This window comes from Pipistrellus kuhlii, unplaced genomic scaffold, assembly GCF_014108245.1.
Source record: "Pipistrellus kuhlii isolate mPipKuh1 unplaced genomic scaffold, mPipKuh1.p scaffold_m20_p_2, whole genome shotgun sequence".
In the NCBI taxonomy this organism is placed as follows: Eukaryota; Metazoa; Chordata; class Mammalia; order Chiroptera; family Vespertilionidae; genus Pipistrellus; species Pipistrellus kuhlii.
Window position 1 is genome coordinate 141,131,846 of NW_023425515.1, and position 144,179 is coordinate 141,276,024.

Genomic DNA, 144,179 nt, shown 5'->3' on the forward strand with positions numbered 1-144,179 from the left:
TTTCTTGCCATTCAATAAAACAAACATGTTTATCTAATTTCATATAACAAAGAAACATTTTTATTGACAGATTTTTTTTTAAATGACATTATTGTCTGTTACTAAAAATAGTATTTGGTATAATTAAAATTTTTAAAATCAATATTTAAGAATTTTGCTTGAAAAACTACTACAACTGTTTTTTAAATATTTTAAAGACATATAGAATCTTAACTCCGTGTCTTAGCCCTTGATTTCAAATCTCAATGTGTAAGTTATGTGACGATGATGCATTTATGTCACCATGACTTTTAAGAGAGAAAATAGTTACCTTTAGAGCTGTTTAATTTTTTCTGTGTTGGCAAAATTATATTCGCACTTGGTTGGCAACAACACTATTCATATCATTCGTGGTTATAGAAAGAGATATGGGGAAATCTCATGGCCTGATGGCAACTTTTAATAATTTTAATGAGGTAAATTACAAATGATTATAAGCTAATGGTTTTTATTTAGACTTCCAATTAGCTTTCTATTTTTTAAGCCAATGACTTCTCATTGAAAGATATTAACAAAAGATATGACAATGGAAAAATTAAATTTTGTCTCGGATTAAAGATTGTGACAAAGTGGAAATTAAAAGAGTAACAGTAAGAAGATAATTCTCTAAGTGGTAGGAAGTTAATAATGTGCCCTGAAGAACTAACCAAAGACGTCTTTTTTTAATATGCATGTTACTAATGATGATGATCATGAATAACAAGCAAAGCAACTAAAACATGCTGACAGTATTTATATAAATCAAATAATTACAATATTTGATTTTACTAAAAAAAAAATCAAGCAATTGTGAGGAACTATAAGAAGATACAGTAAACTAGAGGCCTGGTACATTAAATTCATGCACGAGGGGGTGGTTCTCAGCCCAGCCTGCACTCTCTTGCTATTTGGGACCCCTCAGGTAGGATCCCTAAGCCTGGCTGGCAATCAGGCTTATCAGGGCTTTCCTTCCCCCTGCTGCCTGCCCTGACTGCTGCCACTGCTTGCCATCTGTGCAGTGCTGCTACCCTCCCCCCCCACTGTTCACCTCCCTCTGTGGACGACAGTCATGGAATGCAATTGCTTGGCTGGCCTGGGCCTCCCTCTGTGGGGTGATTGCTGGCCAGTGCCATACACCTACCACAGTGCTACTGGCCAGTGGCCTGGGTCTCCCTCTGTGGGGAGATCAATTGTGGGGGACCCCCAGATTAATTGCCCTGCATGTCATAGTGTAGTTGTCTGGAAGGTCATCCAGATGGTTGTTCTCCTGTTTCGTCTTTTGGTCTATTTGCATATTACGCTTTTATTATTGTAGACTAGAGGCCCATTGCATGATATTCATCCAAGAATAGGCCTTCCTTCTCCTGGCTTCGCTCCCAGGCCACCCTGGAGCTGCCAAGTCCTCTGCTCCCTGCCGGAACACCGCTCGTGTAACTCCCCTTCCCAACCCCCCATAGCAGGCATCCAGCCCCATCCAGCTGCTCTGCACTTGCATATGCAAATTAACCCTCCATCTTTGTTGGGTTAATTTCCATATTCACTCCTGATTGGCTGTGAGCATAGCAGAGGTACGATCAATTTACATTTTTGTCTATTATTAGGTAAGATTATTATAGACTAGTAATTGCAGAACTCAGAGGTAGATGAAATGTAAAGTACAATGCATCACATACCTAAAGAAAGAATTTAAATTAATAGTGACTCCTGATTGATTCTATAAACTCTCAAGATACTATTTTGGACAACTCAATGAAGAGCAATTTACTAGAAATAAAGCAATGCTCCAATCTGTTAAAAGCATAGCTAAAAAGTTTAACAATATTTAATAGAAAGTGATTTTAGCATGGTTTCATTGTTTATATTTTGAAAATGCTGCCCTTTAAGGAAAATGAGGTCAGTTTAATATTTCTGTAACATGGAAAAGGTCCACAAAAAGGAAATACATTAATAAAATAATTTAGAAGTTGGTTACAATGCAAACAATTATATAATGCATGTGCTTTTTACTTTTTTACAAAACAATGCCTGGCTCAAAAATATGTTGAGTTGCCCTTTGGGTACTAATTTATAAATCTTTATGAACTATAGGAGAGAGAAAAAAACCATACAAAACAAGGGACATTTGCAAATGTTAAACAGAATAATGGAAAGATTTAGTGAGTTTTCTTAAGGTCACAAAACAATTGAATGACCAGACTGGGAAGGAACTCAGATCTCCTCCCTTCCAGTCAACTCTGAAAATTACCAGATGCTTTTTGCCCCTTTCACTAAAAAAAAAAGTAGTAGCTAGTCAAGTGTTTCTGTTCATAGTTTGGGAAATTTGATTTTAAGTGTTTTTCAAATACTATGTGGTTTTTAATTAGAGTATGAAGCTGTTAAAAATACCTAAGTGGAAATGCCTATTAAAACTTAATTTATAATTGAGGCAAATGTTGATAGACATTAAATAGACTCAATATTAGATTAGAGAGACACAAATGTCCAGATAGCTGATTTGAAAATTGTAGAATCTTTATACTGATTATTTAAGATCATAAGTGTAACACTAGACAAAAACAAATAAAACTAAAACATACTTCACCACTATTTGGGAACCATGAATTACTCTACAAATAACAAACTGTTCATCTGACTTTTAAAAAAATTAAGTGTAAAAGATTTGAAACAGGAAATTTTTGGGATGAAAAGGACAGGTTTTAGGAAATTTTAGAAATCAAGGGGTCCATGGAAAAAGCACAGGGCTGCAGAGCAGCAGAAGGCATATTTCCATAGAATAGGGGAGCTGAAAAGGTGCAACAGGTACATTTCTATAGAATGAGGGAGCTGGGAACAGCAGAAGGTCTATATTTACAAAATAAAAGGAAGGAAGCCCTTCATCCAGAAGGAGAGGAAGAAAGCCCAAAGGGAATAGGAAAGCAATAGGGAAGGAGCAGGGAGAACCTCACATGCCCCTTTATCTGTAGCCTTTAACAGCCACAGGGAAAAGGATCTCAGCGGGACCTTTTCCCCCACCCCACATGGGAGTCCATGTGTGAGACTCTTCCTCCTCCCTATATGGAAATCTGTACTTGTTCTTTAATACATTTCCACTTTTGCTATACCATCTTCTGCCCATGATTCATTCTTTGACTCCGGTGGACAAAGAATCCGGGTTCCATTCCAAAAATTCCATTTCAGATTGATATTTGCTCAATCCCAATAACATGAATTTTTTCTGGAAACTTGAAAGACTTCTGAGGCAAATAATTTCTAATTAATCTCCAAAAATAAAAAAATATGATTATGATAAAGTTTACTAAGCACTGTTGTGGATATTTATTGATTTGTTTATGCCTTTAACTGGCAATTTTTTTTATTACCTACCTATCATTCTAGAGGGACTGTGAGGTGTCATAGAGGAAAAATAAAACCTTTTTGTTTATTTTGACGTTGAAGTTCTAAGAGGCAGGTTAAGAAGCATCAATAGACAAGTCTCTTATGGAACCTCAACTGGGGTGCTGATGTCCCCCTTTGATTTCTTTGATTTCAACACTGAGTACGTTGCAGTCAGATTATTCATCCCAATATTACATATAACTCAATTTTCCTTTTTTTCTTTTTACTCTTTTACAGATATTTTGCCAAATGTACATTATTAACTCTGGGTTTGACCAAATTGATCTATGGTAGAAAATTTTCTCTAGTAAATTGTGATATTTAGAGGTATAGTGACAGAGCTGGCCAAACACATAGAATCCAACAGTATTATTAACACTCTCACAGAGCCTCATGAAAGGGGTTCAGAAATAGCATATATTCCCTGTGCCAGTCTCTGTGGGAACCATAAATTGCACCTTTATAGAAAATCTTCATTTCAGTTGGGCACTGGTTTCCTCTACTTACATGTGTTGAATATTAAAGATGTGGAATACCCAAAAGATCTGACATGTATACTAATAACCTTAGCATCCTACTATGATATAGCACAGTAGGCATTGTTATTTCCTTGTTTTACAATATGTGAAATGATTCCTAAAGAGGCTAAATAATATATTCAAAATAAAAACTACACTAAACCCAGATCTTCATAATGACTACTTTCCATAGCAAACTTAGACAAACCCAAGCTAGAACTAATAATTATAGGTTTGATAAGATCTCACATTGCAGGATGAGTGTTCATAATAGTGTATTAAAATCACAATTGAGTAGGCAGCTTAAAATGACTTCATTTCCTTATGTTTTACTTAGGCAAAAATCAAGCTCTAAGTAATTGTTATATGTTCAAAAGTTAGACATGTCTCAATGGTACCCAAGTGAAGTTTATTGATAAGATTTAAACTTATAGCTATATAGATTTTGAGAATGCTTTTTAAAGATATGCTTTTATCTCACTTATAATTGAAATGTTTGTATGGATTGAAAATTTTTAATGTTCCTTTTTCAATAATTTAAACACAATGGATCCAGAATTATACAGTTATTTTTTATATCTATTCCTTAGAAAATAGTATTGTTTAAGTAATATGTTTTTAATTCATTTTGATTTTTACAAGGTACAACCTTAAAACTATAAGCATCACTAAATACTTCATTCTTGCCTGTGGGCTATTTTCTATTTTCTTGATAAAAATATAGAAATAAATCTTTAATTTTTACTTACACACATGCAAAAGAGTAGTTTGGAAAATATCTTTTTTTTTAATTGAATTTTAACCCTGCTAATTTTTAAACAATTATAGAGAATAATATTTTTAATTGGTTACTCTTTATTTTTATCTTTAGGATAAAAATAAAAAGTAAGCCTATGTGACTGATTTGTGAACTATTTTAAGGTAATTATTTAAAATATAGATATTCTGTTTCAGCTTTATATTGTGTCAAAGAATAATATGTTTTTATATGTGTACTTTTTGAATAATGATATATTCAATGACTTTGGAAAAACTTACTGCACATAAAATGGAGTTAGGTCATTAGAATACTTTGAATTTTATATTATCAAACTGGGTTCATTAATGTGCTTTTTTCCCCTTCAAAGCGACTCCTCATTTTATCTTTCCTATTTTTATGAATGGTTCCAACTCTCTTTTGCTTGTATAACTAGGGATACATCTAAAACATACCCCTCAACTTTAGCAAGGCAACCTGACATCAATTTGTCTTTAAGTTTTTCTGGAATCTGTCCCTCTCTCCCCACCCAAATACTCCTACCCTTGTACAGACATTTTGAGTCTATTTCCTAGATTATTCTGGCTCTCCTGTCTTTGATGTCTCCTTAGCATCCCTTATTCAGATTCTTGCCAGAAATTTTTCACTGAATCACTGTAAATTTTTTTAAAGGAAATTACCAAAAGGAAACCAACTATCAACAGAATAAAATCCAAACCTTTCTTTTCTTTTTCTTTCTTTCTTTTTTTAACATTTTAAGTTTTATTTTATTGTTTAAAGTATTACAAATAGTAGTACATATGTTCGTTCTTTCTTTTTCTCTTTCTCTAGCTGTCTCATTTATTTGTTTGTTTGTTTATTAGCAGACCCTCTGAATAGGTAACTTCTCATTTTTGCAGTACTCTTCTGAAGGTGTACTATGGAAGGAACATAGCATGGTGACTGACAGCACAGATTCAGGGGCAAAATAGTCCACGTTTGAATTAAAGCCAGTTCTTTAGGTTAACTGTGTGACCCTGGGCAAGTCACAGCACACCTCTGTTCCTTCTTTCCCTCATATGTTGTTGTTACAGGTGCTTTTTGCAGGTATTGAATTAACTAGAAAGATACCGTGGATGGTCAGGAAAATACTAGTATATTTATACATAAGTATTTTGCTTATTGTAACTTGTCTCATTGTGACTAGTTTTAATTGTTGCCTTCATAGTTTTTTTTTTTTAATGTATTTTTCTTATCGATTTCAGAGAAGATGGGAGAGGGAGAAAGAGATAGGAACATTAATGATGAAAGAGAATCACAGATTGGCTGCCTCCTGGGGATCCAGCAACCCAGCAGGTGCCCTTGCCTGTAATCATACCCAGGACCCAGCAGTCCACAGGCTGACATTCTATCCACTGAGTCAAACTGGCCAGGGTTGTTGCCTTAATAGTTTTATCACTTTTGTGGAGTCCAAGGGTCATTCTTGTTCATCTTTCCCAGGGTACTCCCTAAACAAAGTAGATTCTCGGCAGATGATCCCTAAATTGAACAGAATAAATATGAAATATGACAAACTGTGCCAAATTGTTTATAGATAAAATGACTTGTATTGATGGCACAAATATCAGTCATTTCTTTTATTTAAGTAAACTTTATTGAGTTATAATCTTCTCACAATAAATGCACCGATTTTAAGAGTAGAGCTCCGTGAATCCTGATAAATGCATGCATTCCTGTAACCTCCATTCCACTCAAGATGTAGAATACTTCCCCCACAATCCCCCAAATTTCCCTTTGTGCCTCTGCAGTCAATCCTCACTTCCTACCCTACCTGAGGGAACCACTTTTAGACTGGCCATCCCTGCCGGGCATTTTTTTTTTTTTTTTTCATTTTTAAGCTAGACTTGTTTCCATGTTTCAACCTGAATCATCAGTTTCTATACAATACAGAGTAACATGCAAATGGAAGACTTCTGGGCATGGGGGTAGGGGGTATGGGTAACTTTTAATTGAACATGGAAGGTATCATTTTGTAATCTCAAAGCCATTTGACTCTTGAAACTTTGCTTTTTGGATTGTTTGTTTTTACTCAGTCATTTTAGGCACAAGGGTGACCTCTGGCATGATGGAGAGTATCCTTATTTTACTCTCTGGAACTCTTGAGTGAGGGCTGAATCCTGGAGATGCGTGCTCCATTGTTTGCAGTCAGGGCTCCTGACTATAATACTTCTTGACCCCTAGTTTTCATGGAACCTTATTCCTGGGTAAAAGCACGCCCTATGCTGCAATGTGGGCTGCAGGAAGGACCCCTCTACCTGCCCTGACCTAGCTTGGGTCTCTGCGGAGGACAGACAGACATCCTCTGACCACTACACCTGGGGACAGAGTGACCCCAGGAAGGATCTGCAAGGGTGTGACACGGTCGCCCAGAGCCAGGGCAAGAAGTCACAGGGTGGCGCGGGGGAAGGGGCAGGGCCGGACATGGCCCGCAGACTAGGGGCTTCACACACACACACACACACACACACACACACACACACACACACACACACACACACAGAGGCCGGAAAGTGGCTGGAGGAAGCGGGCGCGTCACTGGGGACGGAGCCGGGACCTGCCGCGCCCGCCCCGCAGCCACCGTCCCGGGACACCGTCCGACACCCAGCCGCGCTCCCGCCGCCACCGCCACGGCCGCCGCCAATGAGACTCCTCCCGCTCCTCGGTGAGTGCCCGCCGGCCCGTCCCTGCGGGGCTGGCGCCCACGGGGGCCCACGGGGGCCCTGGCTCGCGGGCCGCAGTTTGCAGGGCTGAGCGCACTGCACTGGCCGGCTCCCAGGGCGCTGGCGCAGCTCCGCGGGATGTTCCTCTCTGGCCTTTCCACTCTGGGGTTCCGTATTAGGGGCCCAGGACTGTCACCTTTCCCCCACCTGCTTACAAGATCCCCCAAATCTTCAAAGTCTTAGACCTTGACCTTTCTTGTGCGCCTTCCCCCGCCCAGAAATTTGGGGAAATCCAAACTATTCACACTTGGGAGAGTTTCCTGGCATCCCAAGGGGACTTTGAGCTCAGACTTTGGGTTCATTTAAAATACCGTTTTGGTGATGCTGTGCAGAAAGAAGAGATGTCACATCCTCCAAGACGAATTAACTGTGGTTCAGGCGGTGTGTTCAGCCCTAAAGGAGACTGGGATCTAGAAGCAGGTGTTTATGTATCTCTTGTTACTAGTAAGGACAATTGTTCTGAGGTGACTGAAAGTATTCAGAAAATGTGTAAGGTTCATAACTGTCCCTTCTTGAGACGACCGTAGACAATAATTTAAAAATAATAAAAATAAAAAAATAAAGGAATGCCCTATGGTCTTCCTTATTTTTCCCTAAAAAACAAACAAACAACAACAACAACAAAAAAAAAACCACCATTTCCAATTTCGTTTTCAATCCCTCTGTAATATGTCTTGTTGCTGGATTTTCTTGGTCATGTTTGTGTGGGGCTCCTTTTACGGAAGACCGATCTTTAACCAGTGTGTTGAGTTTTATTTTAATTTCCTCTACTGGGAAAAAAATATATAAGACTGTTATTAATAGAAAGGCGGGATTTAAAAAGATCATTAGAAGGTAATAGAAAAAATAGCAATTGCATTTGTCCTTCTGGGTGTTCTATGTTGCTCTTCATCTTAAAAGAACACAAATTAGCCAAAGCCAGTTTGGCTCAGTGGTAGAGCATCGGTCTGTTGACTGAAGGGTCCCAGGTTCAATTCCAGTCAAGAGCATGTACCTTGGTTGTGGGCACATCCCCGGTAGGGGATGTGCAGGAGGCAGCTGGTCGATGTTTCTCTCTCATCGACGTTTCTAGCTATCTCTCTCCCTTCCTCTCTGTAAAAAATCAATAAAATATACTTAAGAAAAAAAAAAACACACAAATTAATGAACGACATAAACTGATGAACAAAAACAGACCCAGAGAAAGAGAAGCAGTGATCAGACTCTCAAACCTCAGAGGGAAAGCAGGAGAAGGTGGGGGTAAGGGGAAGAGATCAACCAAAGGCTTGTGTGCATGCATATGGGCCTAGCCAGTGGCCATGGACAACAGGGGAGGGGGGAAGGGGCATCTGTTGGGAGAGGTTTGGGATGGGAATGGGGGGATTAGGACAATTATGTGATACCATAATCAATAAAATTAAAAAGAAAAAGAACACAAATTTGAATTTAAAAATTCAAATTTTTAAATTTGTGTTATTTCAGCAGTGGGGAAGGGGATGCTTTGCAATCATCAGGTACCTTTAAAAGGATCTCACCTGGGTAAAGGTGAGCCTAGGAACACTGTGTTCTTTATAAAGCTAGTTGTTAAATTTTAGCTTTTGTTGAGATTTCCTTGGTAAACACTGAGATAGAAAAAATGCCTTCATCTTTTTTACTTACTTGCTCTTCTGCTGTTTTTACCTAAATGTTCCCTTGGGAAATCTTTATAGTCTAAGCAGAAAGAAAGAAGACTTATTTATATTTACTGTAATCTAAGTCAACAATGAGAGGAAACTTCTTTTTCTTTCTGAAAAGGTTTTCATTTTTCTATTTTCTTTAGTGGGTTTTTCCACTTTGTTGAATTGTTCTTATACTCAAAGCTGCACCAGAACGTGTCTTCCAAACGCAAAATGTGATATACGGGATGGAGTGGAAGCCTGTTATTGCAACATCGGATTTTCAGGAAATGGCGTCACAATTTGTGAAGGTAAAAACGATCATTATTAACTTTTGGATTTTATTGTAAGATTTAATTTTGATGTGATTGCTTTTCCCCTGTCCAGAAATTAAAGCTTAATTAACTAAATAATAAGTTTGAATTTCCCTTGTCAAAATTTATACTTGATTATATATTTTTGATAATTCAAAAATTATGTCCTTTTTAAAAATTAATATTAAAGTCTTCACTTGAACTGAAGCTGGAAAACTAAGTTGCAAAGAGCAGAGTCACAAAGAACAGAGTTCATGATGTCCAGGCTCTATTGCTAAATGTTGTGCTCAGAGACTCTACGTAGTACTTGATTACCTACATTTGAGGATAATATTAAGAGATTTCAGGTTTTCCCCAGCTACTCTGGGTGTTGGAGAGAGAAAAAGAGGAAGGGAGGGAGGGAGGAGAATTTTGAAAATGCATTATTTGTGGAAAAGTAGACCTCATTTATAAAATTTTAGTCTAGAGCCCAGAGCAAAAATACTAGGAAGGGTCGTTCTAGAATGCAATGCAGCCATTGACTTGATAAGTATAATGCCATCTGACAACCACATTTAAGTGATTTCTTCTCTGTGGTCTTCACCACCACCATGCCTCCTCTTTCTTCAAGAGTCACTTAATTTTTCTTAATTCACTTTATTCATTTTTAGTAGAATCTAGTTTTGACTGAGTCAATAGAACAACATTCTATGTAGAAGGAAGAGAAAAAAGTTTCAAACCATGTAAATAAGTTTTAAGATATAATTGTCAAGTTCAAATTTGAACCATGTGGCTTTATACTGTATATATTTAAGATAATAGGGACTTTTTCTAATTAAGCCAGGATATTGCACACTATTAATATTGCAAGTGTTTGCTTATAGCATAAACAAGTTTTATCTTGTAAATCGATTTTATAAGCTCCTTAAAAGGATTAAATATGCAGTACACTGTAAGACCAAACCTCATTATAATTAGTGTAAAGTTTAACAAATGTAGAACAAGGCTACAGTAGTTTAATGTTGCATTAGATCAGTCCTTTCTCTTTGTAATATACTTGTCTACAAGCACCACAAAATTCCTTTCATAAACAATCTTGGGTTTTTATTGTATATTTAATTGAATGGCATTATGGAAAGTTGATAGTTGAGTGCTCTTCAAAATACTGTATCAAACATACTAGTGTGCTTTTCTGCTAATCAGTACAAATTGAACCATGGTACTTCATAAGCAGTGTTGTCTTTTTGTTAATTAGATATTTTTCAACTATTGTGATTACCATCATTGACATCAATAATTTTTCACAATTTAGCATCAGCAGTCAAACAGCTGCTATCATGTACTTAATGATTTCTTTAAAAACACACCTTTTCCTTGCTGCCTAAGTCAATAGCCAGCTGATGGCTATTTATTTCCACTGGGGGGGGGGGGGCAAAAAATACTTCAAGACCTTTTAGCCTGCAATTTTTTTCCGCACAAAACACAATTCATAAGAATAGTTTTTCTTTTCAAGTTATTTTTAACAGAAACCACCCCCATTTGTTTTAACTTAAATCCTCTTTTTTTTAAACTTAAATCCCTGTCTTATTTGTTTTAATATTACTAACTGAGGTTTATGACATCCTCTTAGAACTACTCAAACATTGTTTTTTAATCTTTTTCACCTTTTATTAATTCGCTGACAGATTTCCTTTATTTTTAGTAAGTATATTTAATCTGCTTTTAAAATTTAATTAAACTGAAAATATATTATCAACTATTGTTGGCTTCTTTTATCTCTGGAGAAATTTCCCATGGTTCCTGTCTTTCTTAAAGATTGGTATTTTCATGTTTTCCTGAAAATAAGACATCCTCCGAAAATAAGACCTACTTACAGGTTTCCTTCTGAGTGAAATATAAGGCATCCCCCCCGGAAATAAGGCCCCCCTTAGGCTAAACATGAGAGATTTGGTCCACTGATTCTGAAAGAAATGGAGTCACAAGAAATTCACCAGGAAATTCAGGAATTGGATTGTTATGATGATGTTCCAAAAGATGAAGACATGATTGCCATTGAATAAATGAGTAGTTCTTGATACTGTAGGATTCACAGTTTGTCTGGTTTGTGTTAACAACTATTGTACTACCGTACCGTATACAGGTAAATTTCCTTTTTTTTCATTTAAAAATAATGTGTACCGTATTCTTCTTCAGGAAAAATAAGACATCCCCTGAAAATAAGACCTAGCGCATCTTTGGGAGCAAAAAATAATATAAGACACTGTCTTATTTTTGGGGAAACAGGGTAGGTAAATAAGTAATCACAGAACAGGAGTTTTGTTTCAGAAGGTGCCTACTACTTGAGGAATGAAGTTATTTTCTTTTTGGCATCATTATCATAATCTTCATTATCTTTAAAAAATTTGGCTCCTTTAGAGATCTTCTAAATAGCTTATTATGTTAATAACCATTTCTCACTAAATGTACTTTGTTCCAAGAGCTGGTTTAGAACAAGCGATCAGAATTGAGATTATATGATCCATGAAAACTATTTTATTAGTAGTGAATTTATTACATTAATCATATTTTTACTGAACAATATTTAGTGAGCACTTTCATCATCATCATCACTATGATTATCACCATCACCATCAGGATAACTAGTATCTCTGTGCATGTCGATCAAGATATTAATTAGCACAACATTTTTATCTAGAATTATTCCCATTTTGTCTCTTTTTAGGAAATAGAATCCTAGAAAGATTAAGCGAACACCTCAAGTGTTACAACAAACTAGTGGTGGAGCCAAAAGTTGAACCCAAGTCTGTCTGATTTGAGAGCCTGTACTTTTCTGACTGTGTTTGACCATCAGGCCTCTGCTTAACATATACTGTATGCCCTTGCGTTAAAATAATAAATAATAAATAGTAAGTAATAACTTGACCCTGATTTCTAGTATATCTAAGGGCAATTACAGAACTGCATTTATGACTTGATGCAATATCATAGAAAATATAAATACAGGTAAATTTGAGATGTGCAACCAACTTCAGGAAAGCTTTCTGAATGGTGATAACATTTAAGCTGAGAATTGCAGAATAAATATAATTTATCAAGATTGACAAAATGTCAAAAAGAATCAAGCAAAAGGAACCAGATTTAACAAAGGCCTAGAAGTTGAACATGTGTGGTGTGTATTAAAGTGTTCCAAGTGTTTTGTGCTGGATATGTATCACAGGGTGTATTAATTGAGTGGGAATTGTCAGGATATCAAGAGTATGAACTTCTGTTAACAAAGAAGAGTCATTGGTAGGTAGTAAGTAGCTGAGTCTCATGAAAAATTGTGTATTAAGATCAGCCTGATGTTAGAGTAAGAATAAATTAGCAAGGATCAGTCAATCTACAAAAGGCTATTTTACCCAACCTATCAAAACAATAGCACTTTATATTTGTACAATTCATTATCTTTTATGTGATGTGTACCAATATATCTCTAATTTTTATCCAAGCTTTTGAAATAAAAAGCACAGATGCTATTTTTTTCTGACAAATATTCTTATGACTGGGTATAACTGGCTCTGTTGAGCTCCATGCTATACTCTTTTACATATGTGAGAAGCAGGACCCTGAAATCTTAAGTGAGTTTTACAGTGTTTGAGTCCAAAGTGATAAAGCTAAGACTCAAATGCTGGGAACTCAACCTTTTTGAGATTACCAAAGATATAAAAATGTTACTAGTCACCAGACATAATTGTGTAGTACAAGTTTTTAAACCAAATTGGTAAAAAAAAATAAAAAAAAAAAGAAAGAAAAAAAAAGAAAGAAAAAAATTAATAATTTATTTATTATTTCAACAACTTATAGAGGTATGGGTGAAGGAAAGGTGAAGAAGTTTGTGTAAAAATTGTGGGGTGTATTTAAAGACTTTTGAAATTCATCTCTCCTACCTATCCCAGGTAATCAGGAAAGTAAAGTTGGAAGGACTGAAAGAATGTTTGTGTATATCTAAAATACAAAAAATGCTTGAATTGGAATAAACTCTGCTGGAGAAATGAGAAGCTGGCACAAGGGGATGCCGTACAGTGCACAGTTGGGTGTGAGGATGGATGGAAGAGACAGTCTCCCTATTCTCATATACACATATTAAGTGGGGCTACATTCTCGGAAATTTCATGGAATCAGAATGGGGTGGAGGGGAAATGCCCCAGGTTAGCACAAAGAATCAAGAAAGATGTCACTGCCAGCTTTTATGTATGTGTAGAAATCTTTTCATGGCTTGGGTCATGCCTATTAAAAGTAACATCACAAATGTTTCACAGAAAATAATGAAGTCTTGGTGCCCATAACCAGGGAGACATACTCTGCATTTAAAAACAGGTTTTCATTATTATCTGATAACCATATCTATGCTTGAAAAATTCAACTGGAAGAATGTAATAAACTAGAAAGCTGTTTGACACTGGTAAAAGTAGAGAAAATGGCACAATAGCTATCTAAGAGTCAAGAAGAAGAAACAGCATATGGGTCCAGAATGTGGGAGAAATATTAATTAAAATAGCGCACTGGCACGATTCTGCCTAGACTAAGACAGCAGCGTTGTGGACATGGTGACTGCTTCCATAAAAGCTGTCTCTTTAGTAATGAAGAGGGTGCTAAGTAAAATGGGTAAACCAACAGTCATCAGAATAGAGGCAAAACATACAAGATGTATGTGTCTGTATGTTATTTCATGTATACACACATCAGTTAGCATAATTAAATATACTATCCCAGTGGTTGGCAAACTCATTAGTCAACAGAGTGGCAAACTGCGGCTTATGAGGTGCATGTGGCTTGTGAGCTGCAGTTTGCCAACCACTGTACTATCCAAACTATGTCCTACAAATAATAACTATAGTTCCAAATATTTAATACAATGATAGTTTGATAAATTAAAAAAAGAAATGTGAACAGAAAATAATTCTAATTCCTCTTTCTATCACATTTCCATATCCTATATTCAATGAAGAGTAATATGCAAATTGACCCTCACACCCTCACACAAGATGGTCACCCCCATGTGGTCACAAGAAGACTGGCAGGGGAGGGCAGTTGTGGGCAATCAGGCTACAGGGGTGGGCAGTTGTGGGTGGCCAGCCTGGCAGGAGAGGGAAGTTGGGGGTTACCAGGCCTGCAGAGGAGGGCAATTGGGAGAGACCAGGCCTGCAGGGGAAGGCAATTGGGGGTAATTGGGCTAGCTGGGGAGGGCTGTTGGGGCAACTAGGCTGGCATGGGAGGGTAGTTAGGGGCCATCAGGCTGGCAGGGAAGGTCAGTTGGGGGTAATCGGGCCAGCAGGGAAGTGGTTAGGGGGTGATGAGGCTGGCAGGCAGAAGCCATTAGGGGTAATCAGGCAAGCAGGCAGAGAGTGGTTGGGAGCTAGCAGTCCCAGATATTGAGAGGGATGTCTGACTGACCGGCAATTGGATATCTCCCCTGGGGTCCCAGATTGAAGAGGGTGTAGGCTGGGCTGAGGAACAATCTCCTCCCACCTCAGCGCATGAGTTTCGTGCACTGGGCCCTTAATATTTTATATTTAACTATAATGTTACACCTATATGATAGATAAAAGTTATGTATTACCCTTGACTTGTATTTACCACCTCAAAAATGTGAACTAGGGCCCAGTGCACAAATTCATGCACCTTGAAAGGAACTGTGGGCCATGAGGCTGCGGTGGGCACAGGGATGGGTTTTGGCTCGTCCTCCATACCCTCTCCCACCCCAGAACCATGACTGCTGGCAGCCCAGCTCCCACCGTCACTGCTTGTATGTGCTGACAACATTGGCCCCACTTGCACATGCTGCTGGCACAGAGCCATTGGGGCAGGTGCCAGCAGCAGGTGCAAGTGGGGGCTGCTTCCCTGCTCTCCCCTCAGGAGCAGGGGGAGGTGAAGAACCCTCAGGGGCAATCAGGGCCGGCAGCTGGTGCTCACACCTGCTAACAGTGCCAAGTATTTTGGGGCTAGGCTGGCACAGGGTGCCAACAGTATTTGCGAGCAGCAGCTCCGGTGCCAACTGTGGGTGCAAGAGGGGCTCGCACCAGCAGCGGGTACAAGCAGTGGCTCTGGCACTGGCAGCAAGTACAAGCACTGGGGGGGGACCTTGGCATGCAGGAGCAAAAAACTTTCAGTAACTACCAGAGGCTCGCCCTGATGACAGTCTTGGCCTGGCGCCCCCGCTCACCTGCTCCAACATCTCACCATGGCCAAAGCCTGCCATGTTCTGCACTCTGCCACCTGCTGCTGATGCCCGTCATGTTCCACTCATGCCCCCTGGTGGTCAGCGCATGTCGCAGCGACTGGTTGTTTAGTTGTTCTGCCATTCAGTCTATTTCATAGATGACTTCTAAAAACAAAGATGCCAGAATCACATTCACTAATGGGTAGTTCCTATTACTCCAGTAAATGTAGCCAATACTCAATACTTTATTACAACCCTACTTTGTATATGTGTATACACATACTAATATATAGTATATATACACATACTAATAAAAGGGTAATATGATAATTAGACCAGGTCAGCCGGACATCTTCTGGTCATCTTGGCCTCCTTCCAGACAAAGACATGGTGGCAAGGGCAGAGGGAGGGACAGTTAGGGGTGATCAGGCAGGCAGGCAGGTAAGCAATTAGGAGCCTGCGGTCCCAGTTTGTGAAAGAGAGATCTGACTGCCGGTTTAAGCCCAATCCCCAGGATCAGGGCCTAAACAGGCAGTCAGACATCTCCCAAGAAAAAGTTTATTTAGAAAATTACAAAGGTAGAGAAATGAGCCAGCCATAGAAGAAATGAGCTCAGAAAACTATATATATAATGTATTATGTATATTTTAATATATATTAATATATAATAAAATATAATATTAAACATATTAAAATTAATTTTATTGCTTTCTGTGAACTAGACTCCATTCTAAGCACTTTGCATGAATATACATATTTAAAAAAAACTTACTATCAGATTTAACATTTTTAGAGTATTGACTGTTTTTCAAATGAAGTATGTACCTTTTTTTGTTTTTACTTTAGGCTAAAACATTAACTTATGATATAGGTTGCTGATGATAAAGTATCAATTATAAGGAAAATTAGACATTGCTTTTTAGAATTACATTTTGCATACAAAATTGACATGGCAGTTGTACCATCTTATATTTTCTGTTCAGCAACATATTTAGGAGCTTCTAGGAAATTTAAATTAAATTAAAATTGTGCTCTTAATGTGGAATTTTCATACAGGTTAATCCTCAAGAAAATTAATGGTAGAAAGAGCAAAGGGATAATGGAGATAGTGCCTTCAATAGCACCAAGCAATTCACCAAGTCTGTTTTTTTCTGCTTCGTTTGTGACAGCTCTACTCTTTCGTCAATATTTTAAGATTGCCAAGTTTATTTAGTAAATTTGATCATTCCTTTGTTCTGGAATATCACTTCTCTATAGTCCCAGGTTTGTAGGGCATGGGCATACTTCATAGCCAGTTCCTGGTTGTCCAAGAAGTAAATGAACCAGTCTTCTGATTATCAAATTTTTCATTATTTCCCTTCTTCATTATTTAGTCTTATTAATGCTTAAATAAATAACTTTTATATTTACAACTTATTTACAACAAGGTAATAATATTAAATATATTCATTTTAGTGCTTTCTGTGAACTAGACCCCATTCTAAGAACTTTGCATGAATTTATGGATTTAATCCTTATACAGTTCTCTGAATAGAATTAGTATTTCCCTCAACTTATAAATTAATTTTCCCAGAGAAATCACAGTTAGTTGCCACACATGATCCTCAAACTATAATGTGAGGTACTTCTGTAAATAAGGAAATTGAATGTTATTGAGATAAAAATGAATTATTTTGGTTCTGCCCCCCCCCCACACTTTGAATCTCTTTCCCCCCACTACATAATATCAAAACAACTGCTAAAAAGAAAAAAATATATTGTTCATATTTATGATACTACAGGAATAAGTTTACTAGGAAAGTTAAAACTGTTTACATGTTTCAGTATCTTGATCAGTTATAATGTTTTAACTCCTATTCCTCTACTGCCTTCATGCCCAGTGTACTGAACAATGAAATGAGTGGAATCAGGGTGGGGCCATGAGGAGTCTATGAATCCAGTGAACTTTTCAAAGCAGAATCCACAGCACTAAAGGGTCAGCTCAGGGCATACAAAGAAGGCTACAGTGAAAGTGATGGATTTTCCTTATGGTGATGGTATCCCATCCCCTTCCCAGAAAGGATATGGAAATCAAAGTGATTGGTTGAGACACTATTTTCCAAAAGCCACACAGATCGGGCTCCCTACACCCCATTGGTGTTTGCTTCCAGTTAAAGCCAAGAAAATACTCCCAAAAGCAATGTTGTCATCTGCCTGGAGGGAATTCTTGAGTGTAAAAATTAATGCCACTTTTCTGCATACTCCCCCCATGTATGTGATTGGAATCATCTCTGAAAATTGCTCTGCGCTACTCATGTATATAGGAAACTCTGAATTCTCATGCACTAAAGAGGTTGTAATAAGCTGGCAGGCAAAATCTGGGCCAAATACCTGTAATAATCAGCATTGTTATTTAATTATAAACAAACGAGTCATTTAAGGATAACTAGTCATTGGAGAAAAGCCAACAATACAAAGCACATAGATGAATAAATAAAACAATGGCCTGGAAAATGAACTCTAGGAGGAGAAAAGAGATTGAGAGGAAAGGTCCAATTTATAACCTCATAGAGACTCTGGAAAATTTTACAACTAAACAAAAAATAGAATTGACTTCCATGTACAAAGAGCTATCATACCACAAAAATACTTAAGTCTTGGACAAGTCCTGAAAACTCCAGGTTGCTCAACTCCTGGTACCTCCTTTCTCTAATCTTCCTCTGCCTTTGTAACAAGAGGCATCAAGACAATAAGCTGATAAAATTGTCAGTGAGCAAATCAATGCTTAAAAATGACCAGGACATTGAGGCTAAAGTCTCCATTCCTGGGTATCTTCTCACACATTAGTGGAAGGTACACCAGGACAGACTCACCTAATATTCTTGAGTTCATCAAGGAGAATCAATAATCCTTTTTATGATAATCTATCATAATCTAATTTCACTCACTTGTGATTTTTTTTTTAAACCTGGATTGACCTCTTCCAAATTTCTCTCCACCTTTATGTCAAAGGTGAAACAAGATAGCCAATATATTTTCTGACCTTAATTACATCATTTGCTTGTGTTTCTTTGGCATTGCAATGTCATTACTATAGGATGGAACATATATATGGTAACCAGGAGTAGCATATTGTGTCTGAAGAAACTCTGCCCCGTTTGATTATACCAGAACTTTGTTATTGACTCACTTATAACTTTTGTAGTTATAATATTGTAATTACCTGCAGTCTCCTCCCTACGTTAGCTGTTCCCCCTAAGTAATTTTGTGAATTCACTGGCTAATACTTTTTTATTTTTTCTCTCAAACTATGAGAGAAAGTTCATTTAGGAAATTACAGACTTAGGAGTAGTGAGCCAGCCATAAAAGAAATGAGCTCAGAAAACAAGTTAGAGAGCCAAAAGAAGGGCCCTTGTAGCTTAAGAGAAAGAGAGAGGTAAGAAAAATACACCTGGAAGAAGGGATGGTGAAAGGAGCTGGCAAGCGCCATAGAGAAAGCCTCTCACTTGCTAATACTTTTGATTGTTCCTGCCACCAGGGGAAGGAAAGATCGGCCCTGTTCACTGGCCAGGCCTAGGGACCTTACCCATGCGTGATTTTTGTACACGGGGCCTCTAATGTTATCTATATTCTAGCTCTACTCAATTGGGATTCTCATGGTAAATCATAAAGAACATTCAAGCCTCAGTGTCTCTGTAAATGAGCCGATGAGACTAGAATTAATGTCTCACTTAGCTTTAAAATCTTTGATTCTGTTACTGTGAAATAATAGTCAATTTACAGTTCATCTATTTTTTTCAAAATAACTGGATTTGGGGCTCAGTTTGAAACATGAACTAGAAAGATATACAGATTTCAATCTCTTGCCTCTAAACTCAGTGCACTTTCCACTGTACATTGTTCTTTTTAACTTTGGTCTCTGGAGAAGGCATTACCAAGGCAGACAATGTTTTCATTTAGTCATTCTGCTTCCGTTTTCCCTATTTAAGACCCATGACCCATCATGATATTCTTTCCTGCTGAGCCAGGATCTGACCTCAATGCTCTTCTCCAAACAAATATTACAAATCACTGGAGGCTGACACATAAATGAAACTTATTTTCCATGTTTTCTCTAGTGGCTTCCTCCTTTGAAAAAAAATTTCTGGACCAATCTCAGTGAACCCTTCTGAATTACAGTGCTGAAAAGTACAGGATTAAATATAATCTGATCAGCAAGAGAAGCACTATATCAGAATCTCTTGAATCATTAAAAACAAACCAGAGAAGCCTTACCTGATTTGGCTCATTGGATAGAGTTGTGGTCGGCAAACTCATTAGTCAACCAAGCCAAATATCATCAGTTCAACAATTGAAATTTCTTTTGAGAGCCAAATTTTTAAAACTATATAGACAGGTATATTGTTATTAACTTAATTAGGGCACTCCTAAGCTGGCCTTTGCTAAAAACTCAAGGGGCCAAACAGCCACATGTGGCTTTCGAGCCGCAGTTTGCCTACCACTGTGATAGAGCATCAGCCTGCGAACTGAAGGGTCCCAGGTTTGATTCCAGTTAAGGGCACATGCCTGCCTGGATTGTGGGCTTAATCCCCAGCAGGGGGAGTGCAGCCAAACGATGATTCTCTCTCTCCCTCTCCCTTTCTCTCTGAAATCAATAAAAATATATTTAAAAAGCAAACAAACATGTTAGAGATCTCAGTTTAGGAGAGCTGGGCTCTGTGTTTAAAAAAAATGTTATTTAATTATTAACATACGAGTCAAGGGCTACAACACCTTGATTTTTTTATACGTGTTCTCCTATTGTTTAGTCACTGTAATACGTTTGAGAATAACCCCTTTAAATAGGATGCCATGCATCTCCATTTTGGAGGAGGATTGTGGTTTGTGCGACTTTATAATTACCATTAACTATTGCGTGGAACAAAATGCGGCAAGATGTAACTTCTTCTCATGCTGCAATTCCAAAAGGACTTCCATGATGATTTGTTTAGGAGTGCATGAGGAGTCATTAATGGTGAGAGTGAAATTGATCAGAGGACCAGCCCTCTTAGCTAGAAACCTACAGCCAAATTTTGCCATTCTGGATTACATATAATTTCAGACAGCAAAATACTTTGTGTCATGCTCAATAGATGAGACAAGATAATCAAGTGTGTGTGTGTGTGTGTGTGTGTTCAGTGGAGAAATTGGCACTTTCAATGTTGTACGTATAATCCAAGACTCATTGTCAAAGATCCAGTACACATGCCACTTTCTTTGCAAGGCCTTTCTTATTTCTATCTGTGAAGAAAAAAAAAGTTGTTTATTTTTTCATGTTCCTCATAATTCCCTTTAATTTTAGCTTTAATATATAATATTGGAGTAAGTTTTGATAGGGTCTCCCTGCTTTTCAGCCATCCCTGGGAAATCCTATCAATGATTATTGTTTGGGTATGGTGATTAATTTCTTATTCCATTATACCCTTGGAACCTACCAAAATTTCTTGGGTCCAATTTTTAAAATACTTTGGACTGTTGTTGTTCTGATTGGTGGGTACCCCTTTCTTATTGTACTTTGCCTATGTTTAACTTATTAAGACATTGTGGATGATATTTCTGCTTGGGTGTATCAGTACTCAGATTTAGTTGAACTGTGTCCATTGTTAAAGGCTAATCCAGCAAAATTATTTTAAGTATGATCCCATTCCAAATAATTTATAGTAAAGAGTCTTCATGACAGCCAGATGGAAAATTTGCATGACCAGTTAGCATTATATTTCACATTGATTTTTCTAATCATTTTCCTACCTTATTTTGAATGACCTATTATGCAAGGCTGAATTTTCATTAACCTAATTCTTGCTCTTTTGCACATTTTCATGAATTAGTAAGTGGCGTGTCCTAAGGCAGAACCAGTTGTAATGCTGGTACTGATGCTTTGTGATGATGGACTTCTGATTTGGAGTCACTCTGGCCCTAATCTTCAGAGTCTCATGAATCATGCTGACTATGCTATTTCCTTCTGCATTATATTTGTCAAATAGGCCTTTTCCACAAAATTTTAGAAATTGTGAAATTATTGGCACCTAGAAAGAAATGATATTTTTACTTCCAATTAATTAGCACTTTGACAGTATTTTTCTAATTTCAAAAAAGTTTAGTTTATGTATTATTGAGAATGTCTCACATTCATCACTCCTCCCAGTGAACTTACCTTTCTAAGTACAATTGATATGAAGCTGTATTTAATAATCAGTACCCATTTAAAATGAAGCTTTATCTTTTTTAATTAATGTGCACAAAGTGAAGGACTGTTATTGAAACAAACTTTGTTTTTTTATAAAGTTCTAAATTTGATTAAAAAGAATAAATGATTACATGAATGAATTGGGAAGAAATAAATTGTTGCTACGCTCTGTAACTTTAAATTATTTTATTAGAATTATGATACTTCCAAATATAAAAATTATGAAGAAAATATTATCTCCATCAACAAAAATGTTTTATTTTCTATTTTCAATAAAGAGGCCTTTACTAAAGCCTCTTTATTGAAAATGAATAAACTGAAGGGCAATGGTGAGGCATGGGGCCTAACAATAACCTGGAACCATTCTCATTCCCAGAGCCGTACTTTTGACTTTTATTTGCTATGAAAAGAGCTAGTGACCTTCTCCAGGAAGCTTGAATCTAACCAAACACTGTAGGCTGTACATCACAGACAGTGCGTTGTGCCATTTGTGAAAGTGACATCAGGAGAACCCAGTGACTGAGTTTCTGTACTATAATTTTTAGGTACACAGACTTTATTTAAGGTTATGTTTTGAAAATAGAATTTGCTGTATGAGTGTTTTTGGCTGATAAGAAATTGATTTTGTAACCTTGTTACACATTAATTAAAATATCTGGCAATATGTCATGGCTAGATTTAAGGAGCCACACGTAGTAGGATCCCTATGATTTCTTCACATTAAACTCATTGGTCAATTACTATGTTATTATTATGAGGAAGGAAAATATCTTTTTGCTACTGTGGAGACTGAATATTCTCCCCTGTTTGCATAAAAGGGTGTTTTATATTACGTGGCATATTTATCTGGTTCATTGTATTGAAGGTGGAGCCTTTTAACTTATTTAAGTGATTTACTTATGGATTAATATTACTTTATATTTTCTAATATTTGAAGGTTATATTTGTAAAGTAAAAATATAAGCACATGAGGTCATTCAGACATAAAATTTACTTGTTTAAATTATTCAATTTATTTTAGAATGTAGTTTTTAAGAAGTTACAATAGAAGGAAGGTAGTCAGTTGTCAGTGTTCTTCATATACTTTACATGTTAGCTTAATAGGTATTGACTCAGGATGTGTTTATACAGGAAAACTAATGGATTACAGAGGAGAGTTAAAACAAATGGTGAAACGTGTAATATTTTCCCAAAGAAAGACAAAATATGTTATTTATTTGAGATTTTATGGGGCTTAACTAACCAGATCAGTTACTTATATGTAAAATAATTATCTTGCCAAGTGGACAACTCCACTGTATATCTCTTGTGGATATATAGCATCAGAACTAAAATTTGGGTCATGTATATTTAGTGACTTCCTGTGGTTGGCCCTCTGCTATGATCATCCTGAATATTAAAGAATTTAGTATGAAAAATAAAAACTCAGCTTGTGTTTAACACTTACAACTTGAATCGGGAAGGAATGTGCTGTTTTGTTGTGCATTTTTGTAAATTATTAAAGTCAACATGCATAGACAAATCATTTTTTATGATATTTCAACACAGAATATTAGGTGGTTCTAACATTTGCTTGATAGTTATGCATTTGTGGCAAATGTTTTATATTTTGAAATAAGAGAATTGTATAATCCTTTGAGCCGGAAAGGTTGTTATGCCAGGTTTTCTGGTGCCATATGGAGGATAAGTTCTAGAGATAATTTCTGGACCTTTGTGAACACAGAAATCTATTGAGAATACTAAAGAAAGTACAACAAACCTCTGTTGGATATGCAAAGCAGGAAGGCAAGCAGATGCTTGATTATAGTGTTATGTTTGTTCAACTAATGTTATGTTCATTGCAGCAGTTTCATAATGGAATACCATGTGGAAAAGAACGCTTTTTTTTTAATGTGTTTTGGGCTCTGAATTTCAGTTTATTAGTGGATAAATATGTCAGAAACATTTTAGTAGAGGCCGTTAATTGTTGTTTTATAGTCAATAATCTCATTATACTTATCCTTTGAAAAAATCAGATGGTTGCTTTAAGAATAAATAAGTAAAAAACCTGAATTGAAGCAAGGCTTTGAATCATAATGCACAGTCCAATTTCATTATTATGTTGCAAAAAGAAACATCAAGTCTTATGGGTTATTGGTATAATTTTAATAAAAGATTCCAGTGATTCATATATTGCTAATATCTTAATATTTTCAGGTCAATTCACTTATTAATGAAAAAGTAATTGTCCTTATAACAGTATTTAAAATCAAATAGAAATAATGATACACTTTGAGATCAGGATATAAAATGAAATTTTGAAGTATAATAAGTATTCATTAAATCCATATAATAAATATAGGAGAAAACAAAATGACTACTGTTTATTTTAAAGTTGGTTTCAGAAGCTAAAGCATTATGATGAAGACCCACTATGATAATCTGAGCCTCAATATATTTTTTTTTAACCCTCAGGATATTTTTTCCATTGATTTTCAGAGAGAGTGGAAGGGAGGGAGGGGGAGGTAGGGAGAGTCAGAGAGAAAAAAAAAGAGAGAGAGAGAGAGAGAGAGAGAGAGAGAGAGAGAGAGAGAGAGAGAGAGAGAGAGAAGCATCTATGTAAGAGAGACACATTGGTTGCCTCCGGCATGTGCCCCTACAGGGGCTGGGGATCAAAACCTGCAACTGAGGTATGGGCCCTTGGCTGCAAATTGAGCCATTGACACTTCAGTCTGAGGGCCGGTGCTCTAACCACTGAGCATGGACCATGGCTGAACCTCAACTTTTTACCGTATTTCCCTGAAAATAAGACATCCTCCGAAAATAAGACCTACTTACAGGTTTCCTTCTGAGTGAAATATGAGGCATCCCCCTGAAAATAAGGCCCCCTAGGCTAAACATGAGAGATTTGGTCCACTGATTCTGAAAGAAATGGAGTCACAAAAAATTCACCAGGAAATTCAGGAATTGGATTGTTATGATGATGTTCCAGAAGATGATGACATGATTGTCATTGAATAAATGAGTAAATTCTTGATACTGTAGGATTCACAGTTTGGTTTGTGTTGACAACTACCATACTACCGTACCGTATACAGGTAATAAATTTCCTTTATTTTCATTTAACAATAAATGTGTACTGTATTTTTCTTCATGGAAAAATAAGACATCCCCTGAAAAATAAGACCTAGTGCATCTTTGGGAGCAAAAATTAATATAAGAGACTGTCTCATTTTCGGGGAAACAGGTAGATTCAGTCACTATTGACAATTTCAACCAAGATTTATCAAATATAGAATTACATTTTATGTGGGAGGCAAGGCCATAGAAAAATCAGAGCCTCTAAAGTAGGGGTGTCGAACTCAATCAGAAAAGGGGCCAAAATCTAAAATCCAGCCTAAATCGCAGGCCGAATGGTTTACTGAACAGTCATAAACTGTCATTGTGATGGAAACGCAGCGGAGTGCAGTGATGACAGCGCGGTGCGGGCCACATTGCAAGGCCTGGCGGGACGGATTTGGCCCGCGGGCCTTGTGTTTGACACATGTGCTCTAAAGAATCTATCTGGATCAAATCCTGGTTCTGTCACTTATTAGCTGTCAGATTTGGACCACTTTCTATATATCTTGAGATAAATAGTTTCATCGACATCAAAATATTTTTGAGGATTAAAGAAGATAACACAAGTATAGCACTTCATTATGATACTGGTCATATAGAAAGACCTCAGTAAATGATTATTGTTAGTAATGTAAATCTGTCAGTCACTTTCTGCCAAATTGGTTTTGATAAATTCATTCTCTTTCTACTTCTTAAACCATCCAGAAAACCAGATTATCCAGGCTTCTAGGTTCTGAGGTTAAAGTTACAAATAGAATAATAAGATGCTCTCCTGCTTTTCCCAAACTCTACGAACAGCAATACTTATATGCACTTCATCATCTACCTGGAATATGGACATATAATTCCCTATTTGTCAACTGCTCATTAATTTTCAACTTACATTTTAAGCTCACTGTATCTAAAGGGAAAAAATTTAAATAATTTACTTATTAGTAAGCTTTCTTTAAAGCATGTGTTTTAAAATATTATTTGTACTTATCATTTGGTCAACATAATTGATGACTGAATTTAAACTAGAAACAGATTTTTTAAAAGTCAATGATCAGAAAACAGGTTTTTTAAAAATATTCACTATGAATATGTATCATTATTAATTAACAAATATATGAATATCCATCTTTTTATTGCTTGAAAACAATAGGGTTTCTATGAAGCCTTGAACATATCTCTGCATTATAAAATTCTAAATATCAGGTCTAGTACCAATTAATGTCGTTTTTTAACATTCGTTTAAAATCTTGCTTGGCGTTGACTTGTATTGACATAACCTTCAAACACGTGGTAGCTACAGAACGTGTGAAGTGCAATTAACAAGTTCTGCTTGAAAAAGTTTGTGTTTGGTTTGGTTTTTGTTGCAAAACTAGAAGATGGCGGATGAAGAGCATATTCGGCACTGCATGCTTTACGAGTTCCAATTAGGAAGAAAAGCAAGTGAGGCTGCAAAAAACATCTGTAGTGCTCTTGGTCAAGATGCAGTTAGCGCCAGAAAATGCCAGCGTTGGTTTGAGAAATTTCGCGAGGGAAATTTTTTGTTAGATGACAAGAGTGGTCGAGGCCATGTGTCCAATTTTGATCAAGAAGTTCTTCAAGCTCTTTTGGTGCAAAATCCTCAAATTACCCAACAAGAGCTTGCGACAACTTTAAATTGTTCACAAAAAACAATTTCCAGTCAATTGCGTGCACTTGGCAAAGTCCAAAAATTTGGAAAATGGGTTCCTCATGAGTTGACCGACAACAACCGTAATCAAAGAGTCACAATTTGCAGTTCGCTCCTCTCTCGTCAAAACCGTTTGCCGTTTTTAGAGCAAATTGTTACCGGAGATGAACAATGGGTGCTGGATGTTAATTTGAAAAGGCGGCCTCAATGGTTGGACAAAAATGAGGCTCCGCAGCCCACGCCAAAACCTGACTTGCATGCGAAAAAAGTGATGTTGTGTGTTTGGTGGAATTTTAAAGGAATTCTTCATTATGAACTTTTACCATCTACCCAAACCATTACAAGTGCAGTGTATAGTTCTCATTTGGAAAGGTTAGCCCAAGCTTTAAGAGAAAAAGAACCAGCGCAGATTAATCTGAAGGGCGTAATTCTTCACCACGATAACGCACGACCGCATACTGCAAGAATCACTGCTGAAAAACTGCGCCAGTTGGAATGGGGAGTTCTCCCTCAACCTGCATATTCTCCTGATATTGCCCCTTCTGATTACCATTTGTTTCGTTCTTTGCAAAACTTTCTTCTTGGAAAAAAATTTAATAATGAAGAATGCCTCAAAAATGCATTGACCGAATTTTTTGCATCAAAATCACAAGAATTTTACAACAGAGGGATTAAAATGCTTCCTGAGCGTTGGGCACAAGTAGTAGAAAACAACAGCAACTATATTGTTGATTAAATTTTGTTGTATTGTTTAAATAAATTCGATTTAAAAAAGTATTAGAAAACGACATTAATTATTACTAGCCCTAATATTTTTGTTTGGTTTGACAAACCTGCTACTGAAATTTGCTATTTTTAAGTGGACAGATGACAGATATTTCTATATGTGAAGTCTTTTTTCACTATTAATGCAATTTCAAAAAAGTACTTGCCCAATACTTCAATTTAAGCTTATTTAATATATTTACAAATGTGTGTTTGTATCTATATATATTATATATAATATCACTACAAATAATATCACTTTATATATAAAATAAGATTTTATTTTCATTGAATAAGATTATTCTCAGAAAAAATATAAGGGTAAATAATTTTGCGAAGTGGAAGGATTGAATATTTGGCACAACTTTGTTTCAAAGATGAATATTTAGTATAATCTCCAGGTATATTCTTAAACTCTGAGAGAAATCATGGATCCATAGAAAAACCTCATGAAAAGTACAGGATTTTCAGTGCCTGGGAGAAATGATGTGTATTTATTGATGGGAACTTGTTGAGAAGAATGATTGGAATTACTATATCATGATTCTGCTCTTCTATGGCTGTTCAACCATTCAACAGCATAATCTCTCATCCTGAATAATGATAGATTTGAGTGAAAACATGTCAAGACACCTTTATTTAGTTTAGCAATATTTCTGACTTATGGTTTAACTTATGTCAACTCAAGATGATCAAATATTTACTCACTGCATTAGAACCCTCTGTAATTTCTTGGAAACCTTTCCAATAAATGAAAAGTAGAAAGGCTAAATAAGAATTCAACAGATTAAAAATGAAAAGGAATCATTTTTGAAACTAAATCTCAACTTATTATCTTGGCCAGTGACGGAAACTCCCATCAGGCTCTTCTAAGTCTAAATTACACCACTCTAATTTTTTTAACCTATCATTTCAAAATTACTATTATTAAGGTGCTGATGATCAATTGAACTCTTTAAGAGAGTCCTGAAATAAAGGGTGTATACCCTCAATATAATAGTTACATTTTGTTATTTGGCAAGAAAGTACTAGATTATGACTAAATTCCTTCACTTCTAAGTTATGTAGGGCTTTGATGTTACCTGTAGAAAAACTGAATTCTGTTTTCAGAATATCACATTTTCTTCTAAAAAGGAAATAAATTACAGGCCAGTAAAGGTGAATGCAAGCTCATCAGGTGGAGATTATTCATTGGTCAGGAAGAGAGAATATTGGCTTAGTCAAGATCAGTGACCAAAAGAATGAAAGAAAACAGATAAGAATCCTATCTAATAAAGAGGGAGGATGCTAATTGACCATCATGCCTTCACCAAGATGGCAGCGCCCACAGACAACAAGGAGGGAATATGCTAATTGACTGTCACACCCTCATAGATGGTGGTATCCACAGCCACAAGATTGCAGCACCCAGACCCCTCAGCCCCACCTGGGTGGCAGGCATGCAGCATGGCTGGGCCTTCCCCCAGGCGGGTTTGGCCACTCCACGAGCCTGCATCTGGAGTCCCCCAGTCCTCTCAGCCCCTCAGTTGCCCAAGGCTGGCCTGAGGTATCAGGCAAGCTGCTGATGGCAGCAGCCCAGCTGCCCAGGTCCAGCCTGAGGCACAGGCAAGCTGCCAATGGTGGCTGCTGGCTGTCCAGGGCAGGCTTGAGGTACAGCTGGGCAAGCCTTAGATGGTGTTTGCCCAGCCTCCCAGGGCCACCAGAGGCTTAGGTAACCAGGGCCAGCCGAGGCTTGTGCTGCTGGCAGTGGCAGCAGCAGAGGTGATTATGGGTATTTGCCTTCCCCTGATCACGGGGTTGCCTCCCACCCCTGAGGGCTCCTGGACTGTGAGAGGGGGCAGGCCAGGCTGAGGGACACTCCCCCTCCAGTGCATGAATTTTCATGCACCAGGCCTCTAGTGATATATAAAATGTAGAGATCTATAGGTCTTGATGATAAATTGGATATTCCAAGTGAAAAGCAGAAAAATTAGAAGGATATATCTTATGTTTGTTATGAACAAACTCAACCTGCTATGCACTTGATTATGCATTTGATGAGAAAACATATGAAGAAAAATGATTATTTCTGTTTGGATATGGTATGCCTGATATGCTAATATAAGAGGAGACAATAATATATATTGGTTTGAAACTTAGAAAAGACTTAGGTAGACAGGAAAAAAAAAATGGAGTCATTAGCAGGATGTTGTTGTTAATAGAAGCCATGTAAGCAAATATGATTACCTATAAAAACTACAATACATAAGAGATCATTGCATTAAAATAAAGAATTAAATGCAGTCCTAAGAGACTCAGAAACTCCAATGTTTAATAAATATAGAAAATAAAATTAGCATAGGGTATTTATAAATGTGGCCTTAAAGGTAGGGAGACCTTGTGTATTATCATTAAAGATAAGGGAATGGGTATATGAAGAGAAATGGAGAATCCCTGATTCAAATGCTACTGAAAGGCCCAATAAAAATTGCGAAAACACCTTATAACTTTTAATATAGAGAACAATGGTAACATTAGTAAGAAACACTTTGGTGAAGTTTTAATTACTGAATCCAACCTAGAATGGGTTCAGCAGTGTCTGAGGAGTAAAGAAACCCTTCTAAGTAGCATGGTTGTGAAACCAATATGGAAATCAACCAAATGTATAGGCTGTTGGAAGAAATTGAGTAGAGAAAGAGTAGAAAATGACAGAAAATATTAGAAAAAGAAAGTATACATTCAATGAAGAAAAAATTGCATAGGCTTTCAAGCACCAGAGAAGGACTACTAAACTACGTGAGGATTCAGAGCAGGAGATTCTGGCTTCCTTATAGGCATAGGTTTGGCATTTGCATGCTATTTTTTTTTAAAAAGGTGGGCAGGGGCTGGATAAACATGGCCTGCCAAGAAAATCACAGGATTACTGCAATATTGAAAAGGAAAGGATAACAACAAAGAAATTATCCACATAAAATAACCAAGCAGTATTTGCCAGTGCCTAGACCAGGATGCTACATGACAGTTCCAGTGTTGCCAAACTTCCTATCTTTTCCCATAGGTAACCATTCTGGTTTCTTTCTTTTTCAGCTCAGGCTTCTAAAGAAAATACCATAGATTGGGTGATTTAAACAATAAACATTTATGCCATACAGTTCTGGAGGCTGGGAAGTCCAAGATCAAGGTGTTAGCAGACTAAGTGTCTGGTGAGATAGTCTTCCAGGTTTGCAGATGCCTATTTTTTCTTTGTTCCCTCGAATGGTAAAGAGGGAACACTCTGATCCATTCATCTTCTTAAAAGAGCACTAATATTATTAATGAGGTCTCTACCCTCATGAACCTGATTGTCCCAAAGGCCTTATCTCCAAATACCATCACATAGGGCTGTGGTCTGCAAACTGTGGCTTGCAAGCCACATGAGGCTCTTTGGCCCTTGAGTGTGGCTCTTCCACAAAATACCACGGCCTGGGCTGAGCCCATTTTGAAGAAGAAATCTAAGTTTAAAAAATTTGGCTCTCAAAAGAAATTTCAATCATTGTACTGTTGATATTTGGCTCTGTTGACTAATGAGTTTGCCAACCACTGATAGGGAATTAGGGTTTTAACAGGAATTGGGGCGAGGGGGACACAAAAATTTAATCCATAGCAGTATCCCTTACCAACATTGGCAAAACTATGCCTTAGAATATTTAGAATTGGCATGGGAATTAATACATTATAATTAATGATGATGGTAAAAAAAATAATAATAATCCTGCATTTATGTTGTAAATTAGATTTTTCAGACTAAGCATTTAATATTATGTATATTTATTTCCTTAATATATTTATGTAAGTCTACAATATATACACCCCAGAATGAAAATGTAAAAAGAAAACTATGTAAATAAACAAAGAAATGTTAACATTTCTTCCTATATTTGTATGGCTAATTCTGCATGCATTTTGAGGTGCATTTTCTCCACTGTAATGTGGAAACAACTGTAACTGATGAGGTCCTCTTTAACAAATATACCATCCTAGCCTGCTGTATATGTACTGTGTGGCTGCTTAAATCATGCAAGGATATTGTAATTACTGTGCTTTCTGTTAGCTATGTGTTTAGATAGTGAGGTTTTTCAGCTACTCTTAACTAATGTTCTTGGGTGGGGTGGGAGCGGAAATTCATCTGAGATTGAAAATTTACTGTTAAAAATAGCACTGACAACTCCTTCCAAAATATCCTTTTTAAATGATACCAATGTGGTATGATTTATCTATTTTTGTTCCATGACATATGCTATTGTGATTAAAGAGCTTTCAAAGCATCATATTGCTATAGAACATTACCCTTATGGTCAAATTCATCTTTAGACTCTTTATCCAACATCTTTTCCAAGATACATTTTTTTTTATTTTTGATCATCTTTTGAGGCATTAACTTAGATTGTTTACAGACATTTCAAATAGAACACCAGCTGCTTTTAGTTATGATGAGTCAACAATTTTGAAAATATTTGAATTTGAGTACAAACATAGTTTGCATTTAGATTTCAATTTTATTAATTGCAAAACATTATTCCAGATCCATCTTTTGAAAGTTTGAATAAGAGAAGAAAGATAATGCATAATGCTTTTTAAGATTTTATATGTAATTTTTGTCTTTCATCTTTATTTAGATGGAAAATGAGAGATTATATAATAGCTATCAACTAATTTGAAGTTGCTATCTATAAGGTTAGAATTAAGGTTCTGTTACTAGGCTGAATTCATCAAAAAAATTAGTAAACTTTATTTTTCATCTATAAATATTTTAGAATTATATAAAAGTGATACATGTGCATTATAAAAATTTCAAGTCATTTGCAAATTGAAAGAAAAAAGCAAAACATCCCTTAAATCTCTATGTCTACCTCCCCTAAGCCTGCTTTCATGTAATTAATGAAAATTAGTATGGGGACTTTTCCATGAACACTTAGAAAAGTGTAAATATTAAAATATAAATATTTCTCTCCTTTCTGCATCCAGCTTGGCTAGAGAGTAGTTAGGTTCCTGAGTAAGGGCTGCTAAGGATTAAGAAAATGAAATACAGAGACAGACACAGAGATAAAAGAAAAAACTGGGTCGGGGTGGGACAGCTGTCTTCAGATGGAGAGACAGTGACCCAGAGCAGATACAGCACATTTATTTTATACAGCAAAATACCAGGAAGTTTTACTGAAGCCCAAGACAAAGGAGATTATGTGCATTCTTCTAGCTTCATCGTAATCATCACTTCTGGGTGGGCCCAGATAATCTTGTTTGTTTCTGGTGCTTGGCTGGATTTAGATAAAACCCACCCATTGGCACCTAGCCTAAAGGTCAGGCTGACAACACACCTGCCTCTGGCAAGGTATGTTTCCAAGGCATGACTCTGCCTGGTACTGCTGGACTCAAATGACAATCAGCTCAGGGGCCTTTCCCAGGTGCTCAATACAGAAAAGAATATTATAGATAAGGGAAATGATAGAAGATGATAGAGATAAATAGGTAGGTAGGTAGATAGATAGATAGATAGATAGATAGATAGATAGATAGATAGATAGACAGACAGTTGTGTTATTATTTTACTGAAAGGTGCCTACTCTCAGTTTACTAGAAGTTAACAGAAGAGAAGGAAAATACTATTCTAATGGAGGAAAGTATTCAATATATACTATACACTGAAATATGCTCCCTCTCATTTTACTAAAAGTTAACAGATGAAAATAAAAACCTGTGATAAGCCCAAAAGAATTGCTGATTCCAGATTTCTATTTTTAATCACCAAAAAAATGAATTTTAAAAGAACTGTGTACATATAAAGTATATAAATAGAATCAGCCTGCTGAGACAATTTTTTAACCACTTATTTTAATTTCAGGCAGGGGTTTGCCTGCTGCTACAAAAGATGCATCAATTACATAGAAACACTTTCCCTTCCTTCTCTTTTTACCTGGTTTTGTTGCTTATGCTATTTTCACTTTGTCAAGGCTTATACTATTAATATTCTCTTCTTTCTCAATTCCCATAGAATATTAGTCTACATTTTATGTTTAAAACCTTTCAGTGCTTTGGTTGAGTAATTTTCACTGTTGACTTTGCATTTTTTAGGGATTAAAAAATATCTTCTTTAATTAGCTATATTTCATCATTGAATATATTTTATCAAGAAGAATTTCTGACCACTGTGTTCTCTGTAGTGCTCTATATTTGAAAAGGTCTAACAGTTCCTTTTATATTTGAAAACCTCTTATTGGACATACTATTTTTTAATGTATTTTTTCTTATTGATAGTATTACAGATATATGTTCTTTTCCCCTCTTCCTCCTTTTCCCCCTCCTCTCAGCACCTACCCACCCTCCAGGTCTTCACTACCCTATTGCCTACATCCATGGGCTATGTACTGCTTATACAGTATGGTTGTTTTGGATTTACTTGATTATTTGTTCATTTTTTTTTATCAGCATTCCCTAATGTTTACCATTCCTTCCTTCTGTGTTCAATATTCTTTGCCCTGGGGTTCACCATAGGTGGTAAATTTTGTAGTTTCTTTATCTGAAGGTGTCTGAATTTTTTTTTTATTTAATGTAACATCTAAGTTTACAGATAAATTTTAGCTTAAACCTGTGAAATTGTATTGTATATTATTTTCTAGCCATCACTGTTTAAAAAGTCTGTCGTTATCTATCTTGTCTCTATAGCTGTGTGTATTAGCTTGAGCTGCCATAACAAAGTACTATAAGCTGGTGTAAGGTGTCAACAGCATTGGGTTCATCTTGGCATGGAGAAAGTCACCTCCTTGTTTGCCTTAACATGACCAAAATAGTGTTTATAAGGTCTCCTGTTTATAAGACGATTAATGCATTTAACTATGATGTGTCCAGGCTTAAATTTCATTTTCTTTCTTGAAAAATTACATTTTCTTAAATTTAAACATTTTTGTCTTTAATTTTCTAAATTATCTATTTTAGCTCATAAAATAATGACTCCTTTATTCTAATTGAATGTTTTTCCCTTTCTAGGTTTCATGTCTCTTAAACCCCCCCATCTGTTTGTTTATATATGCTACATGTGAAGTAACTTCTTCATATCTACATTAACTTTTTTTTTCTAACCAAATGAGGAAATAAACTTGATGGCATGGTTTTGCTACTAAATGAATCAAGCCTGTAGTTACTCAACTGCAGCACTTTTTCTTTTGTGAGATAATTCATTATCTTATGGTGTAAGTCACTTTGGAATAGGTTCTCTGTTATTTATAGTTAAAGCACCTTTCATAATTGATAATCAGTTTGTTTGCTTTGATTTCCCAACTGTCCCCACCTGTGCCTTGATTGTAAGGCCATATTGATGTGAGCTTTTGGCCTATTCTCCCTCTCATGGGAGAATATTACAGCAAGGGGTTGTCTGGCCCTAACAAAAATGCCACACATATTTTGCAAAGGTACTTGCAAATATTGAAAATATAAGTGAGACTTTCAAGTTAGAAAGTTCTCAAGTTTAAGTTAAGGATGTCAAAAAATAATCTTTAATCCTATATAATAAAAAGGCTAATTACATAGCAAATCAAACAGAATGACCAGTTGCTATGATACACTCTGGCCTCTAGGGAGCAGACACTCAATGTAGGAGCTGCCCCCTGGAGGTCAGTGCACTCCCACAGGGGGCGGGCTGCTCAGCCAAGCCAGGCTCACTGCTGGTGAGTGCAGCGGTGGTGGCAGGAGCCTTCCCACCTCCAGGGCAGTCAGATATCCATTGAGAGCTCCTGGATTGCAAGAGGGTGCACACTGGGCTGAAGGACCCCCCTGAGTGCATAAATTTTGTACATCTGGCCACTAGTCTAATTATATGAACACAAAAATTTTGTAACACTCAAAGAAGTATATTGTACCATCATATTTCTTAGAAGGTCCTAAAAGTTGAACTCAAGGGTATTGAAATAGACAGGTGGGGAAGACTGCAAAGAAGACTAAAAATCAAGATAAAAAAGTGACAGTTGGAAATTAATTTTAAAATCCATGGAACATAAAGTAAAAATAATTCTTAGCTCCCACTTTTATAAAACTGAGGAAAATCAGGATATCAAATAGACTCATATTTCTGTAAAACCACATTTCTAGTCATTTTATATTTTTTTTGAGAATTGAAATTATATAATATGGTTAATATGTTTAAGGAGAGTAAAAGATCAAATTTTACTACTAATAATTAATATTTACTGAGCACCTACTCAATAAAATACCTCTTTTTATTCAATTATGCTATCCTTAGCAATCCTATGAGGTAAGTTCTTTATTGTAACCATTTTATGGGTGAAAAAACATAGTTAAATTTAACTTTTATGCCTGAATCAGTAGTGCTATAAATCAACAGAAAATAATCTGAAACATCATGAAGGGAATAAGACATGATATAATCATGGCTTTTATTCTTCCAGTAGTCCTTGCTATATCAGTCATTTCATATTAATTAATCTATTTTTCTTTCAATAACTTTTTAAATTCTGTCCTATTTGTAGTTTGCATGATTATATGACTGCTTTTGGAGGGAGAGCTTATTGAGGGACAGAAGTGAAAATTAAAAGATGTTATAGAGAGAAGCTGATGCCTTTGGCAAGAACTCCTAGAGATGTCACAAAAATTAATACAATTTTGGAAAATGACTCAACCTGAAACAAAAGAAATACTGTGGGCTCCCATAATAGACTGTACTGTACAAGCTGCTCACAGGGAGGAGATTAATGTACTAATCTCAGGCTTAAATAGTGATGGAACAAGAGGAAATGGGTTTAACCTCTAGCCATAGAAATTTAGGTTATATTTAGGGAGAAATTTTCAGGGTGAAAAGTGTTAAGTACTGAAATAAGTACAAAGAGAAGTTGCCATATCTACTCTCCTAGAGTTTTTTTTTTTTTTTTTTTTTTACAAATAGTATAACTTCCTGTTTCTTTGAGATGATTTAAACATGAGAGATGAACTACATGACCTTTCTAGTTTGTTTCTAGCCCTGCAATTCTGTGAAGAAATAAAATGTTTCTTCAGAACTACTCATAAATTCCACTAGGCTACAGTTTAGTGCTCTCAATGGTAAACTAATTACTAAAGATTTCTTCTAGATTTTATGACTTTATAAAGAACTCCTCAGTGACTGTAAAACTTTTTCGTTTTAAGAATATTAAGTAAAACCCTTTAATCGTAGAAGTCAGCACTATTTTTCAGTGAGACAGTCAAATGGACTTGATTCATTGGTTTCTATTGGAGACAGTGTTATATTGTAAGAAGCAGCATTTCTTTAGCTAAATACTTATTGCGTCTTCTCTTAGATGAAAGGTAAGAAACACTAGACAGAAACTAAAATGATGCCCCCTCGCCTCCAGAAAACCAAGTGAAAATGACATGTAGTAAATAAAAAGAACTGGAGCTCAGTGTGGATAACCACAACGAGAAGAGATAGCACATGGGAGGATGCCTTCCCACTGACTCACAGGCACGTGCAGATGGGAAATTAGAAAGGCTGCTTGGAAAAAGATGAAATTTGAACTGTGTCCCAAAACATTAGTTTTTACTAAAGGAAGGTTAAGAAAAAATGTCAGGAGCAGTATGTTTAATGGTCCCCCCAAAAATGAGAGACATGAGGTTTTTGAGACATGAGGTTTTCACATCTATGTACTTCATAGATGTGAAATATTTGTTGCAAGGGAGAGATGAATAGAGAGATGCAGTTAAGGGTTGGACTGTGAACGAAGGAGCTTCCGTATCAAGCTGTGGGAAATGAAAATATTTTAAATATTAAAAGTTAGGCATATTTAAATACATGGGATTTGACATTAATTTTGAAAACAAAGGCTTTTTAAGAAGTGAGAATATGATGGCCTTTATGTTTGGGGCCTATATCTCTCATGACTCTATTAACAGTGTTTATATTTGAGGATCAGGGTTACCACGTACAAATTATCATAAATGTTTGTTTTTACCTTCTTCGGAAGGCTAGTCATATTATGGAGATAACTAAGCCAGGTCTAGAGAAGACTGTAATGTTTTCTGAGTTTAAGTTAGGCACATTTGGAGATGTGTTTTTGTTAAATTCAACTCATAACTGATTTGAAAAAGTTGCTGCTGCTAGTGATAAGTATTAGTTCCAAAATATTAAAATACTAGAGGCCTGTTGCTCAGATTCTTGCACATTGATTAGAAGGTGGCCGGGAGGGCGGGACTGGGCAAGACAGGCCAGCATGCCCTGGAGCCAACCTCCTGCAGACACTCCCCTGCCAGCTGCACCTGAGGTGGCACTGAGGCTCTAAGGTCATCTGTGGAGTAAGCGGGGTCCCTCTGGCAGGTTGCGTTCCTCTGCCTGGCTTGCAGGTATCAGGCTGAAACCGGCAGCCCTACATGCCCCTAGGGTCCCTGAGTGCCAGAGGGCACTCTGCAAAGTTGCTGTCACTTAGCAGCTCCTGCATTGAGTGTCTGCTCCCTGGTGGTCATTGCATATCATAGTCACCAGCCAATTGGCTGGTTGGCCAGTTGGCTGATTGTTTAAACTTTTATATCTATAGATAGAACATTGACATTATTTATCATTCTAATATCTAAAATATACTATATTATACCAATGGTTGGCAAACCGTGGCTTGCAAGCCACATGCAGCTCTTTGGCCCCTTGAGTGTGGCTCTTCCACAAAATACCACATGCAGGCACGCAGGTACAGTGTGATTGAAACTTCATGGCCCATGCTTAGACATCAGTTTTTAGCCTGGGCAAGTCTATTTTGAAGAAGTGGTGTTAGAACACTTAAGGGGCCAAAGAGCCACTTGTGGCTCATGAGCCGTGGTTTGCTGACCACTGTACTATACTATACTGAACTATACTATGCTCTAGATGTTAAGATAGAGAAGAAAAAATAGATCTTTTGATATTAGGTTAACTTTTGTTCTTAGTCCTAACTCCAAGATTTACAGCTTTGTAAAAAGGATTAAAAAAAAAAAAGATGATGTATTTTTGTCTACTTTTCTAACTGATGAAATAGATTAATAAAATCCAACACACAAGAACTTTTGTAAGGATCAATTGAAACAACACATGTAAAGCACTTACAGATTTCAGCACCTGGAAAGTACTTGATAAATGTCAGTCTGCTCTTGTGCATATTTGTAAAATACAGTAATGTTTCTTAGGGAATTCTTTGCAAAGGGAAGTATATATCATATATGTTGAAGAGTAAGGTTATGAGAAAAAGATGATAATAAAAACAGAAATATCTTGCAACAATGGCCCAAGGAATTACATGGGAGAGGAATTGAAGCATTGATTATTGCAGGCAATTTTCTACTTGGAAATTGTAGCTTTTCATCTTCCATATTCTTGTGGGCAAAGATAGTGCCTTTATGTTTACAGTGCAACCTATAAGGTAGGCAATGCATTTTAACACAAAATAGTTGTGTGGGTAAAAGGATCAGTTATACCGATAGATGGTCCAATGATAATCCCTTGCAGGAGGCAAGAAAATTCTCCAAGAGTCCCCCAAACTTCAGAAATATGGAATCTGATAACAGACACAAAAATTAGAGTCAGGAGTACAGCTACTAATGAGTACTTTAAACTGAAGATAACTGATCATTTGATTGGACCTTTGCGTCCAAGAGCTAAATGGAAGTCCTGTTATTTTGGATGCTAGAGAAGTTGAATCTTTTCCACATAGACAAGTAAATGAGGAGATAGGACAGAGGAAGGAATGGTTATAGGAATTTATATGGCTGAAAAATGGTGTGGGGATGATACTGTTAATTTTTATATTAATTCCTAATGATCAGTTATTTGTTAATTTTTTGTTTACTTAATGAATTTATTTTCTGGTCTAGTGACCTATATTTATTTGTTAGTATTTTCTACCACTAATACATGATAGGGGTGACTTTAATTAGGCATTTTAATTGTGTTAGACTTTGCTAATCAATTCTAAGTTAAGGACATTATTTACAAGCACAGTCTGTTGCTATGTTCTAGGAGATCTAAAAGAAAAATAGCACTTATTCTCCAAACTGCTCATCAATACACACACATACTTCTACTGCTAATACCACTACTACTACACACATGTTTTTGCATATGGATCTGTTTCTGGATATCCTAGTCTATTTTCTATTATATGTATTTGGGTGAGATTGGTTAATAAAATTATGTAGGCTTCAAGTGTACAATTTCATGGATACATCAGCTATATATTGCATTCTGTGTTTACCACCCAAAGTCATATTTTCTTTCCTCACCATATATTTTACCTCCTTACCCTTTAATATTCACCTCTGTTTCTCCCTCTGTAATCATCATACATGAATTTTTATTTGTTGTTCATTTGTTGCTTTCAGTTTTTCAGTTTTATTCAATATATAAGTTAAATCATATTGCTCTTGACTTTTGCATCTGACTTATTTTGCATAGCATGATCATCTCAAGACCCATCCATGTCATGGAAAATGATAGTATTTCATCTTTTCTTACAGCTGAGTAATATTTTATTGAATATATATATATATATATATATATATATATATGCTGCAGTGAACACGGAGGTGCTTATATCTTTATGAATACATTTTTTAAATTTTTTGAATGGATGCCCAGAAGAGGGCTTGCCAGGTTCTCCATTCTGTTTTTTTTTTATAGGTCCTTGTTCTATTCTTGCATCAGACCACATGGTCTTACTATAATCCAAAATTATTCTCTAATGATAAAGATATCCCACCTTATTTTCTTCTCCTTTTGAATTTTAAAAAATAAACTTTATTTATTGTGGTATAATTCACATACAATAATATTCATCCATTTTTGCTGCCTTAAAATAGGATAATATCCTAGATTAGAGGCCCATTACATGAAGAGATTTGTGCAAAAGGCCTTCCTTCCCTTGGTTTCCAGCACCAGTTTTCCTCTGGCACTGGAACCCAGGTCTTTGCTTCAGCTGGAGTCTGCCATCGTCATCTTCGCTGCAGCTGGAGTGCTACTCCTGTAGATCCCTTCACCCTCCCTTTCATACAGGAGTCTTGCTCCTCCCGACTACTCCGTGCCTGGAGCAGCTGGGTGGCCGTCATCTTTGTCCTTCTAATTTGCATATTCCCTCCTGATTGGCTGGTGGCCATAGTGGAGTGATGATCAATTTGCATGTTTCTCTTTTATTGGTGTAGATTAGCTCAGTGGACCCAATGTAACCTTATAAGTGTCCTAAAATATAGAGAGGAAGGCAGGAGTGGCAGGATAAGAGTTATAAGATATGAGAAAGATTCAACTAACCATTTCTGGCTTTGATAATGGAAAGGGGGCATGAGCCAAAAAATGCTGGAACCCTCTAAAAGCCAGAAAATATAAGAAAATGGATTCTCTTCTAGAGTTTCCAAAAGGGAACTCAGCCACACCAACTTCTAAAACTGTAAAAAAAATAAATTTTAGTTGTTTATAGCCACCATCTTTTTTTTTAAATCTTTATTGTTGAAAGTATTACATAGGTTCCCTTTCCCCCCCATTTATCCTTTCTAACCCTTCCTTGTCCCCCTGCTTAAGCCTAATCACATATGATTTAAGAGTCATACTTTTTAAAGAGACACTATAAAAAAGTTTTAAAGCCAAATGGCACAATTGGGTTGGCACTAAATATCTAGGAGAAAATAGATCATTGTACAAAAATTTACCTGTATCAACAGGCATGTCCTAAATTTTATGTCCTAAAATTCACCTCTATCCACAGGGAGACAAAACACAGGGTTGTGATTTCCCCCTAATGTTCTCCCTAATTTTGTAGGTAATTACTAAATAACAAATTAAAATCAGAGTAGTAGTTACTCCAAGAGTAAAATACTTTAGAGTTAAGACAAACTGCAAAACAACAATATGAATACTTGGTTTTAGGTGTGTCTATTTGATGGAATACCAGGGCAGACAACATCACATGAGGAGGATAGCTGTGGCTGTGTCTGCTAAAATAAGACATTTGTGTATCTGTTCTATACAATGATGAAGGGAAAAAAAAAGAAGAAGAAGAAAGTACATATTAATATATATTTATTTTATGTATTTTAAATATATATTTTATTGATTTTATTTATTTATTTTTTTACAAAGAGGGAGAGAGCTAGAGAGCTAGAAACATCGATGAGAGAGAAACATCCACCAGCTGCCTCTTGCACACCCCCTACCGGGGATGTGCCTGCAACCAACGTACATTCCTTTGACCTTAATCGAACCTGGGACCTTTCAGTCTGCAGACCAACGCTCTACTGCTGAGCCAAACCGGTTTTGGCAAGAAAGTATATTTTTATCTAAACACTGTTATCAATATATTCTCAATAATTAAATATGAAATTCAAGTTAAAGCTCATGAAAAACTACCCAAAGATTAAGCAGGTTCCTAAAACCTTAACTTATTTATTAAATTAGTCAAGTTTTTTTAGAGTTGTTAAAAAGAATTATAAAATACGAATATATCTGAGAAAGACAATATAAAACAAATCCCCATTAGCATTAATGGCTATTTTAACACATTTTACAAGTGGAGAAAAATAACCAGCAGGTCAACTTTTTATCAAGAATTTAAATGTCAAAAATTATTGAAAATGTGTTTTATGTTTTAACATTGCATAAATATACTTATTTCTATTGACATTTAAGTGTTTTATATGTGATACATCTCATATCACAAGAGAAATTGATGTTATGAACTTGCTCACAAAATATCCCCTATATGAAATTTTAAGTGTAGTCATAAGAATATCTTTTAAAATCATATATATATATATATATGTAAAATTTTAAAAATAATATTTTTAATTATAAGCAGAGCAGTCAGAATCCTTTTTTTCTTTAGAACTGAAGAGAGTTGCTAGATATTTGTTCTGTTACATGGTGTAAAAAATAAACTCACTTTATAAGAAGTCATATAAATTAGGTGGTAAAGAGTTCTTGGTTTAATTCTAAAATTTGAACTAAAATTAACAACTTGTCTTTAACATGCTTTACAACTAGCTCATAAGGGGTGAAAAAAGAAAAGAAAATCTGGAAGGAAAACAAAAAAGGGCGTGATGGAGGAAGGGGAACAATGGGGAGGTAGGACACATATGTAATACCTTATTCAATAAAGAAAAAAACAGTGGAGATATTTGAGAAGAAATTCTAATGGTAACAAATTAAGGGTGTCACCTGTCTGGCTTCCTGTAAAATCACAGAAATACGTGCTTTTCATGTGAATTCAGTCTGATGTTCAGAGCTGAGAGGCCCACTTCTGGTGGGAGCAAGGTTCACAGCAATCTTATTCTTCATCCATACTTCCCACATGTTTGTTGCAAAACCAGAGTCAGGCCCTGGCTGGTTTTGCTCAGTGAATAGAGCATCGGCCTGGGGATTGAAGAGTCCTGGGTTTGATTCTGGTCAAGGGCATATTGCCCGGGTTGTGGGCCCTATCCCCAGGGGGATTGTGTGAAGACAGCAGCCGATCAGTGATTCTCATCATTGATTTTCTATCTCTCTTTCCCTCTCCCTTCCTCTCTGAAATCAATAAAAATATATTAAAAACAAAAACAAAAACAAACAAACAAACAAAAATGAAACACCAGGGACAGAAGCAACAGATGGAGATGCACTATGGCACAAAAAGCCTTCAGGGGAAACATGCCCAGGTGTATATTGACCATGAAACTATGTGTAAAATCTGATGATTTGAGAGATCAATCAACAGAGAACTATTGCACAGAATTTGAGAACGTTTGCTAATAAAGAGACTACGATTGTGAAACCAAATAGGCAACACTGTCCTTGGCTTTCAAACCACAAATTTTATTTCTCTGAATGTTACCTTACTAATTCAACAAACTCATATCACTGTACTAGTGATGAATGCATAGAGTCCTTAAATTATAAAGACTTGCTATCAGAGTAAAACTATCTTTTTATGTAAGTTCCCCATGCTTTGGATTTGATTTTTTAGATAGATTTTTTATTTTTATCTTTTAAGTTTTTATTGTTGAAAGCATTATAACTCTTCTCCCTTCACCATTCCATTCCCCAGACCTTTACCACTCCATTGTTTGTGTCCAGGGACTATGCACAAGTGCTATAAATTATTTGGTTAACCTCTTCCACCACCACCACCCCCTATCTCTCTGAGATTCCTCAGTCTATTGCATGGTTCCATGTCTCTGGATCTATTTTGTTTGTCAGTTTATTTTGTTCATTAGATTCAACATATAAATGATATCATATGATACTTATCTTTCTCTGGTTGATTCTTTTTAATTTATTTGTAATTTCTATTTGTTCTAAATATGTTACACTAGAAAACTTATGAGTCAGTAATATATTCAATGAAATCTATTTATTCTCATCTTTTAATTATGCAATACTGTTTAAGTTCCTATTGACTGTCATCATGATGATTTGACCATAAATATTAGACCTAAGCATTTATACTGATACAAGTTTCAGTCAGACTTACTAGTATTCATTATGCTGAGAATGTATAGTGATAAATGCATGCTTTACATAAATAAGAGGTAAGATTCTACAATAAGTGGGTTAAAAATAATTATTCACTTTCCTACATATTTGTTCAAAAGCTAGCATGTTTTATTATTTATACCTCCATTGTGCCAAGTATTACCTGAGCATATATTTTTTTTAAATTTATTTTAATTTTATTTTATTTTTAAAGATCAGAAGAGTTTTTTGTTTTGTTTTTTCCCCCAATATATTTTATTGATTTTCTACAGAGAGGAAGGGAAAGGATAGAGAGTTAGAAAACATGGATGAGAGAGAAACATCAGTGAGTCACCTCCTGCACACCCCTACTGGGGACATGCCCGCAACCAAGGTACATTCCCTTGACCAGAATCATACCTGGAACCCTTGAGTCCGCAGGCAGATGCTCTATCTACTGAACCAAACTGGATATTTTTAAAGTAATTTTTAAAGTAATTTTAAATTCATACCAAATTGAGAGGAAGGTACGAAAATGTCCTATGCACCCCAAACCTCACACTTGCATAGCCTTCTCCATTCTCCATAACCCCACCAAAGTGGTATAATTGTTAAAATTGATGAACCTACATTGACATATTACTGTCATCCAAAATCCAAAGTGTATATCAGGATTAATCTTAGTGATTTGAAGAAGTATGTATTTAAATGTATTTACCATTATATTATCTACAGACCATTTTCACTAACCTAAAAATCCTCTGGTTTTTGCTTATTTACCCCTCCCTTCCCTTTTTAGTGTATTTTAATCTTAACAGTAACCCTACAGTGAACATCATTAATTTTATTTTGCTGATGGAAAAAATTAAAATATAAACAAATCACAGAAATGCAAAATGTGTTTTATATGACTCTTCAGTCTGTGTTTCTTTCCAATCTTATTCATCATGGCTCTTTTCAAACAAGATTCCAAAATAACAGCTTCATTTTTTTGGGGGGTTTTTAAGCTATTGGCTAATATTTTAGAGTGTCAGCTCACCTGTCGGATTTAAAACCAGCTCTCGCACTCTAATGCTATGTTTTTCTGCAGGCTACTTAGTACCTCTTATGCTTTCACTATTTTCATTTATAAAATGGGGGCAATATTACTTCAAATGTTTAACATTCAAGAAACAAATAAATGTAACTGCTAGTACATAATAAATAATCAATATTAGCAACTGCATTTTTATTATTAGAGATAGGTACAAATGGGTACTGTAGTTTTAATGTTTACAATATCTGTTCTTATTTAAAAGAAAATTCTACTTATACATGCTCTTGGTATTATATCATTTTATTGTTTGCTATAAAATTGTTAGGTTGAGATAAGGAGATACTCTTTTTTTCTTAAATCAACACTTAATTGTTTGGGTGTCTCCAGGATACTATAAAACTGAAATGTTAGCATGTGGTTGCCTATTATTTATTTTTATGCTCGTCTGCAAGTTTTTCCTGCTGTAAAGAAGGAAGCACAAAGAGTTAGTGCTGCAAATATCTCCTTTTCTAGAGCAGTTAAATTAAATTTTATTCTTATAACAAAGTATGGATATAAATTATAATTTCTCTCATCTTCAAGCATGTATTAAAATTTTTTAAATTAAACAATGTTAGCTTTTACATTAAAAAGGAATATCATACACCAAACCGGTTTGCCTCAGAGGATAGAGCGTCGGCCTGCAGGCTGAAAGGTCCCAGGTTCAGTTCTGGTCAAGGTCATGTACATTGGTTATGGGCACATCCCCAGTAGGGGGTATGCAGAAGGCAGCTGATCGATGATTCTCTCTCATCTATGTTTCTGACTCTCTATCCCTCTCTCTTCCTGTCTGTAAAAAATCAATAAAATATATCTTTTTTAAAAAAGGAATATAAATATATATCCAATATATATTTGCATTTTATCAGAACTCTGGACTTGATAATTATAACCATTAAATAGATTTGTTTATTATGAGTTAGGCAAATATCTATTTTTAAAGATTAACATCTCTGATGTTAACACCTTTAGCAAATTTGACATGTGAAGTTTTGAAGCTTGTCAATACAACAAAATAGCATACATATCAAATCGCATATATGTCAACATATCTGTAACTCCATCTATTGAAAACTCCATCTACTGGTATACCTGGTAAAATACTAGACATAAAATAGCTTCATAGTTTTAGAATAAGTTCATTTACAGTCATTATCTCATTTATTTCGGAAAACAAGTCTACCAAAATTTGGAAAGGTGCAGTATTAATGTCACCACTTTGTAGGTGAGAAAACACAGATACAGAATAAAACTAAGTTACTCCCCTGAAGAAAAACAAAACAAAAACACCTAGTTGTAAATAATTCTAGAATTGGATTTTATCTTCCCAACTTAATATGTTCTCACTTTTCAACACACCAATAAGTAGAATTGTATTTGGATTACATATTCATTTTGCTTCTTTCAAGATATTAAGTATGAGTCATTTAGCATGAACTAAGAAGTTGCCATGTTCAATAAGACTGCAAATGAAGGCATTAGGTATAACTATTATTGAAGCCATCTCTAGCAGGCCTTTGAAATAAACAACTTTGATACTTTAACAGAAGACTTCACAGAATCAGAAAACTGATTTTTATATGATGAGTTTAACAATATCTCAAATAATAAATTGGCTGCTGTCCTTGCCCAGTTTGGAGATAGGGGGATGAGGGTATGTAGATACACTTTTTGGCATGGCAGTGTGCAATTACCCCATGACAGAGCACAGTTTTACTATGATGGATGAAACATTTTAGGGGTAAAGGTGAACTTAAATGGAATGATTTTATTTTGAAATGACATTGCTAACAATAGTGCTGGGGGGAAAATAAACATGAAAACATTTTAAATAGACAGTAGAAATAAAACCCAATCCAAGCTGTCTGGGATGTCCTTGCTGTTTTCACCTACTTTTGCATCACATCTGGGATGTAAACAACTTAATTTTAAGGTTATTGTTGAAACCTTTTCTGCTGTGTACATTGATCAGAAAAAGTGTCTGAAATAAAAATGAGAAACCTTTAAGACTTAGGTGCTTGTCATAAAAGGATATTATTAAACTAAAAAAAAAACACTGCACTAACTGCATAATCTGAGCTGGAAAAGCACTAACGTGATAAAGAATGTACACTACACAATACTATCAGGATCACTCTGATCTTGAACCTTTATTTTTAAGTGTGACAAAGTTTGAATCCGTTTCCTTTGCTCTTAAGTATTCATACCTCAAGTTATAACCACTCTGTATTGGGTCAGATCACTGGTCCAGAAAATAAGGCATCGGGCCTTTTAACAGTATCTGTACTATTAGCTAAATCATCTTCACACAGCTCAGTGTACCTAACCAGTGCTATCAGGCTACAAAACTGATGGAAGAAAGTAATTTATTCTTAATCCTTAAGGCATTTATTTTAGGGCTGGAAGTGTGATATTTGAATACACCTAGTATCATTTTCAATTTAAATAGCAATAAATTACTCATACCTTGTTTTGAATAGTAAAAAATTTTAAATCAATGAACTTCTACAAATCGAAGAAATGTCCATGTATTTATTGTATGTGCCATAAAACAGTGTTTCTTTATGTACTTTAATTTTTTCTTGAGGCCTTGATTTTATTATGTGTAAATTTATTTTTATCTTTTTTTACTAAAAAATCACATAAAACACTCAAGTGACTGATGGTTTGAGACAGGCCAGACATAAATGGTAGAGTAATAGTTTTGTGGTATGCTTTCAGATAAAGTGGGCAAAAAAAATACAGAGTATGAATATTCTATTAGGCAACATAGCCTCTGCATTGCAGTAGGTTGACTAGTATTTGTTACACCTCTTACAAATCCCATACCAAGTTTTAAGAAGCTTGTCCATAAAGGCATATGACATACTCAGATCTGGTGCCAACAAGAATTAATATTGTGGTCTCCTCAATGAATAAGCACTTACTATGCATCTAATGTGTGCCAGATAAGGACACACATTTGAAAATAGAAATATCAATAATATATAGCCTTTTTCCTTGAGAATTCAGAACTGAAAAAGGACAAATTAGTAGAGTTCATCAACTTATAATAATAAAATATGGAAACATTATTTTAAAAATAATAAAATATGGCCAAAACCGGTTTGGCTCAGTGGATAGAGCGTAGGCCTATGGACTGAAAGGTCCCAGGTTCAATTCTGGTCAAGGGCATGTACCTTGGTTGCGGGCACACCCCCAGAGGGGGGTGGGGGTATAAGAGGCAGCTGATCGATTATTCTCTCTTATAGATGTTTCTAACTCTCTATCCCTCTCTCTTCATCTCTGTAAAAAGTCAATAAAATATATTTTTAAAAATAATAAAATATGAAAAACAAGCTTTTATGCACACCATAGTTTTCCATATCAAGTTTTCTTAAGAAAGAGTGAGCTTCCATGGCCATTTTTCTCAAGTACATTGGTACCTCTTTTTTATTAATTAAAATGTGTTAATTTTATGTAGCCATAATTTTAAATATGGTGTCACAATTATTGCACTTTATTTTGCATACAGTAATATGTCTGTCATATTTGAAAGGATATTATTGTCAGAATAATGAATAAATCATGAAATTTAACTTCTATATTCTTCCATTCAATAAGTAGCAATAATATATATGTGCATATATATATATATATATATATATATATCAAAATACTTGTGAAATTTCTGATTTTTGAAGATTGGTTTTTTATGGGAACTATATAAAGACAAAGATGTCATTCTGACATTGTCAAGATAAAGTTTATGCTTGGATGGAGCAAATTGTAGAGAAAGGAATCAAAGATGTCTTCAACGTGGGTCTGCAGGAGTTGTGAAATAATGATGTGGATACAAAGGACTTGAGGGAAGAAAAATAGCTGTTGCCTTTGAAGCAGGTGGTAAAAAAAAAACTTCCAATATTTAATACAGGAAAATGTTGGGAGAAGTAAGTGGGAATGTCCAGTAGATATTACGGTAAAATTCAAAGATAGATCAAGGATGGAAGAATATAATGTAAAAGTTTCCCCAGGTCCCTAGGGGTAACAGGTGAACACAGAGGGTGAATGTTATCTCTAAAGAGGATAAATGCTATTAACTGAAGCATGTTATGAATGTATTCGATGTCAGTTCTGAAATCCTGCCCCTGCTGTGGTCTCCATGTCTAGTACCATGACACAGGTATTAGAGATTGCATTTGCCCAGAGGAAGGTTTTTGTTTTTTCCCCAATGTGTCCAAAGGTTTTCTCTGCTCATCTACTCCCATGCCTACAAAGCTGTGTCCACCCATAGAGGGCACATATTTCTAATACATAAGATAGTCCCATATCAAGGACATCAAGGCTAACATGAAACCTGGATACCTGTGCTTCAGGAGTTGTTTTTTTAACTGCTGGTAAAACAAAACAGAACAAAACAAAACAAAAACACAGGTTGGCCTCTGGTATAGAGTAGGTCATCAGCAAATGGTGCCTTGGAATGTGGAACTTAGATTAAACAGAATTAAGTGATTTAAGCTGACTATGCTTGTTCAAACTATAGTTCATGATCCATTAGGAGGCTGTGCAGTCAATATAGTAGATCAGGGCCAGCATTTTTTTTAAAAACATACTGAATAAACAATATCAGAGCATGGTACCTGTCAGAAGGTGTTTTCTAAGTTTCAATTTATTTATTAACATATCCACATGTGGGTGTGTAAAATGGCCTTTTTACTATATTAGATTCCTTTCTCTCCAATTTGCTCCATCCAAGCATAAACAAAGTGGTAATGTTAAGACAATATCTCAAATAAACTAACTCCTCAAGGCAATCACAGTTGGCTGCAGATGTAGGATAATGTTAGGTCACTCATTAAGAGTATCAGGGCTGTAATTATGGTTTCAAGAGCAAGGAATCATGTTTATTTTCAGAGTTATGGTGAAATCCAAAGGCCTAGGGCTACCAAAAACATGCTTTACATATTTATTATGGTACATCCTATATAATAAAACCTAATGTGCTAAGTATTAGGTAGCCCTGTCAGCGGTTCAACCAATCAAAGCATAATATGCTAATGATATGCTAAGGCAGCTCAACTTCTCCCTAGAACATTCACTGACCACCAGGGGGCAGATGCTCCAACTGGTAGTTTAGCTTGCTGCTGGGGTCCAGCTGATCAGAACTGAGATAGGCTGGACATGCTCTGGAACCCTCCTTGATCCCTCCCTGACTGGCCAACCTCCTGCATCCCTCTCTGGACCCGATATTGCACTGGTGGGGTCCCTGGGCCTGGCCTGCACTCTCTCACAATCTGGGACCCCTCGGGCAATGTCGGAGAGCTGGTTTTGACCCAATCCCACAGGCCAGGCCAAGGGACCCCGCTGGTGCACGAATTCATGCACCAGGCCTCTAGTAAAATACATGCAATTATAAGTGGCCGTGGCACTTATTGCATGTTAACAGATACAGTTCACAACACATCTGAATAGCTTTAGCAAAATGTCAAAGATTTTAGAAAAATCAAGCTGTAAACAGATACTTTTTTAGAAAAGCCACATTTTTATTTCACAGACATAATTCATATGAAGATATGCCTTTTACCGATAGCAATGCCTGCAGCAGATACTAAGCTGAGGCTGGCTCTTTGTTGAAAAGGGAGATTAGCAAGTGACAGAAAGAGGCAAAACGTATACCTTATTAATATGAAAAAAGTAATCTTTTTTTACTTTATAACTTAGAATTCTTGATTATAATATTGTCAAAAATGGTTTTGTTTTCTTAGTATTTGATTAATATATCATTTTAAAACTTTGAGTGCAATTTTATAAATGCATATAGTTACTTTAATCCAATATTATTTTAACAATAGGCTTTATCTATGAAAAAAAGGTATGCCTCTAAGTGAGCATCTTCCATAAAAGATTTCAGAGATATTTCAACCAATTTATAAGCAATGGAAAGTGGAATTTAACTGCATTTTCAGAATGTTTCATTTATTATTAAACTATGGGAATTATCTAAGGTTAGCCAATATTCTTCAAAATGTTATTTTGAATGGCTATAAATTATCAGATAATTTTAAAAAAATGTAATGGGTATTTAGGCTCTTGCTTATTCTTATTATTATATTACTTTATATTTTTGTACATAATTTTTGCCAGATCTCTGAACCTTTGAATTGTTACCTGGAAGGGAGATCTTGAGGAAAAGGATATGGCCATTTTATACAGTGACAGGAAATTACAATGTTAGAGTAACATAAAATGAGTCCCTACCAGTAAGATAAAAAATATATATAAGTTGAATTCTATTCCTTTTGTGAATTGCTATATATTTTAAATAGGGGTCATCATACCAGGTTTTCCAGTAGGCTAGATGCTGTTCTGATACTTGCCCTAAAAGAAATATCCAAGGGTCAGGGATGAGGCAGGACTAGAGAAAGATGTTAAGGAAGATATTTGTCTTTGCATTTTCTGCCTTTTGGCACATTTAATAAAGTACAGGGTGGGGCAAGAGTAGGTTTACAGTTGTGATTACACAAAACACAGTTTATTATTTTACTATTGGCCCGTTGCATGAAATTCATGCACAGGGGGCATGTCCCTCATCCCAGCCTGCACCCTCTCCAATCTGGAATTCTTGAGGAATGTCCAACTGCCCTAACGGGATTTGGCCTAAAGGGCAGTTGGACATCCCTCTCACAATTCAGGACTTCTGGCTCCCACCCACTCGCGTGCCTGCCTGCCTGCCTGATTGCCCCTAATGTCTTCTGTCTGCCAGCCTGATCACCACCTAACCACTCCCCTGCCAGTCTAATCAACGCCTAACTGCTCCCCTGCTGGCTCGATTACCCCTAACTTCCCTACCCTGCCAGCCTGGTCACCTCGAACTGTCCTTCCCTGCAGGCCTAGTTGCTCCTAATTGTCTTCCCCTGCTGGCCTGGTCACCCCTAAATGCCCTCCCTTGCCAGCCTGGTTGCCCCTAACTTATTTCCCTTGCTAGCCTGGTCGCTCCCACTGCCCTCCCCTGCAAGCTTGATCACACTCAACTGCCCTCCCTTTCAGGCCTGGTCCCCCTAACTGCCCTCTCCTGAGGCCTGATGGCCCACAACTGGCCTCGCCTACTGGCCATCTTGTGGTGGCCATCTTGAGTCCACATGGGTGTAGCCATCTTTGACCACATTGTGTGTTGAAGTGATGGTCAATTTGCATAGTACCTCTTTATTATATAGGATTACTAGAAGCCTGGTGCACAGAATCATTCACATTAAAAGTAAATCAATTAAAAGATGGCTGGCAGGTGGGACTGGGCGAGATGGTCCAGGCACACCTTGAAGCCAACCTTCGTCAGTCCCTCCCCAGCTAACCACAAATGGGGCAGTGCCAGGGCTTGAAAGGTGTCTGTAGAGTGAATAGGGTCCCTCTGGCAGAAGGGGTCCCTTGGCCTGGCCTGTGGGGATCGGGCTGAAACTGGCAGTCCTACATCCTCTGAGCGGCTCAGCAGCTCCTGCATTGAAGATCTACCCCCTGGTGGTCAGTGTACATAATAGCTACTGGTTGGGTGGTCAACCAGTCACTTAACCTTTTATAGATAGAAATTAGTTGCTGATGTTTATATTAAATTTTATATACCCAACTATAACCTACTTTTTTCTCACCCTGTGTATACTTACATGACTTCCGGCCTCATTAAAATACTAATGTGATCTTATTTCCTTGATTTTTTAAGATGCCATAAATTTTGACATGTCATCAATGTAACACAATATTTTCAAAAAAATCCAACTATATCCAATTTACTAGTACACTTACTGAAAGCTTAAATATGTACCCATATAACTACAAAATATAGCTCAATTTCATCTGTAATCTAATTTAACTTGTGGTGTCTTTTGATGGGGAAATATGGGTCTTATCCATTTAATGTTACAGTTTATATATTTGATTAATATTATTCCACCAAATTTATTTCATATTAACTATTTTATTTTTATAACTTCATTTTTCTCTTAGTTTTGACTTTGTCAGTTTACTTTTTGAAACCACTTTTCCTTATTTTTATGAAAATTTAATTGTAAATTTTCAGTCCATTTCTTATTTATGTTATTCATAAATAATTTCATACTTTTTTACTTTAAATTAGATAATGACACTTCTCTTTGTCAGTGTGCTTTACTTGCCAACTTGATTCTCAACCCGACCAAAGAAATATGAACTTTATGAACCCTACTATATCCAGACTATTTATTAGTTTGTCTCAGCAGATATTTTGTAAGAATCCTAATTATTTCTTATATACACATTTATAACATACAGTCATCATTCATTTGAATTTATATATCGTGGGGTTTATGGTCCACCATAGTTAAACTTTATCTAATTTTTCCATGTTGAGGTCTGTCTACATCTTAAGTAAAATGGGGACATCAAAATAATTTATTGTTATTTAAATAGAACATTGTCTTGCATATTATCTTTACATAGAATGCATGGGTTACCTACTCTCTGAGTCCAGTTTTACTCTCTGACCAAAAAAGATAGTAATATAAGATGAGACCATTTTTTTTTTTCAGTACTGCTTTCCCCTCAGAAAACAAGTAAATACAAAAAACAGCAATAGCCACATTTCTATTCATGTATTTCTACAAGTGTTTTTAACTCTGATGAGAGTTATATTTTAATCTGCTTAGAGAATTACTGGTTACAGGCATTTTATTTCAATGATTTATACATGCTACTCCACTGTCTCTCAGTCCTGTTAGTGAGAATTAGATACTATTCTAATATTTTTTTCCTTTGTAAACTGGCAACGATTTTTGAAACTAAGAGCTTATAAGGTTTTTCTTTCACTCAGTGACTTGATTCTTCCCTTGAATGTGTATTACTTTAGCGATTAGAAACAAAAATCAATAAAGCTACTTTTCAAAAACTATTTCTTAGCCATCACTTAAAGTACCACAAAGACTATAAATATTATTCATATCTGTACCATTGCCATTATAGACATAATGGAATGAAAAAATTTCAGAATCATTGACTCATAATTTGAATTTTTCTCCTATCTTCTGAATCCAATGAGCAAGAAAAGTGGTTTCTAGTGACTAGAAATATTAAATGGTTTCTTTTTCTTCTATTTGCCTACTCTACTTATGTTCATTTTTGCTTTTTTGCTCTAAAATGTGTGTTTTAATCGTTCAGACAAAAAGAAGACTAAAGAAGATAAGAATATAAGATGTGACTATGTTTTTTAATGCTGTCTTTTCCTTGGAAAACAAGTAAATGCCCAAAACAGCAACAGACATTTTTATACATGTTTTCTCTGCCCTCGCCGAGGCTGATAAATCCTTTGCAAAATCTGATCTCTAGTCAAAGACAAACTTTTTCTCTAAAAATATTGAAAAGATACTTGGTGCTTTAAACAGTTTAAAAAATTCATTTCCACTAAGTAAAGTTTTAAAAATAACAAATAGCTAACATAAACATTTTTTTCTTGTGTAATTAATTCTGCTTTCTTTATCAGGATTATTCTGACATTTGTATTTGATGTGCCTGACCTTTCTTTACTAAAGTAGATGTACTCATTCTATGCCCATGAAAAATAGGAGTTTATACTTTGTGTTTTACAACCAGGAATGGAAAAAATGGGAAGTATTTTCTCATTATTGGATTTATTTTTATATCTGTCTTCTTAACAATTTTGCATATGGGAGTACGTGGATGTGGAGGAATGGGGCATGTGTGCCATAGACTGGTCTGCACTTAAAGATTCAGGTGCAGAAGAATTCCCAGAGGAGAAGAGAGATAGAATGCTATGTCTTACCTTTGGTCCCCTTCTTTGCGTTATGTAGAGGATGGTAATGACAGTTCCAGTGTGGAAACAATGACTTCATTGTTTTTCTTGACCAACTGAACCCATTGCAGTTCTCTTTTGTTCCTTTTCCTTCACTTCAACTTTCCTACCTCCTTTTCTATGTGTCTACCATATTTCCAAGAAAAATCCAAATCACAGAAAGTCCACAATTGAGGAGGCTCATAAGGAGGAATTTTCTAAGTTCATTAGAGTGCTGGGTATAAGAAGAGAATTGACAGTCTACTGAAAACAAATGAACCCAGCAAGCTGCCTTGGGTAGAAATGGAGGAGGGGGAGAGCGGGAGGAGAGGGGGACCTTCTGCCTGGCTCCCCCTTAGACATATTTAACATAGAGGGCCCATTTCACAAGGAATCACATATTGGTTATAGTCATTGCAGTGCTCAAATTTACAGAGCAATACTGGAATCATGTCCAGAGGGAAAATGTGTGCAAGAGTGATGCTGCTGTTAAAGCTCCTTGCTTTCAAGTTGTTGCAATTAATTTGAACTTCACCAATGCTATTTTAAGTGCTAAGAGAAGAGAGGAGAGTATTTTTTTTTTTCTTTCTAACTTACTTTCCCCATCTGTGGTCAGTAGATTGAAAATGGAGTACAAGTAAAATCTTATTTAGATTTTAGCATATCAGTGTCTTACAAAACCAGTAAAATTCTAATTTGTTACTTCATATCACCCTTGAAATTGGAGAATTAGATGCCCACAACTTTAAAACACACTTTCTTTAAAACACACTTCCTGATAAAAGTATACCTCACTCTATAATAAAAAGATTTAACTTGGTCTTCAGATCAGGCAGTCTTGCGTTTAAAAACCGAGTCCAACAGATTCTCTCTCTAAACTGGCATGATTAAAGCCATGTGAGAACTGGTTTCATCTTAAGTAAAATGAGGACATCAATCATTCTGTTATCATAGCAAATAAAAGAAATTTTAGAGCACTTGAAAAATGCTTTCTCTCTTTTTATGATGATGAGATGTAAATCGTGCTGATCTAGTTTTTAATACAAGCCCAAAATAACTAAATGAATAACCAATTGTAGGTTCAAGCTGTCTAAAAATACTAGACAGGGGCTGGCAAAAGTACGCTTACAGTTGTTCATAGGGGGAAAAAATGCAGGTCATGTTTATTACAATAGCTTTAAATTGAGCATTTACAATCTTAAAGTGCTCAAATTGCCAGCCTTCAATCTTTGCACATCCTTGTAGTCTACTGGCTATACTCAAGCACACTTTGCCAGAGAGTTCTTTATAAACATATTTTTGTCCACTCTTGTATTGAAAGAGGATATTTCTGGCATATGCACCTTTTATTATCTTTTTTACTCCCTCTGTGTTTTTTTTTGGTAAGCTGGACTGAACCATGTGGAACTTCAAGGATTTTTTTCCGACCAACACTGAAAACAAAAATGTATTACTTGACCCCTTTTCTCTATACTCACATCCTAAATTGTGGACATTTTCACTTAGTTGGTAGGAATAGGCAAACCCAAGTAAGAAAACAACAACAAGAGCATAAGAAGAAGGGAAAAGAAAAACAGGGATGCAATAATGGACACAGCGAAGTTTATTTTCCCTGCTGAGATCCAAACAGGTAAGTCTGGAGAGGAAGGTTACCCAGAGATAAGTGCAAAGGAAGACAGCAGACTTGCTCTTTGCACTGGAGCCTAGGCTCTTGGTTCAGATGCTTCTCTGAAGAAGGCAGACTTGAGCTCCACCTTGTGATTAAACAATTTATAGCGTAAGGTTGACCCTCCAACTGCTGAACGACCCATCTAAATGTCTTATAGGCACCTCAATCTTTCCATGCCCCAAAGTGAACTCACTCTCTCAACCCAGAAGAAAGCTCCTCCTCTCCTTCTCCTTGTCTCAGTAAGCGAGTCAATTTACTCACCAAATCCTTCAAGGTCAGAATTGGGAGTCATTCTTGTTTCCTCTCTCTCCAAATAACTCCTATCTAATTAGTCCCCAATCCCCTCTGATTTTTAAAATTTACTCTATTATGAAAAATTTAAAACACACAAAAGTAAAAACAATACTATGAAGATCTACATGTAGTCATAATGCAGGTGACACAATTTTCAATTTATGCCTCATCTAGTTTAATCTTACCCACTTGCTTTTTCCCAAAAAAAAAAATATATTTTATTGATTTTTTTTAGAGAGAGGAAGAGAGAGGGAGAGTTAGAAACATTGATGAGAGAGAAACATCAATCAGCTGCCTCCTGCACAACCCCCAAATGGGGATGTGCCAGCAACCAAGGTACATGTCCTTGACTGGAATCAAATCTGGGACCCTTGAGTCCGAAGGCCAACACACTATCCATTGAGCCAAACAAGTTAGGGCATTATTCACTTTCTTTCTCTCCCAAATCCTTAACGTTTTATCAACAATGTGCTTTCTGAACAACGATGTGGTTCTTTGTGGCTTGTAGTGTTCTACCAGGTCTACCTAGATCTTAGCTAGTTTTCCTTATAGTATTTCAAAAACTGTTTTTTGAAATTCAGATTCCATCTGATATCTTCACTACATACAATCTGATGATGGCCATCCTTTACCCAATGAATACAGTCCTACACTCTTAGCAAATGTTTTCCCACTTTAGCCCATGCCAACCTGCTCAGATTCTTAACCCGCAATCTCTGCCCTCATACCCAGTGTTCAACAATAGAGTTCTTGAAAATATGCTGCTTTTTCAGGCTTACAGATATTTCAGTAAACATTTTCTTTTGTCCGAATGGATTATTTGGAACCCTTTCTTAGTCTAAATTCTTCTTCTATGTCAATGCCTGACTCAGGCATTTTCTCCTCTCTAAACCACCTCCATCCCCTCATCCTGAAAACTTGTTGAGGAAACCATTCTCTTTCCTGAGTTACTACTGTTCCACTAGATACCTCTTTTATCTGTTACACGTAACACATTCTAACAATTTGGGTCATGCCCGTCTTCTCCCGGAATCCTGGATCCTTTACGTCACAGACTGTGTGCATGCCTTTGCTCTTGCTGTGCTCATGCAGTGTATGAGACATAAACCAGGAAGAATTTTTGCTAAAAGAATGTCAGATATTTTTTAGTAAGTGTATATGATAAGTTTTAAATGTTAACTTCATTTTCGGTGTATCAAGGATTTTTTTTCAATTGACATTCTATTGTAAATGTTTATTTCATAATCCCACAAGAAGGATTAAATGTAGAGATAGAAAGACTTGGTATCGTAACTGGTAAATTGATTGTAACAATGGAAAAAATAGCACAAAAGAAGCAGGTTTCTATTTTCCTATACTATCCCCAACCAAAAAAACTTTCTCCTTGACAATTAATTATTATGAAGTTGGACACTGGAAAGTATAAGGCAATTTAAATAATTCAAATTTGTATATTACTTTACAAGGTAATTTCTTACCTATCTCTAGGACCTCAGGGGAAGAGAGGAGGTTATTTTCAGATAAATGGTATTTTATGGAACAAGATTTGATCTGGACTATTAGGGAATTCATCCGTATTGTATATCTTGGATGGAAGACTGGGTGATAGACAAGAAAATATTTTATTTCCAATTTCTTGATAAGGAAGCTAAGAGGTCAAGTGCTCAAACCCACATAGTAGAGAAACAAACAAACAAAACCCAAAAACTATTTTCAATCCTTTCTATTTGACCTATTAATATGTTACGCAAGACTTTTAGAAATGTATTAGAGTTCAAATAACATTCTGGCATGTCAATTTGTTTTTAGAAACACAACTAGGTGATGTAATGTGCCTCTTTTTCTTAGATTCTGACCAATACCGCAGACCTAGTGAGTCCCTTTTCGCTGCATTTCTGCATATCATTTTCACAGCTCTAGAGCACAAGGGATACAATCTTCATTATTCTCTATATTACCAAGAACTGATCTGAGAGTACAATTCCTTTTAAAGTTAATATAAACTTTTCCCAGAATGCTGTGAAGGCAGGCAAATTTTGTGATAAAAATGGAAACTTTTTATTTTAATAAGACCTCAATTATATGGTCCAATGTTAACTTGCTTTAAAATGTGAACTCTGACAGCTGGGCATCAATCCTGACTTTTTTTTTTATTAATTTTTATTTATTTCCCTGTATAGACATAGTCACACCTGGGGACTGAGAAATTCCATAAATATTTGAGTAACTGAATTATTGAATCAAGACCAATGTATGTGAAATATGTTTCTTTAACTTGATTTAAATGGTTGGGTTGAATTTGTGAGCCATTCTCAGCTAACTTTAATAAACCAGCCTAATTTTTATATGACTACATAGACATATATGTTTGCTTTCTGAGTATATATGCACAAAATATCTCTATATCTGTACAGAATAGACAAGTTAATAATTAAATGCAGCCACACTAATAAAGTATTAACACTTCAGCATTTTTTAAGGTTGTTTATAATTTATCTTACTTTATTATTATTTTTTCAGCAATTTTACTCAATTCCTCCAACCTCCATATGCTTTATCTTAGGGGTGACAAATGCCTGGCCAAATGCTAAATCTGAGCAAAGTGTTTTAAATAATTCTTTAAACATTTTTAAAAATGTAAATCCTTTATAGATGGGGTGAACTTCCAGTAACACAACCCATATCAGCCTTCTGTTGTCTACTATCTGGTGGAGTCAAATGTTTGATTATACCTACCTGGCCTGCACAAGTCTCTGAGAGCCCAACCTTTGTTCATAATGTGTCTTCAAGTAGTTGGCCTCTAAAGGGTGCTCAAAATTTTTCTCTTGCTTTGTTCTATCACCCAAAAATAAATTAGGCTGTATACTGGGGATTAGAGCTTTCCAGGGGACAAGGGATTAGAACTTAAAATATCAGAGAGGTGCCTATGGTAAGGTACAAAGAGGGCTGACTAGTTTTTCATTTTACCTGTTTTTTCCAAGCAATTGAAATGGTGGCATGCCTAATGTAGAGATTTGGGTGTGTGCTCAGAGCAAAAGCATTCTAGCTGATGCTTGGTTCCTTTGTTTTATATTTCTTTAACTTTATTTAAATGGGTGTGTTCAATTTTTGAGCTATTCCTCAGAATGGGAAGGCATTCTCACCGGTTTTGCCATTAGATTAATCTGAATTAAAAAATCCTCACAATAATGAAAATTTTACATTTGTTGAGCTTTGGACCTCATGGAATACTAAAGAGTCAAGGATATGTCTCAAATATTTGAAAATTTGTTTCCAGAGAGCTTTTTTGAAGTAAATTGATTTTTTTTTACACAATGAAATGAAATACCATTATTTTATTGATGTTGTGGATAATTTTTAATAGCATGGAATAATTCTTACAAAAATGTTATTATAATGGTACTGTTTAAAATGAAGGTGCCTCAAAAGATGAGCATTACAAATGATTTTTTAATTTTATTTCTCTCCTTTCAGCCTTCTTTTAAAGAATTACAATAAGTAGCTTAGGAGTATTAAATTATTGGAACTTTTAAAACTGGATTATGGGGAAAGTAGTTTGATCTTTTCTTGTATTTCATGAAGAAATATCCTATCCATTCTAATGGAAACCCTGAGCATTTTGAGATCTTACATTATAAATTCTTCACAAATATTTTTATTAACACACACACACACACATACACACACACACACACACACACACACACACACACACACACATACACACATATGGATGAGTGATATAAACTGGTTCCCAGACTTTGGAAACTCATTTCTACATAAAGAAGAGATAAGTCACATTTACTTATGAAGGACCTTACATTACGTGCTAAAAGTCAGGTAGTTGTCAAGAATTTTATATAGGGTGTGATAAAAGGTGATTATATAGCAATAGTAATATTTTAAATAAGATTAGCACTGTGTTATAGCACTTACTATGAAGAAGGCACCAGTCTAGGCATGGTCTGCATCAGCTCCTTTCATCCTTTTGAAAATCTTCTGAGATAGGCACAATGTATTTTCCATTTTACAGTAATCTTCTGATTACAATGACTAGCACATAATAAACATTGAATAAATGATAGTGGTTACTATAAACCTTTTAATAATATAGTATGTAAGAAAAATAAGACCACCTTGACATTCAGAATACTCTAGGCTTGAATCAAACTTTGCCACTTATTGCGTTCCTTAAAGCAAAGTAGTCCAACATTTTATATTACAGTTTTCTTATTTTTAAAATGAGGATAATTTATGTCTAACAGGGTTTATATAAGGATTAAAAATGTAAGTCAGATCATGTATATGAAGTGCTTAGCATGGTGCAAGATTCATTGGAAGACTTCAGTGAATGCTATTAGTCATGTCAATTAGACAACCATGTCAGTTATCTCTTAAAGGGGGTTCCCTAGAAGCTACAAGTCATGAAACTACCCGATAGTCAGGTAGCAGGTGAACATGTATCAATTACAATATTTTTTTTCTGTTCATGACATCTCTTGTTTCATAATAGTAAATTATATCTAAATAGAATAATATAAAAATGTAATGCAGGAAAACCTCATCTTTCAATACCCAATGAAATCTCTCACCTATTTCCACACTCAAGTAAAATGAAGGAGCCCACTATTTACCCTTGCCATCTTCTCTCACCACACCCACACTTTCTGCTCTATCTTGCTTATTTCTTCACTTGCCTGTCAAGATGCTCAGGTTCTACAATAGAAAACAAAGACAGAGTCATGGTTCTTTTATTAACCATTAAAGACACAATACCAAAATATCATAACTATACAAAATAAATGGCTGGCCAGGGGAAGAGTAAATGTTATTAATGCAATGGATTTGCCTAATTCAGATTATATTTATTAAGAAAATTTTAACTTCAAAAGTACAATGTATTCCTTTTGTGAGCCAACCAATTAATTTATGTAAGTTTGTGGTTAATCAAATACATTTTCTTATATTTGGAAATTCTTCCTGGTATTCCTATGAATACCTAGTTTCATTATACAAGTATCATTATACTCGTGGAAAGATAAGAATGTCAGAGACTTCTGGGATGTGCAACATCTCTTCTTCCCTCTTCTTGGGCACAGAGCTGGTCTATAACCATCAGCCTCCCTTGTAGTTAAGTGTGGCAATTTGAATGAATTCTGGTAAATAGAATATGATGGGTACTATTTTTAGGCAAAGCTCATACTCTATTATGCTCTATTCAGCCCCACCTGGGTGAATATAGACAGCTGGGAAGCCCTGTGGGTGGTGGAGCCTTTAGATGAAAGAAGGTTGGGCCCCTGCATGATGGGAAAGGAAGCCACACTATAATCCTAAATACTAAGCCTGGTTTCTGACTATAGCATTAAATAATATTTTATTGTCCTGAGTCATTATATGTTTTTGTATACTAAAAGAAGTTGACCTATTATAACTAATACTAGTGGCCTGGTGCATGAAATTCATGCACAGAAGGGGCATTTCCCTTAGCTCATGCTGCATTCTCTCCAATCACACATCCCTCTTGCAGTCTGGAACTGCTGGCTCCTAATTGCTCACCTATGTGCTTGCCTAATTGTCCCTTACTGCCTCTGCCTGCCTGATCACCCCTAACTGCCCTCCCTTGCTGGCCTGATCTCATCCCCAACTTCCCTCCCCTGCCAGCCTGGTTGCCCCCAACTGCCCTCCTCTGCTGGCCAATTTGGTTCTAATTGGTCAGTTTCTATGCCAGTCAGCATCAAAAGTTCTGCCTCGTAGGCAGCCAATGGCTCCTCACAGTTGACCCAAATTTAGTTCTGATTGGTCAGTTTATATGCCAGTCAGCATCTCTGGGCCTATCAACAGGGTCTGATCAGAAAGGCAGGGCTAATCAGCAACCCTGGTGGAGTTCTGGAGACAAATGATGCAGGGATGCTGGCCAGGCTCGAAGAGAAAAAGAGAGGCAAGCACTGGTCAAAAGCTGCCTCAGACACTAAAGATCAACCCTTGCTTCTCTCTTCAGATCTTTCCAGGCCTGATTTAAAGCCTCCTCAGCAGTCACTGCTGGGTCACTGGACCTGCAGCAGCAGTTGTCAGTGCTGGGTCACCATGGCAATCCAGTGCTGACTTCCATGGTCAACCTTTGGTCACGATCAGTAGTTACACCCTAGCTCTTTATTATAGAGATAATAAAAATGATGAAAATAAATATTAAATAATAGGATGAATATCTAGAAATGCTAGCATTTGCAAATGTAATCTGACCTGTATCATAGTAGTTATTTATGAAAAAAGAGGGGACTTCACCTCCAGTTGTCTGTCAAATGCTAACTTATATACTTAGATCCTTAGATCCTTAGTGCTTGAAAATAAATAAGTGGGAATAAAATTTCAGTTAAAAATAGAATGAAAATAAATTTTTCAGTTTCCTTCTGAAATCATTACCTCAATATCTTTCCTTCTCTTAAAATAGACCCATAATTCATTAGATACTTTCTATGATATATTTTGGCTTTTAAAAATGATGATCAGAGACAGCAGGATGCAACAGTTAAGAGAACAGGCTTTGGAAACAAAACACCTGGTTCTGTAATGAAGTGGCTATGTGATGTTGGCAAATTACTTTTCCTCTCTATGACTTATTTTCCTCATCCCTTCAAGAGCATAATAATGGTATCTACTTCCTAAAGTGTATATAAGGACTAAGTGAATCAATATTTATAAAATGTTTGAAAAAAATTCAACTCATAGTTATCACTATATGTGTACAATAGCCTGTGTATAATTTAAATGCTATCTAATTTATCCTTTAAGAAGAAATTAAACTTTTTTAATTAAAACGGAAATACAAATCTAAGATCTTTTTAAGCTTGACTTGTTTTTATACCTAATCACCCATGATTTATTTCTCTGCTCCTCAATTAGACTTTCATAGATGACTCAGTTAACCTATGCTTACACATTTGCCCAACATCCTGTCTTTCTTTAGTGACCTTCCTTCTCTCTCTTTAACCAATACTTACCTGTGCTACATTGACTAATTTGGATCTATTAGTTTTCCAGGGCTCTCCTAGCAAGGTGGTGGCTCAAAACAACATGAATGTATTTTCTCACAATTCTGGAGGCTGGAAGTCTGAAATCAAAGTGTTTGAAAAGCCATTCTTCCTCTCAAGGGTCTTTGGGAGAATCCTTCCTTGTCTCTAACTAACTTCCACTGGTTGCCAGCTATCCTTGCATCTGTCTGTGTATAGCCTTCTCCTCTTGTCCAAATTTCCCATAAGTATAAGGACACCAGTCATTGGATTGAGACCCAGGTAATCCACTCTGACCACATCTTAACTTGATCGCTTCAGCAAAGATCCTATTTTCAAATAAAGTTACATTCACAGACACGGGACTAGGTTTTAAACATATTTTTGGAAGATAAAATTCAACTCACAACAGGATTTTCTGGACCTAAAAATATTCTCTTTTCCCTCCAGCCCACCATGATTACTTATTTTCTATTTTATTTATTTGACAAACTAGAGGCCCAGTGCAAAAGATTCATGGTAGGGTCCCTAGGCCTGGCTGGCAATCAGGGCCGATCAGGGCCTTTTGGCTGCCAGCCAGGGCCTCCCTTCCCTGGCTGCTGGCCACTGGCCGAGGTTTCCCGTTTCCAACTGCCGGCCACTGACTAGGGCCTCCTGTCATTCCGCACCACCCCCCTGGTGGTCAGTGTATATCATAGAGAGCACTAGAACTCCTAGTCCCCTGGTCCAACTCCCAAGGGGACAGTTTGCATATTAGGATTTTATATAATAGATAATATAAATACACTTTCTGACTTTACAAAGGAATTATGAATCTATATATTTTCTGACAAATCCTATATAATAAAAGGCTAATATATAAATTGTCCCCCTATCTGGGAGTTCAATCAGGTGGCAGGACTGATCAGCCAACCACCTGTGGCCCTTCCCCCAGGCAGGCCCCTTATTGCCTCTCCCTGCCTATTGGCCCTGATTGGGATGGGCTGGCCAGACCTCAACCGTGCACAAATCTGTGCACTGGGCCTCTAGTTATATTATAAGCACCTAAGGGTTGTCACAAATGACAGTATTTCATCTTTTTTTTTGGCTGAGTAGTATTTCATTGTGTATATATACTATATACTTATCCAATCATCCATGGAAGGACATTTTGGATGTTTCTACTTCTTTGCCAGGGTGAAGGATGATTTCACTCATGTGAGATATAATACTGAAAGCAACAAATAAACAAGCAAGACAAAAAACAAAAACTCATAGACACAGACAGCAGTATGGTGGTTAACAGAGGGAAAAGGGACAGAGGGAAGTAGTAAAGAGGGCAAAACATATGATGACAAAAGGAGATTTTACTTTGGATAGTAAAAGCACAATACAATATGCAGCTTATGTATTATAAAATTATACAAGTAAAAACCTATATAATTTTATTTATCAATGTCACCCCATAAATTTAACATTTTTTTAAAAAAGAAAAGCATTAATCCAAAAAGAAAAAAAAAATCTAAGTGTAAGGATCATGGGCCATGATAATGTTTTGTGTGCATTTGTATACTTTTCTATAGGACAATATAATGCATATAGTAATTAATGTATTAATGAATAAATGAAGTAATATAGAGCTAGTAATTAAAAATTATTGTAGAGAACAAGTGACATAAATGTACATGATTAGAACATGTCATTTTTAACTTATGGAATGCTTTTGACTGATTGTATTATAAATTCACAAATTTAATTAAATTACATATAAGATATGAAAATATTCCAATATAGATTCATCAGCTATATTCACTACTTTTGAAGTAAGAGATTCTATTTTGTTTTGCAACTACAAAGAAGTTTTTACATTATAAACAAGAATAACATAAGTATGGGATCTGAATTCTCTAGTACTAACTTTTCTTAGAAAAGAACATTGTATTGCCTTAAACTATTTAATAGTTAAAATCCCCAATGATTAATGGAAAATAGTAGGAATTCATCTCAATTATATAAAAGTAATGTTTTCAATTTACATTTTCACAGATGATAATGAGTGTGGAAATTTAACCCAGTCCTGTGGAGAAAATGCTAACTGCACTAACACAGAGGGAAGTTACTATTGTATGTGTGCACCTGGTTTTCGATCCAGCAGTAACCAAGTCAGATTTATCACTAATGATGGAACCAAATGCATAGGTAAGTCAACTGTCTCACTCAAAATTTTATCTATCTCTTAATGCTTATTACCTCCATAGATTAAATAATTTTTAAACAAATTTTGCAAATCCTTGTTTATATTCTAGTTGTTAAATGCTTTCAGACACTTCATTAATTCCTTTATTTCTCTAATGTTGTTTGATCAGTTACTATGGAACATTTATTTGAGAATATAAGAAAAATCTTTTTTTGAGACAAATCAAATAGTTTGCAAAACAAAACTTATGAACTATGGTGACAAACAACAGAATAACTACTTGCATTTTAAAGTCCTAACTCAAGAAAATAATGATTTGGATCACAATGTACCAATGCTTTTATAAATATTCTGAAAAAGAGTCTATATTTTCTTAGAATATGTTCAGATGGATATTACTTATGAAAGAATTGTTACAGTGTTTTACTATTTCCTTCAAAAAGTTAGTCACACTTAAGATTTGTAGTATGGTTTTCTGAACAATAGAGTCCTATTTAGAAGAGCGTTTCCATTTCACTAAAATGTCCTCTGGGAGGATAATAATTTCAATTCAATCCTGAAGTGAAATATGATACTGAGTTTGAAGAGTATCTAGGAGATGCTTTTAAATATCCTACTATAATTTGGTTATGCATTTGATTTATCAGATTCTATAGAGTTTGAATTACAGTCTGAGAAGAAAAGATTATTTAGAACCTTCAAAAGATGAAGTTTCTTTTTTTTTCTTTCTTTTTAAATATATTTTATTGATTTTTTACAGAGAGAAAGAGAGAGGGATAGAGAGCTAGAAACATCGATGATGAGAGAAACATCGACCAGCTGCCTCCTGCACACCCCCCACTGGGGATGTGCCCACAACCAATGTACATGCCCTTGACCTGAATTGAACCTGGGACCTTTCAGTCCGCAGATCAAAGCTCTATCCACTGAGCCAAACCGGTTTTGGCGATGAACAGTTTCTATAGGAAAATTTTCTGAAGTGAAAGACTGGAACTTTGAAAGTAAATTATAAATCATCATATTCATGTTTTCTAAACAGTGTCCAGTTTCCCAACAACTTGTATAATTAATTATGATTGATAATTGTCTATAAGATTAATAGGTGAACTGAGACCCTAAGAATTAAATCACATAGTGAGGGATATATATATGACTAGAATTCTGGACTTTCTATGCATCATGGACAGGATTAGTGTGCTGCTTCTACTTTACATACTTAAAAGAGAGATTCATGTTAATCTAGGTTGAATTAAGACCTTTGATTAGTTCCTTAGTGAAAGCCTCATCAGTAAGCTAAGTAGAATTCTGGCAGTGTTATTATGAACATGATGAACTAGGAGATAATATTCAAAGAAAATTTATCAGTTAAATGTCTTTATCAAAGAAATTGTGATATCTCATGTACTTGTGGTTCATAACATTTACTTTGCTATGTAAACAGGAAAGATTTTACTCTCCTCATTTTATAGCCAAAGAGAGTATAGGACTACACTCAATTGATTTAGGATAAAGGGAGAATTAGATCAGTCTTATATCTAGAAAATCATTGTTATTTCTATGAAACTGAATTGGATGGGTCATTAAATTCTCATACATTGATGTGAATCATGCAAATGCAGTGGGTCAAGCTTTGCAAAGGCATAAGGAATTTAAAATATGAGAAAATAATACTATTTTGTTGAATGATAATTTTATCTTTAGTGTTTGTAGATTTTTTTTTTGGAATGCAGATTTACCATTATTAAGGAAATAGAGGCCCAATGCATGAAGACTCGTGCAAAATGGGCCTTCTTTCCCCTGGCTACTGGCACCACCTTCGCTCCGGCCTGGAGCTGCTTTTCTGCCTTCCCACACTGCCCTGAGGTCCAGAGCTGCTGGGGCTGTGTGAAATGCCTGTGCAGTCGCCATGGCAATGAAGCAAGCGTCCCACCCCCAGCCACTGGCACCTGCATATGCAATTAAACCCGCCATATTTGTTGTGTTAATTTGCATATGCACTCCTGATTGGCTGGTGGGTGTCGCAAAGGTATGGTCAATTTGCACATTTCTCTTTTATTAGTGTAGATAGGATAATTATGAAGTTCCAAGCAGAAAACTTACAATACTTCACTCTTCATTCTTCTTGAGCCTATACTCTTGTTGCTGGTCTTCTTAGAATGTTATTTAATGTGAGTATTTTACCTTTTGTAGTTAAATTCTAATTTTGTAGGTCTGTAAGCTTTAGTATAAATGTTCCAATAAGTGAAAAAAATCTAACTTGTAACATCTTAATCATTGTATTTAATAGTTTTAACTGTGCACTTCATTCTTTCTCGTCTCTAGAAGACATCTTGCATTTTCATCTGATCATGTTTATTTTAATATACATCAGTTTACAAAGGGCTATATACCTCTGTGTTCTTTATAAGTATAGAATTTCTATATTAAGAAAAAAAGTGAATCACAGATACAGAGAAAACACACACACACAAATTATTTTCTTCCAACATCTTTTGGGAGTATAATTCCTTTGTAATTTAAAACTATTTCTTCTGCTCTAGCTGGTTTGGCTCAATGGATAGAGCATCAGCCTGAGGACTGAAGGGTCGAGGGTTCGATTCCAGTCAAGGGCATGTGCCAGGTTTGCAAGCTTGATCCCCAGTAAAGGATGTGCAGGAGGTAGCCAATGGATGATTCTCTCTCATCATTGATATTTCTATCTCTCTCTCCCTCTTCCTTCCTCTCTGAAATCAATATATACATATATATTGATTTATTATTAAGATACTGTGGAATGGCCCTAATTTTTTGTTAATTCCATTTTTTGCTATCTTAAGTAATCAGTAAACACAACAATTATATGAAAGCCCAATACCCAGTACTGTGTCCTTCAGTTTCTACTTGTTTTGTTTGATGGATTATTCAGTAAAAAAACTCATTCTCTGGAAAATTGTTATTTTTCAACAAACTTGTTGTTCTTAAGGATTAAATTTTTTTTGAGAAACAGAGCAACCATTTCTTTTTTCTACTCCTGTAATAAAATCCTCAGGGAATTTGAACAGAGGACCATAATTGTATTCCTTTTATACATTATTATATCACTTTATACTGTGTTGCCTCTAATTTGAAAATTTTGCTGATTGTTAAATTTGACATGTCTGATAATTATTGTCATTAAGAATCTCTATAAATAGATAATGAAAAACTGCAATTCAGGGCAAAAATGACCCAAGCAAAATTCTTTACTTTTATTCTATATTTAAATACTATTTAACACAAGGTGATTTTGTTATAGACGGCTTTGAGCAAGATTTAGCATCATGCAGAATTTTCTTCACCTTGGAATCACTGTAAAGCAAAAGCTAATTAGCCCAGCTTCCCAGAGACCTAGTTACAGACTTGCATTTCACAAATGCGGATACTGTGGCATCCACTAGTAAAGTGACTCTCCCACTCCCAAGACCAAATGAGTGGAACCTAAGGATGCCTTCATGTTTATAATAGTACTTAAGAGCTGTATTTACTGCTTGTAATTTTTTTAAAAAATAGATTTTATTGATTTTTTACAGAGAGCAAGGGAGAGAGATTGAAAGTCAAAAACATCGAAGAGAGAGAAACATCGACCAGCTGCCTCTTGCACACCCTCTACCGGGGATGTGCCCACAACCAATGTACATGCCCCTGACCAGAATCGAACCTGGGACCTTTCAGTCTGCAGACCGACGCTCTACCTCTGAGCCAAACCAGTTTCGGCTACTGCTTGTAATTTTTAATGTCCTGTTTCCATGAATAATCTGATAGTTTTTTTCTCATTTTGAATAATATTAACATCCAATTTTGTCTCTGTAGGTTACTTCTAGTAATTGAACATTGTATCTTTTCTTTGAAGTCTATGAGTTAAACACTAGAAAATTCACCTATTGATGATACTTATAAGAATCAAAACAATTAAATGATCATGTTTTGAGAGGAAATTCTGATAATATTCTAGGTTGGCTTATTGTAGACATAAAAAAAATAACCTTATTACTGAAAAGGTAAGAAATGAATTTTTGATGTGCAAAACAAGCACATGGTTTTTTTGATGTGCCTACATTTAGAGAAATCAAGATGGCATTAATAAGCCAAGAGTTAGGTTGGTAGTGGAAAAGTGGATTAATTCTTCAATATGGTATGTCAATTATAGCCTAACTGAAATAATTACATAGTACAATTTTGCTTTAATTAAGAAGGGAAGGAGGTTCCTTTTCTCTCTTTTATAGCTTTGGGAAGTTCCAAGACAGAGCAATATAATGAGACATTTGTTATCAATCTGTTTTCTCTAAACCAGCATGTTCATAGGGCTCCTAATATTAAGGAAAAAAAAAAAAAAGCATAATGGATTTCTGGATCTGATTTCTAACTACAATATCTATTACATCTTTGACACCACTCCAAACACCTTCATATACATTTCCTCATTTGTTATGAAAAATAACTATTTGGAGATAAAAGGTATTTTATAGTATTACCCTGTGTACCAAAATTAATGAATAACATATAACATAGAGGTAGGGAGAATCCATTGTTGTTTTAGTAGGTCCAAGCCAATTATGCCCTGCAAAAAATTGCAAGAGAAGTTAGTGTGGATCTCACTGCAGATTGGCAGTCATACTCATTTTGGCTAATCTAGTTTCATCCTATTTCAGCATGGGATAGTCTTTCAGTATTTTATGATTCTCTCTATATTGCTGGGTAACAAAGGGGCATAGAATGATAAGCTGAGTATAGTGGAAGAATATAGCCAGTTGTGGTAGCCACACTCCATTACTAGGTTAAACTCAATAAACTGCTGAGGCCCTGAGTGAAAAGGATATTAAATTCAAAGTACAAGAGGGCAAATAAAAATTGAGTTTGTACAGCCAAGATTTATATGTCGCTTAGAGATTGGGTGTGGGATGAAGTTCCCAAGGAATGTTGCACCTTTGAATAACTTTGAAATTGAGAGAATCAACACCATGTTTTCTGTTAACTCATAAAAGGCATTTAAAAGTATGAAACATGGGTAATCAAAAACATAGCTTTCTGCCTGTTCCGTGTGACTCAGTTGGCTGAGTGTCATCCCATGCACCTAGAGGTTTTTTGTTCAATTCCCCATCAGGGCACATGTCCTAGTTTTGGGCTTAATCCCTAGTAAGGGGCACACTGGAGGCAGCTGGTCTATGTACCTTCCTCATTGATGTTTCTATCTCCCTCTCCCTCTTCCTTGCTCTCTCTCTCTAAAACTCAATTTAAAAAAAATCTTATTAACAAAACAAAACATAGCTTTCTAATTTGTGGAAGAAATTGTTCTGTTTATAATACTTCATGGATGAGTTCACACTTTCTTTGGAGTGTTTCCCCCACTTGGTTACAGTTCATGCTACTTCTTCAGCACTGTTTCTAAAAGGACTAGTCTTTTGCTTTCTCATACTTTTTTTTTTTTATCACTTCATTGATTTCATGAAAAAATAATAACCCTAGTTTGCACTTCTACCAGGTCTTTCTCTTCAACTCAAGTTGGAATGCTTTTCCTGATGGTTCTACAGATTCCAAGAGTCAACCTGCTATTACTCATCCCCTACTTTAGTTTGTCTCCTCTCCCCGCCCCGCCCCCGCTTTTTTTTTTAAGTGGCAATTTCTGAACACATACCTTACCTAATAAAATAGTAATATGCAAATTAACCATCACTCTGCTACACTCACCAGCCACACCCACAAGCCATGCCCACCAGCCACACCCACCAACTAATCAGAGTGAGTATACAAATAAACCCAACCAAGATGGCTAAAGCCACAGAGAGCAGGAGGAGGCTTGGGTTTCCCAGGCAACAGAGAAAGCCAAGCTTTCTGCCTGTCCTGGCTGTCTTAGACCTCCACTCAAGGCTATAAAGCTTCAATTATAGAAGGAAGCAAATTCTGGAGCAAGCAGGAGGCTTGGCTCCACTCCAGGCTACAAAGTTTCAATTGTAGAAGATAAATAAAATCCAAATACCAGGGCCTCCACTTGAGTCACCAGGGGGCATGGCTGGCCTGCAAACCACCAAGAGCCCTTTACTCAGGCCACCCCATTCCCCAAGGGAACCCCCACCCTGATCCAGGACACCCTTCAGGGCAAACCAGCTGGCCCCTACCCATGCACTAGGCTTCTATCCTAGCTCATAAAAGTAATATGCAGATTGACCTTCACTCCAACACACAAGATCAAGATAGCTGCCCCCATGTGGTCAAAGATCCTGCCCCCATGTGGACACAAGGTGACCACCACAAGATGGTCAGCAGGGGAGGGCAGTTGGGAGGTACCAGGCCTGCAAGGAAGGGCAGTTGGAGGCAATCAACCCTGCAGCTGATGGCAGTTAGGGGTCACCAGGCCAGCAGAGGAGGGAAGTTGGGGGCAAACAGGATGGCAGGGGAGCAGTTAGACATCAATCAGGCTGGCATGGGATAGGTTAGGGGGTGATCAGGCTGGCAGGCAGAAGTGGTTAGGGGCAATCAGGAAGGCAGGCAGGCGAGCAGTTGGTAGCCAGCAGTCCTGGATTGTGAGAGGGTTGTCCCAGATTGGAGAGGGTGCAGGCTGGGCTGAGGGACATCCCCCCATATACAATTTCATGCACCGGGCCTCTAGTATAGAAATAAGAGGAAGAGGGTGAGGATGCCAGAGCAGTCCTATTTCTTTAAAAGTATTGCACTTGGATTTTGGGATAGTACAGATCACAAATGCACAGACTTGGCAGAAGAACATGGGATTTTCTCTTTTTTTCAGACCTGTTAATTGTCTTCTTAAATCTAGTATTATTGTGTGATCCCCTTTCACATCCCATGTGGTTCAGGGTTCCGGTTCAGGGTTAGGTTCTGGAGAAGGGCCACACAAATGAAAAGAGACTAGAAGAAATTTAATTTGGCGATATGGAGGGCCAGGTGGTAGAACTACACACTGCTCTGGCCCTGATATCCCTTTTATTGAGGTTATGGGGAAACACCCATAGCCCTTAGGCAGGAAATAACAGAAATTTACATAAGACAAACAGAGGTGGAGGCTCCTTCAGCTAACAATGTCTCAATTAAACAGTGAATGGCTAGAACAATTAAGGTTGTTGACCAGCCTTCTTCGCTTCCTGTCCACATCTCTCTATTAGTGAAACAGTGATTGGTTTCCGGCATATCATCACTTTTTATAGCTAATAGAATTTTCTTCAATAATCTGGTAAGACATCTATTATTAGTTTCAGTTTTGTGTGGTGTGAGTTTATATTGAGTGAGTTAATATTTTTCGGTAGCTTTATTGCATTTTTAAAGTGAAAAATTAGTATCAGCTACATTTAAGATAACTAAATGACATTTTAATGAACTTCAATTACTTTCCTTTTTTTATGACAAACAGTATTATACTGCTCTATTAGCTTTATTTAGTAAAATTGTATACTTAAGAGTACATACAGGTTTATTCATTAATCTGATGTTTGTTTGTTTTAAATATATTTTATTGATTTTTCACAGAGAGGAAGGGAGAGAGATAGAGAGCTAGAAATGTCGATGAGAGAAACATCAACCAGCTCCCTCTTGCACACCCACTACCGGGGATGTGCCCACAACTAATGTACATGCCCTTGACCGGAATTGAACTTGGGACCTTTCAGTCTGCAGACCGTCACTCTACCACTGAGCCAAATCGGCTTCGGCTTATTCATTAATCTAACATAGAGTAGTTCTAAAATGTCAGAGCTAGGCTGGAAACACAAAAAAACCTTTGCATTAGTTTAAGGTAACAATCTGGACTTCAGTTCCTTGGACTCATTCTCTATTGGAACCCTGCCTACTGTTTTTTTGTCTTGTTTTGTTTTGTTTTGTTTTATTGTATTTATATTGTATTTATTACTCTAAGAGTTATTTCACTATAGTATGTAAAAAAATTTTAAATTAGGAATATAAATTATGTGAACTTAAAACCTGTCATTTTTCTTGTGGCATTGATATATAGCTACTGAAAAATCAAAGACTTAATTCTGTACAATTTGTTACTTTATCTATATTGGGTATGTATTAAGAATCATAATATAATATATCCTGAACAAAAATAACATTTGTGGTAAAATTTTAAGGGAGTCGAATCACACATTTGCTACATCTTAATTTTTGGGATAATTTGCATGTGGAAATGGAGCCTTGGAAAGAAAGTGGGCTATTTTATTTTATCCTCCAGAGGTATTTAAGCTGAGTTGTTATAATTAATTAAGTTTAATATTAGAAAGCCAAGTATTTTTAAAATTGGGTTTTTATTAAATTAGGACTAAATATTACACAGTCAATGATGAAATTAATGACTTTGTTGATGAATCATGCCATTCAGAAAACAGTTCAAGAGTTTGGCCTATGAATAAAATTTTCAATACACTGTCAAAATCCATGGGCTAAATCAATGTTAAACAAATTTATGAGGCTAAGTTAGCTTTGTCACTTTTCTAAATGATGGGATTTTCCTTGCATTTTTATAAAATTTGTTATGAAATTACTAACTAGATATAATAATACCAGCAATGTAGCCTCTATATGAGTACTAAATTAAAAAGTTGTTTTTTCCCCAAATATTTCCAGATATAGATGAATGCAGTGAATCAGTGGTCTGTGGTGATCATGCAATATGTGAAAATGTGGATGGTGGATACAACTGCTCCTGCAAGGAAGGTTATCAGACATCCACAGGAAAAGAAAAGTTCACACCTAATGATGTCACTTACTGCCAAGGTAAATTATCAAATAACTATGTAAAGTATGTACGACACAACTGTAAAGGGTCAAAGAACTATGCCTTCCAAGAAACATTCCAGTATTCACCACTTGCTTATAAAGTGAAATTTAAATATATATAGCATTTTTTTTCTTTATAGAAGATATAGATCACATGTTTGATATAGTTAAATAAATCATATTCCTTAGAGCCGTGGTTGGCAAACTGTGGCTTGCGAAACACATGCAGCTCTTTGGCCCCTTGAGTGTGGCTCTTCCACAAAATACCGTAGCCTGGGCAAGTCTATTTTGAAGAAGTGGCGTTATACAGTAGAATAAGTTTAAGTTTAAAAAATTTGGCTCTCAAAAGAAATTTCAATCGTTGTACTGTTGATATTTGGCTCTGTTGACTAATGAGTTTGCTGACCACTGCCTTAAAGTAACTAAAATCTTCCATTTTCCACAAAATAGAATGAATTTATGAATAAAATGAATAAATTTTGTTATGGATAACTTTTAAATGAATGAATAATGAAAAAATAAAAATAATGGAACTTTAATAAATAAAAATTGAAAATGAAATTTATGTTAAAAATGTGTTTTTACATATCTCTGTGCATCTGTATAGAGATAATAATTTATTGATAATAAAAAATTTAAAAAAAGAATGTGTTTTTAATGTTTAAATAAGTAAGCAATATTATTAGAATCAATGTAATCATCTTAGGAAAAACATTTTAAAACTTACTATATGATCCATTTTCTTCTACAGAAAATGTGAATGCAGACTGCTATTTAGATAATGCCTGTATTGCTGCAAATGTTGATAAAATTTTAACAAAAGTAAGTAGACTAGTTGAATTAAAATTTTATTTTTATTTGATATTTTTATTTTAGTTAAAATGTTTTCAATGTCACATTTTAAGAAGTGTAACATGAAGAGTTGAAACTACAATATTTAAATATAGAGTTCTAAGAATTCTGAGTCACAGGTAGGATTAATTTGAAAATGACCAAAGTTTTGAAGAAGACTTACATATTTATCTTATGCTACTTTTCACTATTCAATATAATCAAAAATTCTTTTCAATATGTAAAGAAAGTTGATGAACAAAATAGAAAAAAAACATACTTTGATGTCAGACCCATTCTCACATTCTAAGGAGTTATAGATGAATGAATCTAGATTTTGCTCTATTTAGCAAATATTTTAGAAAGTAGGGCATCTATAAAATTATTATCATGTGATTGAAAGTGTGAATCTCAACAAGACTAATTTAACAATCAGCTAAAGCGATTTCCATTTTATTGCGTTGTAAAGAATTTTCTGCCGTTGATTACTATCTAATTCAAATTAAGTTATAAGTATTATGACTTTAAAAATATTATTTTAAAAATTACCAATTCAAACATCTATTCCTTTTATGAAGTAAATTTTATGTTCTTAAGTTATTTGGGAAGGTTTTGTAAATAATTTTGTTTTGAAGTGCTGCATGTTATAATTTGGGTTTGGTAACATTAATATATAGGACAAGAAAACCAAATTCAGAATAAATTTAACATGCAACCTTTATTCTTGGAAAGATCCACTAGTACTCTAATTTGGTTTCATTTTTCGGGACTTATTTTTATTCAGATTAGAAACATAGGCCAACTTGTGGCTTTACTACAAGATGTCTATAGAAATTCTGTGAAACATCTTTCACCAGTGGATATAACTACATACATAGAAATATTAGAATCATCACCATTCCTTGGTTCCATGAATAGCACTAACTCAGACAAGGACACCCTTTCTAATTCAACTCTTGCTGTAAGTATGCTGAACTTTAATTCAATATCATTGTGCTTCAAAATTCTCTTTACATCTATGATTAATGAAAGATTCCAACATTTTTAAAAGATACGCATTTTTCAACAGGAACTTGTGAAAACTGTGAATAATTTTGTTCAAAAGGATACATTTATAGTCTGGGACAAGTTATCTACAACTCATAGAATAACTCATCTTACAAAGCTGATGCATGCTGTCGAACAAGCTACCTTATGGATTTCTAAAAACTTCCAAAAGACCACTCAGTTTGATACTAATTCAAGTGATGTAGGTAAGAAGCCAAGGTCGATTTCAAAGCAATGGTATTTTCCAAACAAGCCATTCTCAAAGGAAAAGAGACTATTTAAAACTAGAGGCCCAGTACACAAATTTGTGCATTTGTAGGGTCTTTTGGCCTGGCCGGCGATCAGGGTTCATCGGGGCCATCTTGCACAGTCCCAATTGGGGCTGATGGTAGTTGGCTGGCCTGGGAGGGACTACAGGAACCAATTGGCTCCGATTGGGGCTGTTGGGGGGGTGGAGGGCAGCCGGCTGGGGAGGAATCACAGGAGGGCTTCAGGGCTTGCCTGGCCTTCTCAGCCAGTTCCATTTTGCTAGACCCTAGCAGCAAGCTAACCTACTGATCAGAGCATCGACCCCCTGGTGGTCAATGTGTGTTATAATGACTGGTTGAGTGGTTGACCAAACTGTCAACTGATCAGTCAGACACTTATCATGTTACTCTTTTATTATATAGGATACTGTTGATTAAATAGGCATTTTTTTCATATCAATGCAGAAAGATATGGTGATGCATGTTATAAGAATGACATGCATAAAGGATGAGTTAAAAGGGATGAATACATGAGCACTGCCTTATTCCCACAATCTTCACCTTTTCCTATTCCTGAACTGTTGAGCATTTAAATGCACAAAGCATATTACTTCCTTGCCATTCTAGTTCTTAATCTCATGACTGTTAGGATCTACCTTGATCCTTGATCTCATAGTAACAGAGAGATTCTCTGGATGTAGTATTTTTAAATTTCTTTTTAGAAATATTTTATCTTTTTATAACTTTAAAGCAATCAATATAGTATATTAGAATGTTTCTTGCTTCATGCAGTCTTATACTTAAAACATTAGAAATCTTGGATCAAATTGAAGATGCTGATAACATATTTTAGAGGAAACAAGAGTACATGTCTACTATATATTGTGGGTGACCTCCTGCTGTGCAATAGTAGATATACAATAAAAATCATTATCTCATCAAGGTTCATCATTTACTCAAAATTAAAGTAGCAACCATTGTGACTAATACATAGGAGAAAATATTTCTATGATGATCCTGCATGAAAAAGGCGAAAATACACCCATTAAGAAAAGTATCCTACAGTAATTTAGTTAGATCCCTCTCCATATTGTATATTATAATACCATCCTCTATGACAGTGGTTCTCAACTTCTCTAATGCCATGACCCTTTAATACAGTTCCTCATATTGTGGTGACCTCCAACCATAAAATGATTTTCATTGCTACTTCATAACTGTAATTTTGCTACTGTTAATGAATCATAATGTAAATATCTTTGTTTTCCGATAATCGTAGGCTCTACAGTTGAGAACCGCTAGCAAGGTCACCTAAGACCATCGGAAAACACAGTTATTTACACTATAGTTCATTAACAGTAGCAAAATTACAGTTATGAAGTAGCGAAAAAATAATTTTAAGGTTGGTGGTCACCACAACATGAGGAACTGTATTAAAGTGGTGCGGCACTGGAAAGGTTGAGAACCACTGCTCTAAGATATTATAATTCTTATTCTTTGCTTTGGTAATTATGATATACTAGAGGTCCAGTGCATGAAATTTGTGCATTGGGGGGGGGGGGTCCCTCAGTCCAGCCTGCACCATCTCCAATCTGGGACCCCTTGGGGGATGTCCGACTGCTGGTTTAGGCCTGATCTAGGACAGCTGGTTTCTAACTGCTTACTTGCCTGCCTGCCTGTTCACTCCTAACTGCCCCACCTGCCTGCCAGCCTAATCACCCCTAACTGCTTCTGCCTGCTGGCCTGATGCACCTAACTGCCTCTGCCTGCCAGCCTGATTACCCCCTAACTGCTCTCCCCTGGAGGCCTGGTCACCCCTAACTGCCTCTGTCTCAGCCCCCACCACCATGGCTTTGTCAGAAAGGTTGATCAGAAGATGCCTGGAATAATTAGCATATTACCTTTATATTAGTATAGATAGCTTCCCTGTATTCATATATGTTTTATCTTTTATTTTTTTATTTAATAATGGTATATATAAGCTATGAGCATTATAGTAAATTTAAAAAATAACATTGAATCAGATAAATTATAATGTTCAAACATGTTCAGAACACGTACATTCCATCTGTTATAAATAAGAAGTTGAAATATAATAACAATGGTTGAAATGGTATCTAACTAAATATTGATTAAACTAATTTTAGGAAATTTATGATTTTTGTGCTTTTGTTTCAGCTCTCAAAACTTTCTTCTTTGATTCACATCATATGAAATATATTCATCCCAATATGAATGTGGATGGAGATTATATAAAGATATTTCCAAAGAGAAAAACTGCAGATGATACAGATGGTAGGACTTTGATAATCATATATACAACGACAGTGATTTGCAATAAGTACTTATCATGGATTTGATGATATCATGTGTACATATAACATGTGTGGTTTTTCTATAGGCATTTGATGTTTAAAAACAGAATTTTTATATTTGTACTTAAGATTTTAATTCAGATATAAATACCTGGGAAGAATGTTAGCTGACAATATCCACACCCTTCTTGTCTTACTTCCAACCTCTGCAACTGTCTGATATTGAGATTCTAATGAAAATATTTTATAAATGTGATTCTATTACTTGGTTTACAGCAGTCAATAAATGTTATAATTTGCATACAATTTTTAATATTTCTTCTTCAGTAATACTTTATATTCCTTATTGTGAGACTCAATTTGTGATTGTGTAAGGAAGGCAAATAATGTTCAAAAATACAGAAAGTTATTTTTAAACTTGGATCTTTTTTCTCCACTTATCATTGCTTAGTATTCAACTGAACTAAAGGCACTATTTCTTAAGGAATAGAATCACAAAATGCTAGGCTAGAATGTAACTTAATAATTATCTAACCTAAATCCTTATTTCCCACAACATTTAATAGATTTGTCTCTAGGCATATTAACAGATAGTAGGGAACCAGCAATAGAAGAAAGGGATTTGAAGAATTCAGTCCTCGCCAGCTTTTCCTCGCCCCTTAACCATAGACAACCTATCAGCTGCTATTTTAAGTTAACCATTTACCTGCTCTCTAAGTGCAATGCACTTAGAAAAAAATATCTGCCAATAGCAGAACAGTTGTGGTTGTTCTTCAAAAGATATTACCTACAAAACATCATCTATAATATTTTCTCAAGAATCTATGGGGTGGTCATAAATACGTATGAAAAATATACTAGGTGCACCAGTTAATAATGCGGATTTTTTTCAATAGATGGAGTTACACATATGTTGATATATATGTGATTGGATATGTATGCTCTTTTGTTGTATTCACAACAATCTTCAGAACTTTATATGTCAAGTTTGCTGAAGGCGTTAACATCAGAGATAGTTTTACACTTAAAAATGTTGAATTTCGTGCCAAAATAAAAGAGCATTTGTGGGAAGTTTTAATTCATTACTTTATTTTGAAGAAAAGTGCTGCTGAATACTTCGGGAAGTTTATTGTGAACATGCTCCATCTCACGATACTTGTGAATGCTGATTTAAATGCTTTAAAAGTTATGATTTCGATGTAAAAGAAGAGAATGTTCCAAGTCAACCAAAAAAGTTTGAAGACCAATAATTAGAAGCATTATTGGATGAAGATGCGTGTCAAACTCAAAAACAACTTGCAGAAAGATTAAATGTTACTTAGCGAATAATTTCCTATAATTTACAAGCAATGGGAAAGATTTTAAAGGAAGGAAAACGAGTGCCACATCAACTGAACAAAAGACAAATAGAAAACTGAAAAGTCATCAGTAAAATGTTGCTTCAACAGCATGGAAGTTTTTTTGCATCGAATTGTGACTGGCGATGAAAAGTGGATTTATTTTGAGAATCTTAAATGTACAAAATCATCATGGGTTGATCCAGGTCAACCATCAACATCGACTGCAAAGCCAAATCACTTCAGAAAGAAGACAATGCTCTGTTTTTGGTGGGATCAGAAAGGTGTGGTGTATTATGAGCTCCTAAAACCAGGTAAAACCATCAATACTGATCACTACTGACAACAAATAATCAATTTGAACCACGCTTTGATTGTGAAATGACCAGAATGTTCCAGAAGACACAGCAAAGTAATTTTGTTTCATGATAATGCATTGTGACACACTTCAAAACCAGTTAAAGACATGTTAAAAGATTTTGCCTGGGAAGTATTAACCCAATTGCTGTATTCAATAGACATTGCTCCTTCAGATGATCACTTGTTCTGATCAATGGCATGCCCTTTCTGAGCAGCACTTCAAAACGTATGAAGAAGTGGAAAAATTGGGTCTCTGAGTGGTTTGCCTCAAAACAAGAAAAGTTCTATTGGGACGGTTTCCACAAATTACCTAAAGATAGGGAAATGTGTAGCTAATAATGGACATTACTTTGAATGAGGCACTTTTGATGTTTCTCTTGAAATTATTGTGACCTCTTTGATTACAAAATCTGCATTATTAACTGGTACACTTAGTATACAATAGCACATTTGTTCTCTGTTATAACCATCCTCTATAATAAAAGGGATAATATGCAAATTGACCCTAACAACAGAACAACTGGTTGCTGTACATGCATTGATCACCAGAGGGCATACACTCAATGTAGGACCTGCCTCCCACCCCTGTGGCCAATGAGCTCCTACAGGGGGAGCTCCACTCAGCCACAAGCCTGGCTGACTGCTGCATGCAGCAGTGGTGGAGGGAGCCTCTCCTGCTTCCTCGGCAGCTCTAAGGATGTCCGACTGACGGGCCTAAGCTATCAGTTGGACATCCCCTGAGAGCTTCTAGGCTGTCAGAGGGATGTCTGACTGCCAGTTTAGGTCCCATCCCCTAGAGAGCAGGTTTACCAGTAAGGTGGCAGGTAGACATCCCCCAAAAGCTCCCAGACTGCAAGAGGGTGCAGGCCAGGCTGAGGGACCCTACACCACCACACCCCCTCCCAAGTGCACAAATCTCTAGTAGATTATAAAAATCCATCTTATATTTTTGGTGCTTCATTAGTTTTTGAACCATCTTCTACTATATCTACTCACTGTAGCATGAACTGGTTTATTAACTGAACTAGGTTAGGTTGACCTAAAAGGTCTTCAGGTCCCACTTCCGGCTCTAGTCTATCCATCAAAAATGCTGGGTTACTTATCATCTCTTTGAGTTATTATTATTTCACTAGCCCAAGCATGTTTTACTAACATCACAAATATATATATATATATATATATATATATATATATATATATATACACACACACACACACACACACACACACACACACACACATACTTTTCTAGGCTGCCAGTTCAATAAAATATGTAATGTATCTGAATTTCAGCAAGGTTATCAATGTCTCTTTGGTACTTTTAGGTTAAAATAAAAAAGATGAATGGCAATATATTATACTTTGGCAGCTTCTCGCTCACATAACCATATCCAAAAAGTATTATTTAATAGTATGACATTGTGATGTGGAAAGTTCAAGATTTGTATAATATCCTTTGTTTTTATGATTTATTAACATTTGTATTTATAATTAATTTATGCTTTCTAAATTATTTGTCGGTGTCACAAGTATAAAAGAACTAATGAATATGGTAGAGATTTTTCCTATGGTATGTTGCACAAATATATAAACATATAATGTCTCTAGTTAATAAGTATAACAATAATCATAATAATATAGTATATTAAATTTTACAGAAGATTCTCACATGTATTACTTCATTTGGTCTCCACCTTATCTTAATAAATAGCTAGTATATTACTGCCATCATTTTAAGAGTGATAAAACTAAAGTTTGAAGCAGTTAGTTACTTTATCAAGGAGGAGCAGTGACTGAAAGTAGAATTTCTGATTCTAGAGTAATGTCTGACTATAAAGTTCTATACGTAGCTTTCATATTTCTGTATAACAAATAAAGACATAATATTATCTAAGTTGAAACAAGAAGTTTGAAATATACTAGATCTAGATATGAGTTGTTTATATTTAAAATCAGCAATAATAAACTGCTACAAAAACCAGGGCAATTTGAGTTCCATTAATAGAGGTGTAGTGTCTAGGCTAAAGGGAAAATAGTCACATGATCAGATTACATATCTAGTATTGGATCATATGTTGATGCACTCTATTTGAGGGGCATCACAAGGTGCTGGTCAATGGCTGCTTTGAAAAACAATAAATGTCCAGTCTTAAGACTGCATAACTATATATCATCAATATTAAATAGAAGAAATTTTAGTAAGTATGAAGTTGAATTCTTACAACTCTTTTAATTAGAAACTTTCTTAATACTATACATCTCTGATAATTCTCTCCCAATCATTTTCTAACTCACATATTTACACAGCAAAGTAACAACTTAAAAATTTATCTTTTGAGTGAATATTCTTCACACCTTGGTTCTTAGGACTGGGATGTAAATTTATTTAGGACTATTTTTCTCTTAAATATAGTTTCTGCAGAAGAGATGTTATAATCTGTAATCAGTTTCTGAGACACAGAGATGAGGTAATATGTATTAATATGGTTTGGTGATGCAGGCATGAACTTAATAATGATTCACATTTCATTATTTGGGTATGTTTTTTTTATTACTCCCAGGGTAAAAAAAAAATGTTCAATTATGTTTATTTTAACAGCTTAAAAATGTTTTATAAAAATTTCACCAAACACACTCATTTGATTTACAGGCAATGTTGCAGTTGCATTTTTATATTATAAGAGTATTGGTCCCTTGTTTTCATCATCTGACAACTTCTTATTGGAACCTCAAAGTTATGATCATTCTGAAGAGGAGCAAAGTGTCATCTCTTCAATAATTTCCGTCTCAATTAGCTCAAACCCCCCCACATTGTATGAACTTGATAAAATAACATTTACACTAAGTCATATAAAGGTAAGTTGTTTTGCTGGTGACTATTGATTGTAATTGTGAAACATTCAAAGAAGTGGACATCTATATTGTGTCATTTTAATTATATGTGAGTTCTTGAGTATAAAAATACAGATTCACAATTAAATGTGTAAAGTGGTTACAACTAACTTTCTATATATTTTTATACTTTCAATGTTCTTTAACTGTCTAATAAATACCCCAAAAAAACTAACATATTTGATTCTCCAAATTTAAGCTATATTTTAGTTTAAGTTTTAAAGACATATCATTCATTTTGGGAAGTCTCTGTACCTTGAGGGAATGAATTATAAAAATATAACACCATCAAAGACATAAATATTACTTGTTTAATGAAGGTAATGTTTGGTTGGTAATTATCATTTAAAATAATATTTGTGCAGATATAGTACTGATTAGAACAAAATCAAGAATTTTTTAATATTTCAAAATGAATTTGGCTGAGACCTTTTTACTCTGTTATTGTTATTCTAAATCTTTTTTCAAATTCATATATAATTGAGACAACACAATAAAAAATGATTAGAAATAACCAACTACCTAGTATTTTTATATAATTAAAATGAATCAGGAAACCCAAAGTCACAGGCTGTTTGCTGCTTTTTCACAGTTTTTGAGCTTTCAGTAGAATTTCAGCCCTGGAACATGATTAAAGGACCACTAATCTCCATTTGGAGAGCCTTGAAGTTGGCCAATTCCACTGACATGTTTATGGGCGAGAGAAAGGACTAAAAAAAATATATGCTTGCCCACAATAAAAATGTGTCACTATAAAGACATCCAATAAGGAGAGAAACTAAGTATAAGAAAGTGCAAGAAAATAGCTCATACCTAAACATTGGTGGCATTATATTGAGGGAAATAAAAGGTGTGAAATGTTGTATGAACAGAAACTGAGCAGATATTTTTAGATACTTAATGCAAACAACCCTTTTGACACCAGAAACCAAACACTATTCTTTTAAATAGTGTGACGTTTTCTCTATAGTTTTGTTGGAGGAATGTTTTGGCAGGTGAAAAGATGGGACAACCTACTTCAATCTCTTTGGCACAGCAACAAAACACATCACACATTTCAACAAAAATTCTCCATTATAATTAACAGAAACATTTTATCGTTCTAATTTGCCACTCTTATCAAACTATCTCAAAGTGATTATCATAATGAAATTTCATCACTTTTCTCTGACCACACACCTACCTATCCATGGTTCCTTGTATCTAATAATAAAATGTTTATCCTATTTTTTTCTAAGAAAGTACAAGTTATGCATAGCACCTTCAGTTTCCTGATTCCCTGAAAGTTTACTCACAACTTTAACAATCTCTATATATAATTTATATATATATATATAATTTATAAATATAAAAGGCTAATATTCAAAGTGTCTCCTTGAGAGATCGAATGGGAGATGGGGATTTTGATTGCTTGCTATGACCACCAGGGGGCAGCATAAAACATGGGAGGTGATCAGTGGGGGTGGGGTGGGAGGGGGACACTGAGGGAGTGAGAGAAGGAGGAGGTGGGGGGGCCTAATGGGTCCTAATTGCTGGCTAGGCCTAGAGACCCTACCCATGCATGAATTTCATGCACTGGGCCTCTAGTTAGTATTTACTTCTTTGTTGCTTCAGAGGAATATTAGTAATAGTTGTCATAAAAATATTATCCTTATTCTAAGTTACTTTTTAAATAACTCAGTTAATTCTTACAATAGTCCTGTGAGATATGTACTATCGATATTATCTCCAATTTGTGAATAAGAAACTGAAATTCTGAGAGATTAAATAACTTACTTGTGGTCACTCAATAACCAACTTGTAGAAATAACTTTTATTCCAATAGTCCTTCTCCATAATCCGTGATTTCAGCAGTTATAATATTATTCTGCCCAGTGCTGTTCTCTGAAACTTTCCCATACCTGCCTCTCAAGAAATTATACTTCATTCATGATTTATTCTTCCCTGGATATCTCCACGTTGTTGCCAGTGTCTCCACCAAAAATTGGCTCAAGTTTCTGGCTTCCTACCAAAAAGGGACCACACTCTAATTGGCTCTGTATCTACTTCACCCAAACTCAGTAACACCTCTTATTTAAGTTTCTAAAAAACGTATTATCAATTGACTTTGATCGATCGATAATTTGGATTTTGTTTTCTGGCACACAATTTCCCCTATGATACACATTCTCCCACAACTATCCATACTCTTATACTTAGATCAAATTTTAGGTTAAATCACTTTTTAATGTGTATATTATCATAATTTAGTTTGTATTATTCACAACCTAATCATGAGCATGAAACATCTTTCAGGTATTAGTACATTTCTCTAATTTAACTGGCTTAGATTTCTATTTACCACTACTAAGTTGTACCCAAACTTTGTGACAATACTATATATCTCATCACAAAACATTCAAATATGTAAGATTACCAACCAGCTAATATGATATCCCAGAGACATTTTTCCTCAGCCTCTGTAATCTTGATCTTATCTAGATAGTTTGTTCTTTGACCTGAACATGCCTTTCACTATCATCCTGGTGTTGGGTTTAGTATGATTTTGTTAAAATCCATCTGGGTTTCTATCACTCTGAGGGCAGATGTTTTATCTTTTTAACTAAGAATTTCTGGCTTTGCAACCTATTTAATACTCAACTACAATAATATTTTCCTTCATCAATAGTTGTCTTAAGTTTTAGGAGTGATTCTGTCTTATTCCACATATTAATGGTTAGTCTTGAATATATTGTTTGATACCTCTAGGCCTTTTAACACAATACCTACCTCACAAGACTCAAGGATAAAATTAAAGTATGTGAGAAAGTACCTAAACTGCAAACTGTTATATAATTACTAGAGGCCCAGTGCCCAAAACTCATGCACTCAGGGGAGTGGAGGTCCCTCAGCCTACCCTCTCACAGTCTGGGAGCCCTTGGGGGATGTCCAACTGATGGCTTAGGCCCGCCACTAGGGATGTCAATCAGACATCCTTAGCACTGCTGTGGAGGTGGGAGAGGCTCCCACCACCTCTGTTATGCATGCCAGCTGTGAGCCTGGCTTCTGACTGAACAGGACAAGCACACTGACCACTAGGAGGCAGCTCCTGCATTGAACATCTGCCCCTGGTGGTCAGTGCACATCATGGAGACCAGACGTTCCACCATTTGGTTAATTTGCCTATTAGCCTTTTATTATATAGGACTAGAGGCACATTGCCCAAAGATTCGTGCAAGAATATGCCTTCCTTCCCCTGGCTTCGCTCCAGGCTACCTGGGAGCCTACAAGTCCTCGCTCCCAGCTGGAGTGCCACTCTCCTGTAGCTCCTTCTATCTCTCACTCTCCTGCTCATACCAGGAGTCCCGCCCAGCCACTCTGCACCTGCATATGCAAATTAACCCACCATTTTTGTTGGATTAATTGCATACTCACTCCTGATTGGCTGATGGGTGTTGCGGAGTTACAGTAAATTTGTGTATTTCTCTTTTATTAATGTAGAAAAGTGATTTTTATTTCTATAAGATACAAGATTAGGGTATTAACCATTCTATTACTAAATAATTATTAAAACTTATAGTTCATTAGTATTGTGTTATGATTTCTTAATATACATATCATAAAGAGAACTATTTATTGACCAACTGTCTTATAGTCTATGGGATCAGCCCCTGTTTATTTCTGTTCTTGTCTTCACAGCTCTTTTTATTTTATTTTATTGGTTGTTTTACATAGAGGAAGAGAGAGGGACAGAGAGTTAGAAACATTGATGAGAGGGAAACATCGATCAGCTGCCTCCTGCACACCCTCCACTGAGGATGTGCCTGAAACCAAGGTATATACCCTTGACTGGAATCAAACCTGGGATCTTTCAGTTTGCAGGCCAATGCTCTATCCAGTGAGCCAAACTGGTTTGGCAACACAGCTCTTTTTTTTTTTTTTTTTTTTTTTTTTTTTTTTTTTATCCTCACCTGAGGATATGCTTATTAATTTTTAGAGAGAGATGAAGGGAGAAAGAGAAAGGAAAAAAAATTGATATGAGAAACATTGATCAATTACCTCTCATAGCACCTCAACTGGGGATTGAACCCACAACCTAGGTATGTGCCCTGAATGGGAATCAAATCCACAATATTTGGTGTATGAGACAGTGTTCCAACCAAATGAGCCACCCTGGCAGGGCTTTACTACTCTTTATTTCATTCATTATGCACTAACTGCACTGATTTCAACATGTGTCTGGAAAAGTCCCTGTTCAGTCTTACTTCATAGCTTTCTCATTTTCCATTTCAAGTCTCTGGAATCTTTTCTTCCCCAGTCTCAGAGCTCATGCTCTCATTACATTAAGGTATTCACTTAGATATAATCTCCTCAGAGAGGCCTTCTCACGTAAAATTCCATACTACTTTCTATCTCCTTTCCCTGGTTTATTTTTCTTGTTTAACCATTTCTCATCTCCTCATGAGAATGTAAGGTCAACAATACAAATAATTTTTCTGTTTGTTCAGTGTTGTATTTTTAGTACCCAGGTCAACAATTAATATATATTGTATAAACATCATATAATTATGAGTATCATGCACTCTTCTAAAGGATACATACCTGATCTAATTTGATAATAAATCATTTTCACAACAATTTTGTGACACAAAGTTGATAAAATATGGCATTGTTGCAATGTTAACTTCAGTTTTCCCATATAAAAGCATCCTTCATTCATTGACTTATGCTTAAATTTTTAGACATGGTTTGTTATATTGATATGCAAATTTATAAAATTAGAGGCCTTGTGCATGAAATTCATGCACATGAGGGGAAGGGGATGTCCCTCAGTGCAGCTTGCACCCTCTCCAATCTGGGATCCCTTGAGGGATGCCCAACTGCCTGTTAAACAGACAGTCGGACATCCTTTTCAAAATCCAGGACTGCTGGTTCCCAACTGCTCGCCTGCCTGCCTTCCTGATTGCCCCTAACCGTTTATGCCTGCCAGCCTGATCACCTGTAACCACTCCCCTGCCAGCCTGATTGATACCTAAGTGCCCTCCTGCCAGCCTATTTGTCCCTAACTGCCCTCCCTTGCAGGCCTAGTCACCTCTAACTGCCCTCCCCTGCAGGCCTGGTCTCTCCCAACTGCTCTCCCCTGCAGGCCTGATCACCCCCAATTTCCCTCCTTTGCAGGCATGGTCCCTCCCTATAGTCCTCCCCTGATGGCCTGATCACCCACAACTGCCCTCCCTTGCAGGCCTGGTCCCTTCCAACTGCCCTCCCGTGGTGGCCATCTTGTGTGCACATGGGGCAGGATCTTTGACCACATGGGGGCAGCCATCTTGTGTGTTGGAGTGATGGTCAATCTGCATATTACTCTTTTATTAAATAGAATAGAGGCCTGGTGCATTGGGTGGGAGCCAGCTGGTTTACCCTAGAGGGTGTCCTGCCTCAGGGTGGAGGTTTCCTTGGGATGTGGGATGGCCTGGATGAGGGGCCTGTGGTGGTTTGCAGGCTGGCCATGCCACCTAGTGACCCAAACAGAGGCACTGGTATCTGGGATTTATTTATTATCTACAATTGAAACTTTGTAGCCTGAAGCAGAGCCAAGCCTTCTGCTTGCTCTGTGGTGGCAACCATTTCTGTTGGTATTTATTTACCTTCTATAATCGACACTTTGTAGCCTTAAGCGAAGGCCTGGGCCAGCAAGGGCAGGCGGAAAGCTTGGCTTCCTCCATCTCTAGAAAAACCCAAGCCTCCCTCTTGCTCTCCGTGGCCTCAGTCATCTTGGTTGGGTTTTTTTGCATATTTGCTCCTGATTGGCTTATAGGTATGACTTATGGAGGTATGGTCAATTTTGCATATTATTCTTTTATTAGATAGGATATATTGGTATTTTAAAGATTACAAAGTGATGCCATAGTTGTAACTTTTTCTCTTTTTTCCATCAGTAAAATGTCTCTTTTTCAGACCACAGATAAGTACAGGAGTCAATGTGCATTCTGGAACTACTCCCCTGACACCATGAATGGCAGCTGGTCCTTAGAGGGCTGTGAGCTAACATACTCCAATGAGACCCACACTTCTTGCAGCTGTAATCATCTGACACATTTTGCCATTTTGATGTCTTCTGGTACTTCCATTGTAAGGCAATTTCCTACTTCATATTTATAAGTCACCATGTGTTCTTTTTGTGTCATTTCAGAGAATAATTATATATTTTTTTCTTCGGATGTAAATAACATTTCATTAATGGATGGAATTCCAACATTATCTTTCTATAGTCTTTGCTTCTGTTTTTCTCACCTGCCTTCTACAATATGACATATCTAGACTGAATTTTAGCTTATTTTCAGTCTAGGACTTACCTGGTCTATAAATATGTAGTAGATTGTGTACTAATAGTAATGCATTGACTCTTTGTTTTCAATTGTCCCTTTAAAGGCTACTTATACATTCTGAAGTATACTGGAGTTCAAGGATTTTTGGCTTTGTATCTAAAGTTTATTCCTAAAATAAAATTTAGTAAAAAATATTTGATACCTGGTCAATAAGAATTAGCACATTCATAGCTAACACCATGTTTTATAGAATCTCACAAGATTTTGAAACATGAAAAATCTCTCTAAGGTGAATAGCTTTAGAATGTGTATGTTACATCAGTAATATATTGCATTTATGTTATATAATATTTATTTTATATATCTGTTTGATAATCTTAGTCATTTTCACATAAACATATACAAAAAAATCTTCCTAACCATAATACCAGTCATAATGATGCTTTATTTTCCTGAATGTTAAGTAAGTAAAGAAACTTCTATTCTGTATATAAAACATTAATACTTATCTAGTTATAATAAAACCAAACTTACTCATTTCAAAATCTCTCAACTACACTTATTCGACAATATATGTTCAGCATTTCTAATACCTTTGTTAATGTGTTTTAGATGAATTGCTGCATAGAAATAAGAATTGGTCTTACCACTGATAAATCTCTTTAAATTAACCATGTTCACATTACAATAATGAATTACTATTCTAATATCATGAAACTGATGATTATAACAGTATTAAACCATATACTAATATATATACTATGCCTAGAAAAAATTCACTAATTATAGAACTGTTAAAGTGCCTCATGATTTATATCACATTCCTCTGAATACTGAGCATTTTCCAGTCATCTAAATGCACATGTGTATTTTTACAGTTTATGGATATTTTGATTAATGTTTCACCAAAAAGGGAAGTTCATTATATGCTATAGTTCCTTTGACAAGCTACTGAGTTATTCTCTTAACAGTTTTATTATTATTTTCCTTTAGGGTATCAAAGATTATAATATTCTTACAAGGATCACTCAACTAGGAATAATTATTTCTCTGATTTGCCTGTCCATATGCATTTTTACCTTCTGGTTCTTTAGTGAAATTCAGAGCACCAGGACAACAATTCACAAAAATCTCTGCTGTAACCTATTCCTTGCTGAACTTGTTTTTCTGGTTGGGATCAATACAAATTCTAATAAGGTATGTAGATCTCCTTTACTCTCTATATTTATTTTCTAAATGTGTAGTTTCCTAAGTATTTATGTCATAGAAATATGACTTATAATTAAGGGTTTAGTGTGAAAACACCATATATACTTTGTTCTTAAGTCTTTTCTAAGTTTAATGATACTAACGTATCTAAGCAATTTGCCTATCAATTCCATTAACTAAAATGTCCTTCATTATGAGGAACTATTGAGGCAAATGAAAACTTCGCAAAAATATTTTGATTTTACATGGGCATTAAACAAAGGCAGGAGGAGAGAACTGGAAATAAAATTTATCTTAATACAACATAAAAGCAGCAACGATTCATAGGTTAAAATATGATATATCGGATCTACCCAGTTACTACACTTAATTACCCACTACCCATTTTCACCATTATTAACAGAGGGCCTTATAAAATAATTTTCCATATTGTGTTTAGTCTGGGTCCTCCTTGAAACAAACATTAAACATGCAATGCTTTTATTAGATGAAATGACTATGAAAGAAAATAAGAGAAAGACTTGGAGAGCCATCAGACTAAGATACAAGTCTGATCCCAAATGAAGAAGAAGGGAAAGCAAGAGGGGTGGGTAGAAGCCTTTTACCCAGCAGTGCAGTAGTAGTAGTAGTAGTAGTAGTAGTAGTTGTTGTTGTTGTTGTTGTTGTTGAAGCCGTTTACCCAGCAGTGCAGTAGTAGTAGTAGTAGTAGTAGTAGTAGTTGTTGTTGTTGTTGTTCTTCTTCTTCTTCTTCAACAACTTATCTAGTAATTTAATGCTAGAAATGAATTTCAGTTTCCTTTTTTTAGTTGTGTCCCATACCCAGCAGTACATTTTAAAGAAAGTTCAGCATGGTTGTTCAGGACTCCTTTCAGAAGACCTTGAGCCAAAGTTACATGACAAAGAATCCTCTGTCTCTCAGAAAACAGGACCATCTTAAAAGCCCGCAGTGTCAGGTCAGAGAATGGCAGCAGCCCAAGGGCCACATAGGCACAGCAATGGTTTTTCTAGGAGCCCAGGGCAGCTGCTCTTCTTGCAGGTGGAAACTAGAGAAGGGCATTGTCATGGCCATGGAGCCAGCTGCTCTTCCTGCAGGGAGCCTGGATAAGTGCATTGTCATGCCAAGGAATATGAAATTGCCTCCATTTCTCCATTGTTTCTAGAAATATTTCAAATATTAAACTAATCATTGGCTATCCAGGTTTTCTTCTGAAGTAGATGTGGCAAAGCATCTATTTTAAATAATATACATTAGACATGTCTAGTGTTTGTTTATTTGTTTGTTTTGCAGTGGTAGTCAGGACACCTCTCAATTTCATATATCTACTTTACATATTTATTCTTATAAAGTGTTTCTTTTTCATTGTATTTTATCTCACAAATTCTTTCCATTTTCAAGCCATATTTCATATTTCATGCCCTCACTAAAGTGGTTCCCAAATTTTCATCACCACTGGTATCTGTTCCCAACCTTACATATAATAGTACTCTCCAGTGTATTTTAGTATGCAATCTTATTTATGCTTGAATTATACTGTTTTAATGAATGCAACATATATATATATATATATAAAAGCCTAAGTGACCAAATGACCAAACAACCTTTTGGCTGGTCGTTATGATGCACAATGACCACCAGGGGGCAGATGCTCAATGTAGGCGCTGCACCCTGTTGGTCAGTGCCCTCCCACAATGTAAGCACTTCTCAGCTGATGGATGCCAGACATCGGGCTAACAGCTGGAGAGCCCAGCTGTGGCAGCGGCAGGTGCAATGGGCCAGGATGAGTGGAAGCAGTGTGGCTCCTGGCCCAGGCTCAGGCTCTTCCCTGGACACCTGCTGTACTACTAAATCCCCAAAGGATTTCCAGATTGCAACAAGGCGCAGGCCAGGCTGTGAGACCCCACCAGCACATGAATCTGTGCATGGGCCTCTAGTAGATATATAAATATGCATTATGTTATTACTCCTGTAACAGATTGTATTAGTTCTATTAACACAGAAGTGTGTAGCTACTTCTTTTGTTATTTCCATAAGCCTGACTCCAATAATAAATATGAAGTAATTACTAATAAATAATATTTAACTGAAATCATCTCAAATTTACCTGGCAATCTTGTAACTTAAAGTGATTCTTCAATGGATATTTTGTAAAATATGTCATCATTTGTTTTACAAGTTCAATGTTTGACTCTTAATCAAGATATTGTGGCTTGTTTAGCATAGTGTTAGAAATAATTTGTATCCTTTGAGCCTGAGTAAAATAGAGTGAAAGCATCTTCAAAACAGAAATCAACTTAAATCATGATATATTCACTAAGATATCATAGCTTACGTGTAAACTCACAAGTTATCATTTTTCACATTATCTAAGTATGTAACTAACTCTCTGGACAAAGAGAGTAACTTAATTCTATCACAGAGTTGGTGAGTATTTACATTGGTGAAGCACCAGATCTTTCAAGTCAGATGTAAGTGGAACATCTTAAAAAGCTGACACTTGCCAGGAATATTTTAATAGGATCAGGCATTATAAAAAGTGGTTTACAGAGAAAGTCAAGATTTTGTGACAGGGTAATGTTTAAGCAAACATTGCTTATGTGCCTTTTTCTTTTTTTCTTTTTTCGGTTTATAGCTCTTTTGTTCGATCATTGCTGGTCTGCTGCATTACTTCTTTTTAGCTGCCTTTGCATGGATGTGCATTGAAGGCATCCATCTCTACCTAATTGTTGTCGGAGTTATCTACAACAAGGGATTTCTGCACAAGAATTTTTATATCTTTGGCTATCTCAGCCCAGCTGTGGTGGTTGGATTTTCAGCATCATTAGGATATAGATACTATGGCACCACCAAAGTGTAAGTTAAGATTATCTTAAAAGATTTGAAATACAATTCTGAATATGCTTTGTATATCACTGAAATTTTTGTTTTGTTAAAGTACATACAATCACATTCATAGATGTTTATCTATTACTTACTTTTCAGGTGTTGGCTTAGTACAGAAAACAACTTTATTTGGAGTTTTATAGGACCAGCATGTCTAATCATCCTTGTACGTATATTTAAAATTATAGCTAGAGGGTTTTTTTTTGTTTTGTTTTTAAGTGATAAAGAGGGCTTAAATTTTTCAGCCACTAGGCCTTATTCTGAGGGGGATAAATGATTTTGAGCACTTTAAGTATATCCCTTATTAACATTTAAATATATTGTATCCCTACAAGAAAAATATATATGTATCTTAAATTCAAATCTATTACAATCATTTACCCCTCTGAAGGAGTATGTATTTCTGCATAACATATAGAAAAAAAACATTTCCCACTTATCAGTAGTATCTTAGCATACCTCAATACCTAGAATGTTCCAACCAGCCGATAATATGGCATTTCACATGTGTTTGTTACTTTATATTTTATCAATGATCAGTGAACTTTGAAGATTAGACTGTCATCTTTATAGTGCTATCATCCTGTGTACCCTGTTATCATGAAAGTGGTTTTACGCTAAATTGCGACATCTGAGGAAAGAACCCTCTATTTCTCATGAGCAGACAAGTCACACTGATAGTTCTTTTTCAGCTAGAAAGAGGGCCTTTTAATTCTTATCGGAAGTGGTTTCAAACCTACAAATGTGGCAGGTGTTATATGTTCCATTCTAAATAAAAACATTTTTATATGTCTCAGGAGCATTTTAAGGGCTGTAAGTTTCCAAAGCCATTCTGAATATAATAGTCTGTCAATGAATCTGGGAGGTCAGGCAAGGTTCCAGGATGAAATGAATTGTCGGTGGAGGAGTTATGACCATATTTTGGACAACTTTGTCCCGCATGTTTTGACCATAAACTAACTAGTTATTTTTAAAAAATGTTTTCTCTCTCACTATTTCCCCATGTGTTTTTATTGTTATGAGGAAGCTGCTAAGTGGAGAAGACTTGATATACAAAGCAGAGAATTTCCATCAAGGGTTATTTTTTAATGATGTGGGTGAAATAAAATGCATTAAGACACTACATTTTTTTCATTGTCACATAAAATTGTTTACCATTTCAACAACAAATCTAGTATAATAATATAAAAAGAAACCATTGACTAGATTCTAGCAAAAATTATTTCAGTTAGTGTCCCATTCACATATTTTCATATGTCATCCTGAGATGAGTATTTTGTGTGAAAACGTGTTGTATGTCTAATTTTACCAAATTTCTCTACAGAATGGACTATCTCTGACATTTTTTTCATATAAGTGAAAGTTCTGTGGATCAGTGATTCTTGTAGTTTAGATGAAAAGTAGAAAGTTAGAAAGTGTACTGAAAACAGGAAAAATAGCAGCCTATCTAAAGTAATTAAGAGGAAGTGCTCCCTGAATTTTTTTTTCTTTTTCTTATATAAAAGAAAAAAACTGAATATTGTTTTATTGTAAAGTTCACAGACTTTAGATGGGCTTATCTAAAAATGAGTCTTGCAAAATTTCCCAGAAACCTAGATGAACATCACACTGTCCTTCTTTGGAATTAATGAACCAATTTATCTTTCATACAGTTTCAATATGTAATTATTCCTTTCAATCAGAGGGCCAACCTACTTAAGAAATATATGAGGCAGCTCAGTGTTACTCTAACATTGTTTATCATTTGTATTATCTTTAAAAACTGCAGAAATTCCTTAAATAATCACTGGTTTGAAGTGAATTCATTCACTCCAGTTATTCCTGACTTTCTGTTCTAATGATGGCTTTTTTCATTCTCTTTTTTCTCTTCATTATGTTACTATTACTAGCACTACTGCTATTATACTGCTGTATAACAAAAAAAGTTCGGTGACACTTTTCTCACAGTCCTGAAACAATTTTCAGTCCAAAGATTAAAGAAAAGAAATATTGAGTGCCAGGCATTTGGAAAAGAGCCACCAGCAGGTGGGGTGGCTTCCCATGGGTCTTACAGAGAGACTGTAGGAGCACCTCTAGCCCAGGAAGAGGACTGGAGAGAGGGCCAGGAGAGTGGCTCAGAGTCCTTGGCCTTTGGGAAAGTATAATATTCTGTATGAAAAAGTTTTCTCTGCCTGTGAGAAGAAAGTTAGGTGCTCCCTTTCTCCTAACATTCAAAAGGTTTGGGGAAAATGGAATCAGAAATAGTAAAACTATCACCCTGATCACCCATGGAATGCTAGTGTGACTCTGGAATTTTCATGATGAGCACATTTTTTTTTATCGGAGCTTGACCTTTGTCCCTTGACAGTGGTCCAAAGGTGAATAGAAAGACCAGGCTTGCTTTCATTTGGAGTTTCCTGCAAGCTGCCTGCTTACTGGAGTTTCCCTTGACAGCAGGGAAGGATAGGATTATTATATAGCCTGCCCAGGAATAAAATGATGGGGAACACACAAAGCTATTAACTGTTCCATACTGCACAGAAAAGTTAGAGAAGTGGAGAGAAGCTGTAGGGCTGCCCGGAAGGTTGCCAGATCAAGTGAAGTTATGTACAACTAAAAGAATGGGTTGAATAGAGGTGAGGTTAAATGGTGACGTAGCTGCCCTTCCATGAAGTATAGGAGCCACGACATAAAGGAAATACTATAAACATCAAGACAATCATATTTACTATCTAAGTGGAGGTCATCACATAAGCCAATATGTCCAGTGGTAATACGAACCAAAATAAACCAGAGTGATGCCATGAAGCTTCCTCCATCACCAAGAGGTGATTAGAACCTTCTAGCCCTCAAACGCAGAGGAGTTGAGCTTTGCTAATAAAGAAACAGTATGCTGCCTCCACAATCATCTATACATATCTACTTCTTGAAAATCACCTACACTAATAAAAGAGAAAGATGCAAATTGACCGTACCTTCATGACACCCACCAGCCAATCAGGAGCAAGCATACCAATTAACCCAACAAAAAAGTGGTGGGTTAATTTGCATATGCAAGCGCTGAGCACTCTGGGCAGTGTGGGGAGGTGGAAAGGCAGCTCTGGGTGAGAATGAAGGCAGAAAGGCGGCTCTGGGCGAGGCGAAGGTGGTGCCGGCAGCCAGGGGAAGGAAGGCCCATTCTTGCACGAATCTTAGTGCATCAGGCTTCTATAGTCATTCTATAATTGGGAATATTCTAGTAGGCAAGGATGGAAAGCCCTATCATTAAGTTTACCATGTTACTTGGGTGGTGTGGATATGACAGGAAAACAAAACAAACAAATATACATTATCCCAAATCACTAGTATTAATGAGGAGAAAACAAAACAAATGATAAAGAAAAATATATTATGAAATATACGTGATACTGATTAGATATGGAAAAGATTAATATGGGGCATAATAATCATTCAAGAAAGCTTCATCGAGAGGGCGGGACTTGTTTGTGTATGGGGAAAGAAGCAGATTCTGCTTCACATGCAATAGATTCTAGGTGTGGACTCAAGTGTCTACCCAGCTGCTTGTATACTTGCCAGGTTTCCTTTTAAAGAAAAGCAAAGGGCACAAACAAAATAATAACTATTGTAAATAAAACAATATTATACAAAACAAAATTATCTGTTATTAAAAATATTCAAAAATCATATTTCATCACTCCCCTTGTATAGATGTCAAAGTAACATTTATCAAAATTTTACCTTCATAAATGTACCTGTACCTGTTTCTTTTCTATTTTCATAGTCAAATCCTTATTATTCTTTATTAAGATTGTAATATTACTAATAGAATTTTTAAATGTGTAATTTTTTGAGCAGCAATTCTTTTGAAACACACAGGTAATACATTAATACTCAGTTTCCTTAAATCACCCCCATTATTATCTAATTTTATAGTTAACAAAAAATAGGATTTGATTCAAATGTTAATTCATTGGTCCAAGGTTCTAAGTCTACAGATAATATTGATGTTAGAACTTAAAATTTTCTGTCTTAATCGAAAGCCCACCTTTTCATTTTTGCTTCTTTTGCAATTGTCTTCTAACCTATCTTTCTGCTGCCATTCTCTCCCATTTGTTCAACCTGTCTATAATAAACTCAGATAATGGGGACTATTAATAAAAAAAATAAGAATGCTAATGCTAAATCTTAATGTATTTCTGGCATTAATGTAAATATCCTCCAAGTGTTAGTACATTCATTCTAATCATTCGAACAACTCAAAATGGCTGTGTGTGTAATGTGGACACACACAGCCAATTTATTTTATTTTGAAGTTGGATAGATCGAGGCATAGAGTGATGCATATTTTTACCCAACAGCTAGTAATTACCTGAGCTGGAAGTCACATTCATGACACTTAATCTATGGCCTATCTTCTTAATCCAGTTCTGATAGTTTTTTTTGTTTTTTTTTTGCCAATATACCAAATGCCATAGGCTGATACATAAAAATCTCAGACACCTAGCTGAACCTTGCCTATTTTCAGACTTTGTATATCCCCTCGAAACAACTCCTCCAGGAACGTTATGCTCCTTAGAATAGTTCTATTCCTTAAATATTTTTTGGGACTTTTGCAATCAATAATCCTGCTACTTCCTGAAAAAAAAATTTCTGCCTAATATCTTATCATTAATTAATACACAACTTGGTGAAAACCTTTCCAGGTTTATAACTAATCTACAGAGTAAGGAGTAGGTAATATTTGCTTGCTTTTATGAATGAAGCACTGGGGCATGTCTGGGATCTAATATAATAAAAGGCTAATATGCAAATTGACCAAACGGCAAATGACTGGTCAGTATGACACACACTGATCACCCGGGGGGCACACACCCCCTGGTGATCAGTGCACTCCTACAGGGGGAGTCCCACTCAGCCAAAAGCCATGCTCACTCTGGCGAGCACAGTGGCGGTAGTGCTAAGAATGTCAGACTTCTGGCTTAGGCCTGCTCCTCACGGGGAGCAGCTTAAGCTGTCATTGGACATTCCTGGAGGGCTCCCAGACTGTGAGAGGGTGCAGACCTGGCTGAGGGACCCCCCACCCTGAGTGCACAAATTTCGTGCACCTGGCCTCTGGTTATAAAATGCCTTTTAAACAATATGTGAACTAGTAAAAACTGAGTTAGTTCAGCACTGATAGTTTTTTCTACCCTTAGTTATGTTGTTTCAAAGAACATTAAAGCATTTCATCTATTCTGATAACTGTGAGTGATTAGGTATTTGAGTAGAAACATTTCCTGCATTGATCAATTGAAAGTACTTCCCCAGGTATTAGCTCATTAATAATAAGGATCTCTCAGAATTCTGAAGTATGAGCCAGTGACCCCACTAATTCCATCTATGGATTACCACATTTAGAATGGTAAGATTATAACTATATATGAAAATGTCTAGCCATGCTTTTGAAAGATTGCATGGTATTAAAAAAAAAAAGGCTTCTAAATCTTTGTAAAGAAAGCTGCAAACTGAAGATAATTTCTTTTTTTCTTTGACATTTTTCATCTTTAATGCTGTATTCTTTCAACTAAAACCATGCAAGGGATTAGGTTCAAGTACAGAAATATAAAAATGAATTTGCAAAAATCATTTCACTTCTAAGTAGAAATTGAAGTTTTCCATAGACACGTTCAATATTGAAGAATAGAGTTTCCTTGATTGAAGCAAATACTAATTGAACTATATCTAAATAAGGTATTTTCATTATATAATATAAGCTTTCATTTACATTAATATTACAACTCTTATAAATGAGTGTTTCTATATTACTACTTTTACCTGTTTCTTCTCAAGTTTGCCAAAACTGCACTTAGTTGTTTATAGTGGCCTCCTCCAGTTGTTCTGTCCATGTCTGCACTACCTTACTTCCCTTTCCCCAGGAAACACCTGGTAAAACCTACTCAAAGTTAATTCTTCACATAATGCTTACAAGATGGACATGTTTATATATATATATAATTATATATATATATAATTATTATGTGATACTTTTTTAAAAAATATATTTTTATTGATTTTTTACAGAGAGGAAGGTAGAGGGATAGAGAGTTAGAAATATCAATGAGAGAGGGACATCGATCAGCCACCTCCTGCACACCCCCTACTGGGGATGTGACCCCAACCAAGGTACATGCCCTTGACCGGAATCGAACCTGGGACCTTTCAGTCTGCAGGCCGATGCTCTATCCACTGAGCCAAACCAGTTTCGGCCTGCGATACATTCTTAATACATTTTCTAATTTCACAAATTTCCCACACTTGAAAAATAATGAAAATATTATAAGACTGTGTAAAGTAAAAAGTGAACATTTCACCCCATACTCGTATTCTCAATGATTACTCTTTTTCTTAGTGATTACTCTGGGTCTCTCCTGACCTTTGCCATGGCACACACACATATAAATTTATTTACATAATTTAAGAAAGAATTTTGTTTATGACTTCAAGCAACCTGAATTATTTATAACCTGAAATGTATCATATTAATCTTGGTTAGAATATACAATTCTGCCATTTCTTATCATTGCCTACTCTGACCATGATCAAATTTATTTAACCTCTTCTTTACTAATGAGCATTTGTTTCAAATAATTTCTTATTACAAATAATGCTGAATAGAGAATTCTTGTTCCAAAATAGTTACACATATACATAATGTAAAATTGTTAGAAAGTGCTTCTTAAAAGTAGAAATTCTAATTGAGGCAGATTTTTAAATTTACAAATTGCCTATGAAACATTTATTTCAATTGATATTTTCACCAACAATATGAGAATGTCCTTTTTCTGACATTTTTGCCAACACTCCATGTTGTCTACCGTGCTGTCTAAATGACTAAATTAGAACATATAAAACCGAGTGTAGGATTACGATGGACCACAGTTCTGCAATAGTGGTACCATTGACCAAAATTTTGGACTGATATTTTGTAGCAGTGGTCCTGTACATTATAGGGAGTTTAGCAGAATCTCTGGCTTCTTTTCACCAGATGCCAGTAGCACCACCACCATTATCTGTATATGACAACCCAAAATGCCTCCAGGCACACCAAATGTTCCATGGGGGACAATGTCCCCATTTCTATTCATTGGAAACCACTAATTTAAACTTTGATATTAAGTCTCATATAAAAGTTTATTTTGCCGCATGCTTTAAATGGCATAAATATTTTAAAAAGAATTAAAATTATTGTTTGGGTAATGTCTTTTAGATGACCCCACTGAAGCTATATAGAAACCCTACCCACTATAAACTTTAATGGTTGTGGATAACAGCATTAACATTTTGATTACATGTTTTAATTTAATGACATCATATTTGTTAGGTGCATCTTTTCATGACCTCTGTAGTTTAAGGTGCTTTAATATTCTAACCTTTCTTCCAGATTATGCATTACTAAACATTTTAGTACTTGTAACATCTTGCTACTTTTTCATATTCTGACCTTCTTGAAACAATAGGTAGCTGGGATTTTAAAAGAAAAAGTGGAGTTTAAAAACATCTTAAATAATGCAGTGGTAACGTTTTCAATGTATTCCCATACATGGGAATTATATTCTTACTGGAAATACCTTCACAGATAATCTCCTTGGGACTCATATTAAATATTTTATAAAAATTTAATAACTTCACATAAATTAGAGATTAAAAAATAAGAAAATATTCCTTAGATTTCCCAAACCCTATTAGAAACAACTAGCCATGATGAAGTTCATCACTGATATTTTTTATAATCATAGCTTTAGAGTGAAAGGTGCTGTATGATGAAAGGGAAACTATGGATATTGATAGAGCTTAGAATTGTTAGAATTGATAGAGCTTAGGATTCTAAGGGCTATTGATAGTCCTTAGAATTGTTCTTCACTTTACATTTGTATAATCTTCTAATTGTTACAAAACCCTTTAACATCTTAGTTAATCCTCACAAACGTCAGTAGTACATCAAAACAAAAATAGTAATAGTATTTTGTAAGAGATAACTTTTTTATTTTCACTAGATTTCATGACTATAATTTTGACTAATGAATTTATACACTGAGTGGCCAGATTATTATGATCTCTGAATACATAATAATCTGGCCACTCAGTGTATTTGTATCTCAAATTGGTACCAAAAGAATTCTAGACTTTTGCTGGAGATCAACCACCTATTTGGCCTGAGCTTTCTATCAGCAAGTGCAAAGGGGAAAACTGATCAGATGCATGATTTATAGTAGGGGTGTCGAACTCAATCAGAGAAGGGGCCAAAATCTAAAATCCAGCCTAAATCGCGGGCCGAATGGTTTACTGAACAGTCATAAACTGTCATTGTGATGGAAACGCAGCGGAGTGCAGTGATGACAGCGCGGTGCGGGCCACATTGCAAGGCCTGGCGGGACGGATTTGGCCCGCGGGCCTTGTGTTTGACATATGTGATTTATAGTATCGTTGATATCAAATAAATGAGGTACCCAAGAGAAGTACACTGAGTGGCCATATTATTATGTGTTCACAGATCATAATAATCTGGCCACTCAGTGTATATACCAATGGGTGTCCTACTATTTATGGCTTTTTAAAGAATTGTATTAATTCCATGAGAAGATCTGGTTACACTCAAGCAAAATGTGTATTCTTAAGTAGCTAATAGATAAAACCTCCAAGCTTCTATTCATTTAGAACTTATAAAAACCCTTAAATTTGGCCAAGAGCACAGGGCCTTATACTTGTGATCATCCTCCCAGCATAAGTGTCCTTGCCCACGCTGATCTTCAAGAAGAGTGAGCAAAGTCTTCTTTGAATCAGTATTTATTAACATTTGCAGAGCACTTATCCTAGACATCTGAAAATATTTAATATTCTCTATATTTATTATATCCCTCTATTTCCTGCAGTATTTCCTGTAAAATATAAATTACTTATTTTGAGAGAATGGACTATCTGTGTGGCTCTGTCTTGATTTCCATTTCTCATAAGAAAATATTGTGTCTATTACAGGGCTTCCCAAGAAAAGAATATTTAAAATTTCTTCTGATGAAAAAAATATTCCTCCTGATGGTATTAGATAGAAAATTTAAAAATCCAAGTTGTTCAGTGTTAGGGCACATCATTTAGTCAGTACAGTTCAATTCACACTATTTCAGTAAGAACCACCATTTTATCTGTATTTTAATTAATCAGAAACTGAGGCTTGGAGTGCTTAAGCAATTTACTCAGGATCATGCAGCTACTAACAGGTCAAGACAAGCTCAGTGATTTGCAAATTCTCATTCTGTGCTGGTTCACTACCATATAGCCTTTCCTCTCCCCACACACAGGAGACTGAAGGGAATATCTTTGTTAGGTCCACGAAACACTTGTTCCTATCTTCTGAATTCCACAAATGAGTTTTGAGAGACCGGGCAACCACAGACCTTCTAAAAGTTATTTATAAACTTTAAATTCTTAGTTTTACTTAGCAAACATGTCAGAATAAATTACTTTCCAGCTTACTGAAAATGAGGAACTCTTGAATTTTTCTTCCCTCATTTTGTATCTCTTTCTCTAAATACTTGTCAAGACTATCCCACAACTAAACAGAATATCCCATCTAAAATCCTGTCTGCATCAGATTATAGATCATGGGATATGCACATTGGATGTTTTTTGTATTTAAATTGATAGGTATCATCAAGCAATTTCCAATGCCCTGTATAACATTTAATTGCTCAAATCCTTTTAAAATTTTTTTCCCTAAGAAATAAAAAGCTAAAAGGTGAATTAAAAGCTTCATCCATTTAAATTGTCCTTAATTTTATATTTCTAATGAACAGTTATTTTTTCTGAGGGTAGGGGGGGGGGGGAGAAAGTATGTGTTTTTTGGAATCTTTGAAAAATTTTTATGATTTTTTATAATTAATATTAACCTATTCATATGGGTAGTATTCAATCAAAATAAAAGTTCAGGTAGTATAAAAAGAAAAAAAAAACTAGGGGAAAATAGATACAACATTTTGAATATTTCAGAATATTTGTTAAGTATTAAAGTCCCAAGTGAGGCTGTGCTAGTAAGTAAGGGGGGTAAATGGAGAAACCTTGTTCTCAAAAAACATCCCAAGGAGTCATGTGCAAGTAGCTGTAAGACAATATATCGACAAGTTTGAAGCAATATTTTGGAAAAACAAAGCTGAACATTTATTCAGCCCTATTTACATGTTTCTTGACTTTACATTGTTCTTGGGGTCAAGTCTAAAACTTTTAATAAAGCTATGATAAGAATTATGTTAGTTTATTATCAAACTTGGGACATTTTGAGAGTGATAGTAGGTGATAAAAGTACTTGAAACTGATTTCATTGTATTGATGGAACATTTCATTCAAAAATCTATTTTGAAATAATTTTTCCTACAATGTAAAAATTATCTGGAATAGAGTACTGTATGCCTAATAATGACAGCATTTGTAACCTTCCTTCCATTGCTCCCTGACACAGAGGAGGTAGCTGTCCCTAACCACTAAGTGTATTTGAACGCAAGCTGGTGCTCACACCATATCTGGATAGAGTCTGGAAAGAGAAGTGAGATATCACTGATTATCTTTCACATTTCAACATGTGAAAGTTGGAATGATCACTGCACATGTGAGTCCCACACAGTCACTAAAACACTGCAGGAACTGGAAGTGGAGCTTACCAAACATACCTGAGCTTGTCTAAGATGTAAGCAGATTTAAAAACTCAGATAAATGCTGACCTGAACAGAACACAGGACAGCAGACATGAAAAATACTGGCCCTGGCAAATAGGGATAAGGTGGACACTCTACCTTTGAGGCACCTATGTTCTGGCACCTGCTGCTCAACCTCGTCTCACAAGACAGTCCCATAGACCTTTGCAGCTTAATCACACTGGCTGCTTCACAGCTTCTCAGAGGTTCCATGTACCTTCCATGTCAGCACCTCTGCACCAAAACACTCCCTGTGGCTTCCCTCTAGCTACCCTTTTATTCAGTTAACACCTATTTGACTTTCAGATATTAATTCAAACTATACTTCCAGAAGAAGTCCTACAGACTCAGCTCACTAGTCCAGATATTTTTGTCACATGCCTTCATAAAAACTCATTATTTTCTTTGGAATACTTTCCTCAATGTAAAATGACACATGTTAGTGTGAATCACTCATTAATAACCGATTCATATCTGTCTTCTCCAGGAGACTAAGTGCTGTCAGAGCAAAACCTTATGGAATTTTTCTCACCATATTATCCTTGAGTTTTATCAGGTAGTAATCACTCAAGTAATATTGTTGAATTAATAAATAAATGATACAAGCACAGTAGTTAGTCAAAAGTGTCAATTTCTTTCCCCAAAAGAAATTTAAACAAATCATCATGGAAATGAGATTTTCTTGAGAAGACTTCACATAAGAAATAACACAGGAACCATTCTTTATAGTCTATCACCCTTTATCTCTTCCCCCCCTTCTTAGGAATGATTGCTCTATCATCTATCTATCATTATCTGACCATCTATCTACCTACCTACCTACCTACCTATCTATATCCACCTATCTATCTAGCACATGTGTCAAACACAAGGCCCGCGGGCCAAATCCGTCCCACCAGGCCTTGCAATGTGGCCCGCACTGCACTCCGCTGCGTTTCCATCACAATGACAGTTTATGACTGTTCAGTAAACCATTCGGCCCACGATTTAGGCTGGATTTTAGATTTTGGCCCCTTCTCTGATTGAGTTCGACACCCCTAACATGCTTTCACTAGGAATTTAATTGGCATTTTATGTTTAACTGAATAAAATCAGATCTTGGCCAAATAATGGCAGAGGTTTTCAAAAACAATATAATTGTCAAAAATCCCACACCAGGGGTTCTTTCTGTGCACTGGATTTCTAATATGTAAATGAAGAGCACGATGCCAACTCTATATACACTGCTACTATTTTAAAAAGAAATTAAAATTGAAAGAATAAAAGTAGCCTTTAAATGTTGAAAATAAAATTTTTAATAATTTAGGGAACAATTAGGTCTCTTGCATTTTCATCTTTTTAATTAGTAACAACTTTAGTACAATTTAAACTTAATTGTGCAATTTCTATCTCAGATGCTGAATAACAATAAAATAGTGCATATTTTTTTTTATAAAATTAGTTAATTTTTGCAAACCTCTGTCTTCATTTTATACCATATATATACTGTATAAGGAACATTTTTCCTGCTTATGTTAACAAAAGATTTTATGACTCAGTTTTCATTATGGCATTAAATCAAACAATTGCTGGAAATACTCTTCACATATTGTTTTTCTCCTTTACCTTTGTTCCTTTTCTATTATCTTTCTATGACTTATAACCATCTAGAGTTAAAATCACCTATAAAAATAAGCCCATGACATTCACTTAGATGCATGAAGGTCATTTAACCCTTCATTTTTATAAATTTTTAGTTCTCTCTACCTTTTGATTCTGTTTTAGAGACCAATAAATTATTTTTAAATACTAAAAAATATCAGCTATTAATATATTCTAATGCAAACAAGTTAAAAAGAGGCAGTGTAAATATTTTAATGTCTAAGATGATTAAATATTGGAATAAAATCTATTATAAACTAGAGAAATTATTTAGCTATTCATACATCAATAAATGTATAATTTTTATCTTGAAAATTATATACATATACAACTTTGCTAATATTTTATGCACATTACATTATACATTATGCAAGGTAGGGCAAATGTAGGTTTATAGTTGTGAGTAATCAAAACACAAATTTCTTATACTATTATTTATTAATTATTGTATTCTTTTCCATCTGAACAACTGTCAACCTGCTTTTGTTCAACCCTATATATAATGTATCCAATATATTATAAAACACTTGAAAATATAATATAAAAGATTAAAGATGTAATGACAATATTTAAATATGTTAAACATGGTCCTCACTAAAATATCATTTTATTTTTTAACAAAGTACTAATTATATTTTTAACCCAGCAATCCTAAGGTCTAGCCCTAAGTTCAGTTTATTTTAATACTTAATGGTTATCAGAGCAGAAACCTTACAAAGATACATTAAATATGTGCTTTAGTATGACTGGATGGTATACATACAACACTGACTCTGTTCTATAATAATTTCTTCAAACCTTCAATAATGTTCCCTAATTGCACTTTTATTATTGAAAATATATATTTAAATTTATAAAGAAAATTTATTTGTGCCATAATATTTTCTATGTATTGTTTCAGTTAACTTCATCATAAAGAACAGAACATTTCTTTAATGGTACATGACATTTTTAAACTCTCACTATTATGTAGAAAACATTAAAAGGAACTTCAAAACATGTATCATTGACTTTAAAAAATTATGTTTACTTGATATACATAAATTATGTTTACTTGATATGATTGAAAGCTGTGAATCTAAATGCATATTTCAAATATCCCTTTTAATAATTTAAATTTTTAAACAACATTTTATTAAATCTGATTAGATCTTCATGGATTTTAACCTGGCTGACTAACATGGATTTGCAAACCCGCTGGCAAATAACTCACTCTAAGAGTAGGAAAAATGTCAGTTTTGTCATTTTCTCATTTGAATATTCATCAGTATGAATTTTAACCCACAGTGCACTTGGTGACATCTTGAGTCTTATTTTTGGCTTTTATCTTATATGTGACTCTAACTTGCTTGACATGTTAAAAGCAAGGCTACAAAGTGTCATCTTTATCTTAAGTAGTAAACCTTAATGTTCTCTTTAGAAAAATATCAGTGGGAATTCTTCTATGTTCTTCCTGTGCCCCAATAGATCATTGTGGCATTGCACTTTGGAGTCCTCTGGCATGAACCTAGTAACCATATTCAAAAGCTAAGGGATAGAAAGCTCTGTTTTTCACCAGCACAGGGAGAATTACCACCTTCTTAGGTCCTTTACCACAGAGAACAATGAGGACAGGTATCTTCTTTGGGGATTGCTGGCATAACATACTAAGTCCTGTTCAGTTAACAAGATCTTCAACACTGTTATCTGAAGTTCAATGAACCCTGATGCCAGTTAACTAACCACATCCCTACTCGTTAATGTTTTACTCTTCTATACTTAACCATTTCTAAAATGAAGTAACATTTTAGAAATGGTTAAGTATAGAAGAGTAAAACATTAATGTATAAACAGTTAAATTATTGAATGTATAAACAGCTAAATTATTGAAATTTTAGATGTCCAATTAACTTCTCTTTATTAGTCCTTTATTTGTGCTTTGCTAGTTTTGTAAAGTTCTTGGGAGTATAAACTCTGGAACCTGTCGACTTTGTATGAATTTTGGCTTGGCTACTTCCTAACCATATCATCTTAGCCAAGTTATTTACCTCTCTATGCGTCTGTTTCCATAAATGTTAAATAAATGTAACGATAATGATAAGAATACTTACCCCATTAAGTTGGTGTGACGATTAAATGAATTAAAAAAATAGAGGAGGCTTGGCATATAAAAAACACTCTTTTGTTTTAGAATAACTATCCATCCAGTCATATACCCCAGTGGTCAATGGGCAGTGAAAGAACACTGCTGTCTTCTAAAGTGTAAACCTCAAGGTATTAGTGAAATATCATGAGTACTGTTATTCCCAGAGTAATTTATAAAAGATGTTCTTACCATATTTAGAGCCTACTTAAATACATTTGTTATATTTTCAGGTTGTTTCAGATGTTTCAATGTTTCAGATTACTCTTACTATGTGTATTTTTTTCATATAATTGTAGACCTCACTCCCATGTATCTGTGGTCTTCTCTCTACTGAGCCTGGTGGTAATAACCTGAGCAGAGGAGTATCCTTTAGCTCTGTGGATACTCCCAAGGATGCTGAGTCCCAAGCTTAGGGAATGTTAATAAGATGAGGTTTGGAGGAATGCTTCCTAGCAGTGTCATATAGAGAAAAAAGTGATCCCATTCTCTAATCCTGACCATAGATCGACAAAAACTGTGGCATTATACTTCGTACATCTTTGTTAAACTTATATTAACACCATTTTACATCTAAGCCTTGAAAATTTTATTTCCAACTATCACTTTATTAACCGTCACTTGCTAGCACAGCTTCACCATGCACAGGCAGAGTTCTGTCAAATGTGGGTGTATTCTTTACTCAAACCTTTTAGATGTGATTTCATCTGTTATATACTTTGAGAATATTTTATCAGTCTCAGTACACATGTTCCACAGCAGTTGCCATGTCTGAAAATGTATCCATTCTTCCTTTGAGATCTTTTTTCAAACAGTTATGGATCAGGCTATCAGGAGAGGGTGATATCCTTGGGATTTTCTACTTAGAAGCCAGTGTCAGAATAGGAGAAGAATCAGATGTAAAAATCAATGGAAAGCTATGAAGTTAATGGTTGCCACACAAAACAGAAGGTGGCCAGCTAATTTGCATAATGTTTGCCATACAAAACACAGTGTGACCAGTTAAATTGAATTTCAGATAAACAACAAATTGCTTAAAAACAATATGATGGTTATCTGAAATTCAAATTAACCGGGCAATCTGTATTTTTAGTTACTTATTTGGCAACCTGATGAGAACAGCCTATAAAGGAAGGTATTACAGACAAAAATAATTGACAAATACTTGAAATTCAAAATGCATTTCTAAATTCCTGGGAAGGAAGTCACTTATTAGTTAAAATTGATCTGGATCTTTTTACTTTAAGAAACATAGAAGCAGAATCCACAAATAGCAAAGAAGATTTTATATAATTGACTACTCACCAAATATCTAGGACATTAATAATAAATGAGTTATTGATATATAAATAAGCATTTATTTGAAACTGGATTTTAAATTTATATTTAAAAAATAGGAAACACTTAAGTATGGGGTATTTCACATGTATTTTTAACTCTGTATTAGTTTTCTATTGCTGTCTTTTATTTCTACAAACAGTGGCTTAAACAACACAAACATATTAGCTCACAGCACTGTAGGTCAAAAGTCTGGGTGTAATGTGGCTCAGCTAGTTTCCCTGCATAGTTGCATTAAACTAAAATCAAGGCATCCACCATTCTGGTAGCTCTAAGGGAGAATTTATTTTCATGCTTATTCAGGTCATTGGCCAAATTCACTTTCATGCAATTGATTTCCTGGCTGGCTGTTGGACAAGTGCCAATCTCAACTTGTAGAGTCTTCCACATTTCTTGGCTGCCTTTGTCTTCCGTCTTCTCTGACCTCTACTTCTGGCTCATCTCTCCTGCCTTCTCTTGTGCTGCACCTCAGGGAGTCTCTTCTGTCTTCCTCCATGGCCTTTAAGGGCTCACAGGTTTACACTGGGCCCAACAGGATGATGCCGGATACCTTTTTTATCTCAAAGTCCACAACCTTAATTTTATCTGCAAAATTCATTTTCCCATATTCACAGGGCCCAGACATTAGGGTGTGGACATTTTGGGGAGGCTGGGACATTATTCAGCTTAATACATACTCCAATGCAATGTGATTTGAATTGTAATTAAGCATGTACATGAATTCTTTTAATTGGGAAATAATAAAAAAAGGAAAACAGACAGAAGACAAAGCTCTACTTGATTCCAATCTAGCTAGTACAGAATTTTTTTTTTAACTAGAAGATTATTTTATTGAATTTTAAAGCTTACATTGAAAACTACTTAGTTGTCTCTGCTGGGGTCTAAGGATTGAGAAGAGACCATGTTTTTTCATGGTCTCTCAGAAGACCAGAAAAAAAACCCACCTTTTGTCCTTAGCAGATACAAATTTGTCTTGGGCCAGTTCATTTAAAGGCAATAAAACTACTTGAAAGGACACAGTACTTGTGATCATGACACATTCTTAAATGAACCAGATTCCTTTTGATATATATGAAAAATTAAAGCCGGGGTCTAAAAGTGCTGTAAGAGAAATTGTCTCATTCTTTTTGGTGAGATCTGACATCAGCATATAGATGGCTTCATCAATTATTGAGGAAAAGACTAAGAAAAGAAAAATGACTGATTGGGATGCTTCATTTTGAAGTCTGAATGTGAAGCCCTTGGGTTGAATGTACCTGTAGGTCGAAATCTTTCAGAATTAGCTCCTGTTCTCTCTGGCTCATCTCTTTAATTTTTTTTTTTTTTTTTAAATAAGGCACTTAAAATTTTTATCGCACTCTCTGAAACATCAGAACATGTGTGCCAAACTTTGAAGTAACCACATATGTCAATGAAGCTAAGGAACAGATTTCTTTACAGATAAATACCCTTAAGATGAAGCAAGGGGAATTATTTTACATTTAAAATATTACTTTTATTCTCAAGGGTTAACTTTTCATGACTTTGAATGACTTTTTCTTCACAGCTATTTTCATTCTCTTCTGTATTCTAAAGTGCAGCAATGAATTTCAGAGTTCTTATGTTTGCCATGTAATGTCCTTGTCTTGTTTATTCCTGGAAAAGTATTATGAACTTCTAGTTGACAAGCTAAAACTGTTCTTTTTTTAATTGAGACAAAGATGATAATGAATTACTTTGTTCATTTGCAACTCGTTAATTAGCTCCTGTGCTTTTGTGGCATTAACACCTAGAGATAAATAATAAGGAAATCACAACTAATAAAACTAGCACATGTATGTATAAACTAATGAGCAAAACTGGAAATAATTTTAAAGGCACCATTTTCTTAAGGTTAGTATTAATAATTTTCAAATATTTTTTTAAAATTATACATTCAAGTCAGTTATCAATGATGTAACTATTGCCTGTAGCATAGTGCTAATACAATAGTATTTTCCAACTATTTAACCTAAAAATGCAGATATTTCTGTATTCTCAAGTCATTACTTCTGAAACAATTGTAAACTATTTCTTATCAAAAATAATTTTAATTCTATATAATTTTGTTTTGAACTTTTGTTTTTATTTCATATCAGACCATTCATACTTATTTCATAAAACATTCCTCCCACCAAAATAAAAAAATAAAAAGAGAGAGAGACGTTTCCATACCATGTATAATGCAGACTTTCAACTTAATTTCTACCTCTAAGTAAATAAGACCATGTGCATTTAGGTGATATTAATTCTTTATTTACATTTAAAAATCTATTATAAAAGTGACTTAAATTAGCATCCTCTCCTATATAATAAAAGCCTAATATGCAAATTGTCCCCTCTGGTGGCCTTTCAATCAGTTCAACTGCTCACTATGACGTGTGCTGACCACCAGAAGGAAGCATGGAACATGATGGGTTTTGGTGACACTGTGCTGGCAGCAGGCAACAGTGGAGGTGCTGCCGGCCCCTGTGGGCCCTGACAAGAGCAGGACCATGGTGGGATGGTGGAGCAGGTGAGCAGGTGGTGCCAGGTCCAGGTGGGATGCCAGGTGGGGCTGCAGGGCTGTGAGGCTGGGGGTACGAGCTTAGGCCTGACCTCTGCAGGCTACCCCAAGGGACCCCTCCGGTATATATACTGGTGACCCGGTGCATGAAATTCCTGTGCCCTCTACCAGCCTGGGAGCCCTCAGGGGAAGTCTAATGGCTTAAAACTGCTTCCCATGCCACCAGACAGACATCCTTAGGGCTGCTGCTGCACTCACCAGCTGTGAGCCCTGCTTCTGTCTGAGGGCCATTCCCCCTGTTTTAGTGCACTGACCACCAGTGGCAGCTCCTGTAATGAGCTCTGCCCCCTGGTGGTTAGTGCATATCATAGTGACTGATAGTTCTCCATTGGGCCAAAACCAAATCTCCAACATCCCCCAAGGTGTCCCAGATTGTGAGAAGGTACAAGACAGGCCAAGGCACCCCACTGGTGCATGATCAGGGCAAGGGAGGTTGGCCAGCCGGGGAGGGACCTAGAGAGGGCTCCAGGGCATGTCCAGCCCATCTCATTCAATCCAAATCAGCCGGACACCAGCAGCAAGCTAACCTACAAGTAAGAGCATCTGCCCCCTGGTCATCAGTGCATGTCATAGTGAGTGGTTGAGCAGCCTTAGCATATAATTAACATTTAGGCTTTGATTGGTTGAATGGGCAACCAGACAATTAGTATATTATGATTTTATTATATAGGACATATAGCCTATCTAATAAAAGAGTAATATGCAAATTGACTGTCTCTCCAACACACAAGATGGTTGCCCCCATGTGGTTAAAGCTGGCTGTCCCCATTTGGACACAAGATGGCCATCACAAGATGGCCAGCAGTGGAGGGCAGTTGGGAAGGACCAGGTATGCAAGGGAGGGCAGTTGTGGGTGATCTGGCCTGCAACGGAGGGCAGTTGGGGGCAATCAAGCCTGCAGGAGAGAGCAGTTAGGTGTGACCAGGCCTACAGGGGAGGGCAGTTAGGGGTGAACAGGCCTGCAGGGGAGGGCAGTTAGGCATCAGTCAGGCTGGTAGGGGAGTAGTTAGGGGATGATCAGGCTGGCAGGCAGAAACAGTTAGGGACAATCAGGAAGGCAGGCAAGTAAGCAGTTGGGAGCCAGCAGTCCTGGATTGTGAGAGGGATGTCTGACTTCCCGTTTAGGCCTGATCCCTGGAAGATCATCTTTAAGCTGACTTACCAGTATTCTTACCAAAATTACTGACTGTGCAAGGGTGGGCACTGAAACTGTAGGTTAAGGCCTAGAAGAGGGCTCAGAAGAAACTAACAAACATTTAGTGGAGGAAAGTCTTTGTCAGTTTGCCAGTGACGAAGGCAAGGGAAGGACATGTTGGCATACAGAATCAGCATTGTTCGCATGGTAAAGAATACCATCATTCTCTACATTTCCATGGAATTGATCTCAGGTATGACTTATCATTTGTGTTCTAAATTTTCATGAAAGTACACGGGGAGGCAGTATGTGGAAAAGCAGCATTTAAGCAGAGGTAGTAAGGGAATTAGCTAGGAGAATATCTGAGCGCCCAGCAAATACAGTCACCCTCAAGGCATGCTCAGTGTGCTGGAGGAAGAACAAAAAATCCAATGTGATATGATCAGAAGGTGGAGTAGGACTTGCGGGAAGTGTTATATCCTTTCAGATCCTAGGGACAATTGTGAAATCTTCAGGTCTAACTCTGAGATGGAAAGCCATTCCAGGGTTCTGAATAGAGAAATGGTCTAACTTACATTTTATAGAGACCTGTCTTCTGTCATGAGAAGGGACTGTAGGAAAGCAAGCTAGAAGGAGAGACTGGTTAAAAGGCTTTTCTAAGCCCAGGGAGGCACGATGGTGGCCCTTTCAAGGGTAGGACTTGTGAAGATGGTGCGTGGTAGAGATATTCTAAATAGGAATTGAAGGTAGAGGTGAAGGGTTGACTGATAAATATGCCTGATCTGCCAGAAAGATGAGATAACTTTTTGCTTTTTTTACTTTTTTTTTTTTTGTGTGTGTGTGTGTATTGTTTTTGTTGTTGTTGTTGTTTTTGAGTCGGGCAAGATTGCAGCAAAAATAAGTTCCTTGAAGAAAGAATACTAGTTTTGGGTTTTGACAATTTAATCCAGGATGCCTATTAGATTTCTGAGTGGTGAGGTCAGACAGGACCTAACGATAGTATTTTGAGTCACAGGATGTGATCACCTGGGAAATGAGTGTACATAGGTAGGTCCAATGGCTGGGATCCAAAGTGCTCATTTATTTTCTGTTTTGCAATTCTTTTGGTTCTGCTCATTTGAGATTGGCTTAGAAATCAAAACATGAGGGTGTTTTCACCTGTATTCTTTGCAAGGCAAACAACTGCATGCACAAACTGAATAGTATTGAACTTTCCTACTGATTGTTCATCTTCTCCATTATACTGTGAGTTCCTTGAGGAAAAGCCCTACATTACTTTTTGTGTGATTACTGAGTAACATAATAAATAAAAACCTTTTGTATTTAAGATAAAATTCAAGCCAAACCGGTTTGGCTCAGTGGGTAGAGTTTCGGTCTGTGGACTGAAAGGTCCCAGGTTCAATTCCGGTCAAGGGCATGTACATTGGTTGCAGGCACATCCCTGGTAGAGGGTGTTCAGGAGGCAACTGGTCAATGTTTCTCTCTCATCGATGTTTCTAGCTCTCTATCCCTCTCCCTTTCTTTCTGTAAAAAAAATCAATAAAATATATATATTTTTAAAAAGATAAAATTCAAGAACTATCTCTGTCTCCCTGACCCACCTCCCTTCATGGGACTTTTCTCTGTGTTTACTACACCGCAGCCACTGCTGTTAATTACTTAAAGGCACATCACATTCTCAACTCTCTCGCTCCTCTTTGCTTTTTTCTATTTTTCTTCATAGAATGTATTTCTCCCCTCATTCTTGATCTGCTGATGCATTATAATTGATCAGGTACTAGTTTAAATGCTAAATCTTAAGATAGGTACTTCCAAAATCTTCTTTCTAATCCAGCCCCATCTTGTCACTCTTAACAGTCTAAATTTGTGACTTAACAGTACTTCTCACAATTTGTAGATTTCTAAGTATTTGTATGATTGTTTACTATCTTCTTCTTCATAAGTTTATGAGAACAAAGGACAACGTCTCTTTTGTTCATTAATATGTACCAGCTCTCACCACTATACCCGGCACTCAATGAACCTTTAGAAATGAAAATAAAAAGTTCCATATAATTATATTATTATCAATGTTGGTGGATAACACAATGTGTGATTATTTTCATTTCATAAGACCATAATACCTTTCGATAAACATGTTTAACCTCTTTTCTTTTACAATTGGAAAAATATGAGTTTATGGAATAGGAATTAGTCTCCTACTTATCCAGAAGCATCTGGTTTTACAAGTATGTAAATATTTTCCCTTTTGTACAGAAAAAAAAATGTACTCTTCAGAATGGGATCACCTATAGAGAATGTTCCATTTCTATTCTTTACCATATGATGTAGAAGAGTATGTCAAAACTGTATCAGTACTTCTGAGAAACCATAGCAGTATGAGCAACTATTTTTCAAACATATTTTATTGAAAACAGGAGTTTAAGAACTTTATTTAATGACCTTTATAAATTACTTCTGGAAAAATGATGCATTAGAGAATAATTTTTTATCACTTAAAGTTGTTTTGTGTTATAACTCTTCCTTTGTTGAGATAAGTTCAATATAAAAATCTTATAAAATGTATTTGAAGATTTTTAAGCCAATAATGTGTTGAATATATTATTTATACTAACAAAATTTTAATATTTTTATTATTTAAAAAATTGATATATCTGTAAAACTAAATACAGTCATTGTTTCCAAATTTATTTTTTAAAGCAATAGGTATAGAAACCTAGAAAATATAATACATCTCTTTTTTGTAAGTAGTAAAGATTATTTATAAAATTAAATTGTCATTTCAATTAGTTATTTGAGTATACAATTAGGTGAAACTGTCAACTAAATTTATTAAATATACTTTATCTTCTCTCTGCAATTGCTAAAGTTTTTTTTTCTTTGTATGGAAGCATTAATGTAATTAGAATTAATTAATTGTATAATTAGAAGTAATAAACATTTGGAAGCAGGAAAAAGGGATTAAACCTTATTTTTCTCAAGGACTTCTCCATGGAGCAATGACAACATAAAATTATCTGAGCCATTATATAACACTGCTTTTTATAACAATAATTATTCAATTTTATTTTGAGAAGCAATATAAAATGCCCTAAAATATGTCACAGAATCTTTCCATAACTGTGAGCTCTTGAATACTCGTGTAAAAATTAGCTGAAAATTAAAATATTGCACTTTGCTATTGTTATTACAAAATGGCTTTTTAAAATCTGTTGGATTAATAAAATATATTCAATAAAGAATTAATATACAAATTATTTCTATAATATTTAATATTTAAAATGTATTAATATGCTCATATTAATATAGATATTCATTTAAAATATATATCTCAATTAGACCTCTGATACTTTTAATAACAAAAACATAGGAATGCTAAATATTTATCAACAAAATGTATATATGCCTTCAAACAAACATTTCATTGATTGACATTTTAAAGTTTCTGAAGTTAAATCTAGGGAAATCAAATCTCAATATAAATATTAAAACAGATAGCTAGATGAACTATATAAAAGATAGTACATTCAAACATTTTCTAGCAATAGAAATTGAAAGTGTTTTGTTGAGTTTTCTAATTTCCTCTCAATTTTTCTTTTCATTTAAAGGGTTCACAGAATTATCACTAGCATGTCTCCTTAAAAAAACAAAACATGATTTAATGAACAAATATTTGATTTCTCAAGTGTTCATAAAGTTTTTCAAACCAAAATTTATCTAAATATGTATATTGATCATAATATTGGCAGCAGATGATACTCATCAATCTATAGATGTGATAATTAAATCTGAAGTTTCTTGAACAGGTTGCTTAGTCCAATTTGGTAAATTGTACTAATCACCATGTGTACTAACAATTTTCAGTGATATTGTAAAAATCAACCACAGATTTGTTTTGGCTAAATGCACCAGAGTATTTGCACTTTGTAATGCATATAAAAATGCCACAATTTCCTGGTTTCTGATTATTTGAAATCTTTACTATTTGTTTATTTCCTTTATATGCATATAATTTACTATGAAAATTATCTCCTTTGAAATTATTTTCTCAGGTTAATCTCTTGGCTTTTGGATTTATCATATACAAAGTTTTTCGTCACACTGCAGGGTTGAAACCAGAAGTTAGTTGCTATGAGAACATAAGGTAAATAAATGTTCCTTTGAGTCTACTTTTGTGTGTGTGTGTAATTAAAAACTTTAGTAACTTAAGGTACAAATAAGTTTTGAAAGGACAAATTTTGAATGATTTTTCATGCTTCCTTCCTCTACACTTAAAGTACTTTCTGTTAAGAAGCATTTAGTATGTTTAATAAGCCTACAATTACCACATGGTAAGTAAAACAATCTCTTCAAGCATACTTCTCTTTGAAAGAAAAGACAATGTCCATTTTAAGAAAAAGTGGGCCTAACTGATTTCTTTTTGCAAAACACTTCTCAAAGCTTCGTAACTGAGTTTCTTCCTTGTGTTTCCTAGTTTACATGAGGCCATGATTTTTCCTTTAAACCCTCTCTTTAACATTGATTTACTAAGAGTGTGAAAAAGTTTGTTTAGGGAAACTTCAGTTTATTATAGGGAGCATTAGACAAAACTGAATGTTTGGATTGCTTGGAAACACTACTGTAGTTTCATTACCTTGCACAAGATTTATAGTTAGGATTTAGCAAATGTTTGATTGGTTACATTCTTTTACTACTCACCATTCATAGTTTCACATAGTATGCTGATTTTAATGTTATGGAGTACACTGCTGAAACATCTTCTGCATAAAGAATACTTAGACTAAAAAGAAATGAAAAAATAATCATTAGTTGCCTCATTCTTAAGGCCATAAGCAGGATTGAATAGTGGTGTAACAAAAGTCATGGGATAAAGGCTAAAAATAAGTAAGAGGGAGAATGAACATGCATTATTTTTTTATTTTAATGAAATTAGTATTTTGACATGAATTTATTTGGAGGTAATGGTATTAGAAAAGCAATAAAATAAAATCTGATTTTATATTTTACTAAACTAGAAAGGAAAGTTTTCTTTGATGTCAGGTATATGTGCTGACCACAATTTGCATGGTATACTTTTTAAGATTTTTTTAAAGAAAATATTTCTTCACAAATATATGTGTTACCTTTGGGAATTACTGCAACATTAGATATGAAATCAAAGCACACAATATGCAGTACACCAGATAACAAATATTTTTATGATTTAAAAAAATCCTTGAAAACTTGTATATTTTAATAATGCTACCATGATTTTGGAAGCCCATCCTTGCCACAGTGCAGTAGCAGGCTCTCAAGGCTATCCCGTGTAACAGTGCAGAGTCTTTCTACTTCAAAATTGTTATTGGTTTTTGCAAGAGATTTCTCACTTATTCCACAAGCTATCAATAATTTCCCAAAGGATTTGAGGAAGCTGGGGATCTGAGGATACATAACTTTCTGAACTGGGTCATTTCAAACATGTTCTAGGTCTTGTGCCAGAGGAGCCCTTGCTCTCCTGTTCCTTCTTGGCACCACCTGGATCTTTGGGGTCCTTCATGTTGTACATGCATCCGTGGTGACAGCTTACCTCTTCACCATCAGCAATGCCTTCCAGGGAATGTTCATTTTCTTATTCCTGTGTGTTTTATCCAGAAAGGTAAGCAATTTGTTATGTTGGTCAACTCTATGATATATTCATAAAGCGTCAGTTACCAAATCGATAAACATCCTATTCTCAATAAAGGCATGACTGGTGCCTTTATTGCCTAAATGTAGTGCATTTTAGTATAAAAAAGGATCAGAACACCTACCTATTCTCAGAAAAAGATGCTTTTTATAAACTTGCTAGGACTATAAATATAGCTTACATTCATTTGAGCATATTCTCACAGATAATTAGAAGGCAGTAATAATTTGGAAAACATAACAATGTAAAGTGATTTGAAAATAATTTGATGTGATTATTGAAATTATATTTAATATTTCTCTCTCCCCTTTTGCTTTTCTTTAGATCCAGGAAGAATATTATAGGTTGTTCAAAAATGTCCCTTGTTGTTTTGGATGTTTAAGGTAAACAGAGGAAACTATGGATAATTATTGCTACACAAAACTAAAAAAGCCAAGCTGTGGATGGCCAATGCATGAAAGTGACTCAAACAAATGATCTAATTATTAATTACTAGATAATCAAATATTTTAAGTCAGTTTTTTCTGTTTACAGTGTAGGAACTGAATATAATAAGAGGTGAAATTATGTACCATGTAGCTATAATATACTTCCCGACATGACTTAGTTAGCTATGTCAAAAATAGTATTACAGATATTTGGAAAGTAATTGGTTTCTCAGGAGTGATATCACTGCGCCCAAGGATAGATTTTCTTTCTAACACAAGAAATATATGAATGTCCTGAAGGAAACCACTGGCTTGATATTTTATGACTCATGTTGACTTTAAAACTAGTCCCCTATCACCTTGGTAATGAGCTCTGTTACAGAAAGTGGAACATAAGAGAATAAAGGAGCAGAATATAAAATAGTAGAAAGGGAATGACTGTCATAACAATGGAATGTATTTTGAATGAACTTGGGTGTTTTTTGTAAACTACATGAGAAATTATAGAGATAAAATAAAGAATTGAATAAACACATCTTACTGTTTCGTGAATTGTTCTGAAAATAAATTTCTACTAAAATAACTTGCACCTAAAAAATAAAATAAAAATAACTTGCACCTGATTTGTTATATCATTTTCTTTTCCAATATTTCTAAAAACTGCACAGCTTCACAAAAGGAAGAAAACACACATTTCTGTTCTGTTTTTATATTAACATTAGAATGAGGCATATGCTATTTCTATACTTACTTCACAGATTGTAACTTCAAATGCTCAATCAGTAATGCACAAATGTGTCAAAATATAGTATTGTTCATGCCTGTACATAAAGCTGAAGCTTTCTATTCTGTGACCTTCAGTGTTTGTATTTTTCACTGGTATATTGGAGTTCCTTATTTGTTTAATTTCAAAAAATATTATAGTTTACATTGCAATATTCCCTTTTAACTTACTGTTTTTAAAAGGGCATTGTAAGTAGGGAAGTATTCATAAAGTGAATTGCTTTTTTTCTGTTCAGAAAAGTACACACTTCAAAGTGTTATTTATGACAAAGAAATCACTAAGAACTTTCGAAATTTTCACAGTGGATCTATTTTCTGACAGTTTTCCACTATCTATTAAAGCATATCTGTTTAAATGTACTGCTGATATCTATCCTCAAATCATCTCATTAAAATGAAGAAGCAGTGACTAAGATTTCAAATATGTCACTGTTCTGTTCTAACCTGTAAAAGTATGCCAATAAGCTAAATGCTGTGATTTTAATTTCTCCAGCTTTTGAAATGCAGTCTGTCAGATCTTTCTCTAACAAATAAAATGTTATCTAAATGAATCCTGCTACTGCTTTGTGAAGTCCTTTTCTCAGGAAAGATGAGCCACCTGCCAATGTGGCTTATACATTTTTAGATGGTCCATGATAATAACTTTTTATCTCTTATATAATAAACCCATGGCCTATTATTGCCATTGTCATTATAGGACAGTGTTTTGGGAATGCCATATGGAAAAGTAATCTGTTCAATCTATGTGTAAAAACTGGGAGTGAGAGGTGGAATAATGACCCTCCAAAATGTCCATACCCTAAGTCATAATGTATGACTATTTTAGGTTGCATGGAGAGAAGAATTTAGATTGATAATCAGCTGACCTTCACATGGGAAGAGCATCATGAATTTTCTGGTTGGCCCAATGTAATCACAAAATCCCTTATATAAGTAAAAGAGGAGGTATAAGAGGGAGCCTGTCAGAATATGAAACATTCTCATGAGATTTCAGATCTTCTCATATCCCCTTACCTCTCTGGTTTTCACTTTTGCCCTATCAACATTTCTTTAGTCATACCAAGCTGCTTATTTTTCTCAAAACTTGTTATCTATTACTTAATCTTCTATTTCTGGAATTTTCTTCTTGTTACCATCATTTCTCTGACAAACATCTACTTATCCATAATGTATCTTTCTCATAGAAACCTTCCTTGATTCACACAAAGAATTAATCACTTCCACATTTGTGTCACTGCTGTCTAGTAGATATCTATTTTAACATTTGTCACATTGTATTGCAATTATTTAGCCTTTGGACATTCATTGTACCAAGTTTTGTTCTGCCTTACAGGCAGGTAGGTACCTTCTCTTTTTTGTTTCCTGAGTCAATATTACTGCCTTCTGCTTTCTTGTGACCACACAATTGATGTGATAAGAGGGCCTGGACCCTATGAACTAGTCTGCATTTTGCTCTTCCCCTTTAGGTTTTCCATACAGGAAGTCCATGGGGTGAACTGGCTTCCTAAGGGAAAGCCCTCCATGCTTATCTCTTACTGTCATGCAGTTATGTGGAAAGAGATGATCTAGGAATGTCAAATTTATGAAGTGGAACAAGCAGAAGAATTAGGCTGCCTTGAGTTCATACTATAGCTTAACTTGGTTTCCCGGGAATGAACTTCTTTGGGGATTTGTAAGGAGCTTACCAAACTACTAATATAGTAGCACTTCATTATCCATTTGGCTTTTTATTTTATTTTATTATTATTTAAAGTATTACATATGTCTCCTTTTCCCCTGAATGACCACCCCAGCCATTCCCACCCCAGAGGGCAAATCCCCACTGCCCCAGTGTCTGTCCATTGGTTATGCTAATATGCATGCATGCAAGTCCTTTGGTTGATCTCTAACCACCTCCTCCCCTGCCTTCTCTCTGAGTTTGAATATTCTGCTCAGTGATACCTTGTCTCTAGATCTATATTTGTTCATCAGTTTATGCTGATCATTATATCTCACATATGAGTGAGATCATGTTATATTTATCTTTCTCTGACTGGCTTATTTAGCTTAGCATAATGCTCTCCAGTTCCATCCATGCTGCAGCAAATGGTAAAAATTCCTTCTTTTGTATAACAGCGTAGCATTCCATTGTATAGATGTACCACAGTTTTTTAATCCACTCATCTACTGATGGATGCTTATAGGCAGTTTCCAAGTCTTAACTATTGTAATGGATCATAATACCAGATATAAAGCTACATTACAAAGCCACTGTTTTCAAAACTGCCTGGTACTGGCACAAGAACTAACATATAGACCAAGAAACAGAACAGAGAACTCAGAAATAGACCTCAGCCATTATGCTCAATTAATATTTGACAAAGGAAGCAAGTGCATACACTGGAGTCAAGATAGTCTCTTTAATAAATGGTGCTGTAAAATTGGACAGATACATGCAAAAAAAAGTAAAACTGGATCATCAACTTACACCTTACAAAAAACAAACTCAAAATTTATAAAGGATTTAAACTTAAGACAGGAAACCATAAAAAATATTAGAAGACTCCATAGGCAGCAAAATATAAGACATATATCATAGCAATATCTTTACCGATACAGCTCCTAGGACAATGGAAACTAAGGAGAAAATAAACCAATGGTACTACATCAAAATAAAAAGCTTCTGCACAGCAAAAGAAGCCATCAACAAAACAATAAGAAAGCCCACTCCATGGGAGAACGTATTTGCCAATGCTATTTCAGATAAGTGTCTAATCTCCAAAATTTACAAGGAACTCATACAACTTAAAAGGAAGATAACCCAATCAAAAATGGGCAAAGGACCTAAATAGACACTTTTTGAAAGAGGACATAGAAAAGGCTGAGAGACATATGAAAACATGTTCAAAATCACTAATCACCTGAGAGTTGCAAATCAAAACAACGAGATACCATCATACACCTGTCAGAATGGCTATCATCAACAAAGGATAAGTGCTGGTGAGGATTAGAGAAAAAGGAACCATCCTGCACTGCTGGTGGGAATGCAGATTGGTGCAGCCACTGTAGAAAGCAGTATGGAGTTTCCTCAAGAAGTTAAAAATGGAACTCACATTTGACCCAGTAATCCCACTTCTAGGAATATATCCCAAGAAACCAGAAACACCAATCAGAAGTGATATATGCATCCATTTGGCTTTTATTCCTCGTGTACCACTTTCTCATTTGATAGTGAGTGGGGTAAATATTAGGAATTGATATTCAATTTCTTCAATCCATAAAATATATCACATATTCATTAATAAATATGCATTTACAAGCTCTTCATTAACAATTGAGGATGATAGAAGGGTGATAGGATTTCAAGAGATTAAATCAAAGAACTCAATACATTACATTTGGCCTGAAATAATGAGACAAATAGACACATAAAATAAATTCCCTGTCTGTTTCCTCCTTGTACCACAAAGAAATCTGTTGCTTGATTAACTACACTATGGTTAGGAAAATATATTTACAAACAATATAATAATTAGAAAAAGAGTAAGAAAGTTTATAAACACTATGATCTGCATACTATGCATAACCAACAAACCAAATATACTAAGTTAATGATATTTCTTAAGACCCTTTTAATTCAATGTTATACCCCTAAAATTAATGACTCTGCATTCTCTCCCCCCCCCTTTTTTTTTATTGATTTCAGAGAGAGAAAGGGAACCAAGAGAGATACAGACGTATCAATGATGAGAGTCATTCACAGGTTGCCTCTTGCACAACCCCTACTGGAGACCGAGACTACAGCAAACCAGGCATGTTCTCTGACCTGGAATTGAACCTTGACCTCCTTCCTAGTTGATAGGTTGAAGCTTAACCATTGATCCACACCGGTCAGGCACATCTCTACATTCTTACTTTTTGTAAAGTCAATCTAACTCACTGTACCCATCTTCAATGCCTTATAAAATATGTTTTTTTTTCTATGTATCAATATTATTCTCTAATTTCTCTAACATGAGAAAAATGAATTATAAAATAAGTATGGATCCAGAAAGAGTACCCATTGTTCAGATTTTCTTCTATCTAGCATGTCTTCCCCCATGAAAATTCTACCCATTATTTAAGACATCTTGCTATAAAACTTCTCTGAACAATTTTATTTTTATTAATGTCCCCAGTCACTATAACTATTGCAATTACAGATTGTACATAATAATAGCACTTAATTTGGTTCATTGTGAAGTCATCATGTAGTATTCAAACTTAAAACTTTTAGGCTTTAGATTACAAAGATGATAAAAGAGAAAAAAATAACAGGGATCACACTTAAAACAAAATAAATAAATAAAAATTCTCCTTGGAAGGTGTTGCAGATTTCAATTAAATTGTATGACCTCATTTTACTCTCAGAGTAGCATATGCAATTCTATCCTCATTTTTCAATGTGAAAAGTGCTCCATGTCACAAAGCTAGGAAATTGCTCAGACTGGCAGCCCTAGCTCTTTCTGTTCCCCAGATGGCTGAGAAACTTGCTGACTCAGCTAGGAAGTGACTGGATTCATAACCAGGTTTTGTGCCTCTAATTCTAGGGTATGTCCACTGTTCCATGGTATCAGACAATATTAGGGCGATATTACTATTTACAATTGCATTCTTTTGGGGATAAAAGAAACATGACATACTTTTTTGACATGTCTCTTCAACATGCATATGTGATTTGAAATAAGTGAATTTCTTATGTTTCAAAGAGAAGTATTCCTTCTCTCTTTGCTTGTCCCTGTTCTTCCTGCACATTTATTCATATCCCTCAATTTTCACTCCATCATCTACCAGGCAATTTATTTTAACTACCTGTTACATATTCTTTCATCTTTTTCTTCGTGTTTATATCATCATATTCAAATCATCCATGTGAAATCACATTATAAAAACATGGTACCTGTTTTCCTCACTTAGCTCACAGGTATAGCTAATTCATTTTTTTAATGACTGAATAATATTCCATACTGAGGATGGATCATAAATTGCACAGCTGATATGCAATTTGAATTAATTCAATAATACATTAGAAAACTACTATATCTTTCAGAAGTAATGTTCTTCTTCATACAATGTGGCTTGACTTTGTTGTTGAAAATAACAAATGCCAATACATTTCTCCCTTACAATAGATGGGGACCCTTGTTGATAAGCTAAAACACCTTTTATTGATATAAATGTCCTTGTTACTTCTGGCCAGTATTCAGGGAAAACCATATCAGAGATTTTAGACCCAAAAAATTCCTTGAGCATTTTCACTTGAGTGAGAATGATTTGAATTATTTACCCTCTATTGAAAGCCTGAGCAAGCAGTAGGTTCGGTAGGCAATCTGCAAGTACACGTTTTGTTTGGTAATTCATTCAGATGTTATACATCATAGATTTGTATGTAGTTATCATTCACATAAAATGAATGGGTTAGTTTAGCTGCAATGGCTCTCTTCCCATGCCAGCGTAACATGACTCTAATTCTACCCCGCACTTTGAGGCATTGTAAATAATAACATCTACAAAGTATATTACAATTTATACACTAAAAATAAGGGGGAAAATAATAGGTTTCTTTAAAAATTGCCCTTAAGAAATGTGTGGGTGTTTTTTTCCTCTGTTGGTCTGCAGTTTGCAATATATCAGTATCCAAGGGCCAGGCTGCTCAACATGAACATGGTTATTTTCTTCATGTATCAGAAGTGGATCCAAAAGAACCTCTGACATGCAGGGAGTCAGTTTAGCTTTGGAAGTTTTAGGTGAAAAGAACAGAGCCCTAAAACAGACTCCCTGTTATTGCTTCCCGCTGTGAAGAAAGAACCATGGGCTTCCATCACTGCAAATAGTGTTCAAATTCCCCTAAAATTTTCCTGGTTTTCCGTGCATCTTGGCTCCTGTAAGGTCATTTATTCTGTCACTTCAGCCCACAAGCAATCATGATAACTACATCTTTCACTCAATCTATTGCAGGAGGCTTTTCTGCAAGAACTTCTGCGACCGAGTGAGGGAAGTAATTATTCAAAACAACATTGCTTCTTGTTTCTCAAGTGCTGTCAGGGACTCCTCTGCAAAACCACCTAAATGCTCCCCAATTTCATCTTCCCACTCAGATCAATTTCTCAGATTCCCCTAAAGGAATATGTAAATAAACAACTACCTCTCACATGCTAGACCCATAGTTTCAGGAGAAAGTGGGTGTTCTGAACACATGCACAGACTCTGCAGACAGACTGCCTGGGCTAGAATTCCATCTTTACCTCTGGAGGTCCATGATCTCAGGCCACTCACGGCCCTGTGCCTCAGTTTCTCTCCTAGAAAATGCCGATAGCGACAGCACCTATCTCATAATGTTGTTAATGCAAATTAGATCGTCTAATAAATAGATGACAACCACTACAGTGCTTAGCCCACAGAAATTGACATTGAAGTATTAGCTATTATTACTATAACCTGGATGAGCAACTATTGACTGTGCAACCACTAGGTGCCAGCTACGGTTCTAAGCATGTGGTAAAATTCACTAGTAAACACCAAACTAATAAAAAAGTAAACATAAGCAGAGATCCGTTTGTCTCAATGGATAGAGTGTCGACCTGTGGACTGAAGAGTCCCAGGTTCGATTCCGGTCAAGGGCATGTACCTTGGTTGTGGGCACATCCCCAATGGGGGTGGTACAGGAGGCAGCTGATGGATGATTCTCTCTCATCGATGTTTCTAACTCTCTATCCCTCTCTCTTCCTCTCTGTAAAAAAATCAATAAAATATGTTTTTTTTTTAAATAGACATAAATTTGTGGTACAAAGGGAGGATTTCCACACTATTGATTTATCAGCAGGTGATTTCTGAAACAAGCAAGGAACAGTAAAAAAATAAAATAAAAATAAGAATCTCTATTTTTCTACCACTTCCTAATCTATCTTCCCAACCTCTACCCTGCCTCATTCTAAACTTCTAATTCAAATCACTCTGTCATCCATTGTAAAGCTGGTAGGATGTCAGAGAGAATGCGAAATGTTCAACATTACTGACATGTCCTTTGGAGAGAGGGTGCCCATAGGACCCACACTGTTCTGTATATGTAAAAGATCTGTCCTTGCAGGGATAATGTCCTATAACATTATTAAAATTGCTTTCCTATAGAAAGGTGCATTAATATTTTTATTTAAATATAAATACTATTACTTTTTACATTAATTTGAAAAATAAAATCTATTCTTTAAACAGTATATTTAAGCAAAGTTAATCTGGAATTCTCAGCTTTCCATATATTCTTATAAATGAGAGAGAAATGTATATCCAGATATTTCATAGTCTCTAGGACACTTTGCAGTCATATAATTTGCTCTTGCCTAATGTAAAACATGGAAACCATGCTCCTTTAAAACATAGCCTTGATCTTTTTAAAAGCAAATAACCTATTTTGATACTTAGAAAAAATAATACAGGAATCTTTAATAGAAAAAAATATCCTATATAATAAAAACCTAATATGCTAAGTGTCCAGTTGTCTGGTTAGTTGTTCAACTAATCAAAGTATAATATGCTAGTGATATGCTAAGGCTGCTTAACAACTCACTATGACATACACTGATCACCAGGGGCCAGTCAATGGGTAGGTTAGCTTGCTGCTGGGGTCCGGCTGATAGGGACTGAACAAGACAGGCTGAACACACTCTGGCACCCTCCTGAGGTCACTCCCCAGCTGGCCAACCTCCCATATTCCTCCCTGACCCTGATCATGCACCAGTGGCATCCATCAGCCTGGCCTGAGCCCTCTTGCAATCTGTGATGCCATGGGGGATGTTGGAGAGCTTGTTTTGGCCCAATCCCGCAGGCCAACCCCACGGGATCACAAGGTGCACAAATTCATGCACTGGGCCTCTAGTTATTTGATAAATGTCTGTTACTTATATGTAGACTGCATTTGGTTTTACCTATTATTTCTGCTACGTAAATGGTCAGCATTGTTTCCTGAACAATACAATGAACATTTTGTAAGTATATAAAGGTAATTTCTAGTTTCCATATTTAGTAAGCTAGAAATTGCAAACTTCTGAGATAAATGAACTAGAAATCCTATTAGTTTCTAATTTAGGAATTTAGATACTTTGTTATATATGTCACCCTTCTTTGCATATCTCATCATTCTGATAAAGAATGCTTCAGTGGTTAGAAATGTAGTTCTTTATTCTTCTCTGTGCTAAAGTATATAAGACATGTTTAGGATTGTGTGATATTTTCCTCCAAGTAGATTTGTATACATAGTTGGAATACATAGGGGCACTTCCTACTCCCCTTACCACATCCTTTCAGGAGATGTGAAAGTAGAATAGAAGCTCTTTCTTGCTCACCAAATCTCTATTTTCTTGAGAGCAGGACTATAACATTGTTTCTTAGTGGCTCTCCATTTTCTTTAAAAAACTTAGAAAATGTAAGTGGATAATATACAGTTTTGACTTGGACATCATGTGTATTTTACCATATACACAAAAAAATTATGCACAAAGTTCTTACAAAATGAAATTAAGGCTCTTTATAAAGATGGACAAACTAGCAACTGGATAGTTTAAATGCAAAGCATATATGAAAGTTGAATCTCCATGTCATTTAGGTTTCACACAGCATGGATTCTGAGGTCCTTGAGAGAGATTGCAAAAGCAAGCATCTCAAGAGGCCTCCATAGAGGTTGAAAGGCTTCCTAACATTTGAAGTCATAGTTTACTTCTGTCAAAGCAGCCAGTCACAAAGCCCACCAAGACTTAAAGGGTTGAAGAAATAGATCCACCTTTTAATCATGAAATGACAAGGTCACATTGCATAAGAGCATATGGGAAATATCATTGAGGTCATTTTGGGAAAAATACACCTTGCCACAGTTTTATCTTCTTGTCAATATCTGTATATCATAATGATATCCTTAGATTAGACAATGCAAGAGCATCATAGGAAAGTTTCATGGTGTCCTTATTTTAAGCCAATGAAAGCAAACAAAACAAACAACCAAAAAAAAAACAATTCAACAAAAGCAATAAAAGCCATAAAAGTCTCAAGTTATATGACCTAGGTAACTATTTTTACTATTATATCTTAATCCAAAGGTAGGATTAAAAATCCGTGTCTGTATGAGTATTTCTCATATTATATTCTAGTATTCTCAACACCAGTACTCAGATCAATGGTAATAGGGAACCCCTTTGAAAAGAATAAAATAATAAAAGGCATTCCATAAGTAAAAATTTTTGAGAAACCTGCCTATATTCACTTACCCACTCTACCACTAACTCTTGGTCAGCCTGACAATTGTTTTAATAGATGAAAGGTTTTGAGAATTACTGCATTTTAAAAACTACACAAATAAAAATGTTGATGTTAGTTTAACATAATTTTGCCATTTTTTTTTAAACTCATAATACTCTCCCACAACCTTGAGTACATCAATTAAGATCTGAGAACCTCACAGACCATAGATTGGGGAGTTCTGTTGTGATACAATAGACTTTCCACATCCTTATACAGTCATTCATCTACAATTATTGACTTCATCAATTGAGTTGTCCAAAAATATTGAGAATAAACTCTAAGCCTAGTATGTGTTAGATATAAAATAATATCCTTTGCATTCAATCAATCCAGGAAAATAGTAGGTGGTCCTTTGTAAAAACAACAACAACAAGGAGGGGGGAGGGGGAAAAGCTTTATTAAAGAGGCAAACCAAGAGAGCATAACAAATGATTGGGTGATTGAGAGCCAGAGTTCAACTCTGTATGTAGCGCAGTCAAAATAGTGTAGTCAAATCATTCCTGGTCAAGATAAAGACAAATATCAAGCAAGATGACTTTTGCAAATAAATTGATCTTAATACTAAATACAAGGTTATAAGTATAAAAATCAAAAGTCTGTAAAAATCTACAAATGTTCTCTTTCACTCACTCAATAATTTCCAATTTCAAGGTTAGAACATACTTGCATATATCTTGCTTTCCTCCCACAAAAAACAAAAAACAAAAAAACAAAAAAACACACAAAAGAACTAAAATTATAAAAATTAGGTAACTACACTTCTTTTTCATAAAATAGAATAGAAATTATTTTGTATTACTCTTCATATAATTATAATTCAAAAATCTAATCATTGTAAGACTAGTAATAATATTTTTTTCTAAACTAATGTGAATTAACTAAAAATAAATGAATACACGCTCAAGCATTTTTAAGGTTATATCATGGTTCCAGCTCTGGCACTGGTCTACTTCATGTTGATTATAGAATAATATTTTTACAAAGAATTGTGATTTGAAAAAATAGAAAACAAATGTCTGGTATCAGAAAAAAAATTAAGGCAAAGAGTTTATAAACCTGATAAATCTATTTTAAAAGTTTTATATATTCAGTGAAACCAAACAATGTCATATGTTCCCTTTCCCTGACAACCTGAGTCAAAAAGCTATGACCTCAAACAAACTGTACTACACTATGACTAGATTTTATCAAACCCAGGTCTAGTTTTGGCACTTTTTTTTAAGGCAAAATGACTGATTCAAACATAATACAAGTGCTACCCAGATATGAAAGAATTTTTGGGTTCCCATTTCACTGTGACAGTGTACGAAAGAGAAAAGGAAATTATGAAGATGTGTTTAAGGGAAAATGAATTTCTGAATTATGAGGAAATAAAAGAAACTTTAAACGAATGTGGTTTGCAGGGATGCCTCCCCTGGAGCTACATAAAATTGAAAAACCATCTACTGAATTTAAAAATAGCATTCAATGAGGTCTTCTAGTCTACTCTTTAATGGATGATTTGTATGGAACACTTCCAAATGAGATGAGAGTATTACAAACTACTGACTCAGATTTAATCACCCTTCAGACTCAGCAGGGGTAGCTTGAGATAATAGGGGAGGAGTAGAAAATCGCATGTTTCAGTTTTACTCTGAAACCACCCAAGCACCGGGTCCAGTGAGCACAGCACACATCATCATGTGCCTTGGCCATACATTATGATTCTCATTTCTAAAGGGGAAATAATCACCACCAAAACATTAACCAGCTTCTCTAGCACTATATCTGCAATATGCTAAATCTCAAAGTAAGTAGTTATTGACTTTTTGTGACACTACACCAACAAACATGCTTGAAATGAAGAAACAGACAGCTATTTTAATTTTAATTTAACTTGTTTTCAAGAGGTGACATTCTGTTATAATATAATTAAAGCCAATGAAGAGAATTTTATCTTTATATAGTAACCCAGTCACTGAAAAACACACATAAATAAATAAATATTATTTTATAACCAAGGAATGATAGTTAACATTAAAGAACTGCCACCTTCTTTAAATAATACAACTATGAGAAAAACACCATATGTGGGGTACTGCTCTTTCCTACCATGTTAGAGATAAATAACATTCTATTGTATAAAGACTAGCATGTAATAATATAGAAAGTCTTCTATAACTAAGAAGCCAAAAGATAAAAATTGACCAGTTTTCTTATTCAAAAGTTTGTGTTACAAAATACTTAAACATGCAATAACTCACAACCAACTTTCTTATAGAAAATAAAAAAATAAGTTCTTTAAAAAAAACAATAAGAAAGCCCACTGCATGGGAGAACATATTTGCCAAGGTTAGCTCAGATAAGGGCTTAATCTCCAACATTTACAGGGAACTCATACAACTTAACAAAAGGAAGATAAACAACCCAGTCAAAAAAATGTGCAAATGATCTAAATAGACTCCTTTTGAAAGAGAACATTCAGAAATTCAAGAGACATATAAAAACATGCTCAAAGTGACTAATCATCCAAGAGATGCAAATCAAAACAACAATGAGGTACCACCTAACACCTGTCAGAATGGCTATCATAACAAATCAATAAGGGACAAGTGTTGGGGAGGAATGCAGACTGGTGCAGCCACTGTGGAAAACAGTATGGCATTTCCTCAAAAAAATAAAAAATGCAACTTCATTTTGAACCAGTAATCGTACTTCTAGGAATATATCCCAAGAAACCAGAAACACCAATCAGAAAGGATATATGCACTCCTATGTTCATAGCAGCACAGTTTACAATAGCTAAGATTTGGAAACAGCCTAAATGCCCATCAGCAGATAAGTGGATTAGAAAACTGTGGTACATCTACACAATGGAATACTACACTGAGGTAAAAAAGAAGAAATTCTTACCATTTGCAACAGCATGGATGGATCTGGAGAGCATCATGCTAAGTGAAATAAGCCAGTCAGTGAAAGAAAAATACCACATGAACTCACTCTTTCATTGATAATAAAGCATTATAACCTAATGAACAGAAATAGATACAGAGGCAGAGAAGCATCAGACTGTCAAACTACAGCTGGAAGGCTGGAGAGGTTTGATGGTGGGGAGGTAAGAGATGAACCGAAGAACTTGTATGCATGCATATAAGCAAAACCAATGGATGCAAGACCCTAGGAGGGGGGTGAGGGCATGTTCCGGGGGGTAGGGTAGGCTGGGGGAAAGTCAAATGGAAAAAAAAGAGAGAGAGAGAGAGAGAGAGAGAGAGAGAGAGAGAGAGAGAGAGAGAGACATGTACTACTATTCGTAATACTTTAAACAATATATATATTTTTTAAATCTCAAAGTGTGTATTTTTGGGAGGCACTGGTAAATATTGCCAGTACCATTCATATTTAAATTCTGTTTCTGATACTTAAATTTCATATTACTTCTTTCTTATATAATGTGATGTGTAGGGAAGAACTATTCTTAGCCGAAGAGAGTTCTGAGCTTTGTCTTCAATTTTTGAAGCTAAACTTCAGGTTCCTGGAATGTTAAGATTGTCTTTGTGGGCCTGGGGGCTTTGGCTGCCATACAGCATAACAATATAATTTGTAATGAAAGATGTGGGCCACTGTATTGGTTCTGAGCTCCAGAGGAACTAGAGACTAAAGTTCTTGGGAGGAGCTGAAGACTAAAGGTCAGCAGGAAGTATATAATCAAGGCCCAATAAAAATATTGGACACCAAAGGTTCTGATAAGCTTCTTTTGCTGAAAATTCTGTGTGTATTGTACTTTCATCTATTGTATCACTGGTACCACTATGGTTTGCAATGTTGATAGTGGAAGAGGTAGTTCATGTGTAGGGACAGAGGGAACTTTCTATATCTTCCACTCAATATTTCTGTGAAGCTGAAACTTCTCTAAAAATAAAGTTTATTAAATTAATGTTAATTGAAGTATTGGATTATAGTCCAAAGAATAAAATAAATATCCATGAGCCCATACTGATATAAATAAATTGCTAATAATAAATGGTATAGTATAGTCAAATCTCCCATATAGTAGAATTTCAAATAATGTCACCACCCTTAGAGGTGGATCTTAACTTCTCATCCATTAATTGTGACTGTGCATAGTGACTTATTTCCAAAAATTACACTATGAAAAAAAAGAATGAAACTTATAGTGGAGAAACATGACAAACACTACCTCAGTCAGGTGATCTAAGTCAATATGTACAGTGATATGTCAGGTTGCTAGACTATAATCTTGATATAAGAATGACAATTTATCTCTATAATCTTCCTCACAAAAGTCCATAATTTGATCTAATAATGACAAAACCATAGACACATTTCAACTGAAGAACATTCTACAAAAACCCTGACCAGTAGTCCTCAAAACTGTCAAAGCCATAAAAAAATGTGAAAAATCTGAGAGAGAGCCTTTGAAGACAGTGTCCTCAGTAGAATTCAGGGACAGAGAAGGGACATTAGATAAAAACTAAGGAAAACCCTTAGCTATTTGGCTCAGTGGATAGAGCATTGGCCTGAGGGTTGAAAGGTCCCAGGTTTGGTTCTAGTCAAAGGCACAAAACCAGGTTGCGAACTCAATCCACAGTATGGGGTGTGCAGGAGGCAGCTGATCAATGATTCTCTCTCATAATTAGTGTTTCTATCTCTTTCTCTCCTTTCCTCTCTGAAATCAATAAAAATCAATTAATTAATTTTAAAAATAAAATAAAAATTAAGGAAAACTAAATAAATTCTGGACTTCAAGTAATAACAATTTATCAATATTTCTTTATTATTACAAATTTACTAGACTTGAGGTATATAGAAACTGTACTATCTTTCCAGTTTTTATATTAATCTATAATTTTCTAAAATATAGAAGATTATTTTTAAAATTCAATTCATTTTTAAATGTTATCTTTTAATTCAAGTTTCATAACATAACATGAAAAAACTTTTGCAAGCTGAGAACATGTTTTACATTTTTTAATTTATAAGGTGAATTCACCATCCAACTTCTGTTTATTTTTAAATTCAGTTCCATCACTCAAACAATACATAAAAACAGAAGATAAGGTCAATGTTTGACCTGAAATACATTAACACCTACCTAACAGTATATGTATAATTGATATAACTGGCTAATATCTGTAAGGTTTGATCTTAATAGGAACTAAATTTATTTATTTAAGTTTTGTTTTGTTGTTTAAAGCATTACATATACTATTACATAAGGAACCAAATTTAAATCTGTGAACAAGGGTGAACTATGGTGTGGACATAAATCAAAAGACGGGGACATTATTAAGGGTCAGAGAATGATGATGCAAGCTCATAGAATGAACAATACAAACAAGACAAGCAAAGTGGTAGAACATTTCTGAGGCAAAAGGACTTCAAAAGAGCAAAGAAAACTATACCAGCTATACTTGGGATTCATGATAAAAAAGTAGAGGCTTTATAGATGGTGCCTAAATAGTCAACTGCCCCTGTAGTTGAAGGCTGTTGAAAATAATGCTGACCCAGACAACATTTTTATTCCTTAGCACTCAGAGTCAAAACTTGAGACATAGACATTAATTATCTTATTCAAATATCTTATTCAGGTATAGCAATTTTGAGAATTGAAAGAATGAAGAGGATGCAGATCATAATAAAGTAATTCTATGTGCAAATGCCCCCTTAGATTATTCAGGAGAAAGCCCCACAGAAAGAGAGTCACAAAAAGAGCAAACTGATGACATCATTTTTGCTCTCTTACTGATACCCAATGATATCTTCCTAACTTCTTTACTTCAGATTATCTAAAACTGACCCACTGACTGATCTTGACTCCTCCTTTCTCAACTTTGCATCCAGCATGGTCTATACCTGCTCTGTTACCTACAAAATCATGTCTGGCTACTCACCCTGTGGAACTGACATTTGACCCAGTGATCCTACTTCTAAGAATATATCCTGAGAAACCCAAACCACCAAACAGAAAGAAGATATGCACCCTTATGATCATAGCAGCAGTGCAATTTATAATTGCTAAGATCTGGAAACAGCCCAAGTGCCCATGAGTAGATCAGTGAATTAAAAAAAAAAAAAAAAAGTGGTACATTTATACCATGGAATACTATGCAGCTGTAAAAAAAGAAGGACCACTTACCCTTTGACATGGCATGAAGGGACCTAGCGAATTTTATGCTAAGAGAAATAAGCCAATCAGAGAAAGATAAGTATCACATGATCTCACTCATATGTAGAATTTAATGAACAAAATAAACTAATGAACAAAATAGATCCAGAGCTATAGAAACATGGAACAGACTGATGAATCTCAGAGGGAAGACAGAGGTTGGGGATGAATATGGAGAGATTAACAAAAGAACTTACGTGAATATATAAATAAGCCATGGACACAGCAATAGAGTGGTGAAAGCCTGGCAGTGGGTAGATGCAGTGTGGAAGGGGAGGGGGGTCAATTGAGAAAAAAGGAGGGATGTATGTAATAATTTCAACAATAAAAGTACATTTTTTCAAATGTTTTGAGTCTGCCGAAACCGGTTTGGCTCAGCGGTAGAGCGTCGGTCTGGGGACTGAAAGGTCCTGGATTCGATTCCGGTCAAGGGCATGTACATTGGTTGCGAGCCCATCCCCAGTAGGGAGTGTGCAGGAGGCAGCTGGTCGATGTTTCTCTCTCATCGACATTTCTAGCTCTCTATCTCTCTCCCTTCCTATCTGTAAAAAATCAATAAAATATATTTTTTAAAAATGTTTTGAGTATGATACAACATCCAATTGTGTTCCCCAATCTTCAGTTTAGGTTGACAACACCTCTTGATAGCCCCACATAGAATCCAAGACGCAAATCCAGTTTATTATATAGCTCTCTGAGGTTTTATCTCTATGACTTTTGTGACGCCTCCTAAAATAACTATATCGTTTTGTTTTAGTAAAAGGCGAAAGATTTATGCGGTCTGAAGAGAAACCAGAGCATTTGTTTTAAGAATCTTTTAGTTGTATACCATTTGATAGCATGTCAACATCTATTTATTCATTTGACTCTTCTACAAACTCAATAAAATGGTCAACTAACTGTTAGTTAACCATTGTTAAAACTAAGTTCTAAGAATGTTACTTACTCTGGATCCCATAGCTAATGACTGAAATTTCAAAGCCCTGAACTAAAAAAGTATTAATATATCACATCAAGTACAACACATTCTGTTAGTCTGGTTTGAGAACTATAATTGACAAGACAAGTGTGAAAAAGCTTAATATCACAAATATGTCAAGTGAAAACATTTTTGTTTCCACTGCTATTTTTGAAAACTACATCTTTATACTAACTACTAAAACTTGAAATTCCATCAAAATAAACTGCTTTTCCCAGCTGTCCCTCGATACCCAGTGCAGTCATGTTCTAGAATTATGAAGACTGATCACTTATAGGAAGCAAAAGTTTATGATTAATCTCTAATTACAACCAGCCACAAAATAATTCTACTTTTCTTCTACCATTTAACATGTACTCAATGGTCTTCATGTTTTCTGCCAGACTTTCTAGTCACTGCATGACTAGATTTTTATTTTTGCTTCTTCTCTTACTCCTCACCCTAAGTAATTTTAAACATGGGTACAATAATAATTTTCTTACAAAATTAAGTTTAAAACTTTCAGAATAGAATACATTTTAAGCCCTCCTATTAGTTCTTATCTAAATCTAAACTTTGCAGAACATTCAATAACCTTATAAATTACCCGGTTTTGAAATTCATGTCTATTCCCTTCCATATATTTTAATCAGTTAATTTTTTTCTGTCCTCCCAAGTAGATGCTGATCACTAAACTTTGTCCCTGTGTTTTATTTTACATTTCTTTTCACTAATTAATATCCTTCACTGACTTTAAGAGCTGAAAATTAAGATCTCATCTTTTTAAAAGAATTTATCCGATTGTCTCAACTACTATTAATTCCCATTAATTGGGACTTCTTTGACCAATTGGTTATCTAGAATGTATTAAGACAAACAGCAAGTGAAAAACAAAATGCATATGATTATGTTTTAAAGAACTTGTTTAGGTATTTAGGTTTGCATTTATTTGAATAAATACAGAGAAGGTTGTGGAATGATTTGAGCTATTATTTTATTATTGACCATACATTAAATTCATACAAGGGTAGGCCTTCCTTCCTCCTGCTGCCAACTTTGCAGCCTCACCTCTTGCACCCCCAGCTCTCACATCCCCAGCCCCGTTCCCCATCCACACCCACCTTGGCCTGGTGCTGCCCCTCCATCTGCTGCCACACCCCTCCAGTTCTCTGGCTCTGCAGAGCTCCCACCCCACAATTGATTGCCCCACAGAGGGTTGCCTGGGCCTCCCTCTGTGGGGTGATGATGGGGCAATGGCGGCCCCCCAACCAATCACCTGCCACCCGCCTTGGCTGGCCTGGTACCAGTGCATGTCATAGGGTGGTTATCTAGACAGTAGTTCTGCTGCTTGGTCATTCGGTCGATTTGCACATTATACTTTTATTATTATAGAAGACTAATCAAATTATTTATATCTGAGAATTATAAAGAGGTAAGAATTATTCGAATTATGGGATATTATTTTCAATTAAATTTGTTGAGGTGACATTGGTCAACATGAACATATAAGTTACAAGTATGGGTATCTATGTAATGTTATTATTTTTTAAGTATTGTTTCAATGTTTAAATCAATGCTCACTGCATTCTACAATTTCAAGCTGGCATTTTCAGTGTTTACCTTGTGAAGGGTCTCCTAGATATCAACTCTACAGAATAAAATGTGAATTAAGCAGCTGCAGTTTTAACTATGTATTTTTTATGCCTAATTTCAAGTTTCAACTAAAAATTAGAAAAACCTATACATTGAACCATTCTTCAGTGAGTCTTTTTGGTTTGGGCAAAATGCTTAGCCTCTCTACATGCGTCAATGAGCCCTCAGAAGGTCATATTGCTTGCCTATTACAAATGACTGAGGACCCTGTCCTGATCCCAGCTTATCAATCTTTATCTCCACCTTAATTATTTTTCTCTCTTTTTAAAATGATTTTTAAAATATGCTTTGATTAATTTTAGAGAAAGAGAAAGGAGGAGAGAGAGAGAAACATAGAAGAAATACCCATCAGCTGCCTCCTGCATGCCTCCTAATGGGAAAGAGCCTGCAACCCGTCTATGTGCCCTGATGGAATCAGCAACCTCTCAGTGCACAGCCATACTGATATGAGCTTTTCTCTCTTTAAACAAAATTTTTTATTGTTTAAAGTATTACAAATTAATACATATGTCTCCTTTTTCCCTCATTGAACTTTTTAATTTAACTTTTTAAATTATAGTTGCCATTCAATATTATTTTATATTATTTTAAGGTATACACAAAGGTGGTTAGACACCTATATAATTTACAAAGTGATTTACCCAATAAATCAGAACACACCTGGCACTATACAAAGTCATTACAACATCATTGACTATATTCCCTATATTGTACTTTACTTTACATCTCCATGGCTATTTGCAGTTACCAATTTGCCCTTCTCAATTATTTCTTCTTTTCCTCAGCCCCAACAGCCCTACCCTCTGGCAACCATCAGTTTGTTTTCTGTATCTATGACTCTGTTTCTGGGTTTGGGTTTTGTTTTGTTTTATTTGTTTGTTTGTTTGTTTGTTTTTTAAATTTGATTTTAGATTCCACATATAAATGAACTCATATGGTATTTGTCTTTGTCTGAGTTATTTAACTTAGCATAATACCGTCTATAGCATTATGGCCAATCTGATCAGGAGAGTCATGAAGCATTGGGAAGCTATCTTGAAATTCTAATCTTCATTCAAAGAATTGAATCATTTTACATTAGTAACACACACAAAAAATCATTTTGTTTAGTAAAAAAAAATGATTCATTAATGGGTTGCATACTGAAAATAGGTTCCTGTTGCCCACTTACATGATAGTTTCTGAGTGAGTATTACTGATCATCAGCCTCATGGTAAAAATTTGGAGAATTTCCTGTTTAACAATTGCTTATGCTCTTTTACATTGTCTATACAATGTTGATTTGAGCAGTGACATGTCTTGTTCTAATCTGGGCACATGCCACATAAGCACCATTATATAATATGTTCTTCTTGCACAAGGAGCACATTGCTAGGCCAATGTGACACACAGAAGCCAATAAGAGAACAAACCATTATGGAAAAAAAAATAAACACTAAGGACCCAGATAACAATGTATAGATAATAAGACAGTACATATATTATTGGGGGAAAATGATAAAAGAGACGTACAATATAGGATAAAATCCTTACAGAAGCTGTATGAAGATGATACAACTTGATTTTTGTAGCATAGTTGAAGTCTGGCTAGATGAGTAAGGTGTCAATAGTGGGAAATTAATGAGATTTACTGCCTTGATAGAATATGTATTATGGGCAAAGTTGTAGAGGTGGGAACATGCATGGTATGTGAAAGCAATAGAAAGAAAACTGCTCTAATTAGGGCAGTGAGCAGGCATTGGAGAGTTGTCGCAATAAAAATAAAAATTTCAGGAAAGGCTATATTTTCAGGAAAACTAAAATCCAGGGAGAGAAAGTTTAAACATGTTTACAGCCAAAGCAGCAAGTCGTGTTAGGTTCTTGAGCTATAAAGTTACAGGTGCTCTCACCCAGCGGCTCTTGCTCAGGAAGTCAAGATGGATAGCTCTTTCTCTGAACTGAGCTGACAAGTAACTGTTCAGAGTGGGTGCCCAGTGATAAACAAAGGATCCGCCCAATATGAATGATGATGATAATTATTAGTAAAGCCAATCAGATTGACTGCATAAAGGACTGTATGAAGAGTAAGAGTTTTTTGAAAAAGGGGGAAGAGTAAGAGGTTGTTTTTTTTTCTTAAAAAAAAAAGGAAATTTGTAGGTAGAAGCATATTAAGAAACAACATAGGCCATAAGAGAGAGGAAGAGAATAGACAATTACTTCCAATAACCCCTTATATTATAAAGTGGTCAGAGCAAACCTCTGTTCTTTGGCTCAATAAGCCTGGCATTATGATAGTGATAATTTAGGAATATTTATCAAGCAGTATTGCAGAATCTTGGGGGTAAGTTAAAAAAAAGGGGGGGGGGACTTCAAGAAACATATTGAAGCAAACAAGATTGGGGAACATGAGGCCTACAGACTTTGGTAACAGGTAAAGCATAAGAATAAAGGGACATGAGCGTATGAACCTAAGAAACCAGACTCCAAAGGTCTGGGTTACTGAGCTGACCATCATCAGAGTTAACCTCCCAGTTGACTTCCATAGGTAAACAGATATATTCTTTGTAGGGAATAAGTCATGCCTACGTCCAAACCTTTATGAAGAGAGAGAGATTTTCTTTCCTTTCTTTTAAAATAATGTAAAGAACATATTGTTGAACCACCCACCCCCAATTAGGCAATCAGGTTAACTTGAATGACTAGGTCTACCTGACCCTGAGAAAAACTACAGTTGGCTTACCAATGATCAAAGAGTGACTTTCTCAAAAGACTCGTGTTGTATTATAAAAAATAATCAAATCATAATGAACAATAAAAAAATAACAAAGCATATTACTCACAGTGACATTTAGGTTCTAAACACAGCCAATCAAAGCACTGGCTTAAAATCTGAACTGCAGTTTGGGGGCCTGTGCTGTTTTATATTCGGTTCTGAGTTTTCAGATCTGTGCTCCTTTTGGCAGAGTGACTACCATGCAAGTTCCTCTGTGACTCTGCTGAGCTATAAACCAGCTCATTGCAGCTGGCTTTGTGCTCAGCAGTGTTTCCAGGGAGCGTTGGAGGGAAGAAAGAATATATTGCAGTCTTTTCTCAAATTCTAGTGTTGGTAGGAGTCCTTAGGAGCCTGGTTATAAAAGCAGATTCCTAAGCCCTATCCCAAGAGATTCTGATTCAGTGAGTATGGGATGGGGCCTAGAAGTCTGCATTTTAATACGTTCTCCCAGGTCATTCTGATACAGGCAGTCCATGGGCAACATTTTGTGAGACTCTGAGTGCTTTATGAAACTCTGGTTTGTTAAAATAATGAACTAAGTGTTTCATCCAGCATGTCCCCATAGCAGATTGTGCTTCCATTATGTCTTAGAGTATACCGTATTAGTGTGATTTGTTTATATTTTGTCTCACTAGAGTGTGAGCTTCTTGAGGGCATGTCTTGGTCAATTAATTTTATGTCCCCAGTGCCTGGAACAGTGAGTTTATTGGTAGATAATCTAAAGTTGATGCCACAAGTGCAAACAGAATGTTTCTCAAAGACCAGAAGAGATAAAAGAGCATTGCAATTTCATTAGAATTGACTGTGTACAAGGTTATTCCCCTGCTAAAATGGACCTGTTTGAGCAAATGTCCCACTCTGACTTTTGGGACACTGTTCCTTCTCTTTCAACATAACTAATATTACAAAACTGACTTACCACTTTCTCATGCAAACTCATCTTTCTATCCACAGTAATTTTTTTTTTTTCTTTTTGAGAAGTAGGCAACTGTCTGAATTTGAGCTAACTTTGACACCTAAGTTCTTGGTCATGGTCATAGGATTTGTTCAGAAACAGGCACAAACTCAAAGCAGAGCTTCTCAGTCATTCCAATATATATATATATTTTTTAGTGGAGCTAGTGTGATATAGTTTTTCCTTTGTCATAATTATTCACCCAGTAAAAGCATGTCCTTTTCTGGTCAAATACCAAGCACTGACAGTGAGCCTCAAGTCTCTTGATGAACTGGCCCTTTTCCTTCTCTTCTGCCTCTGACGTCCTTCACCTAAACTCTGCCCTAAATCTGCAACAACTTGCTAGTCAAGCTCCAGCCTCAGTAGCTTTGCACTGGCTATATTTTTTGCCGGAAATGCTTTCTCCACCCCGACTCCCACATCTATATGGTTCACGTCCTCGCCTTCAAGTTTTCGTTTGGAACTAACAACTACATACCTCAAGAACACTACTGATCTCCCTCTTCCCTGCAGTAATTTCTTCTCGTTTTGTAGAATTTATCACCTTCAAACATACTAAAAATGTATTTTTACATTATGAGCATTTCTTGTTTTCTTCCACCTAAATTCTCATCTAAAGTGAGCTGCATGAAAGCAGGGATCTTTCCAAGTATCTAGAATAGTATGTGTCATACAGTAAGCACACAATGATTCATTCATTTAATGAGTCCAACCAATATTTGAATGTTTCTGTATTCCAGATAGTTAATCAAACAGGCAAGGCTCTGTTCTTATAAACTATCTTGATAGAGAATAATATAGATAACAACTAATATGTACATATATAATATAATGCCAAGTACTGATAAAATGCTTAAAAGAAAACAGAGCATGAAAAAGAGATAGAGAGTACAAGGTGTATAATTTCAGAAAGGATGGCCAGGCGATCAAGGTGGTAGTATTTGAGCAGAGCCCTAAAGGAAGTGAGAGAATGACTATGTCAAGACAGACTTTGAAGCAAAGTCACTAGAGCTTGAATCTGGCTATGCTATTCATTAATTGTGTGACATTGTGACATTACCTTTCCATAAATTCATTTCTCTCATCTATATAAAGGGGATAAAAATACTATCATTCTTGGAGGTTTGATGCTGAGTATTAAATAAATTAATGCATAAAGTCTATATAACAACACCTGAAAATAATAAACATTCTATACTTAGATGAGGGTCTGAGATGTATTGTTGCTAAGAAAGTTTGGCTGCCCACTTTGTGTCTTACTGTTGACTGTTTCCTCTTGTCCTCTTGAAGACAATTTATAATTGCCCTCGGTTCAGTATTTAGTGCTTCTTATTTCACTTTACATTTCCTCTCTGGAATCTTATCAGGCCCCAGCATGAACTAGCAAGTCACTTTAAATTAATGCCCAAATCTACTGGCTTACAGTTATTGATTATCTCACAATTCTGGGTCAGATGTACCAACTGTGTCGACAGAGCTGTGTTCTTTCTGGAGAGTCTGGGAGAGAATTTGTTGCCTTGCCTTTTTTAGCTACTATAGTCCACCTTCCTTCCTTGGTTCACGGTCCCATCTTCCACCTTGAGAGCTGGCAATCTAGCATCTTCCAACTTTTCTGTGACTCTGAGATCTCCACTCCCTTCCACTGTCACATCTCCTTCCTTGTTTCCCTTAGAGAGACATTTGTGATTGCTTTGAGACACACTCAGAAAATCCAGGATAGTCTCTTATCTCAAGATTTTAGCAATATCATCACATTTGCAGAATCCTTCATTTTATCAGACGACATATTCAGCCATTCTGGGGATCAAGATATGGACACATTTAGGGGGTCTACCACATGAGCTTTGACTTTTCTCCTAAGTTTTATATTTACATAAAATTGCCCAATGTTCTACTTCCCAAGGTTCCAACTCTACCTAAAATTATTTTAAAATGTAATCATTTCTCAGCACATATTCAAAGAGGCTACTCCCTCTCCTTCAACTATTTATAATCATTGTGCCTGTCAGCCTATTGAGGAAACAAAATAAAAGGATATTTTGATGCACAAAAATATGACAATTGTGGGGAAATGCCTAGATTCAAATCCTGGCTTCAGTATTTG

The 144,179-nt window shown here is 35.5% G+C and overlaps 1 protein-coding gene across 2 annotated transcripts; it reads left to right on the forward strand.

The window, feature by feature from the left end:
- Window positions 1-7,190: 7,190 nt before the first annotated feature.
- On the forward strand, window positions 7,191-120,181 carry ADGRL4 (adhesion G protein-coupled receptor L4). Of its 2 annotated transcripts, XM_036446672.2 has the most exons (16): window positions 7,191-7,369; window positions 9,226-9,372; window positions 65,575-65,727; window positions 74,315-74,464; window positions 75,219-75,289; window positions 76,083-76,259; window positions 76,368-76,551; window positions 78,772-78,888; window positions 83,256-83,461; window positions 89,432-89,605; window positions 90,796-90,999; window positions 93,642-93,862; window positions 93,992-94,058; window positions 117,462-117,553; window positions 118,876-119,044; window positions 119,399-120,181. In XM_036446672.2, the coding sequence occupies exons 1-16, from the start codon at window positions 7,348-7,350 to the stop codon at window positions 119,459-119,461; spliced, it is 2,217 nt and encodes a 738-aa protein (XP_036302565.1). In that variant the 5' UTR covers window positions 7,191-7,347; the 3' UTR covers window positions 119,462-120,181. The 2 variants fall into 2 exon arrangements, with proteins under 2 accessions (XP_036302565.1, XP_036302567.1); XM_036446674.1 differs by lacking the exons at window positions 7,191-7,369; window positions 9,226-9,372; window positions 75,219-75,289 and having other exon boundaries at window positions 65,588-65,727.
- Window positions 120,182-144,179: the final 23,998 nt, after the last annotated feature.

Excerpts from the sequence above, each read along its gene's own strand:
- ADGRL4 (XM_036446672.2), top strand. The coding sequence starts at position 7,348 with ATGAGACTCCTCCCGCTCCTCG. Across the intron at positions 94,059-117,461 it reads CAGCATGTCTAATCATCCTT|GTTAATCTCTTGGCTTTTGG; the intron begins GTACGTATATTT and ends TTATTTTCTCAG. Across the intron at positions 119,045-119,398 it reads TGTGTGTTTTATCCAGAAAG|ATCCAGGAAGAATATTATAG; the intron begins GTAAGCAATTTG and ends GCTTTTCTTTAG.